Source organism: Euleptes europaea, chromosome 12, assembly GCF_029931775.1.
Source record: "Euleptes europaea isolate rEulEur1 chromosome 12, rEulEur1.hap1, whole genome shotgun sequence".
NCBI classification, from domain to species: domain Eukaryota; kingdom Metazoa; phylum Chordata; class Lepidosauria; order Squamata; family Sphaerodactylidae; genus Euleptes; species Euleptes europaea.
This window is the reverse complement of record NC_079323.1, coordinates 58,602,441-58,724,336: the sequence shown is the minus strand read 5'-3', so window position 1 is coordinate 58,724,336 and position 121,896 is coordinate 58,602,441. Positions and strand designations below refer to the sequence as shown.

At 43.6% G+C, this 121,896-nt stretch overlaps 2 protein-coding genes across 2 annotated transcripts; both read right to left on the bottom strand.

The window, feature by feature from the left end:
• Positions 1–2,610: 2,610 nt before the first annotated feature.
• On the bottom strand, positions 2,611–23,288 carry IL10RB (interleukin 10 receptor subunit beta). Its single transcript, XM_056858214.1, has 8 exons — positions 23,279–23,288; positions 17,903–18,096; positions 13,318–13,463; positions 11,008–11,165; positions 5,648–5,814; positions 4,728–4,878; positions 3,934–4,076; positions 2,611–2,907 (listed from the first exon to the last, which is right to left on the bottom strand). The coding sequence occupies exons 1-8, from the start codon at positions 23,286–23,288 to the stop codon at positions 2,641–2,643; spliced, it is 1,236 nt and encodes a 411-aa protein (XP_056714192.1). The 3' UTR covers positions 2,611–2,640.
• A 12,245-nt stretch (positions 23,289–35,533) lies between these two features.
• Positions 35,534–57,603, bottom strand: IFNAR2 (interferon alpha and beta receptor subunit 2). Its single transcript, XM_056858213.1, has 8 exons — positions 57,564–57,603; positions 50,134–50,175; positions 48,954–49,062; positions 44,757–44,914; positions 43,021–43,163; positions 38,842–39,010; positions 38,522–38,640; positions 35,534–36,207 (listed from the first exon to the last, which is right to left on the bottom strand). Exons 1-8 carry the CDS (start codon positions 57,601–57,603, stop codon positions 35,560–35,562), a joined length of 1,428 nt encoding a protein of 475 aa, XP_056714191.1. The 3' UTR covers positions 35,534–35,559.
• Between the last annotated feature and the right edge of the window lie 64,293 nt (positions 57,604–121,896).

Below are 121,896 nucleotides of genomic sequence, written 5' to 3'. Positions count from 1 at the left end.
AACTCACTCAGCTTCCAAGTTCTGACGAGATGGGGCTAGCCTGGGCCATCCAGGTAATGGATAATATTGCCTAGAATTCCTAATATCTTTCAGATATCCACATCCATTCTCAGAGATTACTAATTATTCTTGCAAATGTAATTAAAAATCTTGCTAGCCAAACCTGGACATAGCTACTTTATATATGAATAGTGACTGTATCACCAATGAAGAAGTTAAAGTTTGTTAGGAGTTATTTTGGTTATGGGTTTTTATCCTAAATGTACAGGTAGACCTCTGTGCAAGTACTGGGTCATTACTGACCCATGGGGTGACATCAAATCACAATGTTTACTAGGCAGACTATGCTTACCGGATGGTTTGCCATTGCCTTCTCCAGCTGGGTACTCATTTTACCAACCTCAGGAGGATGGAAGGCTAACCTTGAGCCAGCAACCTGAAATCGATTTCTGTTGAGATCGAACTCAGGTCTTAAGCAGAGCTTTGACTGCAGTACTGCAGTTTACCAATCTGTGCCATGGGGCTCATGCTTTTACCCTACTGAAAGCTTAAAAAACTAAACAGAATAAAATTAAAAATTATAAAGATCTAGTTACTGAACAGCAAATATATTTAAAAAGAAATTTCCTTGAGCTCATGTGGCAAGTACAAGAAAACAGGATGGACTTCACTTTGTGCCTAATGATGATAGAGTAAAGCACCAGGCAAATTTGACTATGGATGGGTCTTCTTTTAAGCCCAAGTATGCAACAAGGGATGAAAACTATTTCATTTCTCCTGAGGGAGTATATAGATGTTTGAATTACACTGAGAATTCTGGGAAATTTAAAAAAATCAGGTCAGTTTTTTGCAGCAATTCACTTTGTTCTTTTGTTTTCTGTGGTGATAAAATTTCAACAGAAGATATATTATCAGTACAAGACAGGTTTGCATCTCTGTTATGCAACAATCATCATTGCTTGTCTAGAACTATTACGGAACTACTACCAATACTGAGATAATATTATGTTTAGCACTTTGTTCACTCCAAAACATTGAATAAATGCTATTATTAAAGTTGCAATACAGATGCAGCTCGGATACACAGTTAATAGTAACAGGTTCAACGCTTATCCCATCAGAGATAATGACAGAATTCCCAATGATAGAGATGGCACCCCTTTTAACTTTTTTCAGCACAGCTAGTGAACAGTAATAAAATACATCACTCTTGTTAAACTGTTGCACAAACCAGTGGAAAACTGAACTTAACTTTAATGTAAACATTAAAGCAGCTTTACATGAGACTGTTACAGAAATACCCTATTTTTATTTTGCTCTATCACACCACGAACACTGTTTGCAATCCATAGTGTATTCTTGCACCTTGTACATGTGCACCATAGTTTTTCTCAGGGCAGTTGTTCCCTGAAAGTCAAAACCTCCCAATAAAGAGCTTAGCCATTCCCACCCCATGTTTACATTCCAGCAGTCCTCATGCTAAACTATCAATCAATTCTTGATTAGAATTTTTTAAAAACTAAATTAACTCCAGAACAATGAGGGTAGAATCCTGCAAGCACTCAAGATGGGGATTCTGTTGGACTCCCCCAGAATAAATTGTGCTATGGCAGTTATTCCATTAGATAAATGGAGACTGTTTCCAAGTAGTATGAACACAGAAGGTAATCCTGACTAAGTTTTCCTGTAAGCAAAATGGGATTTGGTCATGACTAACGTTTGCCAAACTGTGCAAGCTGGCCCCAATCCATTGGCATGTGCAAACAGCAGTGGGCTATTTCTCAAAAGTACCAGGTTGAAAAGCCCCATACTGAAGCTTTCGCCCCAGGAGCTGTCTGAAAGAGCACCAATGATCTGTTCAGGATTGTAGTAGCAGAAGGCTGAAGCATCTGTCCTTCTTCCCAGCTCTTGAATGGGGCTTTGCTGCACACGTTTGTGTACATGGTTTCTCATACAGATAAGGATGAACTTAACTGTCTTTGCCTTCATGAAGAAATAGCATGTACAGTTCCAGCTGGGTGTGGATGTCAAGGCTGTTGCCCCAATCCAATTTTAATCATGCATTAAAATGGTATTTTCAAAGGAATAGTTGGGCCAGAAAGTGGGTAGAGATGTCCATTCAAATACACATCCTACTAAAAGCAGGGGACTGTAGACACATGCATTTAGACATGCTCACTATTCCTGTTCCAGCGAGCACACACAAGCCTGCTTTTACAGTTGGGTACCTTTAGCTGAATAAGAACAAGTGATCCTGAGAACATTCACTGAAATACATAGGGTGAACTTTAAAACAAATGTGGATCAGAACACTTAAATCCTTTTTAATAGGAAAGATAAAAATGTCATAGTATTATTTTGCCTATGAAAAATTCTAATAAAAATGAATTTGAACTAGAAAGCACAACAGTTCTAAAAAACTCTGAACTTTTCATGTCAATTATGCAAGTGCAATCTGCTTAATAAATATTTTGGCTACATTTTGCTGTAAAATACGTGCTTCATTATTATAAAAATAAACCTTTAAATTGCAGAGTTGCTATATACAATCTTCTAATAAAGCTTCTTAGAGCTGAATACATGTAAATTTTGATAAAACTATGCAAAATTACAATTTTCAGATTGGTAACATGTGAACTATTAACTGAAGCTTTGTAAAATTCCTTCAGAATGCGGTGCATTGCACCATTCAGTATGAACAGTGTGCAGAAGTGGACAGTCTGAAACTTTTTTGGCCTCAGAAATTTCTTTGGAGTTTTGAAGCTGCTGCTTTGCTTTGTTCAGTTCCTCCTCAGATTCATCAGTACCATTTTTTGAGATCTCTGAAACAACAGTTATCTTCTCATAGCAATAATCTTCTCCTTGTGATGCAAGAGACTGTGAACTGTAAAAAGGCTTGCTTAGAAACTGCAAAGAAAAAAGTTTTTACATCACTGACAAATATGCACAATTTCTGTGTCTGTCTACCTCCACATGCCTGTCTAACCTTTTGAGCACCTGTGCTGAGTAGCTTCCAGGGTCACAGGCATATCCTAATCCAAGACCAGAAGAAACACCACTCATGGCGCAGCATTTTGCAAAGCAAATAGCCAAATATTTCTTAACCAGAGGCTGCTATTTTTCTATCACAGAATATGCATGATCACAGAATATGCAACACATTCACCTTTGCAAGCATTATTCTAAAGCATAGGCAAGATCTTTTAATCTTAGAGGTTTAAAAAAAAAATTCTTATGCAGAGCATAAGGATAAGCTGAGAGACACGAGGTGCTTTCGGTCAACCAAAGGTAAATTTTCACTTTTTTTATATGCCATTCTAAATATCCAGGGCAGAGCATAAGACTATAGAACTGACATTCTTTGAAGGCTACAGCTTGGGGTACATAAGCTATCTCAGAGCTCATTCCTGAGCCCTGCAGTGGCCGGGAATGGTGTGGCCACGGCACCGCCGCACCTCCAAGGAGGTTTCACGGCTGCGACAAGATAAAAAAGGGGCATTTTTAAAATAAAAAAGTTAAAAGGGGAGGGGAAGCTCCATAGAGAAAAGCAATGCTGCGCCAGTAAAAACCTGGCGCAGCACCACTGAGGCGTAAGAGGACGTTCCCAGTTTGAAAGGGGTTATGAGGCTGCCTACCAGCAGCACCACCCCTGAAACGTCCTGGGAATGCCTCCCAGGATACTGGCATGAGCACTTGCCCCAGTAGGATGCCAGCAGGAGGCTGAGCCAGCATCCAAGGGCCACACTGCCACGGCAGTCCTGGGAGGCCAGAGCAAGCGGCACTACGCCGGCATCCATGCCAGCTTGCATGGCGCAAGTGGCACAAACACTGGTGTAGTGGGCTGGTCACCTCCTAAGCCCATTCGGCCCTCTGGCTCAGGCATGGGCTGTCAATCTGCCCAAGTATATTTTTGCAAGGTACAAAAGAACAAACCTCTTTGAAATGCTGTGGCAAAGAATATGAAGGATGGAAGATGTATTTGACCTGCTGGTACACACGTAAAAACATCCAGCAGCAGAGAAAAAATCCTATTAACCCTGATAGTAGGCCAACAGTCAGCAGCATTGAACTTATACCTGCAAGAGGAAAAAAAAATGACAAAAATCTGAACTATTCACTACAGAGTATACATATATTTTATGTCAGGAGCATATAATTGTCCAATCTATCACTATATTGTTCTGAATGTTAATTACCTCAGAAGGCACTACATAATAAAACATTACAACTATGATAATATTTCTAACTGATAATATCTGTGCTACCATCAGGAACAAGGAAACCTTTTAATTGCTGTAGGTTTGTGTTATCAGTCATTGCCAGATCTAATGGAAGCTCTCTATTTTATATACATAAAAACAAAGACAAGTCTAATACACAACAATCTATTATAGCACCAAATCAGGGTCTATATAATTTCTTCTTTCGACCTGAACATTGCATAACTGTCTCCAATTTTGGCTCTGTTTCCTAATAACAAAGCCAACCACCAAAGCTTTCGACCAAGGCTGCAATTTCATGATCACTTACTTGGGTGTAACCATTGAACCAAGTACGATTTCTGATTCAACATGCATAACATTGACATGCATATTTATAACTGTTTATAGAAACTTTATTTTTCAAACAACAATACTGCCCTTTTTTCCAAAGAGTAAGAAAAAAACAAGTGTACATAATTACAAGAATTCCCTTCATGAATACACTTTTAATTATTTAAATACTACCATTGTCAGTTGTTGCAACACAGGACATTTTGCTCCACTGTCCTGTTTTATTTGATTCAGGAATTAATGCTCGAACGTGAATGCAATATGTTGTCCAGGGATCCAGGTCTGATAGTTTTTCTGAATCATACTTTATATTCACAACTTTCACCTAGTAGAAAATAATGTGAAGACAGTGAATTGACACAGTCAATTTAACAGTGTAGAATTTAGAATTTAACAGTGCAGTCCTAGCTTTGATTTACACATGCTCAATGAGACAGGATTGCTACTGAGTTGATTTATGCCAGCAGACATATACTAGCTAGAATGATACTCCAGTCCTGTGGATCTACGCAGGTTAAACAATTATATAATATTATGCTGGTGTAACTGTGATGCTTAGTCTTCCTGCAGAGGCTCATGGGTCGTTCTGGACCCCAAAATTCTCTAGATTTGTGCCCCTCATGTGTACTATTGCCTAATAAAGGGCTTGTAGCAACCAGTGATTGGGCTGTGAAAACCTTTATTATCTGTAATGTTAAGTTGTATATTTTCTGTTATAAAACGGGCATACTTATACTGGCTCTTTGTTCATCTCTTGCGCTACATCGTGATATAATTTGGCTCTTTAAATATAAAAGACTGCTGATTGCTGCTCTACATGATACTGACACCATATATCACTCTTGAAACACCCTCAACACAAATCACTACCAGGGACAACCTCTATACAGACAATACAATGGGCTTAATACCAGGCTCAATTATTAGCTGGAAATTTCTGACAAACTAATCTAGGGATTAGCACTGGCAAGAATCAATCCTTAGCCGTTCAAACACAAAACTCAGTAGTTTTTTTTTCTATACTTTTGAATGTATACGGGCACCTCCAAATCCCACACCAGGAAGCCACATTCACAACTGCCGGCAAGCCTTACCTGTTCATCATAGCCTTTCTTCCAGACTAGCATGCTGTAAACCATATTACCGTAAAAGTGCTGTATGGGCCAACTGGTACCACTCTGTTGAAAAAAAGGACCTCTGACTTCTACATACAAAGCCCTAGGTCTTGATTCAACATGTACTTCAGGGGGTCCAATTACTGCTAAAAGAGAGGGAAGAAAGCAAAATGCAACTTGTATTTTTCATGTTGCCTTTGGAGCCCTTTACACATGCAGCACTTTATATTAATCAGGTGATTTTTGAGGGATGAGAAAGGAACTTTGGACATACCATGAAGGTTCCTTCTATTTGAGGTAGAGGAGGACATCCCGATGCAGGGGTATTCCTTCTCCCATAATCCCTGGAGGCAGGATATCAGGCCATTGTTTCAGCCCCTGAGGAGAGGCAGACTCTCCCTTCAGTTCTTTTCCTGCCCAAGTGTCAAGGTGTCCTCCTCTCCTCAAATGGCAAAGCGACACCCCTTTATATACTGAAAATGAATCCCATCGCATATAATTTAGGTGTGAGGAGGGGCAGTCATAACCAGTGGGCAACTGGGGCAGCTGCCCCAGGGCTCCATATTGTGGGGCTCCCAACCACCCACAGCCCTACACCTACAATGCGGAGGGGGGAGAGAGAGAAAGGCTCTAATGACTTCTGCTCATGCCTGCCCCATTCAGGGCTTAGGCAGCCAGCAGTCACTCAGGCCACCGAGGCTCAGGACGGCAGCAGTGGCTCCTGCTTGCACTGAACAGGGTGAGGGGTACCCGTTAATTGGCCTTGGCATGTAGGTTGGGAGTGTGGGTGCAGCTCCTCCTCCTCCTCACTTCCTTGTGTTCCATTGTTTCCTCCCTCCCGTGAGATCGGGAATTTGATGGAATAAAGGCCGCCAAAATACCTGCTGTCCCTCTGGGGGTTTATAAAAGTGCTATCAATGTGTTGAGTCAGCATGTTATAATGTTTTAATAGTATTTCATTGTATTTTAATTGTAGTGGAATGTATATTACTATGTTGTTAGCAGCCCTGAGCCTGGCCCTGCCAGGGGAGGGCGGGATATAAATAAAAGTTATTTTTAGTAGTAGCATGGCAATGATTCTGGGGTACCATCCTGGTCTTTTGCCCAAGGCCCCAGATTCATTAAGTCCACCCTTGGGTGGTAAGACTCTACAATGGGCTGCAATGAATCTGGTTGTTACAAGAGCACAAAAGTCCCAAGAACAAAACAGAAGAGAAAATAAAATCAAATAAAATGTAATAAATTTACCCAGAGTGGTTAAATGAAGACTTTCCTAACTGTTAATGAATTGGCAAGTAGGAGGACGTCTGTTCTGATTGACAAAATTACAGGGTGAAGAGTGATTTGTTACATGAAAATCTAACAAAGAGAAGTACAGGTACTATACACTGGTTTGGCACAACTCAAGTGTAAAACAGTGTGGAAGTCCCAGGTTTGGCTAGGCCATAGTGAGTTAGAAATCTCAAGTCCTTGTTTATTCCTGGGGGTGGTGGTACGGAACTTCTTAGTGAGTGCTAATTCAGCAGTTTCACATTGGAGTTTCCTCCTGATATTCTTTTGTTAGAGTACTAGGACTTTAATATCTGCAATGCAATGTTCTGAAAAACTGAAATACTCCCCCACTGGTTCCTGAAAATTGTGGTGTTTAATGTCAGCAGAAGGGCATTACTCATGCAAGATGATGTAGATCACACTGGAGGAAGAGCAAGTGGATGAGCCCAGGTTGGTTTGGTGATGTGTTATTGGGTCCTGTATCTATTGTCTAAATGTGTGGGGACAAAGTGGGCATTTTGGTTTGTTGCAGGATTATACGCCTGCTTTTGTATCCCTGTTGGGTGGTTCATCACTAAGAAACTGTTATAGGTTAGGAGGACTCCTGTAACCAAGGAACGGCCTTTTACCCAAGGCCTGTGTGAGAGAAGCATTATCATATAGGTGACATCAAATGGTGTTTTGCTGTTATCATTTTTGGGTCTGTCATGAGTCTCACCCGCAGGATTTACAACAGATATTTTTGGAATTACAGTACCCACTGAAAACCTTAAAAAAACTAACTGATAAACCCAGACTGGTATTCAGAAATAGCCGGCTAAAAAAAAGAAAGACCCAGTAACATAAGAAAAAATGATAGAGCATCAAAAAACACATAGCTTCTTTGCATTCCCAAAATTAGATTCTGGGAAAGGAGAGAGCAATGTTCACCAAATTTGCCTCCAAGACCAATATTACACACACGAGAAAGTGCAAACCAAGTAAGATAATTCCATAGAATGGAATGTAGAGCAACCTCAATTTATACATCTGTCCAAACCAAAATCTGAACTAATCATGGTTTGGGCTAAATGTACTGGCAAACCTAAGTTTAGAACTAATAGTCTGCTTTATTTATTTTTTTATCTTCTCAGTCTGATTTTTTTTTTATCTTCTCACTCACCCTGTTTCTATGGTGTAGGGGCCTCTGTTGACAGAGTTAGGGTTAAATTATGAATTGTCAATTTTGGCATAATTCCAAACTGTAGTTAGCTCAAACTGTACTTGGCAAACCATGGTTTCTGATGTTGATTGCCAGCCAGCTACAAACAAATGTGCAGCCATTGTTTAAACTCTCATGAGTGTGGTTGTCTATGTATGAGCCACATCATGAGCAACGGACTCATTTGCTGTTCTTCTGCATCATAAAAGAATGCCTCCATGTTTCTCATTTCTCCACTGCACATTTCTCATAGCTGATCCAAATGATATAGAAATACAGTGTAGCAACTTGAGTAGCTGTTAGGGAGAGTTCTTTTCTTTTTTCTGAGAGTGAGGTGTCACTTTTTACATTCTTCCGTGCGCGTGTGTGTGTGTGTGTGTGTGTGTGTGTGTGTTTAGGTGTGACCTCTGACGCGTCAGTGTGGGGGATGGGCAAGCCTCTGCCCTGGGATGGGTGCTTATCAGGGGTATGCAGAGAGCCTGTTTTTTTTCTACAGAGTGGGGTGGCAGGGTGGGGGGTGTGGGCCCCACTTTCTCTGTACAGGGAGGGGGAGAGGGGCTGAGCGTTTTTTCCCCCAGTCGTTGGGGGGGGGGGTGTAAAGCCCCTCCGAGTGGTGTAAAGCCCCCGACTCAGGGGGGCTCCAAGGGGAAGGGAGGGAAAGGGGGGAGCGGTTCCCAACTCGCCGCTGCCGATCACAGCGCAGCCTACCGGGGGGAGAGAAACCCCTCTTTCCCCGGCCTCCAAGGGGCCAGGGCCACTCACAGCAGGCAGAGGGCGAAGGCGCCGGCCACGCCCTTGCTCACCAGGAAGCTGCTGTCGCGGCCGCCCGGGCCAGCAGCTCCTCGGCTGCCGCCCCACCCAGGCGTCGCCACCGGCCACTCATGCTCGGCCCTGAGGGCTACCCAACCGGCCGCACCGCTACGTCTGCTGTCTCGCCCCCGCCTCCGCTCCACGACAAAGTTGGCTGCGGTGCGGCGGAAACTTGCATTGAGGCTGCGAGGAGGGGCGGAGGAGGGGGCAGACGTGACGGCTCCGCGCGTGCCCACAGAGAGGGCTCGGCGTGCCGCTTATGGCACGCGTGCCATAGGTTCGCCAACACGGTCCTAGGGTTTTCCCCAATACCCCCCTCCCTCCTGCTGGCTCCTCCCACCCCTCTCTCTGACTCTTTTACCGCGGCTGTTTTGAAAAAAAGCAGCAGCTCTGGTCTGCGAAACCAAAAAAGTACCTCTAGAGCACCGCTTTTAAACGTTTGCTACACTTCTCTGCTGTGTGCCTGTAAAAGTTGTATAGACCCTGGCAGAGGAGAGCCTGACGGTAGGAAAAGCCCACGCGGTGTTTTGTGTGTCCTGAACAGATAAGACCTGTCCTTCTCTCCTCTCTAGCCTGGGCAGAGACAAGCAGCTCTTTTTTGGCTGGGGGGAGGTTGGGAGGATTCACAGCCATTCTTTTGCTGGGGAACCGGGGGGCTGTTTTAAAAATCTATCCGGCTTAGTCTGCCTGCCTGCCTGCCTCTCTCTCTCTCGAGACCCCTTTCTCTCTGTCTTGGGGGCTGGGTGAAGGGCTACGCGGCCTATAACCTGCTTATACGACTAAAATGGGTCGGGGGCTTCTCTATGAGTCCCCCTGTTCTACATCCATGCTTGAGGATCTGGCGGAGACTCAGCTGCATATTCTGATGGGGGGAAATATTCTCTCTCTCTCTCTCTCTCTCTTCCCCTGTGCTTGCATGTGGAGCTGGTTGAAAATCTACACGCCGCGGCTTCTCTGTGTATAACGCTAGGAGACAAGCCTGCTGGGAAAAAAACCTGTGCCTTTCAAAATCTTAAGTGGTAGGGGCTTCTCTCCTCTCTCTGGAGAGCCAGGGAGGCTCCTACTGCCTAAAAACACTTATGCATAAGCACCCTCTGTCCTGAAAAGAAAACTCTTAGTCCAAAAAAAACCTATTTGGGAATCTCCTGGCTGGAGGTGGAACGAGCTGGAAAAACCACTCGGAGGGGCTTTACACCCCCCAACGACTGGGGAAAAGAACACTCAGCCCCTCTCCCCCTCCCTGTACAGAGAAAGTGGGGCCCACACACCCCACCCTGCCACCCCACTCTGTAGAAAAAAAACAGGCTCTCTGCATACCCCTGATAAGCACCCATCCCAGGGCAGAGAGGCTTGCCCATCCCCCACACTGACGCGTCACAGGTCACACCTAAACACACACACACACACACACACACGGAAGCATGTAAAAAGTGACACCTCACTCTCTCAGAAAAAAGAAAAGAACTCCCCCTAACAGCTACTAACTTGTTCTATTCATTAAAGCAACGTGGGAGTTAAGCCATCGTGGTGATAAACCATGTGTAGACCAAGCCTAAATCTCACAGATTTCACTGAGATTTAACCTTCAGATATGTGTATTTAGAACTGGATAGGGATATGTGTGCGTGCTGTCAAGTCCCAGCTGATTTATGGAAACCCCATAGGGTTTTCAAGGCAAGAGACGTTCAGAGGTGGTTTGCCATTGCCTGCCTCTGCATGAACTGAGAGTTTTTTGAGAGAACAGTGGCTGGCCCAAGATCACCCAGCAGGCTTCATGTAGAGCAGTGGGGAATCAAACCCAGTTCTGCAGATTAGAGTCAGCTGCTCCTAACTACTAGACCACCCTGGCTCACTACACCGCACTGGATAGGGATGGAAACTATTAAATGTTTAAATGATTAAACAAATAAGATTATTTACAATTTAAATAATGTTCATAGTAAACAGTTGCTTCATTAAACAACATTTTCATCCCTAGAGCGGGAGTGCCCTGCTGTTAAGTTAGACAGGACCAAACCACACTGTGTCTACCAGTGGAATAAAAGAAGAAACTTACTATCTATTGGTGTAAAGGTGATGCTTTTCCAGTTTGACTGTTCCTTCTCAGATTCAGTTCTAACTCTTACAGTATAATTACCAAGTAGAGGTATACTTGACATAGTGCACTCTGTGAAAGCAATTCTTGTGCACAGATTAACGAATTCACCAGAATGTCTGTAAAAGGAATGTTAAAAGAACCAAGGTAAGCAAATCCTTCCAAAGTTAGAAACCCTAAAGCCTTTGCCCCACTCAGTTTTCTAGAACAGTGGGTCTTACATACTTTCTTTGCAGAACATGAGCTCTGCCTATCAATATATCTAATTCTTAACCTTGCCATATCTGAAGATACTTAAATCAGAGATTGTAGCTGTGAACGGACAAGCCAGATCTTTCTACAAACCTGAAAAATACCCCAGATTTGCAGAAAAACATGAAATTAATGCATTGGAGGGGGGGGGGGTTAAAATCCCTCAAAATGATAACAGGAACACCTGTAGCTTTAGGAAACAGATGCCCAGTGGCCGTTGCTAGGCAACCAAAACAGTTTTGCCAGCATTCCAGGGTTGGTTAGGGTCAGCAAAAGGCATGGGAAGGGGACATGGCCCTTTCCAGAGTTGTTTTGGCCTTTGAGGGAAGACTCAGCAACCACTGGGCAACTTGCAGCCACATAATTTCTATGGCTCACCCAGAACTGGCCATTGTGATGAAGTGCTTAGAGTTTCTGACTAGGATCTGGGAGATCCCGCTTGGAATCCCTGCTCTGCCATGGAATCTCACTGGGTGACCATGGGCCAGTCACACACTCTCAGGTTAATCTACCTTATAGGGTTGTTGTGAGGATGATATGGAAAAGAGGAGAATGACATAAGCTGCTTTGGGTCCCCATTGTAAAGAAAAGCAGATATCGATGAATTAAATAAATCATAAATATAGCTGAAGATGGGGGCAGATAAAAGGTAGGTTGCTTGGTGAGTGGGAAGGAAAGGTGAAGGATATGGGGGCTGCAAGGAGGAGGGAAAGAAGAAATAGTGTGGGAAAGGGAATAAGGGGAAAGTGAAGTGCCCCCCGCATCTCCTTGTCAGTTCCCTACTGTACACTTGGGCTTGGCGGCCAGCACCATACAGAGTTTTCCAAGGACAGGCTGCTAGGGTAGGGAAGGAGGGAAATCTAAAGACAGGGGGGCAGATAAAGGTAGATTGGCTGCAGGATGGGGAGGACAAAAGGAAGCAGGAAAGGGGGAGAGTAAATAAGGGCTGTCAGGAAAGGAAAAGAGTGGGAGAGAGAGAAATTAGATGCCCCCGCAAGTCCTTGCGAGTCTCCCACTTGTTGTAATCTATTGACTTTGAAGATTTTATACTCCTAGCCAGTTACCCATCAAACCTTCTGGGCCATTTGTAATGCAAAACACATTATTATTCTAGATCATCATTCCAGTAGAAGGCAGTGAGAACCTGCAACTTCTTTCAGGCAACAGTATCTTATTCTTGTCAGAATAAACATCTCCCTGTTCAACCATTACAAAGATGAGAACTTTCAACAATTCCCAAAGAAAGGAATTTCCAGGGGACCTCAGTGCTTGTAAAAGCCATGGTAAAATAGGCTGCATGGAGAAAAGGGAGTGGAGGATTAGTTACTCCTGCTTCCAACCCAGAGTCATGCTTACCCTCAAGGAGGAAGGTCATCAAGACCACCCTCAGTAAGACATTTGTTCGGGGTTATCATTATTTCACTGCCGCCCAAAAAGATTTGCTTAAAAGTGCACTCTTGAAAGAAGGCAAGGATTTTTTTTTGTTCCCCCTTTTCCTGTACTCTGTGGTGTCCATAAATAGAACATACATCAAAGGCAGTTTTTCTTAAACACACATCATTTGGGTTCTCCACAAAACCAGTTTATATATTTGCTACAATACATAGCAACTTCCGTTTTGTCTTTTACGGCAGTGATGTGGAAAGAGGGGCATGTGTGTGTCAGGAGGGGCACTAATTTATGGCAAACACAAACATTTTCCCTGGATTTTTTTTATCTTAAGCCGGTCTATTTTTTATCTTAAGCTGGTCTATTTGGAAGTCAGTCCCATTTTGTTTCAGTGGGGCTAGTATGCTTAGGATTGCAGCCAATGTCACTGAAACATCATGTGACATTCCCTGTGCATGTGAGTAAACTCAAATATCAGTCTAAATAGTAAAACAACCTATGCAGATTTTCAGTTGTAAAAAACTGACTAGTTCCATAACACGAAAGATTCTTGTTCTGTAAAAGCTAAAACAAGAGGTACAAGCTGTAATTTTTAACCTATCTTCTACGTAAGATTTGTTATATACTTACTTTTGATACTGGACTGTATAAGTCATGTTTGCTTTATGAAATGCAATTGGATCCCACTGGAGAGTGCTGTTAAAAGTAACTGAATGAACTCTTACATTTTGAGGCTCAGGTACAATGCCATGTACTGTAAATACAAACATAATATACTATATAATGTGTAACACTGAAGCTCTTTCACAAATTGGAAAAAAAATACCATTAAATGAATTGCAGTTATTATTTATATTCTCTTGCTGCACTGTGCTCACTAAAACACAGTCTCACTTGTAGCAGTCCATCTTAAGAATCCTGAAATATTGAAAGGAATAAATGCGCAATCAATTCGAGAAAACATTTATAAAATGATGTATAGATGGCATTTAATACCTAAGAAGATTGCAAAGATTTATTATTATTCATTTATATTAATAGAAGATGTTTTATGAAAGTTAAATGAATTTATGATAGTTAAGATCAGACCAATTACGATGGGATGAATACTTTATTAAGAGGCGGAGAGAGGTGATGGGGAAGTCGTAAATTTTCCTTTAATTTGTTTTTTTTTGTTATGAATTCAAGAAACCATAACAACATAGAGTTAGAATTTTGAATTTCATATTGCTTTTATTGTTGTTTACTATCATGGAAAATTTGTATTATAAAAACCAATAAAATTATTATAAAAAAAAAAAAAGAATCCTGAAATATTTATGTCTGGTGGCTGCAACTTAAAAGGATATTGACAAATGTAAGAAGAAGAAGAGTTGGTGTTTATATGCCGACTTTCTCTACCACTTAAGGCAGAATCAAACGAACTTACAATCGCCTCCCCTTCCCCTCCCCACAACAGACACTCTGTGAGGTGGGTGAGGCTGAGAGAGCGTGACTTGCCCAAGGTCACCCAGCTGGCTTCGTGTGGAGGAGTGGAGAAACGAACCCAGTTCACCAGATTAGCCTCCACCGCTCATGTGGAGGAGTGGGAAATCAAACCCAGTTCTCCAGATCAGACTCCACTGCTCCAAACCACCGCTCTTAACCACTACACCAAGAGAAGAACATATACATGTATCAAAGAGGTCTAGAAAGGAAGTCATGCCAAAAAACATAACAAAGAAAATTATCTTACAGAGTATAAGGGGAAGTGAGGGTTAAACAGGACATTTAGTTTTCAAACCTTTAAGAGATATAAAAAACATGATACACCATGAAAACAGTTATTTGAAAACAGAATGAGGACTACCAATACTACTGCTAGGCAGAGGGAGGCTTTTCATGCAGCAGATTTTGGCCATCAAGCAAAAGCAAATTGAAACTTATGTAATTGTCCAACTTTTTGTTTAAATTGTTTAAATGAGAGACAGCATGGCGTAGTGGTTAGAGTATTGGACTAGGAGGTGGGAGACCCAGGTTCAAATCCCTACTCTGCCATAGAATCTTGCTGGGTGACCTTAAGCCAGTCGCATGCAGTTAGCTTAACCCACCTCACAGAGTTGTAGTGAGGAGAAGGATGGGCCTTGGTCTGATCCAGCATGGCTTTTCTTATGTTCTTACTGCCAGTCCTTGACTGTTTTCAAAACTAGGAGATTTACCAGGCAACCCTGAGCAGAGTTACAGCTTTCTAAGACCACTGACTTCTTCTTGGGACTGCACTGACAGTGTTTTTGAAAATGCAAGAATATGACAAAGTAAAGATACATTCTTAAATAATAGCAAGATTTGTGCTTTGATTACTGCTGATTATTTTCATACTTTGAAAACAACCAGTTTTATTTGGTCTTATAAAAAACAACATCAGGGGTGTTGTGAATCATGAGTGAATCATCAAGGCATTTAACCACGTTGCATTTTCATTTTCATTTTCTTTATTTTTTGTTTTCATTTTGTTTTGTATTCTATTTTTTACACATCATAGCTGCTACAAATCAAAATTAGAAAATATGACACCACTTTCACAATGCGCCTGTCTTTCAGATAATTGTTTTCATTTTAGCAACAGGGAAAATATCATATGATAGTTTCACTTTACTTAAGACTTTAGATTAATTTTTGGTTATTTGCAAATAAAAAGTGTGGGTGTTGGAGAGAAAATGCCATAAAATAGTCATCATGAAATAGACATCATGAAAGAACACTCTAAGTAATGAAAATTAACCACTTAGTTATAATGATCTATTGAATAAAAGTGATTGCAGGTATTCTTGAGGACATAATTAGACATTGGCTAATTAAACATAAGGCTGGGAGAGTCAAAAGTATTTGACAGGAATTTTCTCTGTTAGATATCTTTGTGATTATAAAGATGCAGTTTAGAAAGAACCTGACTGCACTAGAATAAGGAAATCAGATTCATAACTTTGACACAGGTTGGCAGTTCATTAGTGTCTCATGATTAGTTAGACCCATAGCAGAAAGGATCTATTTACATAATGTGCTATCTTGGGATAAGCCCTGACCTCACTTCAACATTAGATGTATTTATATATTCAAGGATACGTACATAAATATTACCTTCCTAGATCAGTATTCAGTTGCTCTGATGCCAACAGATGCCCCTGAGAAGCTTGTGAGCAAGATATAATGGAGACAAATGTGGTTCTGGAACTACATTATATCTGGAACTACAGATATAATGCCTCCATTCATGATGTTCCACTTATCTGTTCTATATTATTTTTTAAATTATTTTTAAAAATTATTTTAAAGCTTTTTTTTACTCAGGATTCTACAACTGCCCCCAGCAGTGTCACACACATCTTCTAACATTCCTTGTATTTGTCCCAAATTTTTGTAAAGTATAGCAAAGGATGTCCCACAGAGGAAATCTCATAAGTAATGCTGTGGCCATTTCATTTTCACATTTCCAAACAGAAAGGCAAAAATCTTTCTCTTGCCCACTGGTAGGGCAAGCTCGTTGGTCAAACCAACAGAAGTTGGAAAATGTACTTGCAAACATTAGACCAGGAGTCCCCAATAACCTTTTGGAGCCTGGATGCAGGGTGGTTGGTACAATCTTAAAATGGCTGCTGTAGGAGGCGGATCCAGCCACAAAATGCCAGGAAGCTTGGTTATATATAACCCTTAATAGTACCTCTTCAACATTTAAGGCACAGGTTCTGTTTAACAGGATCCATTTAATCCACACAGCCAATCATTAGTCCTGCTGGGCAAAAGCCCCACCTAGCCCTGCTCATTTTGTAAAGCACTTGGTGGGCACCAGGAAGATGCCCACAAGCACCACCACGTTGGGGAGCCCTGCGTGAGAGAGTTACACAGTGGCCGGTTTTACTTTGGCAGCCCTGGAGTGTCTCCAAAATTATTTTAGTGCTTTAGACTGTTAACTGATGCTGTCGTTGTGATGTGTTGGCTCCTTTTATCTTCGTTAACAACTTCTGTCTTAAGTTTACAGCATGTGCTTTAATTTCCGAGGATGAGCCAAGTTAGTTCCTTGCAGCAATAAACAAACAGGAGTCTTGCAGCACCTTAGAGACTGATAATATTTATCCCAGCATAAGTTGTCACCTAGAGGTTGCTTTTTCAGCTGCTACTCACAATGCCGGTCCACGTAAGTCTATGGTAGAATGCAATTTTGTTAGTCTTTCGGGTGTCACAAAAGTTGCGCTTGCTGTATAGTGCTACAACTCGTAAGGCAAACAGACCTGAGCTGATTATAACCACAATGTTGCAAAAAGGTCTGGCTGCGATTGCATCACCCTATGAGCAAGAGCATTGGCATGCAGGCACCCGCATGAAGGGTCATAAGAGGGCATGAACACGGCAGCTCCATAAAGCCCACTTGGTCACCTCGACCAAGAGCAGCAGGTAGGGAGGTGTGCTCTACATAGGGTTGCCAACCTCCAGGTACTAGCTGGAGATCTGCTATTACAACTGATCTCCAGCCGAGAGAGATCAGTTCCCCTGGAGAAAATAGCAATTGGACTCAATGGCATTGAAGTCCCTCCCTTGCCCAAACCCCGCCCTCCTCGGGCTCCGCCCCCAAAATCTCCAGATATTTCCCAACCTGGAGCTGGCAACCCTACCTCGAATGTCCCAGTGGGCCCCTGAGGACTCCCAGAATTGCAACTGATCTCCGGACGACAGAGACCAGTCCCTAGGGTGGCCAACCTCCAGGTACTGGAGCAGAAATTGCACATGTACTAAAAATTGCACATGCACTACAAAAAATTGCACATGTACTACAAATTGCACATGTACTACAAATTGCACATGTACTAAAAAAGTCAAGCTTAGAAAAATATAGTACCAGGCTCTATGAAATGCACATAAATTTTAGTGAAAATTGAACATAAAATTGTGCATACACATACAATTTAGGTGTATTTCATAGAGCCTGGTACTGTATTTTTCTAAGCTAAACCTCCAGCTGGAGATCGGCTAGCACAACTGACCTCCAGCCGGTAAGAGACCAGTTCCCCAGCTTGGCCAATTGGACCTTCTGGCATGGAAGCCCCTCCCCTAACCCCGCCCTCCTCGGGCTCCGCCCCCCCAACCTCCCGCCGGGGGCGAGGAGGGACCCGGCCACCCCACGTGGGCGTCGGGTCGCCGTGCGCACTTGGCAGCAAGCGCGCCCAGCCCAGCCCCGCCTTACCTGCCCAGGCGAGGCAGCCAAGCAGCCAGCAGCGCCCGGCCATCGCCCGGCCCGGGGAGGGGGAGAGTCGCCCTGGGCCCCTCCGCGGCCGGCCAGCCGGCCAGGCCGCCCCCTCGGCGGCGCGTCCTGCCGCGGCTCCCCCGCGCCTCCCTGCCTGGCTGCGCTCAGCTCGCCGCCGCCGCCGCCGCTTCCTCCTGGGCGCCAGGTGAGAGCGAGCAGGGGCCGCCCCGCGCCGGCCCCACCCCTCCTCGCCCCCGGCGGGAGGGTTTGGGGGGCGGGGTTTGGGGAGGGGCTTCAACGCCCTACACTCCTGTTGCCCAAGCGGCCCTTTCCTCCAGGTGAGCTGGCCTCTTGTCGGCTGGACGTGAGTTGGGCTGGCAGATCTCCGGCTGGTACCTGGAGGTTGAACCAACGACAACAAGCGCTGATGGCACCCAACTTATATAATAATATATAATAATATATTGAATGGGATTGCACTGATATTATTATATAAGTTGGGTGCCATCAGTGCTTGTTGTCGTTGGTTCAACTTCCTACTGAAGCATGAGGTTTTGTTTTGAATTCTAGTACCTGGAGGTTGGCCACCCTAGGGACTGGTCTCTGTCGTCCGGAGATCAGTTGCAATTCTGGGAGTCCTCAGGGGCCCACTGGGACATTCGAGGTAGGGTTGCCAGCTCCAGGTTGGGAAATATCTGGAGATTTTGGGGGCGGAGCCCGAGGAGGGTGGGGTTTGGGGAGGGGAGGGGCTTCAACGCCCTAGATTCCTATTGCCAAAGCGGCCTTTCCTCCAGGTGAACTGGTCTCTTATTGGCCAGAGATCAGTTGTAATAGCAGGAGATCTCCAGCTAGTATCTGGAGCTTGGCAACCCTACCTCCTGTCTTGGTCCCTTTCCATAACAAGTACGATTTCTAAATGTTTCAACACAATAGACTTTGTTCGTAGTAACTGAAGGCTGGGGCCCCTTGGCGGCTTACGTTTAGAGCTGGAGTTTAGTACTCCAGAGAACAAGAGTACTGGCTAAGAAAACCAGAGGGGGAAGAGCAAGTCCCACTGCCCCTGCTGCCCCTATCTCCGGGCGGTGTCCGTATGCCTCCCCAACGCCGCATCAGCCCTGTCCATGCAGCTAGTTCCGGCTCCCCACGCGGTGCCAATGCTGTCTGTGCCTCTGCTAAAGTCTGTTTTCTGGGCTCATCAGAATAAAAAGCCCTCACCTACCCGTTTAACATACGGGAGAGGAAGAATGTCTATTAAGCCTGTACCCAGCCGGCACGTCAGTCAGGAATTTTGTTAGATCAGCCGTGCCCAAGAAGGCTGCTCCGACGCTCCGGTTTTAAAAAGTCAATTCCCAAAAGCCCCAGCAAGAAGAAGCATATTCTTCCACTCAAGGGAAGAAAGAAAGCCTCAGAACTGTAGCTGAAAAATCCCCCACTCTTTCTCCGCCAGCCCAAGAAGCCAGCACCGTGTTTGCATATCAGGAAAGGGGAGGGGGAGGCTGCGGAGAGAGAAAGGGACCCCCCCCCCGCCAAATCTCTCGCCCTCCTGCCTGCAACAGTTTTCACAACATCAAAAGACTCCCGGGGGAGAGGAAAGAGGGGAAGGTGGGACAAGCTGTGCTTTGGTTTTCTTTAAAAGTCACCAACGGCCGGCATGCCCCAGCACTAAGCAGAACAGCCTGGAGGCTGGCAACCATCCATCCCAAAAGCAGTCCCTTCCCCAGCCCCGCAACGAAGGTGTTTGCCCTCATGCTCAAGCATCCCGAAAGCAGCAAAAGAAAGAGCGCCCTGCTTCCCCAAAAGCAGCCTCTGCTCAGAGCTGTGAAGTCAGGAGAACTGCTCTTAAGGAGGAAATGTAGAAGGCTCTTTCTGCCCCGTCACTTAGGCTGCCCACACAGGGCCAGTTTAAGCTCAAAAACAGCCGCCAAAATGCACACTGTAATCAGCCTGTGAGCAACTGTTTCTGGGCATACGCAGTGCATCTGAGAAAGTGAAACGCATGAACTTGAAAATCCCCTGCCCCTGCCTGGGAGTCATTACTCCTCCGGCTCCTACACGTATCGCTGTTGTTCCTGCAGCCTCCACAGCCCTCCCCCCTTCCGAACCTTCGTGTGAAAGCAGGATCCGTCTCACCGATCCAAGCTTTCCACAGACTCTTCCTATAACAGCAGCGCGAGAAGCCACTGTCTGAATGGAAGCCTCGGTATTCCAGAAAGAAAATGGTTTGAGCAGCCCTCTTCCATCTAGAGCACTGGTTCCCAACCAGGGGTCCGTGGACCCCCAGGGGTCCGTGAGAACTAAATTAAGGTCCACGAAACAAAGTTCTAAACCCATAATAAATTAATATTTTCAATTAAAAGCTCTCTATTATAAGAATATATATTTAAAGATTATTCTAAGTTTAATGTTTAACTAACAGTTATGATTAAACTTTATTTTCAAATTCTCAGAATTTTTATTTTGAACCTTGGGGTCCCTGCACCGAACAAAAAAGTCCCAGTGGTCCCTGGTCAAAAAAAGCTTGGGAACCACTGATCTAGAGGGACAAGCCCCAAAACGTACATGCTGGGCAATGGGCAGACCAGACGTTCCCAGATAGGATCCCTGGCAGGAAAGCCAGAAGAAGAAAGGCAGAAGCACCCCTGGGGGGGAGGGGCCCTTCCTGTGGATGCTGACTGCCCCTCAAGCCAGGAGCCAGGGGAGAAAGGAAGAGGCCCAGCGGGGGGGGGGGGGGCATCTGAGAGGGAAGATATAACTGAACTGGTCCCTCTGCTTTAAGACTGAAGCCCCCTAGGAGCCTCTAGTTAGAATAATGGTTGCCACTGGGGCCCAACATCCTGCAATTACCTGCCCGGTAATGTTCCTGAACCCCCCCCCCCCCCAGGAATATTGCATCGGTTGTAGCTGCTCTCCAAGACTCAGGGCCTATACGTCACCAGGGAATTCAATAACATCTGAACTGTTTTTTGCTACATGCCAATCTGCTTGAAATGAGTCCAGAAACCAGGCTTAGCAAACGCCAACAGCAAGCTTCAGAGAGGAGGGGAGAAGGTGACAGAAAGTGTGCCGTATCCAGACCCAGCAAAACCCAGCAACCCGTGGGGGAGAAAAAGCCCTTTTTGAATGGACAGCTGAGTGTTAAGTTTCCTGAAGTGTTCCTGCCCTGATGGATGCTAGAGGAGATTACTGTGGAAAATCACTGAAATGACTGTTGTGTAAAATTCTGCTTCTCTCCCTTGAGGTCTGCAAAATTTTTAACCTACCCACCCTGCTTTTGGGGCCAACGGGAGTCTAATACGCGACTGCTTAAAAGAAATGATGGGCTCTTGTACTGAAATGAAAAATCTGTCAAAAATACTGCTGGAATGGATCCAGACTTTAGTTCCAGCTCTGTCTACATCACATCACTGGCCCTCTTTTGCTCCCTTCCACTGGGGTCTGTCTCTCTTTGAACTGATATATGTCTGGCCACCCCTGTTACCCAGGGCCAAAAGGGGGGGATTTACAGATTTAATCCCTACCGTCAACCAGAAGAAGTCTGAGCCCCCTCCCTTCCAGATTTTACCCCTCCAGGAAGTGCATCCACCTTTGCAATAACCGATCTGTTTTCCCCCTCACCTTTTATCAGCAAAAGTGTTCCTGCAATGCCCCAAGTCCCCCAGTGCCCTGCTGTGTGGCATCCTCCTGATGCAGACTGAGGAAGAAAAACAAAATGAAGGGAGAAAGACTGCCGCAGCTATCCAGAGGTGAGTGACAGGCACTGGAGTGGAAAAAGTGGAGAAAGGAGGCCAGCCAGGAAAACAAGGAACAAGTGGGCTGAAGACATCTTTCCTAGCATCAAAGTCAGTTCTTGAAGGGTCCAGCCAGCATCTAGTTGGTTGTTTCCAGATGCGCAAAGATTGCAGACACTCACACCCCTGCTTGGAAACGGGCTTCCCCATTTTTCACTACAGCCTGCCAGTTTTGGGGGATGGGGTCTGTCGCCATGTGTGCCTTCCTTGCCCCTGGTGTGAACCTAGTTTTCGTGACTTTGATTGGGGGTTTGGGAAAATGAAACCTCTTCTTGTGGACTGTCTGGATGACCTTTGAGTACATGTTATTTTTTGGGTCAGAACTTTGCTTGCAGATTGTTCAGTCTGTGCAGCACCTGGGATGTGCTTGAAAAAGGAGGAAAGCACCCTTTTGAGGTTTGGGAGGCTTGGAAAGGTAATAAGGCTTGGCAAGGACTTTGCAGAAATTGCCACCTCACAAGCAAAGAGAAACATATTTTGGGTTTTGGATCTGTTCTCCTGATGGCCGAAGCAGGCAAAGAAGATTTTTGAGGGTTTGAGGAAGTGGACAATGGTTGCTTATTAGGTTGCGAAATATTAACTCAGTCTGTCAATTGCTCTCTAGAGCATAACAGGGTCACTGTTTCCTGTGTGTCAGAAAACAAGTGAAGGGGGGAGGAAAGTCCTCTATGAAGTCCCTCTATGTCAACAGTTTCTACATGCAAGAAATGAATGAATTGACTTTTGAGTTTTCCAGGTTTTACTTCCAGCCACTCCTGCCTTTTGGACAGAACTCGGTGGCTATAAAAACTTTTGCTATGGACATTGCTTTTCTACGTTTTCAGCTATATTCTACAGACATTAAGTGCACTTTATCTTTCCAGGCCACATGGACTTATAGGCCTCTGGAACTTTGCTTATGCTCTCTATATTTTTTATCTTCCTGATGTCAGATGAAGACTTCTTCAAATGTTTGCCTTATCTTTTGTTCCTGTGGGAGTCATTTGGGGGGTCTCAAGCCCCCTGCCTGAGACCGTGGATTTGTCTCTCCCACCCTGCATTAGCAAAGGGGGGGGGCTTCAATACGTTTCTGTTTGTGTCTCAGACTCATTTTGTTTTACAGCTCTTGTGAAAAGACTCTGGTGATTTTTAGATCTGGTTCTGTGGCAGTCATGCCTATTCTACACTGCCTGAGTTCTCTGGTGTTTTGGTGTTTCTCTTTGTAATGATCTCAACTGTATGACTATTGTGAAAGGTTGTGTATGTTTCCATTCAAAGTTGACAAAGGACTTTTGATTTTTGGGATGCTTTGTTTGAAGAAAGGATAAAGGGATGTTGGTGTTGTTTTATAAAATGTACCAATGTGGGATTGATGTTGCTGCTATGTATCTTGCATTATGCAATGTCTTAGAAGTCTATGTGTTCTTCCATTAATGTATCTTGTTCAAATGTGTTCCTGCTTCTTCCAACTGTCCTTCCTAAGTTGTGTATTTTTCAATAAAGCTGTTTTAGGGACCTCCAGGAATTTCCTGGAATTATTGCCCACAAAAAGGTATTTTATCTGTGGCGCTCCACTGCCTGTGTACATAAGCAGGTGCAGGAATCTCACCTTTAGCCATGAGAATCTGCCCCCGTCCTCTGTCTTTTCTCTGTCTTTCCTCTTGCCTTCAACGGACAGAGTCTGCATAAGCACCCACACACTCTCCTATTCTTTAAGTTGTAATGTTGGCCAGGCCTAGTTGGCTTCTTAATGCTGTTAAATTGTTTGTTGGATCTATTGTAAGGGCCTTTGTATTTCAGAAGACAACAACTGGTTTATTGCTGGATTGTTTGTTGGACTTCAGTAGCAAAAATTGACGTGTCTTGAGATGGGATGTATTTTATTGAGATCAATTGTTAAGAATGTATAAAATGACCTGAATTAATTGTGCCCAGGATGGGAATTAGAAAGTTGGTCAGAATGAGAATTGGGAAGTCGATTGAGTGAGTGGCGAGTGGGTTACTGAGATAAGAGGGTTCTGGAATGTATTTATTGTCATTAAAAGGCATGGCAGACTGCAATGGAAAGTATGATAAAACGAAAAACAGCAAGTGCTCTCATGACTCTGCGTAACCGAAGTGGTTTAAAGGTACAGGAATGATTGACAAGCCCTATGTATGCCTTGTATCATAAGGGGGGAATGAGACAGCAAGGTAGACTTCCCCTGACTATGGAAGATCCACTGATTTAGCAATTTGTAATAATCTCTTTTCCTTTCTGTAAATGTATTAGGACAGCAAGGGAATAGCTTGTTGCTGGGCAGGATATCTCTTGTGTGTCTGTGTGCTAGTAACTGGGGCAAGAGTCACAGAGGGTTACAGTAAACCATAACAAGAACTGGGTGAAACTGTTACTATACTGCCACCTCTATGTCTGTAGTGCTATCAGCTTTACCCTGAATGTTGATGGGTTGTCATATCTTGAATTTGGATAAATATCTCTCCCTCAGTACAATCGGGACTCAGAGATTTCTGCCCATTAGGGCCTCTGAGTCAGCAGCTGCAAATAAACTGTTTTCTTGAAATACCGATTCGGGTCTCTCTCCCCCCCGAACCACAACAGCCCGGATAGACGACTCGGGGAGTGGGATGACAGCCTCTGGGAACAGAACCTGTGCTCTGGGAGTGGAATCACAGGTTGCAGAGTGGAATGCCAGCCCCTGGGAGTAGCAGAAGTGTTCTGGGTATGGAATGTCAGCCCCCAGAGTGGAATGACAGCTCCTGGGAGTAGAGTCAGTGCTCTGCAACTGGAATCACAAACCGTAGAGTGTAATGAAATACTTTACATTTTAATTAATATTTCTGGAAGGTGTGTAGCTAACGCTGAATCAGTTCCACCTCAATGATTATCTTGCCTGTCAGCTCCTTGGTTTCCTTAAAAATTCATGAGGTTGATGTGAGCCAACTCCTCTGTTGCCAAGTATAAATCTTTCCCTTGTCCCCCTTCCAGTTCCAGTGTCTTCTGCTGTCTTCCTGACCTCCACATTCCCATTACGTGTCACACCCTGTCTGAGTTCCTTTCACACTCCTGCCCACTCTGTTGACCACTGACCCAGAGTACCTCCTCCATAGTCTCTCTGAAAAATCCCATCCCATACTCTAGGCCAGGGGTTCCCAACCTTTTTGTGCCTTTGGGCATCTTTGTAATTCTGACTCAGCATGCTTGGGTGCAGACACAAAACGACTGCTGCAGAAGTCGGAGCCAACCAGGAAAGGATGGCCACAGCGTACCTTCAGTCACACAGTGAAGCCATGGAGAGCTTTGTATGTGACAGCCAGTACCTTAAATTGAACCCAGTTACTGATGGACGGCCGTTGGAGTGACTGCAGAATGGGCATAATATGCATGCTCTGACCAGCTCCTAGTAATAATTGAACATTCTGAACCAACTAAAGTTTCTGGATTGAGTTTGAGGGGGGGGGGGGCTATGTAGAGCATATTACAGTAGTCTAGTCTTGATGTTACTGTGGCATGGTCCAGGTGGCCAGATCGTCTGTATCGAGGTAAGGGGCCATCTTCTGGGCTAGGCCGAGTTGAAAGAAGGCGTTTTTTGCAGCTACATTAATTTGTTTCTCTAACCGTAATATTGGATCCTGTATAACCCCAAGGTTCTTAACTGAGTCAGCAAGGGTCAACTGAACCCTTGCCTTCCAAACCTGCGTTTCCAGAGTTTAGTTTCAATTTATCCACTCTTAGCCAGTTAACCACAGCAGCCAGGCAGTGATTTAGGACCTCTACCGCATGACCAGGAGGTTTGGATAAGGATATGTATAGCTATGTATCGTTTTCATGTTGATGACAGCCAACACCAAAACTATGAATGATTTGGCCTAAGGGCTTTACATAGAGATTGAATAGCATAGGATTGCACTCTGTGGAACCCCACATAATAAGTCCCACACTGCTGATAACTGGTCTCCAGTGGCAATTATTTGAGTCTGGTCCCCCTTCTTATTCTTTTTGTTTTTTGGTCCGTGATTTAAACCAGTCCAACCCAGAACCCCTGATGCCTACTTCTGCCTCCAGTAATCAATATTACTTATTACTCCACGCAATTACATCCATTCCTATTTGATTGGCCAATCACCCACACAGATTACCCTGCTCTTTGAGAATCAGCCTGAAGGGTGGCAGAAGATGCTAAAAATTTAGGAATGAAATAAGAGAATTTGTGGTAAGCATGGAACATGTAATAAGTTAAATGTTGGATTGTATACTGCGTGCTACATTGTTCTTGTGTTAGATATTCCTTTTGTTGTATTATTAGACGTTATACATTCTGCATTGAGCAAATCATTGGATGACAAGCTGAAGAAGCATAGCAGTGAAATGCATCCCACGGATCCACCCTGCGTTCTTGTCTGGTCCATTTGCTTTCTGTCTAACTGCCTGGTCTGGTCTTAAGACTATTCTTGGCTAAGACTTCATTCATATTACCCGCTTTGGTGGGGATTGTTTTCATTCATTTGGAACTCTGTAGCCCACTGGGTTTATTTCTAGTGGCATGAATTTAATGCCTCTGAACTATACGTTTACATTTATGCCTCTGTTGGCATGCCTTTAATGCCCATAAATATTATTGTTTTTCCGTTGACAGTTGGCTGTTATGTATTAGTTTTCTTATGTTGTGTCATATGTAAAGTGTATATTACCTTATCTTGAGTATTAAGCTTTGATCTTGAGCCCACGTGCTGTGTATTAGTCCCAGCTACTTCTGCCTCCAAGCACCTCAACAAGATAGCATGGTCCACCAGCAGATAAATCCAGTAGGAGCTACAGGGAGGTCTGGCCTTTGTCTACATTTAGGTAGAGGTTGACAGCTAAAGCCAGGAGGGCCATCTCTGTCCTGTAACCCAGTCTGAAACCAGACTTGAAAAGGCTTTAGAGCAGATGACTTATTCAAGACCTGGAGTCAGTCTGCTACTGCTCTCTCAATCACTTTGCCCAGGAAGGGCAGATTAAAGACTGGACGATAATTGGCTACATCATGATCTGGTAAATAACATCACATCAAGCTTCTTTTAAAGGACATGCTGTGGCAGCCAGGCTGTTGTCAGGGGTTGGTTACAGGAGTTGCATCACCCCTGTGGTGAATAATCTGCACCCATCTGTTTCCAGGCACAATTCCAAGTGCTGATTCTTACCTTTAAGGCCCTAAACAACTTGGGGCCAGGGTACCCGAAGGATTTCCTTTCGTACTGTCCTGCTTGCCAGTTAAGATCGACCTCTCAAGCCCTGTTCTCTGTCCCTGGAGAGGCAGGTGGTGACAAGAGGTAAGGCATTTTCTGTGGTGGCACCTCACCTTTGGAACACCCTCCACTTTGAGGCTCGTCTGGTGCCTAATTTACTGTCTTTTAGATGCCTGGACAATATGTGTATTTTTACCCAGACTTTTAATTAGGGAGGGGTTATCTTTCCAGCTTTCTAAATGGTCCACTTCAAGTTTGAGGACTGTTTTATGGATAGTTCTCTGCTGTTGATGTCTCTGGGCTTGTTTTAATGGCTTGTTGTTTCAGAATTAACTTACTATTTTAATTGTAAGCTGCCTCTAGCAGGACTCTGATGAGGTGGCATAGAAATTCGTTAAAAATAAATAATTAATGTTGCTGCAGGCCTGCTGCAAGTTGTAATGCTATTTTTTCGTAATTAGTAATTTTGGCTGTAATCTTAAAGTCATTCTCCTGAAGGTAAGCTGCTTCTGAGTGAATCTGCTTAGGATTGTTCCCTGAACACCATAGCGATAGCCTGATTGTTGCAGCGGCAACAAACGTTAAGTATGGGATGGGAACATCTTTTATCCATATTTGTGTAACAAAATTAGACAATTATTGTTTAATAGGCTGGAAGTGTTTTATCTGTCCCACAAACCTCAAGTCCACACAAGTAAGGTGAATTTAATTCTTGGTTCTCTGTTTCTTATTTAATACAAAGATGCATAAGCAGCCAGAAAAGAATGAAAGAAGTATTCTTAAGGGGGGTAGATGGGAATAAAATCCTTGTGACTTTAAAAACAATGAAACAGGCATGAAGGAAATTGGTTCTGCTTTTTCTTTACTGTACATTTGCATGTAATACATTCAGGCTGCATCTCATGAGAGGTGGTATGGCAGACAGAGGATACTTTACCATTTTTGAGCAAGAACAAAACAGGAAAAGAAACTGGCTGCCGCACAGCTATAGAAACTCAAACAACTCAAAATTTCCCCTTGCAATATGTGGGGGAAATCTACAAATATAGAGAACCAGTTGCAATTGAATGTAGTGTTTAAGTGAAAAAATTTCTCTCCTGGGAGATCTAAAATTGCCCGTTATCAGACAGTAATAATGTCAGTGCTTTCTAAGTTCTTAAAATTGCACAACGTTTTAGGGAGACAAAAGGTGCCCACTAGTGCATCAAAAGGTGCCATTTATCTGACCTGGCAGAGGTAATCTCAGGCTTGGTGCTAGAGATTTCCAGGCTGACTGTTCTGGGTGATTTTAACAGCCATGTTAACTGCACGTTGTTTAGGCCAACTCAGGATTTTGTAGCCACTCTGGGACTTTGAGATTGTCCAAAGCATAAGAAAGGATATAACTTTCACTTAATTTTTTGCAATGACTCTTTGGGGGAAAGTCTGATTTGGGACTGATTTGGGAGATTCAGCCTGTGCCATGGTATGATCACTGCCTGTTCAAGACATGAGTAAATGTGCCACTGATGCTATACAAGAGTGAAAGGTCAGTTAAAATGCTCTGCCTGTGAAGGTAAATAGTTCCAGTCTAGGGCTGCCAGGTTGCCAGCTATGGTAGGCAACCTCCTGCTCATGGGGTCCATGATCCTGCTGCCACTTGATGGAGCAGCAGGAGCAAATGGGGGGAGGGGATGGTGTCCGGTGAAACTCTAGGAATTTCCCAATTCCAAGAAGAATTGGTTTTTATATGCTGACTTCCTCTACTACTTAAGGAAGAATCAAACCAGCTTACAATCACCTTCTCTTCTCTTCCCCTCCCCACACCAAACACCCTGTGAGGTAGGTGGGGCTGAGACTAGCCCAAGGTCACCCAGATAGCTTCATGTGAAGGAGTGGGGAAACAAATCCAGTTCACCAGATTAACCTCTGCTGCTCATGTGGAGGAGTGGGGAATCGAACCTGGTTCTCCAGATCAGAGACCACTGCTCCAAACCACTGCACTTCACTGTCCCCCCTAGAGCATTGCTGACACCATGATATCACTTCCGGGTCTGAAACCAGAAGCGACATCATGGCATTTGCGTAAATCTGGTTTAGTCTGAAGGAGGTTGAGGGGGGACATGATCGCTCTCTTTAATTATTTGAAGGGCTGTCACTTAGAGGAGGGCAGGGAGCTGTTCCTGTTGGCAGCAGTAGATAGGACTTAATGGGTTTAAATTGCAGGCGGAAAGGTACCGGCTGGATATTAGGAAAACATTTTTTACAGTAAGAGTTATTCGACAGTGGAATCAGCTACCCAGGGAGGTGGTGAGCTTCCCCTTACTGACATTTTTTTAATCAGAGGCTGGACAAACACTTGTCAAGGATGCTCTAGGCTGATCCTGTATTACACATGGGGTTGGACTAGATGGCCTGTATGGCCCCTTCCAGCTCTATGATTGTGTTCTAAGTTTCTTCTTTATCACTGCACCAATGATGGACAGATGCGGGCTGGCAACCCTAACTCAATGGGTTTCCAGATTCCTTTGGCAACTTTAAGATCTCAGTTGATGGCACTGTTGAGGCTGTGGTGGACGCCTGTAATGAAAAGCTCCTGGAAGCTATCAGTGTTGTTGTCGTGTCAACCTTTCCCACCCTTGAAGTGGAATTTGGCACCTTGGCTTACTGTGGCACTGAGAGACTTGAAGAGGGCTGGGTGATGTCTAGACTGATGTAGGCAGACAACTAAAATGGAATCTGATGGAGCTCATTGGAAGAACTATGAAGTGGCAGTAGCGGCCACAAAGAAATCCTGCTTCACTGCTACCATTGCTTCAGCTGGTCCATGCCATGCTCAGGTATATAAAGTCTCTCAGCTAAATACTGAGAGGTAAACAAGTTGATACTAGTTAAAATTAAAACATGCAAAACAGGCCAAAGTAACTTATAGGATTATTTAAAACACCAAGTTGCTCGCAGTTTGTAACAAAAACTTTGTGGGGACATCCACTGAAAATATTTCATTTAGTAGCCTTCTTGTTCATATTTCACTCACAGATGATAAGAGACTACAGCAATGTTTCTCAGCCTTTCATATATTACATCCCACCAATTGCTTTGTCAAAGAAGCTGGGTCCCATCATGATAGAAACAAAAAGCCCACTTTTCCTTAGGACATTTATATGTTTACAAGTATTCTGTTATTATATTTATAATTTATGGTAAGCTTTATGGACATTAAAAAAATTGCAGAAGCACAGTGGGTAATCCCTGGATGGTAGGGTCAGCAGGAAGCTGCACATCAAGGACATTTGAACATAAGAAAGGCCCTACTGGATCAGACCAAAGCCCATCAAGTCCAGCAGTCTGTTCACACAGTGGCCAACCAGGTGCCTCTAGGAAGCCACAAACAAAGACAACTGCAGCAGCACCATCCTGCCCGTGTTCTACCACACCCAAAATAATAGGCATTCTCCTCTGATACTAGAGAGAATCAGATATTCCTCTGATACTAGAGAGAATAGGTATGCAGCATGACCATAGGTGACCATAGTGTTCAGGTAGGTTTGTATGGGAGTAGGCAATCTTTAATTAGGCTTGCCCCGGAAAATATAGGGCTTTAAAGGTGAAACCAACATCTTTAATTGGGCATGGGAATAAATTGGGAAATGGTGCCTTTCCTTGCTGGGAAACTTCCTTAGACCAAGGGTTCCCTGGAAAGTGTCCTGGTAACCAGCTGCCACTGCTCCTGAGAACCTCTAGACTGACCCACTGAGAAGGTAGTCTTCTTGCACAGTACTAGAGCAATAACAAAATAACTTATAACCAAAATGGTAGTAACTGTGCAGTCTAGCACATGGGGAAAAGATCAAGAGAAATATCCCAGAGCAATTGGGGAGGGGCTGTGGCTCAGCGGTAGAGCATCTGCTTGGCATGCAGAAGGCCCCATGTTCAATCCCTGGCATCTCCAGTTAAAGGGACTAGGCTAGTAGGTGATGTGAAAGACCTCTGGAGAGCCGCTGCCGGTCTGAGTGGACAATACTGACTTTAAAAGACCAGGGGTCTGATTCAGTAGAAGGCAGCTTCATATGTTCATGACTAGTATCCATTTTAACGAATAGCCATGAATACCCCTTTCCTCCTTGAATATGTCCACTCCCCTCTTAAAGCCTTCCAAGTTGGCAGCCATCACCACATCCTGGGGCAGGGAGTTCCACAATTTAACTATGCAAATTCAAATTCAAATTCAAAAAACCTTTATTGGCATAACAAATTGTACAAGGTATTCCAGAATTTGGCAAATGATAAAACATCAATATCGCAATCTGTAGCAATAGATATGAATAAAATGAGGTATGCCGGAGTACAGTGGATATAAGGTATATATAGAAAACTAGTTTCTACAAGTAACCGGAATAGCAGCTATTATATTTTTTGTTTGATTTTTATCATTAGAGCTTGCTTCAAAAACATGGCTACTATTTCTGTAGTTTCTGGAACATACCCGTTCAGTAAAAGTCTGATCAGAGAGTGGGGGGGAGAGTTCCTATCCAAAATTGATGGCATTAAAAATTTAGTACGTAGGTCCGCTAGCATTTCACATTCCAATAAAATATGATAAATGGAGTCTATCTGGTTTAAGCACAGCTACAAATTCTCTTTTCCAAAGGGGTACCATTAAATCTCCCGAATAGAACTGCCGATGGAAAGGCGTTTAGTCTAGCTAGCATAAAGGCCCTGCGGAGGGAAGGATCACTTAGAAAGTAGAAGTAATCCTGGAGGAGTCCAAAATTGGCAGAAAGACCCAATTTGGATGAAGAACAAGATAAAGGAGTTGCAGGCAAGATTGTTTGTCTTACATGGTCAAGTAGTCTTTGCTTAATAACTCGGAAGATGGTTTGGCTGTCCAGCATTAATAAGTTGTCTATATCTAATCCCAAGGTTTTCAGTTTGTGTGGGATAAGCGTGAACCACTCTGTATCTGCAGCTTCTTTTAATAAAAAGGGAGTAAGACGATTTTCATTTGGAGAAAAATGAATCTTAATCCAGTATTTAAAAGTTGAGAGCCAAGCTTTGGTCTCTAAAGTCATCATTCCAGTTTCACTAAGGATAGATTGGAATGGGACACAACTAGGAAGTCCTAGTATTTGGCGGAGGAAGGAAGTCTGTACAGCTTCCAAATTTTTATTCAGTGCTTCTATCCAGACAGGTATTCCATACAGTAGTTGCGCCAAAATCTTAACTGTAAAAACATGAATAGCTGCAGGTACATATTGGTTCCCTTTTAAGTAAAAAAATCGTTTAATCTGTGATGCTGAATATTTAGCTAAGTTGATGACATTATTTCTGTGATTTGTCCAAGTTAAATTATAGGTAAAAGTGAGACCCAAATATTTAAAAGTCTTGACCTGCTCTATTGGTACATTGTCGATGGACCATTTTGAAAGATGCCAGCTTTTGGTGAAAACTAGAATTTTGGTTTTGGCATAATTAATTTGCAATTTGTTATGTTTGCAATAATCAGTGAACAGTTGTAGGTGTCTTAATAAGCCGACCCTTGTAAAAGATAAAATAGCGGCGTCATCGGCGTAAAGTAACAGTGGAATTTTCAGGTTTCCAATCTTAGGGGAATGACCATCGAGTTAAAAATCTTTGGAAGATCAGCTAAAAATAGATTAAAAAGATGTGGGGCTAAAACGCAACCTTGTTTCACTCCTTTTGAGGTAGGGATTTTGGGTGTTAAGTGGCCTTCATCTGAGAATTGGACCTGGCAAAAGGTACCTGTGTGGAGTTGTTTAATGAGATATAAAAGGCGGGGGTCTATGTTCAGGGACTCTAATTTGTTCCAGAGAAGGTTCCGATCAATTGAATCAAAAGCTCCTTTTAAATCTATAAAGGCAACATATAACTTTTTTGTGCCCGATTTCATATATTTTTTTGCTAGACAAGATAAAAGAGACAGTGGTCCACTGTGGAGCATCCTTTTATAAATCCAGTTTGTTCAGGGCCAATGATTTTATTATCCTGTGTCCATTTAACTAGTCGTTGTTCTAGATATTTAGCATAGATTTTAGATATAATGTTCGAGAGGCTGATTGGGCGATAATTTTCAGGACAGTCTAATCCTCCTTTTTTATAGATTGGTATTATTATTGCACTTAGCCAATCTTCAGGAATAGAGCCAGAATTGTTGATGGTAGTAAATAGCTTTGCTAGTGGATCTGCCCACCAGTCTGCATTTTTTTTAAAGAGTTCTGGAGGCAGCGCGTCCAAACCTGGAGACTTCCCAGATTTTAATTTCAGAATTATATCTTTTAAGTCCTCTGATCTCACTGGTTCCCATGAAGGGTAAAGAGAGTCAGTAAGGGCAGCTGGGATTATATTGGTTTGTGTAGGGCAATCATTATCCGCATAGATGGAAGCAAAGTAATCCATCCAGGTTTGGGGGGAAATAGTTGACGCTGGTGGGTTTTGATTTTTATTGATGTTACTGGAAAGCATCCTCCAAAATAGTTTGCTGTTATTTGTGGTAAAAGCTAAATATAGTTGGTTCCATTCGTTTTGAAAGAATATCTCTTTCTTTTTCCGAATCAGCTCTCGAAAAGCTTTTTTTTGCATTTGGTATTTGGCATAGTGAACAAGGTCCCCTGACATACAGTAATCATGAAATATGGTCCTCAACTGTATTTTCTTGGTTAAACAATCGGTGTCAAACCAGGAATGTGTTCTAGGTCTTGAACAATTTATGGGTGCAGCTTTAGATTTACATTGGTTAATTATTTCTAAATAAGTTGAAATAGTTTCTTCAGGAGTAATTGCAATCATTATTTTCTCTCTCAGCGCAGTTAGTGTCTCAGAGTATAGTAAGGAAAACTGCTGTCTCATTTGCCATGGACCATGTGATCCGTTTCAGTTTTTCTCCTCCCGATTTGTCGCTTCGTTTATCGTTATAGTTTTTCCCTTGGGTAAGATCGATAAATATTTCTAAGGGAAGATGGTCACTCTCAGTGCGATATGCTAAATTTGCACGTTTCACATTTTTTAATATTTCAAGTGAGCATAGTCCATAATCGATCACACTACAGCCAGTAGGGGAATTTAAAGCCTTCCAAGTTGGCAGCCATCACCACATCCTGGGGCAGGGAGTTCCGCAATTTAACTATGCATTGTGTGAAAAAATACTTCCTTTTATCTGTTTTGCATCTGTCACCCTCCAGCTTCAACAGATGGCCTTGCGTTCTAGTATTATGGGAGAGGGAGAAAACTTCTCCCTGTCCACTCTCTCCAAACCATGCATAATTTTATAGACCTCTTTAAGAGGTCTATATTTGCTGGTGGGCAGAGGGGAAAAGAGATTAACAGAAACACCAACCATCCAAAGATACTACTAGCATGCCAAAAGGTCACAAGTGGATAATCCGTGTCAGGGAAGGTCAACAGGAGACAGCATATAACACTTGCAGGTGGACATGGGAACGGAAGAACAGTGAATTCTTAGTAATTTTTGTGAAAAACCTGCATTCCACCTAGACTACTTCTGCGTATCACCAGTTGAAACCAATATCCTTCACGCCTAGCCTTCCCCTCAAAATTAGCGCACGCCTTTTGTATTAAAGATTATGTGTCACATAAAAGGAGTAAGTAAAGAATGTTATTACTTAGATACCTCTATAGTAACACACATGATCAAAAATTGCAATATACCGGTAGCTAGATGTAATATAGCTAGAGGTAATAAATTTATTGTATTTAAAAATATACAAAATTCTGTATAATTTGATTAAAAAACGAAAATACAGAAGTAATGAAGTAAAAATAACAACTTCACTTTCACTTTGTAAGTACTCAGAAAATCTTCTGGCCAAATGTGGGAGTTTCCTTGAGTTTGTTACTTCTTCCCAAAATACCCTTTTTACATATGTCGAAACTTCACAAATGGAAAGCAAAGACATCAGTAAACCTGAACCGGAAACAAACCTGAAATTAGCTGTTTCGGTAATTTTCAGGCTTTGGGTTTACCAAATGCCAAAACCTGGGGGTCTACCTGAAGCCAAATATGCAATTCCTGAAAAATCCGAATACATATTCGACATTTTTGGGTTTGGCTATTCGCCTTCGCTTAGAGCTCTTCGCTTACAGCTCTGTGCTTTCTCCCCTTTTTCTCTTTTTTTTTGACTGGTTTTGTTAGGTAGGGGTCGTGTAATGAGAGCCAACTTGGTCTGACCAACTTGATCTGACCAACTTTCCAGGTATATCACCCAACATCTGACCAACATCCAACCCCTCAGCCATCTGTCCATCACTGTTCAGTGGGTTAATCTGGATCAAACATACGGTTTTTTAAAAGACGGGGTCACCCAGTCCCGTCTGGAGGGATATACCCTCCAACTACAAAGTTCCAGCTTCGACTGCTGCTATCCCCAGGTTTCTGAAAGAGACTTCTTAGCCACGACGATGAGCACTCTCCTTCAGACAATCCCAGTGGTCGAGACTTTGGCTGGCTCTGATATCACCCCCTCTTGAAAACCTGCTCTGAAACTGAAGGTCACCCTGAGTAGAGGCTTCGTTTCCCTGCACCATGACCATCTCTTGAAATCAGATTTTTGATGACCACAATAAAGGGCTATTCACAGGATGTCTTTAACACCGGAATAAGCTGTCATATAGAGTTAGTAAGTAGTAACTTTTCTGTCCATTAATTCATCTTCTCATGTATTCACCAACCATTTCTGACTCTGATGACTCGCTTTCTTCTGACCCACTACAATTTTGCCATGTAGATGAGAGGTCATGAATACCAGAGCTCTGCATATCCACTATGTTAGCAAAATGTTTTGGTTCAGAGGCATCAGGATCACATGGTTCCATCAAGTCTGATGTGTCTTCTTGAAAGGGGATTAGTGTTGCCAAAGCATCCCACTTTGTATTGGATATTTCTAGCTTCACAGTATTTAAGTTGATATTTAAACAGCCACCACCCTCTGGCTTGGGCATGGAAGTGGAGTTCCTTTTAGAAGGATAAAACATCTGGTCAGCTGCGCTATCTTCTTTCTTTACATCATATTGAGAGTCTTCTGCTTCAGTGTCTAACACTTCAGATATTTGACAGTCACTTGCAGTTGACGAACAGCCTATAGATGCTGTATCTTCGATGTCTGCCTTGGAATGGGATTTTGAAATTGTACCCAAGGGCCTGTGATTAGTATATATGCCATCTTTTTCATTACCACTTTCACCATCATAACTATTTTCCTCAGATGTTTCCCCCCGCTCCTGGATCATCTGAATAGTGTGCACTTCTTCAGGATGAGAGTCAAAGACTGAATAGTTAAAGTTGTGTGTGGCTTCCTGAAAAGAAAAAATTGAAATTTACCAACAGATGCATGGGATAGTTTCAAAATGGTGCTGGAGTGTAATAAAAACAGTGGCACTCAATACATCACCTTTGGCCTGTGTTCAGATGTCACAAATAAGCCTCTCTTCATGATAAGCTAAGGAGCCCCATGGAGCAGAGTGGTACACAGCAGTACTGCAGTCCAAGCTCTGCTCATGACCTGAGTTCAATCCCGACGGAAGTCGGTTTCATGTAGCCGACTCAAGGTTGACTCATCCGAGGTCGGTAAAATGAGAATCCAGTTTGCTGGGGGTAAAGGGAAGATGACTGGGGAAGGCACTGGCAAACCACCCCGTAAACAAAGTCTGCCTAGTAGACATTGGGATGTGACGTCACCCCATGGGTCAGGAATGACCCAGTGCTTGCACAGGGGACCTTTACCTTTAACATGATAAGCTAATGGAGGCTTGTTGTAATCCTTGTGTGCTCCTTCATAAGTACCCCCCTGCTTGTGGAGGCCCTGATTTGGAATACTTGAATTAAACAACAATTTGCCATGATCTCCAAATGGCTCCAGTTTGGCCAGATGCCTGCAACTGGACATCATGACAAACTGGAGTTTGATTCGAGGCTTCTGAAACCAGGAAGCCTTCACTCATAAAAGGAGTGCAGGAACTTGAGTTCATGCCCATCACCAACAAACAGAGTTGTGTTCGTAAATATCTTAATGTAGCCTTAGTTACATTAACCCTATTTTGAAAACCAATTTCATTTGCATATATTTACAATCGAGAAAGCCCAGAGTAATTATAATACTCTCTCGTTTGCTTAACAACAATATATCTATCCCCATCCCCATCTGTGGATACTAGAATCTGGAGATTGGAGCCATGAACAGATAAAGCACATCTTTCTATACACCCAAGAAAAGCCCCAAGTTTGCAGAAAAATCTGAAATCTTTTTAAAAAAAGGGGGGGAACGGGCCTTTCCACGGTGCTTTTGGCCCTAGAGGGAGGCCTCATTGGGACCAAGCCCAACAGCAATCACCAGCCAAATTAATACCATGCTATTTGCATGACTCACACAGGACTGGCTGCTTGCTACTTTTATACAGCAGCCACCCTGTGAAAGTCAGTGTGGTGTAGTAGTTAGAGTTTCTAGGGTTGATATCTGTAACCACATACCAAACGCGTTTCGGCCTATTGGGCCTTCATCAGTGGTTAATTAAAACCCATGTTAAGCCTGCACACATTTACAGAAATAAATAAATACAAATAACTGCTCTACTAGGTTTATACCTGCACACATCGTATATGAGAGACGTACACAATCCAGTATTACAACTAGAACCAATCTGACCAGATGTTTGAGTAATTGGTAATAGATTTTACAATCTATACACATGCCTGGTTTGATTTGAACTGTTTTTAAATGTATGTATTTATTTATTTCTGTAAATGAGTGCAGGCTTAACAGTGAATGACTCAATGAATGAATGAAATACTCAAATTCATTAATACAGAATAAATTGCATCATTTAAAACGGTTCTTGGGGTAACCATTTTATCCCTTCTAGTGAGCCCTTTCTAATGTCTATCACTGCTGGAATATCTAGGTTGGTCATTCCCTATACAATGGCCTTCTACTTGATATTTTGAGGAGTGGATGCTAATACTTCTGGAACCCTGATAATTTCTCCAAGTGGGTGGGACACGCTCCCTGGCTGGCGGCACCCCACGGGGATGGCACTCCGGGCTAGCTGACTGTGCTCCAGCAACAGCAGCGCCCGGGGCCACATCCTGCCTGCCTGTCTGGAGGGACTCGACGGCGGGGGGAAGGGACCGGCCACTCCCACGGAGTTCCTGGCTGGGCTCTCGGCGCGCCTGCAAGCCGGGCTGGGCCCGCTGCCTCCCATGTGCCCCGGGCAAGCAGGAGGAGGAGGATCCCCCGCCTGGCCGGCCAGGCCTCGCCGCCGCCTCGCCAACCCCCACCCCCTTTAGATGGGCCATACAGGGGCCCACCGAGCTGGCAAGTCTCGGCCGCCCCAGCAGCATTAGTCTGCGGGACAGGGGTGCAGCCAGGGGAGGGAGGTTCAGGGCTGGCATGCACTCCTGCCTCCCAGCAAAGCCCGAGAGGAGGCCCTGGCTAGCGGCGGGCCGGGGGACGTTTAAAATTAACTGGTTTGATATTTCAGTGGGTTTCACGGACACAAGGACATGTTTGCTTGTTTCTGTTTCACCACTGCGGAGCTGAACATCACCCTTTTGCATCAACTGAACAATGTACACCTGATGAAAAGTGAACAGAAGTTTTCAAAGTCTACATACCAAAACCTTTGGGCGTTCTTTCGATTTTAAGTTTACAAAGCCTGCCTTGTACAGGAACTGCATAGTCATTCCAAGTGCTAGTGACACAAATATGCCACAGACAACTGGGATAACATAATCTGTAGGTTTAAAAGATAATTGGTTAAACAACGTTGCATTTTGCGTTCTTGCAAAGTATAATATTTCTGGTTTAGAGCAATGAATTCAAAAGAAAGACTTTATATTACTTAAACCTCTCTAAAAAGCTATTTTTAGGATATTCCTCCCCACAGTAAATAATTAACCAACAAATACTTCCATCCCATTTTAACTCAGGGTACCTGATTTATCCTTGGAACTGGTCACAATACATTTCCAGGGAGATGGAATACACATTTTATTTAGAGAAGAGCGCACATCAACAGAAACACAATATTTTGTGTTTTGAAGCAAACCTGGAAAAACAGTGCCAAAACTCTCGCTTTTTGTTGTATTATTGTCTTCAATATCCTGCAAAGGCAAATAGTTTAATTTCAAAATTGCATCAAGTGTACTGGCAAGGGGATATATAGATGTGTAAAATGGTAGAATGCATTGCTATTAAGTAAGAGCAGGAAAGTCCCCAGCTCAGTTTACACCTCAGTCATGAACTCACTACAGGACCTTAGCAAGCTACCTTCTCTAATTAGGGGTCAGTTACACATTGCTGCCCCTGCCCTGTGTATTTTAAACCACAGTTTTTTCTTTTGCAAAAGTAGGCTTTTAGGTAGTTTGATCATGGAGTAGAACTGCATGGCACAAGAGGGGAATGTGAATTTTTTCATTTCCTGTTGTCTCCTCACTGGAAAAAACAACAACACCCCAGTCCTTTTACCCACATTGGGGGACAAGACTTCTACTTGTAAACTTTCACTCATAGAGATAAACAGCAGCTTGGGGTGGTTTTTGGCAGTAAGATAGTAAAGAAATTTTTTTAGTTTCCATCCTTCCCCCTCACCATTCTTGTCTCTGATCTAACAATCCCAGAGCCTGCATTTGCAAAGGTTGTTTAAAAAAGGCAGAGGGGTGAAAACATAATGTCCTAAATTTAGCCTTGAGATTGAGCATTCATAAAAAAAGATTATAAGAGTGGCCAAAATGGATTAGACCAATGGTACATCAAGTCCTGTACCCTGTTTATAAAATAGCAGAGAGATCATGGCTTAGAACACCAGTTTTGCATACAGAAGGACCCAGTCTCAGTGCCTTGCATCTCCAAAGATCTCAGATAGGAAATGTTGACTGTCTACAATCCTGGAGTGCTGCTGCTGGGCACGGTAAACAACACTAGCTAGATGCAGCAGTGGTCTGACTCAGTATAAGGCAGCTTCACAAGTTTATTATCAGTCTCTGCTCATTTGCATGTGCTGCAACAATGGTATGATGGCAATGATATGCTAGTTAGAATCATATTCTGCTAGTTTAAGATAAATCTCATCACGTGCACTTGAGTGGAATTGTGCTGTTATATTAAGCATATATTTCTTGCTCCAGTAGGAGATCTGAAACAAATATGGATGTTCTTTATCAATCTAGATTTCACCTTTCATTAGTGGATGCACATGCTGAGCTGCCCCGTCCATTGCAGAGAATGGGGAGACCTATCCATGCAGAAGCTCTATATGCATACTGGAGAACAAACCAGACCATGGATCAAAAGCTGGTACTATAAATTATAAAATATGCCATAGTTGAAAAGACAACAGAGTTCAGCGATGAAACTAGATACTTTTAATTATAATTAATCAGCCCATTTATTATCTGGGGCTTGCTGGTGGGACTACATCGCTGCTGCTGATGATCTGGGTCTAATTCAAGGGACTGGTGAATACCTTTGAAGCCTTTCATGAGCTGGGGCCCAGATACTTGAAAAACTGCCTCTCCATGCTTCTGTGTGGCAGCTTTATTCTTCAGCAACAATCCAGGCTCAAGCCTTTTCAGTGGTGTACCTCTTGAACAGCCTCTCTGAAGAGGTTAGGTCAGTGATGGCGAACCTTTTAGAGACTGAGTGCCCAAACTGCAACCCCAAACCCTCTTATATATCGCAAAGTGCCAACACGGCAATTTAACCTGAAGAATCCCCCTGAAGGAACCATGCAAAATAACAGTGGCGGGTTAGCTATGCACATGCTAATGGTTATGCAAACAGGAACAAAGGAGCAGGCGAGTGGGAGGGGTGGAATTTCTCCTTTTGCTTCGAGACCGTGAATAGGCAGTTTTAAATTCGCATTTTAAAAAAGAGCTTTTAGTGAACATCAAAACTGACCATGCATAAATGGCCAGGGTATCTGTTGTGGGGAGGGGAAGGTGATTGAAAGCCGGTTTGATTCTTCCTTAAGTGGTAGAGAAAGTCGGCATATAAAAACCAACTCTTCTTCAAAGTGAAACTTGATATTTGTAACTGAACCATCAGGGAAAGAGGTAAATGATTGGGGGAGAGACACCTGGCAACCCTAAGGCAAATATATGAAGCAAAACCTGCTCTATATTCAGAGGGTTCCGTCTGAAAAAAAACTCTGCAGGGGGGCTTATTGTTGAGTTCTGAGGATCTGGATGGGGAAAATGTGCATCTGAATGGCAAATCCAATGCAAAACCTCCCATTCATAAATGGCCAATAACCCCCCATGCAGAGTTTTGAATCAAACATTGCTTTCCCCACCCCCCACCCCCCACCCCGAGCCCCGACCTCCTCCTCGCCGCCCGCCTTGGCGCTGCCGGCCCTCGAGCGCGCATTCAAAACCCGGCCGCGCTGTGAGGGGAGGGGGAGGGTGGCGCTTTACCTCACACACCACCTCTCTTGTGTGTGTGTGTGTGGGGGGAATAAACCAGAAATGGGGCGGTGAGGAGAGGCTTCGTGGTCGACCTTTGGTGGGGGTGGAGCCTCCTCTGCCGGCACGCGGGTAAGTGGCTCGGGACGGGACCGAAAGTCCAGGCGGGCGAGGCAGCGACGGATGGAAGCGGTGGAGAGAGAGCCAGCCCGCTTCCCGAGGGACGGGGCGAGGAACCGGCAAGCCAGCAGCCAGGAAAAGACGGAGCGCAGAGACGCGGCGGCGCGCTGCCGCACCCCAGCTGTAGCCCCGCCGCCCGGTCGCGCCTGCGCCAGTCAGAGGACTTGGCTGGGGGCGTGGGGAGGAGGGCAGGATGTTTCAGCCCTAATAAGGTCTTGGGGGCGGGACTAGAGGGAGGGCTGAAACATCCTGCCCTCCTCCCCACGCCCCCAGCCAAGTCCTCTGACTGGCGCAGGCGCGACCGAGCGGCGGGGCTACAGCTGGGGTGCGGCAGCGCGCCGCCGCGTCTCTGCGCTCCGTCTTTTCCTGGCTGCTGGCTTGCCGGTTCCTCGCCCCGTCCCTCGGGAAGCGGGCTGGCTCTCTCTCCACCGCTTCCATCCGTCGCTGCCTCGCCCGCCTGGACTTTCGGTCCCGTCCCGAGCCACTTACCCGCGTGCCGGCAGAGAGGGCTACGCGTGCCAGGTCGGGCACGCGTGCCATAGGTTCGCCAACACGGGGTTAGGTGGTTCTTACCCTCCTGACTTTTCAGGAAGGTTGCAAAAGAAAGCTCTTTCAGAAAACCTTTGGAGCAGTCCAAGTGTGGGAAGAGGGAGAATATACGCTTGTGGGGAGCACTGGATGTCTTTAGACTGGTTTAGATGTTTTTATAACTGTTGTTTTTAATATTTGTTTTATAAAATTGTTTTACATGACAGAACTGATCTACTTTTGTTTCTATAAAAGTCAGAAATATTTGGCACACGAGAGGCTTTTTAAAGTAAAACTTAAAATGGTTTTATTTGTCTCCTTTGAGGGGAATGTAAAGATCAGGTAAATAAAGCACCATAACATGAATGTGGCTTGCAACAGAAAAACAGGAATGAGGAACTTATGATGATTATATACAAGAGATCTTTTGTAATTCAAGATGTATCTAAGGTGGTTGACCGACAAGTGTTGATACTTTTATTAAGTACTGAGATTGATTTCTCTTGGCAGTCACTGTTTTGTTTCATAAACATAAGCTTCTTCAAACAGTAGTTCTTTAGTTGGAGGAGTTAGGAGCATGTGCAGAATTTCCCAGTTTTCTTCTTTAAACTGGCCTGTGACTACTCTTTTCACTAGAGCTATTTCCCATTAAACAGGGATCACCCTCTCACCACTGCAGCTATTTCCCTTTATAATTGGTTATGGATCCTTATTGGTCCTAAATCAAAGTGTGTTCCTCTTACTCCAGAGGAGAATCTTCTACAGGCAGCTTGCAGCTCACTAGGCTGCCTCCAACTCTGTCTGTTATCATCTCTCCCTCAACTGTCAGTTTTGTAACTGTCATTCTTAGAATTCCATTTGAACTCCTGATCAATCAAGGGGGCCTATAACTGGGACAACTCCTCAGAATGCAGCTGTCCATCACACCAACTTTGGATCCTGTGATGCTCACTAGAAAGGTGGGCATATAAGTATTTTAAATAAATAAATAGTAAACCACTTACCTGCTCTTCAGTATCTGCAGTTTTCAATTTTATTGTATAATCCAATTGTTCATATATATCAAGTAATGAAGAAAGGATTTTCACTGTCACATTAACACAGTTTGAACAAGCAGAAATATTAAACTCAGGGGGTCCTAAGCATGCTGTTTGAGAAATAAAAGAAAGAGGTAATAAATTACATTTGCTACCAGCCACATTTCTAGCTTTGCTCATCATGTATGTCGAAGCAGGTTAAAATATACCTTTTAAAAATCATTGTTGGCTGTGATCCTAAATTGTGATTCTGAAAGTCAGGCCTGAATCTACCAACTAGCCTTGTGTTCTGATGGCCTTCTACTCTCAGGGCCAAAATATGCATTAGATGAGAGATCTGTGATTAGCTCTGTCACTGTTTTATTTAGTACAAGGGGCTACAGCAGGAGTATGTAATTAATCCTTATTCCTCACACTGTTCTCCAACAGAAATTGTCCCCAGGAGTTGCTATAAGTGACAGGAGGTGCCCGTCTTTTTCACTATCTATGTATCTAATCTGAAGTGTGCCCCCTATCTGCAGATACTTAAATCCGCAGATATACACAGACAATGCTCTTTCAAAATGGCGGTTGCCACTGCTGCCAAGAGCTGGGGTCAACCGCCAAGCCAGGTGGCAGCAGACACTGGGAGTGGCTTCTGGGCTGCACCTCTGTGGAAGCCTCGGGCTGCTCCAGGGATAGGTGGACCCGTCTCTCTGCAGCGACCATCCCTGCTGCAGAGAGCTGGGCCCAGCCGGGGTGTGTGTGTTTTCTCCCCATGACGGGGAGATGGGACTCATACCCCCTGTGAGGGGGAGATGTATACCCTCCAAGAGTTTTGTGGGCCCCAATTGACACAGCTAATAGTAGCTCTAGGGAAGGGGGAACAATTTCAATCCAAGAAATGGTACCAAAAGGGGGTGGTTAATCAATTTTGGCCCTGCAGCCTTGAACTAAATCCCGCTCCCCCACCCCATAAAGCCTTTTAAAGAAACCACTGGGAGATCCAATCGTGCATCATCCACATCACACAAAGCTTGGCATTAATATTTTGGTCTTGGCAGCCATTGGCGTAGCCTGTGGGCCAAACTAGATATGAAGCTTGGAGATTTGTGAATGGATCTTAACTGTGCTTTTTAAATGTAATGTTAGATGTGAAGATCAGGGCGATGGTGTTTAACTCTTCCTCCTCATGTGGTTTTATCAGCTGAAACCATTCACTTTCCAATGGCCTGTTGGTATCTGTGAAAAGGACAAAAGATAGAATCCTCTCTTTTCCTCCTCCCTGCACTAGTAGCAATGTAGGATGCATTTTGGTTTATGTATGTGAGGTGCTGGTTAACTCCCTCATTCCCATGCAGCACTCCTGATGTATAAGATGGCCTTGTTCATTCAGAGATCTCTTGAGCATCCTGTTTTGCTTGGCCCTCAGTTCTCTAAAAAAGAAGGTCATGCAGGAGTAGACGCAAAGGCCACAAGCATAGAGAGCTAATCCAAAATGTGCCAGTTCAATTAAAAAATAAAAATAATTGACAATTTGCTGTTCTATAATGATACCCAAATTTCATTTTGTCTAATCACAGGACATTCCTAAAGGTCAGAGAGAAAGTTTTACATCCTGTATGATACATACATTCCTCCAAGCAGCAAGAATGTTTGCAGCAATGTACGTAAAAACAGAACTAGAAAATGCTTCAGAAATAAATACAGAACAATATACTTACTATTTAAGTATGGAGTGAACGTGTAGGCGGAATAATTTGTTGCATATTCTGGGAACGTCTTCACTACTATCACATAGTTCTTTAAAGGATCTGAAAACTCTCTTGTCAGATTACAGAACAAATGTGTAATATTGGAGCACTCCTTGATGTTTTGAAAACTTTAAATGGAAGCAAGACAGAATAAAAATATATTTTTCCAGTAGTATCTAGCAAATAAAAGAACAGCAAGCCCATTGGCAACAAAGCTGGTACCAGCCAAACTGGTATATACTTTATTTTGCCATGAAAAGTCAAAACTTAACAGACTGTCTGCTTCCCAGGCCCACTATTCCTATTGCTTGTTGGAGCCGTGCACTCACTGACTCCTCTGTTGCTGGGTGTTTTTCCCTCTCCTCTCTCTGTCAGAGAGCTGTAAGAAGAGCAATTCCTTTGACCACCAGGCCTGCCAATCCTACCACCAGCATCTGGAAATTCACCAAGCACTGCCCACGTATTTTTAGACTTATACCTGCAGCCTTGATGCCTAAAAACATGCTTTAAAACAGATCCAAATGTTTAAGCAGTAAATACCGTATACTTGACTTTATACTTGCACAGCAAACCTATGAATGCATACATACATAACACAGAGAGACTGGGCCCTGATGCCTAAAACAATGTCAACTGGAAGCTGAAAAGGGAAGACATAATGTTCAGGGTTTAAAGTTATCTCACTTCAAAAAATTTGGGCCATACAGTAATGTGTCATACTAGAAGCAGGGATTTTAACTATCAGCCTCTTTCCTGAGGACTGACTACAATGAAACATTAACAGCTCAGATTCAAGAATCATGCAGACCTAATGTAATATAAAATATAATTAAAAAGTATGAATTGGTTAAACACAGATACGACCTGCCACCAGGGTGGATAAAAATCAACAATAAAAAAAAATCGGATTTTTAAAATTTAAATCGGATTTTTTTCATTTAAATTAAATTTTTAAAAATAAAATGCTTTTGAAGGAAAAATCTACCTAAAGATAGTTAGTTAAAAATATTTTTTTAAAAAGAGATAGTTTTCTATGTAGGATACATTATAGTCCAAAGGCTATTCATCAGGAAATAAGGATTAGTTTTTAAATATGAGGCTGTATATTTACGTAATGTTTAATTTTTTTGGTAAATTTATTCCATTAATCCATTCACAATGTCATGCTCTTCCAGAGGTTTCTGTAAGACTATTTTGGGGCAGTTTTTCTAATGAGAAGTTATTATCACAGATGCTTGTTTTTGCAGTTTTCAAAAGTTTAAATTTATGTCTGCAGAGATAACATGCCTCTTCTTCACAACAAAAATGTTATAAAATAAACAGAGTTGAGGAAAAAACCTTAATCCCATTGTGCCTTTGCAAATCTATATACATAAAATCAACCTCTTACCTCTTAAATGCTTAGTTCCAAGAGGTTCAATGAATAGACTGTTTGCAGTGGAATAGATCTGCACAAGTAGCTAAGTGTGAAGAGGGAAGGGCAAGCAATAAAAATGAAAGTGCAACCTTGTGCGTAGTATACTCCACAAGTCTTGGGATCTTTGTGTAATAATTGGGCAAGTCAGTTGCGTGCCTGTGCAACTCAGACTTGAGGCAAGTGCTCAAGGCATTTCATATCTGACAACCTCTTCCCAACCCCTGTGGGTTCCAACGACTGCACTAACACTTAACTACAGAACAGGCACTTTAATGTAGAAGCAAATCCAAAGGGGTGGTGGTGGAAATAGTAACTGGAATCTGTAAGCCCTTGGCGAGGCCTTGAAGTGCTTGCCAGTCAATGAATAAGAGTTCACTGGTTCCAGGCCCTTCTTCCCAGGGCTCACCTGACACCTTCCAAACAACAAAGTCTCTACCTGGAACTTCAGTCCTGCAGCAGGAATCCCTGAAGTTCTCTGCTTCAGTCACTGCTTCCCCTTTTCCAGCTTTCCACCAGCCTGTTTCTCCTCCTTGGCCTGTTCTTCCTGCCAGCCCGCTCTAGCCTAGGCCCACCCATTGTATCTCTCCTCCTCCCCTCTGGAAAAAGGAAGGCCAGCCTTGAGCCAGGGCTGCTGGGAGATACAGCCCCTCTGAGATTCCATTACATTTGTGTGTATACCCAAATGTATATTGTGTTTATCACAATATTCTCTCCCTGGAGGAGAAAACCTATAATGGCAGCAGACCGTAAAAGCGACCCAGTTTGGGAATATTTTAATGAAGTTCCTCTTCCTTGCAATAATTTCATAATTATCTGTCTATGTATTTCTAATAGTACAACCAAATCAGTAATTTTTGATATAACTGTAAAAACTACTCTGAAAATTTATTTTTCCAAAAATGAAGATTGTACCAGGAAGAATGAGTTTTTCTTTTAAAAAAACGATTTAAATCAAGTCTTACTGACTAGTGATTTAAATTGTGATTTGAATTGTGATTTAAATGAAATCAATTTGAATGAAATCAATTTAAATGAAATCAATTTGATTTAAATTAAATCCACCCTGCCTGCAACCAGATCCATGCAGTGAATTCCCACAGCATACGGATCTAAGACTCATGTTAACATTGTTAGGGAAATGGGTGTGTGAATTATTCTCATATCTGCTCTTTGCCCTAATGATGCCATTAGGTTAGCTTACTGATGGTCAAAAACAAGTCTACCAAAGTCAAATACTTGGGCATCCTCTTTGACCTGGGCTTCTGAATGGATAAACAGGCTTTTGCCAGGAGTGCCTTCTTTCAATTACATCTCACTCATATGTTGGTCCTTTGTTTAGACTCTGCCAACCTATTACCCCATGAGCAGGCTCTCAGATTAGTGTTTAAATACATAGCTGGGATCCCTTCACTGATCTTGATAAAGTATATACCAGTTTGGCTGGTATCCAACTTTGTTGCCAATGTGTGTGCTGTTCTTTTATTTGCTGCTATGCATCCTTTTTATTTTATTTCTTACTTTGGCCTCTACCAAAGTTTGGAATAGTAGATAGGGATCTATTTCTCTAATCTAGGGGCAAAAGGGAAACACCACACAGCAAATCACAGAATTTCAAAGAGGATGTAATGCAATTATCTCATTGCATGGTAAAAGCCAAATCACCCCACCTCCCATTCAAAGTTAACAACAGTGTTAATTAAATTCAGCATTCCACAAACACTAACAGTATAGGTCCCTGAGTTAGGAATGACACATCAACTCATCAATCTCTGATTGTGATATATTCATTTCCTTCACTATGTCTCCCCCCCACAATTCAATACAAACAAATGGTGACCATATAACCTAGCTTGTCATTCCATTTGAACCATAAACTTCTTCAATGAAGTAATTTATATCCCCAATTTTCCCCTCCTTGAGAGATATCTTTCCCACGCATTGGTTATCTTACTGATATACCAATGAGGTTTAAACATTCTGGCTCCAATCCAATCTGCTTTGAGAAGTATCTTGTTTCCCCCTCTATCTTCTCACTCTTGGGGTATAAGGTTAGCCCCAAGGTATGCACCACAGTGGCAACATCTTTTCTGCCCAGTAAGGGTCACAGCTGGCTCACCAGCTGAAGCTGGTGAAAGGCACCGCTGGCTACCACTGACACCTGTTTATCGAACAGGAGGCCCGAGTCCAGAAGAACTCTCAAGCTATGAATCTGCTCCTTTAGGGGGAATGCAGCCTCAGCCAGAACAGGGGATAACCCATTTTCCAGGTCAGATCCCCCCTTCCACCAGTAGCACCTCTGTTTTGTTGGGATTAATTTTCAGCCTGTTAGCCCTCATCCATTCCTATACACATAAGTTTCCCCAGAGGGGCAAACTGTCAATTCCTGGGCCAATTTCAAGTTGAGAAAATGACAGGAGGGAAGAATTAAGCCCCCTCTCTCCACACACCATTTTTCAATCTGGATTGGGACCCTGCACCCCTGGAAATTCAGTTGTAAGCACAGAATTCTCAAGTAAATTCTGATCAATAAAACTGGGGCAGACACATAGGGGATACCAGGCCTTGTAATGTGTGAATTGGTCCTTATTTTATTTGTGTGTTTTCTCTGTTTTCCATATAGCAATTTGTTTCAGGAATTTAAGCAGATATATTGAAACTAATAATTACATAGTATCATATTAAACTTTCACAATAATTTGCAAAATGGGGATTAATATAACAAAAATACAAACCCATTTATACTCATATACATCACACTGTAGTAGGTTGGTGCCTGTGTATTATTTCCAGCCTCCCACGACAAAATGTACTCAAAATTCCGTGGTTTTAGTGTCAGGTTGAGTGGCGATACTGATGTTCCTAATGGGACAAAAATAGCAATCACTAATCTTAGCAAGAATTGGAAAATACAAATTCTACTCATTATGCATGATTGGTATTTGTGCACCCTCGGGTGTCTCCCCCAGCCCTGAGCAAAATATAATGTAGCCATGGCAGTTAAAGTTATACTGCTCTAATTCAGACTGACTGAAGTGGAAGCACAAATATAAACCCTTGACATCTAGATTTTAAAAAATAGAGAGTGCACAGGTCCACGGCATTTTTTCCCTTCCACTGCTCGTGCTCAACTTTCATTTTCAACTGTATTGGCAAGCAAATATAACACTGTTGTTTGTCTTGTTTTTCTTTTCAGGCTTCAGCTGGCTGTTGTCCCTTATATATAGATGTATAATATTGAAGTGCCACCTGTAATTCATAATCCTTTTACAACAAAACATTTTAAAATGTTGAATAACTCTTCAGGAAGGAAGGGATGGTAGTTTACTGAACATGCTGATCTGCCGTGCATATCCAGATTCTGCTGAAAACAGGAAGGATGGGCTTCTTTTGAACTCAAGCTGGGAAAGAAGATAGGCATGCCTGGCCAAAATGCAGTTAATTCGCTTCCACTGTAGGTTTGCCACTAAAATAATGAACATCTGTACATGTCCTTAATTGCCCATCTGAGCAATGGCCCAGTTACTAAGGATTTTCCTTTGCAAACACCATTGAAATGGTATTTACCATTGAATGGGCCTTCCCAGGAGGAATTCTGAAGGATGGAGCCCAGAGAACATTTACATAGGCACACAAAACAGTTCTGTTTCAGAGCACATTTGGAGGAAGGTGGACTACCTCTGCAGGTTATGCTGGGTGTTTTTAAAATCTGTATATTATTTTTATCTGTTAATGGATGTTTAATGTTTTGTGTTTAGCAGCTTCAAACTGCACTGTTGGCCACCCTGTGTCTAAGGATAGAAGGCGGGGTATAAATATTTGAAACAAACAAATAAATAAAATGATTGCAAGAAAATTTATCCCCACAATAATTCTTTCTAAGCAAGATCTCCTAAAGCAGTTACCAGGTATACTTATATATATAATACTTACCAGGTATACTGTACAAAACCGAAGTCATAGTACTGATGTATGCTATAGATGAAAATGAAAATTTATCTTTTAGAATTTAAACAAACAAACAATCCAACGCTTAAGTAGCTGTGTGTATACTATTGATCGGAATATACTTCCAACAGAACCAAAATAGTATAGAGCAGGATCCAGAAATCTGAGCATCATAGCTTTAACCCCAAAGGCAAAAAAAAGTGTTCTAGGCCTCATGTTTGTACAGTAGAGTTCAATAATGGGTATCAGGTGATAAAGGGAACCTCGGACAGATAGAAGCCTCTCATCTTGGGTGTCAGAGTTCTGCATACCCCATTTTTCTTTTGCTTGCCCACTCCAGTGACATATTTTACTAAGCCCTAACAAGTTCTAACCTTAGCTCCTTCTTGGCAATCTCAATTCTTATTAATATTCAGGTTTCTAAATATAGTGCTATCAGAATAGGTTACGTAAAGTAAACATAATGCTTAACTATAATTTATTCTATGAGCACCAGCTTCTTTCAAGCAGAGTTTGGATTTCTTTTGTCCCCATGTTTGCCTGGTTCTGTTCACATAACAGAAAAAATTGCATTAAATGAATCTGTTATTATAAGTGAAATATGGGGAGCTCTGTTCTATCATGTAATTTCTGTTTAAGAAACTGAACTAAAAACATTCCTGAACTAAATTATTATCTTTGTGAATGTGGTTGGAGGTTTCCAGCATCCTGAATCACAGTAGTCTGCACACTATACAATTATTTCAATGAGGAACTGGGCATACTCTAAGTGATAAAATTCTCATAGCTTCTTCTTGGGTCTGCCGTTCCTGCACACTTCTCTCTTTCCTTTGTGCTTCCTCTTTCTAACTAGAAATAGAATAAAGTTCACTCATGCTGAAGCAGTCTAGTGGAAACAAACTATCCTGCAATCACCCACTGCAACTCAGATGCCCTGGCCTCTCCCTCTAGTTATGCTTTAAAAAAGTGCCCATGTCATTTCACTGCAGATTGCATGGACTACAAGTTATACCCAGAAGTGGGTGAGGATGCACACTTGAGTTTTCACCTCGTTGAAAACAGTGCAGTGTGGATCCAGTGCATTCACATCTTATCCTGCTCAGGTCATTTCACTTGCATATTGAGAAGTCTACTATGTTCCAAATTGGGACTAGAGCTACAGGGATGAATATGACAGCTCCCATCAGTCGCCAGACAAGATCTTCCCTGAGGGCTGCTTGGCCTTGCCCATTTTGTTGTTTCTGTTTAGACTTGGAATTATCACTGCTGTTTCAAAAGCCCAAATCTCTGTTGGTGGTCAGCTTTTAAAACAGAGTTACGTTTGAGAAAAGGGATTTTGTCAGAGGGGGCTACAAGGGATGAGACGCTTAATGATTGATCGAAAGCTTGGATACTAAAGGCAATGGGAGTTTTGGTCTGATAGCAAATGAATACAGGTATCACTTCAGTGAAATAGAAATAAATGTGGCATAGTGCACAGAGTGTTATATTAGAAATATGGAAATGTGGAGTTCCCTTCCTTCCGAAGAGCCTTTATGCTCGCCAGTTTAAATGCTGCACCCTCAGCAGTATTAAATGGAAGATATGGAAATCTACCATACTCTGACAGACTTTGCTCATGCAATTCAAAGAAAATGGACACATTATCTCATAAGATGTTGGAATGCCCCCTCTGTAAGCACCACTGAGATAAATGGATCACCCCCATATTGGCGAGAATTCCTGCCCCCATAACAAACGACAAAATAATCCCTTTTTTGCTGATGGACAGAGATCCAAATATAACACTGGCCGTGGCCAAATATCTCTCCATCATATTTTCCTCTAAGAAATAACTGCTCAGGACCTATGGGTCATAGGAGCAAAGAAGGAAAGGAAAGGAAATATGGAGTCATAGAGCTTACTGGGGAATCACGGGATAGTGAGGAAGATTTTGTTTCACAGATTAAAGGAGGGGGCAACCATGTGTGTTGCCCAGAGATCCTTAATGGAAGTGCGGGGTAGAAGGGTAACAAACAAATAGACCTCCGTTTCTTATGATAATGGTTGGGTTGTGTCTCTGCAGGCAGTTAAAACAAAATTTCCTATTTATTATTTGTGAGATGGAATAGACAACATAATATATTAATCTCTAAATACTTAATCTCTAAATACTTCAAAACCATACATCTATACCAACTTCAAAACCATACATCTGTAACAGCAGTATGCCTTCTGAAAGGAAGCACAAAAGATCACACAGTAAACGTCTAGGCTATGCCACATCCTCCTTTTTCATTCTCCTGTTCTTTTCACAACAACAAAAGTTTACCACAGAACTGTGGCAAAGTGCAGCTGCTAAGAAACCTACATGAAAACAGCCGGAAATGAGACTACAGACCTATTCTGATGGCTCCCTCTCCTCCATAGACATGGCATACGCTGGCCAATATCACAAAGCTTTGCTATCGCTGTTGTTCTCTCACTGAAATGAATAGCTGGTACAGGGGTATGCAACCTTCCATAGGATGTAAAAAAATATGTAACAGATATGTCAGTGTGCCAGCAAATAAAACTGGGAGACATGCTTGACCAAGCCAACCCCAGTGGTGCTTTTTAGGGATTCATCTTCAACTTGGCTAGTGGCTGCGATGGTCTGGGAGCAATGAGAGGCATGAATCACGATGCCCATTGCCTTCTCTGATGCTACTGGCCCCAGCAGCACTTCCAGAGTTGCTTGGCCGGAGATCCGGTTCTGGGTGCCAAGCAAAGGCTCCAGTGTGCCATTGTTGGCACGTGCCAGGACTGCCTGTCTCTGAGTTAGTGTGTTAAACAATAGGAGCAGGATTCTGTTCATTGGTAGACAGGCAAAAAGTGTTGTGGCGCATCAGAAATCAAAGCCTGGTGTGCACGAACAGGATAACAAGGAGGGGAAACTGGTAGAATGGACTATATTACTTCTGATAGCAGGAAGAGGATCATATGTTGAAATGCTCCCATATGTTAAAATCTCTCTTTAAACATAAAAGTAGCAAACAAACAGAGGGTGAGTCCTGTCCCCTTGCTCTGTTAGCTTTCTCTCTGCATGGAGTGTTTTATGCAAAGGGACATACAGAGCTGGAATTCACTCCTGTAGTTTGAAGTGGTGAAGTCCTTCATTCTTCTGTTTGTCCAAACCAAGCCTGAGGCTACATCTTAGGGTTGCCAGGTCCCTCTTCACCATTGGTGTTTTTTTGGGGGGGTGGAGCCTGAGCAGAGCAGGGTTTGGGGAGGGGATGGACTTCAATGCCATAGAGTCCAATTGCCAAATCGACCATTTTCTCCAGGTGAACTGATCTCTGTCAGCTGGAGATCAGTTGTAATAGCAGATCTCCAGCTAGTACTTGGATGTTGGCAACCCTACTACATCTGCATGTCCAAATCAGGTCTGTGCATGTGAAGAAATATGTGCAAAGCTGGGGGAACTACTGAAGTTTCAGCTACAGCCACTCAAACAGCTGAAGAAACAAACTACTTTCCTTTTTAATCTGGCTTGTCTGCAGCGCATGCAACTAGTTCTCTCAGTGGCATGCATATAACTGTGCAGTATTGCAACTGGGGCTACAATCCCCAGACACTACACACAGTAAGCGAGCACACAGGACTTCTAAGTAAACACTATATGGTTGGACTATACACAGATTTACTGTGTGATTTACTGTGACTTGCAATGTATTCCTAAGTAGAGTCGCTCCATTCTAAGCCCACTGATTTAAGTGAATGCTGGGCCAAACGACATGATATAATTTCTAACAAGTCAGGCCTGGGTTTCTCAGATCTGACTGGCATTCCCTGCAGTCTCACAGCAGCTGCAGGGAATGGCATTTAAATGTCTGTGGAAGCCCCACTGGCTTGAGACAGTGGTATGGGTGGGAGGAAGGGATCCTGCCTTCTCCCCCATGCTGTTTTCTAGAGTAAAAACGGCCCCAGAGGTCATTATTTCAACGTACAGTATTCCATGAGGCTTTTTGTGTGGCTGTGGGTAAAATGAGTCACCTGGACCCAACACATCAGAAATTGTATCATGTAGTTTTGGCCTTATGGAAGGGTTAACTCCTTAGGATGGCACTGTTGATCTATGGCCCCTTTCAGACTACCCTTCTAAATCAAATGATATCCATTGTTGGCCCGATTCTGAGTACAGGGACATACAGCTCATTTCAATCTGTCTATGAGATGCCTCTAAAGCCATAAAAGAACACACCCCTAAAAAAGGCAGGGGAAAAGCAGTCCTTTCAGAAGGGCTCCAGAAATTTTAAACAGCACACTGGAGCAATTCAAAAGTGCAACGAAGAACTGAAAAGGGGAGAAAGCAGTTTTCATTAAAAAAAAGAAAAAGAAAAAAGACTGAGCCCCAGGATGCCAACAGGACACAAGCAACTTTGTCTGAAATAATAATAATAAAAAAACCATTAGCAGCCAGGAGCCAAAACGTTTATGACTGAAATGACACAAAAAATCCATTTAGCAACTGGCTACTCAAATGGACTATAAGGGCAGTTTCAAAGGGGTCTACTTCATAGCATCAGATTCATCTCACGGAAAAGGCTTTTTTGCCTACTGGAGTTTACATACCACATCAAAAATAAGACACATGAGATATTGTATTTCCTATGAGGAAAAAGACTCACGAATGTTTAAAATTATATTATTAGAATGTATCCTTTTTTCCCTTTGAATCTGCCCTCAGGCATGAAAACCAAATCTCCATATAAACTCAAGACTGACAATCTTATAAACAAAGTAATAAAAAGGAACAGAAAATTTGGCAAACATGTCTGGTTGTAGTATTTGTTCTTTAGCAAGAACAATTAAAGCCAGCTAAAATGCTTAGCAACAAAATAGTGGAGAACCTATTCATTCACTATCTATCACTGAATTTTCATACATTTGGTTAAATCTCCCATTTGGATTGGGGTCATGGCTCTGAGGGAAGGAGTTTAATCCTTCCCTTTTGCAATTTCTGTGACTGAAACTCTTACCTTGGTAGTGAAAAAAGATACGTGGCTATATTGTGCCTGGGTTTTCCCTCCCTCTCTGTGTGTGTAAAGTGCAGTCAAGTCGCAGCTGGCTTATGGCGACCCCTTTTTGGGGTTTTCATGGCAAGAGACTAACAGAGGTGGTTTGCCAGTCCCTTCCTCTGCACAGCAGCCATGGTCTTCCTTGGTGGTCTCCCATCCAAATACTAACCACGGCTAACCCTGCTTAGCTTGAGATCTGACGAGATCAGGCTAGCCTGGGCCATCCAGGTCAGGGCTTTCCCTCCCTCTAGCCGGGCTTAAAGCAACCTCGGCGAACATTTTTATAGGGGTAATGGTGTGAGAAATGGGTTAAACTCTCATGGGGCCCCATAGCTAGTGTTGCCAATAATCTGGAGGAAAAAATGCACTGCCTCTTTAATAGAGGCTCAATGGGCTCTTATTTACCAGGTGATTTCGCTTACCTCCATGCCTTCAAAAGCTTCACTTGCCCATTTCCACACATTAAAGATTCTATTAAAGGGAAATGACATTTTGTTTCCTCCAGGCGGTTGGTAGCCCTACCCATTACTGCCTTTTTTGTTCAGCTCAACTACACTAGGATTACAATCTCAGATTCACAATATTAGGTCCAGTTTGGTTCTCAGTCTCTTCTCAGTTTTTTCTGTCACAAATATTTCATTCCGAAGTCTAAACTATTACCATTTATTACTGTCCTCATGTCACAGTGCATAGTTTAAATGTTCAAACTGGACACAGAAATCAGTGGGCTTAGATAGGAGTGACTTGGCGTAAGATTCCTCCTCTCCTCCATTTTAAGAAAGTCACATCCTTTAACATCCTTTCCTTTACTTCCACTTTTTGTAGTTAACATCCAGCCTCATTAAGAGTTCTTTGGAACTTAGAAACTTGCACTCAATGTTTTGTGATTTTATTTTGGTTGGTCTAAATCAGGGGTGGGGAACGTCAGGCTCGGGGGCTGTTTAAGGCCCGCGAAATCATTTGGTCTGACCCTTCGTGGGTCCTGGCAGATCTCTAGCTCACAAGACTGGTGATCTGCCCCTCCCGCGGACAGGAATAGCCTCTATTCAAGGCAGATGTGAATTTGTTTTGCCGAGAAAAGGAACCTTTCCCCTACCCTTGCAGAAGAGTCATTAGCGATGGAGTTGCTAGGATCGGCCAAGAAACTGTGTTAACCCTTTCCCACCCGGGCCATGGAGAAACGTATTCCCTCTGTACTACAAGAGGGCTGGGGGCAGAAGTGGCGACAATGGGGGCAGGGCCAGAATGCATGTGTGTGTGTGGGGGGGTTTCTTAGCCAGTGTGTCCTCATTTCATCCCTGCAGGTGGAGGTAGCAGGAACCGGCTGTAGAATCCGGCCCCGACCATGTGGAGCAGGAGCAACTCCGGTGTGCAGCTGGACGGCTATGCCCGGCTGGTGCAACAGACCATCCTGTGCCACCAGGTGGGCGAGTGTGCCACCAGTTGGACGCCTGCCTGCTTGCCTGCTTGCCGGGAGGGTCATCTGGGGCAGTTGCCTGCTTGGGGCTTGGTCAGCTATTTTTTAAGTTGATAATTTTGTATGGCCCGCGAATGATGTTATAAATATCCAAATGGCCCTTGGTGTGAAAAAGGTTCCCCACCCCTGGTCTAAATAAAAAGCTTTTAAAGGAAAAATCTACCTAGGATACATTATAGTCCAAAAGTTATTCATCATAAAATAAGGATTCATTTTTAATTATGTAGCATGAGGCTGTACATTCATGCAATGTTTAATTTTTTTGGTAAATGAATTCTATTAATCCATTCACAATGTCATGCTCTTCCAGAGATTTCTGTAACATTATTTTGGGCAACTTTTCTATCTAGAATATATTAGCACAGATGCTTGGTTTTCCAGTTCTCAAAACTGTGAATTTGTGTCTGTAGAAATAATATGCCTCTTCACAGCAAAAATGTTATACAATAAACATACAGAATTGAAAAAAAGACCTTAATCCCATTGTTCCTTTGCAAATCTATGTACACAGTATCAACCCCTTATCTCTTAAGTGCTAAGTTTCAAGAAGTTCAATGAATAGAAGATTGTTTGGAGTGGAACAGATCTGCACAAGGAGCTAAGTGTGAGGAGAGGGGCAAGCACTAAAAATGACAGTGAAACTTTTTGAGCAGAATACCCCACAAGTCTTTATGTGGAAAACCATGATTTAAATCTAATCTTACTGACTAGTGATTTAAATCGATTTAAATGCAATCCACCCTGTACTGCATACACCATTTATATTAATAAAAAAGAAACATTTTTGATGTTTTACCTGTAAGAAAGCCATGCTTTTGTTTAAGCTGAAAATTGGTGTAAAAAGATTTTATGACCACAGAAGTGGAACAAAATATAAAACTTAGTTCTGGATAACTCACCAAATCTATAGAAATTCAATGGTCCCATGAAAAATGCCATCATAATTTAAAAACGCATCATTCTGATGGTCAAGTACCGATAATACTTCTGCATCTGAAACTATGCCAAATGAAATTGGTATTGTTATACAAGATAATGTAACTTCCATAACCTGATCTGAATAACTATCAATATTGCAGTCAAGTAGATCAGTCAACTGTGTGAGAGATGTAGCAACTTTTCTCTTTATAGTGTCAAAAAAATTTCAAAAGTGTGAAATGATAGATGAATAGCCAATAGCTGTTAAATCTAGGGAAAGGAAACAAGCAAAAGGGCATATCAAAATTGTACTTTGTTGAATGTAAAGCAGATTCTCTTTCTAGGGGTCAGGGTGTATTTCATCTTGAAATATCCAATATTGAAATATCCACTAAAATTTGACTAAAATGAAAAGATCCACTTTTTAATCCTGTTCAGATCAAAGTTTTGAAACACTTCACAATATACTTGCACCAGAAATGCAATTAGTCATACACGATGAGCTGCTATTGTCCCAGGGAAAGACACACATTGAATCTATGCACAATATAATGAGACCTGCAGAGTTGGTCGCCCAGCCATTTCATAAACAGAGAGATGGGATGTTTCCACATAGTGATGATTCTCCATGTAGCTTTCTTTGCCATTGCGAGTGCAAAGCCATTCACATTGGCAATGGCACATCTACACGGCAGCTTTCCCAGGACTTTCCTTGCCTCAGCCTCCAGCAGCCACCACTGTCACCCTGTGACAGGAGCTTTTCCCCCCTTTTTTTAAAGAAAAAGCTAATTGACGTGTTGCTATACCACAATACATGAACACATGAAGCTGCTTTCTACTGAGTCAAACCATTGGTCTATCCAGGTCAGTACTGTCTTCTCTGACTGGTGACTTTAGTCTCAGCAAGGAATTCAGGCTACAAATGAAGCAAGGAACTAAATAAATAAGTAAACTCTCCAAGGACTGAGGTAGAGGTCTTTTGCATCACCCACTTCCTGCTTTTAAGTAGATATGCTGGGGATTGAACCTAGGACCTTCTGCATGCAAACCAGATGTTCTACCATTGAGCCAGAACCCTTCCCTATATACCAGTGTACTCAGTTTCAAGGACAGCAAGGTTGCTTCCATACATGCTCTAGTTTGGCATCCAAATTGGACAGTGTTTTTTATTTTAGTATCTTCTAATTCTCCACTTTCTGGGTTTTCCCATATTGTGCCAATCTCTCTCACACCTGATTTGATAGGATCTTTAAAAAGATCACAATCACGTGAGTTTGAATGTTGGGTGCCATTTTCATTGCCTCAGCACCCCTGCAGTCGCCATCCCACCCCCTGCACCACTGGAGAGTTTTTTTGGTTTTTTAAATCAGCAATTGCTAGATCATTAAAGCACAATAACGTTGTAACAATCTATGGCCGGGGTTCACAAATTCCTCTGAATTTCCAGCTTTAACCCTTTTCATTGTACTCTGCAATGAAAAGGACTGGAGACTTGCATTTTAAAACATCAACACCACCACATAGTGAACCAGCAAAATAGTCTGGGGGTGGGGGAGAAACAGAATCCCATGTGGATTCTTCATTAGCAGTGTGAATGCCTCTACATTTGCAATTGCCATGACAGGAAACAGAAATCCTTGGTGTGTGAATGCATGGAAAGAAATATTGATCTGTAGGGTAAATGTCAACAGAAATTGTTCTGTACCAATGTGGCTCCAAATTAAGGAGCTGCTTGCACAGGGTTCTCTATAAGGAAAAGTGTGACATTCATATCAATTAACACAGCCAGCATACCTATAAAACAACAAGAAGTATCCACTGGGACTGAGGGCTTTGTTTCTAACACAAGATGCCAGAACCCAAGTGCCAAGCTGGACCCTCTGATGAAGAAGCCCTCAAATGTGTGGACTGCTTTATTCCTCCCCCACCCCACACTCTGCATACATACACAGGCAACCTTGAAATCCCAGTCTTAAACATAAAGTTAGAAGGGCTGAAGTTCCCCATATTCAATGGGCTCAAGGGCACCTTAATCTGCATAGGATTTAGCCACCTGGTATCATTCAAAAATAGATCAAAACTTGACCTCGGGTTCAAATAAAGACCAGTAATGGCATAATGGATGGGTCAGGCTAGGCTGACCTCATCTGATCTTGGAAGCTGGTCGGCCCTGGTTAGTATTTGGATGGAAGACCACCAAGGAATTCCTGGGTGGTTCTGCTGCAGAAGGCAATCGCAAACCACCTCTGAGTGCCTCTTGCCTTGGGGAGGGGCTGTGGCTGAGTGGTAGAGCCTCTGCTTGGCATGCAGAAGGTCCCTGGTTCAATCCCTGGCATCTCCAGTTAAAGGGACTAGGCAAGTAGGTGATGTGAAAGACCTCTGCCTGAGACCCTGGAGAGCCACTGCCAGTCTGAGGAGACAATACTGACTTTGATGGACCAAAGGTCTGATTCAGTATAAGGAAGCTTCATGTGTTCATGTGTTTAAAACCCTACAGGGCTGCCATAAGCGGGCTGCTAAACGACTGCACTTTATACACAAAATGACACATCTGGCCATTTATGCAGTGTCAATTTTGATGCTCGCTCAAAGCTGTTTTTTAAAATGCAACCTTTAAAATGCTTATTCAAGGTCTGACACAAAAGGAGAAATTCCACCTCCCCCCATCGCATAGCTAACGAGTGGCTGTGAATTTTGCACGCTTCTTTGAGGGGATTCTTCGTGGTGAGGGTGGAGCAAACACAAAAGGTCGTGCTAAAGGGGATCTTAAGAAAAGCAAGCTTCGCAGTCGCTTCCTGAATGATGGTTCAGCGTGCAAAACTCAAAACTAAAAACACACACACACACACAAAAACACAAAAAAACGCGGTACAGTTCAGTCTGGAAGGCGCTGCTAATTATGTGTGTGTGTAAAGTGCCCTCAAGTTGTAGCCAACTTATGGAGACCCGTTTTGGGGGTTTTCATGGCAAGAGACTGACAGAGGGTGTTTGCCAGTGCCTTCCTCTGCACAGCAACCCTGGGCTTCCTTGGTGGTCTCCCATCCAAATACTAACCAGGGCCGACCCTGCTTAGCTTCTGAGGTCTGACGAGATCAGGCTAGCCAGGGCCACCCGGGTCAGGGCATGCGCTGCTAATTGTGTGTGTTAAGTGCCGTCAAGTCGCTTCCGACTCATGGCGACCCTATGAATGAAAGTCCTCCAAAATGTCCTCTCTTTGACAGCCTTGCTCAGATCTTGCAAATTGAAGGCTGTGGCTTCCTTTATTGAGTCAGTCCATCTCTTGTTGGCTCTTCCGCTTTTCCTGCTGCCCTCAACTTTTCCTAGCATGACTGTCTTTTCCAGTGACTCTTGTCGTCTCATGACGTGACCAAAATACAATAGCCTCAGTTTAGTCATTTTAGCTTCTAGAGTCAGTTTAGGCTTGATCTAAAACCCACTGAATGGGTTTTTTGGCAGTCCACGGAATCCGTAACCCTCTCCTCCAACACCACATTTCAAAGGAATCTATTTTCTTCCTATCAGCTTTCTTCACTGTCCAGCTTTCACACCCATACATAGTAATAGGGAATACGATGGCACGAATTAACCTGATCTTGGTGGCCAGTGACACATCCTTACACTTCAGAATCTTTTCTAGCTCCTTCATGGCTGCCCTTCCCAGTCTCCATCGCCTTCCGATGTCTTGGCTGCAGTCTTCCCTTTTGGTTGACGGTGGAGCCAAGGAATAGAAAGTCTCGGACAATTTCAATTTTCTCGTTGTCAACCTTAAAAGTTGTGTAATTCTCCTACGTTGTCATTACTACAGCGCTGCTAATAACCAAGCATCAATTAGACGTGAAGGGCGTGCGAGACGTACCGAGAGGCGGGGCTGGGACACGAACTAGGCCGGCCGGCTCTTCCCTGCTGCCCTGCAAGCTGTAGTAGAAAAGGGCAAGAGTCCAGTAGCACCTTAAAGACGAACAAAAAAATTTCCTGGCAGGGTGTGAGCTTTCGTGAGCCACAGCTCCCTTCTTCAGATACAGCTTAGAATGTGAATCCATCTGTCTTTAAGTAGAGGAGAGTGAATTCAGACAAGCATTAGTATTAGGAAAGGGCAAGAGTCCAGGAGCACCTTGAGGATGAGCAAAAATATTTCCTGGCAGGGTGTGAGCTTTCGTGAGCCACAGCTCCCTTCTTCAGATACAGCTTAGAATGTGAATCCATCTGTCTTTAAGTAGAGGAGAGTGAATTCAGACAAGCATTAGTATTAGGAAAGGGCAAGAGTCCAGGAGCACCTTGAGGATGAGCAAAAATATTTCCTGGCAGGGTGTGAGCTTTCGTGAGCCACAGCTCCCTTCTTCAGATACAGCTTAGAATGTGAATCCATCTGTCTTTAAGTAGAGGAGAGTGAATTCAGACAAGCATTAGTATTAGGAAAGGGCAAGAGTCCAGGAGCACCTTGAGGATGAGCAAAAATATTTCCTGGCAGGGTGTGAGCTTTCGTGAGCCACAGCTCCCTTCTTCAGATGCAGCTTAGAATGTGAATCCATCTGTCTTTAAGTAGAGGAGAGTGAATTCAGACAAGCATTAGTATTAGGAAAGGGCAAGAGTCCAGGAGCACCTTGAGGATGAGCAAAAATATTTCCTGGCAGGGTGTGAGCTTTCGTGAGCCACAGCTCCCTTCTTCAGATACAGCTTAGAATGTGAATCCATCTGTCTTTAAGTAGAGGAGAGTGAATTCAGACAAGCATTAGTATGTAAATGTTAACAGTATGTAAATGTGAATAGCAGGCGTGATGGGATTAGGTGTCATACGCAGAAGAGTCTGTGATGTCCAGGGGAGAGATGGGTGTGGAGAAATCAGCATTGGTCATGAGCCGTGAACGCAAGGTCTTTATTCAGCCCAGGTCAATGCATTGACTTTCGTTTGAATATCAACTGTAATTCAGCAGTTTCTCTTTCCAGTCTCCCTTTGAAACCCTTTTGTAAGAGAACTGCTACTCTTAAATCCGCAATGGAACGCCCTGGAAGGTTGAAATGATCTCCCACTGGTTTTTGAACATTGTGGTTTCTGATGTCAGGCTTAGGTCCATTTAACCTTCGTCTAAGAGACTGACCTGTTTGTCCAAGGCAGACTGTGGAAGGGCATCGCTGGCACGCGACGGCACAAACCACATTAGAAGAGGAGCAGGAGTATGAACCTGGGATAGCACGGCTGACACGGGTGGGTCCAACGTCTGCAGACCGGCCAACACGGCTACCAACTGTCAATTGCCCTGCAAGCTGGAAAAGGTCGCAAAGCGCCCCGGGGAGCCGGGCCATAACGGCCGCGCTTTACGGCAGGCAGGTAGGTGCCCTCAGAACCCCTCCCCCCCCCCACTGAGGTGTCTCGGGCCCGCCGCCCCCAATCTTTGCCCCTTTCGGGGGAAGCGGCGTACCTCGAAGCAGGCGGGTTCCCTCCTTCCCTCCCTCGTAGGCCCGGCCCGGGCCGCCGCCGTGGGTCCCCGGCCCCGCGGCGTCCCTCTTCCAGGCGGGCGAAGCATCGGTAGGCCAGTGGGCTGGGGAAAGCGAAAGCGAAAAGGGACGCGGGGCGGGGGAGGGGGGGAGGCGGATGCGGATGCGGCCTACGCTGTGAGGGAAAGGAGCCCTGGCTGGAAATCCCCCCCAAAAAGAGGAGCCGGTGGTTTGAGCCGCCGGCGGAGCCCCGGCTGGAAATCCCCCCCCCCGAAGGAGGAGCCGGTGGGTTGAGCCGCCGGCGGAGCCCTGGCTGGAAATCCCCCCCCAAAAGAGGAGCTGGTGGATTGAGCCGCCGGCGGAGCCCTGGCTGGAAATCCCCCCCCCCAAAAGAGGAGCTGGTGGATTGAGCCGCCGGCGGAGCCCTGGCTGGAAATCCCCCCCCCCAAAAGAGGAGCTGGTGGATTGAGCCACCGCCTGCAAGGCGGTGGCTCAATCCACCGGCTCCTCTTTTGGGGGGGGGATTTCCAGCCAGGGCTCCGCCGGCTCCTTTTCCTCGCTCGCTGAGCCCAGCCTTTCCCCCCCCAGCTTTTAGCCTCGTTGCACAAGAGGGCCGCTGGGAGACCACCTAGCATTGTTCAGTAGCGAGACGGCAGGGTAGACTTCCCCTGACTATGGAAGATCCACTGATTTAGCAATCTGCAACATTCTCTTTTCCTTTCTGTAAAATGTGTTGAAATGTATCGGGACAGCCAGGGAATCGCTTGTTGCTGGGCAGGATGTCTCTGTGTGTCTGTGTGCTAAGGAATTGGGGCAAGAGTCACGGAGGGTGACAATGAACCATAACAAGGAACTGGGTGAAACTGTTACTATACTGTCGCCTCCATGTCTGGAGTGCTATCAGCTTTATCCTTAATGTTGATGGGTTGTCAAATCTTGAATTTGGATAAATATCCCTTCCTCAGTATGATCGGGGCTCAGAGATTTTTACTTGGTAGAGTGCTCTGGGTAGCAGCTGCTCCGAATAAATAACTGTTTTCTTGCAAACAACGGTCTCGGGTCTCCTTCTCCCCCACGAACCTCTGGTTTACTGCATCAGTAGGGATCTATGGCATAAATGCAGGGCTTTCCAAATTTCATTTTCCTTGCTGGTTTGGGAGAGAATCACATTTTTTTCCAGGAGCAATATATTTTGGGTTAATTGACAGTGAAATGCAGGAAGGCATCTACATCTGTACAATGACTTGAGCACCATCTACGGAGATGTTGGGCCCTGACCCGGGTGACCCAAGCTAGCCTGATCTCGTCAGACCTCAGAAGCTAAGCAGGGTCAGCCCTGGTTAGTATTTGGATGGGAGACCACCAAGGAAGACCATGGTTGCTGTGCAGAGGAAGGCACTGGCAAACCACCTCTGTCAGTCTCTTGCCATGAAAACCAAAAAAAAAAGGGGTCTCCATAAGTTGGCTGTGACTTGACGGCGCTTTACATACACACGTAAGAGGGTCGCGGTGCTTGAGGAGACCGCAGGACGCCTTCCAGCAGTCGCCAGGGGCGAGCTGGGTCTAAAAATATTGGTGCCAGGCCTTTGCTTCGCTTGAAAACTGTCAGGCCTTTGCTACCTTTGGAATTGAAGTTTGGCAATTGCAGGCCAGAGGCTGGCTTCCTGTCAAGGCCAGGTTCTGACTGCTAGTCAAGGTTTTGTTTGCATGCTGCAAATCCTGTGTACTGTTTATCACAGATGTTATGCCTGCGATTCTCTGGGAACCGTTATCTCGTAGTTAGTGCACTGTGGTTTCACTTTGTTTTACTTTCTTGCCTAGAATGCTTTTATACTGTAACCTACCAGCATAGTCCCCATTAGCAACCTCTCCTGCGTGAGAGGCAGTCAACTTCTGTAAATCTGTCTTTTTCCTCCTAATAAATTAGCATTGCTTAGGTTCACCTGCCTGAGCGTGTCTGTTTATGGGACGTTAGAGATTGACGTCTGAGCTGACAATTGGTTGCCAAGAGATTGTGTTATATCAAATGGAAGAGGGCGAGTACCACACAACTTGTATACTGTAAAGTGTGAAGAGAATCAATTTTGACCTCTAGTTTCCACATACAGATTTACACACAACAAACTCCCATTGGTCTTAATAAAATGGACTTGCAAATAAGCCGTTCCAAATGTTTCTGATTCCCACCTAAGACATTGGGGCGGTTCCAGTTATCTTCCAAGTAGCCTCCCTCCAACTTAAGTGTCTCTTCCTCCTAGGCCATTAACTTATGGCCGCTTTGTCCCTCCGTTCTCATGGCCGATATGGTCCCTTCCAACTCTATGATTGGGGAGGTCTACACGCACGGGCTTCGTCCAAGCACGTGTTGACCCCCTTTCGCCACATCCCTAGTTGTTCCCATTCCTCAGTTATCATGGCTTATATGGAAGGCGCGCAACAGAGGAAGGAGTTTGCCTGTGTGGGCTCGAAGCCCGGGTCAAGTCCCCGCAGGGAGACTTCCAGCCTCAACAGCAACAAGGGCGGCTCCTTTCCCCACCGAAGCTACTGCTCGGCCCTGGCAGGGGCAGCAGCATTATCAGCAGCAGGACCTTTCCCTCCCTCCCACACCTCCCACAAGCTGCAGGAAAGGACTAGCTCATCCTCCCTGGCTCATCCTTGGCCAGCTTTTTAAAGGGTGGCCTGGAGGTGGATCAGTCCTGGGCTCTACGAATCCCAACAGCCTGGGGGCTGAGCTTGCAGGAAAGACAAGACCCATTACCAATGACTCCTCCTCCATGGCTTTTGTGCTTTTCCACTGCTCTCCCGCCTGTTTTTCTCAAAGGGTTGTGTGCTTGGTCTATGCAGGCTCTCGCCCATCCCTTCCCCCATGACTGACTGTTCTTGCCTCCCTCGGATGTGGCTGCTGCTGTTGTGGTCTTGGCTTTTTCCTGGGGCTCCTCCATTGCAGAGTGTGAGGTCACTTCCTGTGCCCCTTAGCCAGCCTGCTTTGCTGCTGCTGGCTAGCAGGGCACTTATGGAGGCAGCTAGTGCAGGGGTGGGGCTGGCGGCTCCAAACAAGCAACTTCTACATTAAAATGATAGCATCCAGAACCTATGGAAGGGCATTTCAATCTACCTCAGGACATTCTGCTCCTGACCCAAAAGTAACCATTCTTCAACAAAGGAACGTGAAAGAGAGATGCCAGAGGGCAACTACTGAATTTATCAATAGGCTTAGCTGCATTCATAAGCCATTTTTTAAAAGTGTAAATTGTTTAATACAAGTGGGGATTTAGAATCATACAATCATAGAGTTGGAAGGGACCATATAAGCCATCTAGGTCAATGCAGGATCAGCCTGAAGCATCCCTGACAAGTGATTGTCCAGCCGCTGCTTGAAGACTGCCAGTGAAGAGGAGCTCATCACCTCCCTAGGCAGCCAATTCCACTGCTGAAATACTCTTACTGTTAAAATGTTTTTCTAATATCCAGCTGGTACCTTTCTGTCCATAATTGATACCCATTATTGTGAGTCCTATCCTCTGCTACCAACAGGAACAGGTCCCTGTCCTCCTCTGAGTGACAGCTCTTCAAATACTTGAGAGCAATCATGTCCCCCCTCAACCTCCTCTTCTCCAGACTGAACATTCCCAAGTCCCTCAGCCTTTCCTCCTAGGGCTTGGTCTCCAGGCCCCTGATCATCGTCATCGCTCTCCTCTGCAACCTGCAGGGAGCATCTCCTTTCCCCTGTATCCCCTCTCACACTATTTCCTCTTTCCCTCTCTTGGCAGCCCCCACAACTTCTCCTCTTTCCCTGCTTCCTTCTTTCCTTCCCACCAACCAGCCAACCTACCTGTTATCTCCCCCCGCCATCTTCAACTATATTTATTATTTACTACATTTATACTACTTAGGAAGAAAACAGATTCCTTTGAAATGTGGTGTTGGAGGAGAGTGTTACGGATTCCGTGGACTGCCAAAAAAACAAATCAGTGGGTTATAGATCAAATCAAGCCTGAACTGACCCTAGAAGCTAAAATAACTAAACTGAGGCTATCGTATTTTGGTCACGTCATGAGACGACAAGAGTCACTGGAAAAGACAGTCATGCTAGGAAAAGTTGAGGGCAGCAGGAAAAGAGGAAGAGCCAACAAGAGATGGACTGACTCAATAAAGGAAGCCACAGCCTTCAATTTGCAAGATCTGAGCAAGGCTGTCAAAGATAGAACATTTTGGAGGACTTTCATTCATAGGGTCACCATGAGTCGGAAGCGACTTGACGGCACTTAACACACACACACATTTATACTCCTATCTTTCTCCCCAGTGGGGACCCAAAGCGGCTTACATTTTTCTGTTATTGTGTGGTTTCTTATTATGTGGTTTTAACATACAGAAATGCTTTCATTCATTCAACTAAGCAATCTTCAGAAAACACAGAGTACCAACAGAAATCTAGGAAGATGATGGACCACTGATGCACCATTTGTAATGTTTCTCCCACCTCTACTTTGGGGGATGGCGCCATCTGCTGTACGTCATTGGGCTATCTATCTATCTATCTATCTATCTATCTATCTATCTATCTATCTATCTATCTATCTATCTATCTATCTATCTATCTATCTATCTATCTATCCTGTTGCTTAATAAGGGTGGGCTGATGCAGTGCAACATTTAATCTTCCCTTTTGTGTTTTTTTAATTTTTAAAGCTAAAGGAGCTGCTTCTATCATTTTGGAGGGTGTTAACCTATCATTTAAAAAAAAGATTTCAGATCTTTCTGCAAAACTGGCACATTTTTCAGGTGTAGAAAAATCTGTTTTGTCTGTTCACGGCTCCAGTCTCCACATTTAAGTATCCATAAATTTGGCCATGTTGTAAATCAGATATATAGATACCCCACTTTCCCACTCATTGAGGACAAAAGTAGCTTACAGCATAATCGCCTTCTTATCCATTTTATCCTCATAACAACAATCCTGTGAGATAGGTTACAGCTGAGAGAGAGTGAATGGTAGAAGGTTATCTAAGCTTCCATGGTAGAGTGAGGGTTTGAACCATAATCTCCAAGATCCTGACCCTCTAACCATTACATTGCAACTGGATCTTATGCATCTGCAGTCCCTCATTTCTGTTATTAATTTTAACAGTATGTCTATGTATTCTTAATTGTTCTGACAATAAATTCTTGATAATTAATTTACTGGCTCATTGACTGTCATGTCCACAAGCAGTGGGCCCCTATGCCTGCTTTTTGTTCACACACAGCTGGTTCAAGATATTTTTGCCTTAGGCAAAGTATACCCATTGCCACTTTCTGTGCTGCTACTGGCTGTGGCAACACTGCACGAGTTCAGCTCAGACCAGACATGGCTGATGAAGCAACAAAAACAACCTTTTATAATATTTTTCCATGTGGAGGCAATTTCTGTTAGAGCAACAAAAATGGCCTACCTTTCAAAACTGCCTAATGCAGGATAGCAGTTTTTATTTCACTGACCAGAAAAACCGCTGCTTTTCAGATTTTATCTCAGGAAGGTGTTTTCTGTTAAGCATTGCCTGCCTGTTAACCTCAATACCTATCTGTCACAGGATGTTTTCAGAGCAAATCAGTAACTCCTAGTTGCCTACTGCAAGTTACACAATTGTCATGATATGATAAAAGACTGTGGCCATTTTTGCATGGTCAGTTTTGATGCTCATTCACAGCTTTTTTTAAAAATGCGACTTTAAAAATGCCTACATTCCACATACCCCACTCGCCTGCTCCTTTGTTCCTGTTTGCATAGCCATTAGCATGTGCATAGCTAACCTGCCGCTGTTATTTTGCATGGTTCCTTCAGGGGGATTCTTTGCGGCAAACACCAAAGGTTGCATTAAATGGGCTCTTTAGTAATGCGAAGCAGGTATGCGCCGGCTTTGCAGTCACGTCCAGAATGACGGTTCAGCGTGAAAAATTCAAAAAAATATGCAGGGCAATTCAGTCTGGAACGCGCTGCTAATTACCATGCAAAATGGCCTGTATCTTTTGCTATACTGGCCCTATCTACATGAATATGGACAAGACTGAGGTGCTGTTTGTAAATAGTATGGTTAATCTGGAGATAGCATTCAACCTTTTTCACTCTCCCTTTAGATTAAGATTCATAGATTGGGGATGAGTAGATCTAGTTCTGCTTATGGAGGCCCAACTAGTGTCCGTGGTCTTTTACGTCATTTGCAGCCTCTGGTTCAAAACATGGCAGCCAGGCTAGTAACACAGTTCCACTGAACTGATCGTATTTTAGTGTTGCCGTTCTCCAGGTGGGGCTTGGAGATCTCCCATATTTACAACTGATCTCCAGACTATAAAGATCAGTTCCCCTCGAGAAAATGGCAGCTTCAGGGGGCAGGCTGTATGGTCTACCATAGATTCTAGTTGAAGTCCCTCGCAAACTCTCCCCTCTGTAGGCATCACCCCAAATTGCCTGGAATTTCCCAAGCCAGCACTAGCAACCCTATGTCTCCAATGTTGAAAGAACTTCACTGGTTTCCAGTTTGGTACAATGCAGAGAGCTGATTTTGACATTAAATTTTCTAAATGGCCTGGGATCACTTTCTCTCCTTTGAAGCCTGCCCATTTTCTCAGGACATATCCAATGGCTCTGCTCCAGGTGCATCCATCTTTGGAAGTTAGGTGATTCACTACCTGGCAGGGACAGGGTCTTTTTTGATGTCTCAACCATACTATTGAATGCCTTTCCCAAACTATTTGCCTGGTGCCAAATTTAGTACCTTTTAACTATTAGATTAAAATTGTTGTGTATGGTAAAGCTTTTGCCAGAATTTACTTATGATGGCTTATAGACCCTTACCTGCTTTACAGTGCCATCCTAACAGACTGGGGAAACCCAGGTTCAAATTTTTGCTTGTCATGAAGCTTACTGGTTGATCTTGAGCCAGCCATTCTCTCTACTTTACTGCTTGTTGTCAAGATCGAATGGAGGAAGGAAAAATAACGCATGCTGCTCTGAACTCCTTGGAGGACAGATAGGTGGTAGAAATACACCAAATAAATAAATCTATTTATCGTATGAATTTTTGTACAGTATGTTCTTTCAGTAAATTAGTTTTCACCAATAGCCTTTTCCAAAGTAAATCACAGCACCAAATAAGTGAACCAAATATTAAATGCAAATGTGTTCACCTGAACTTTGACAGCTCTTTTTATTCCCTTCTTCAGGAAACACCATTCTGGGAGGAAATAATTTGGAGCCGAGAACAAGGGAAAAGCTAAGCACTTTCTCCATCTCCACTTTTCTGTTCAAAATCCTGTCTTTCAAAAGCTGGTTATTTCTGGAGGGAGGAAAAAAACATCCTCTTGGGTTCAGTTGCATGGGTTTGTATGTAGTCTATAGCTAGGCCATAAGAATGTTCAGACACTGACCTGTAGGTGATGCTGTTTCTCTAGACAGAAGTTATTGCTGAAGACTAAAAAACCCACAATTTGTATTCATGCTATTAGATGTTCTGTAAAGACCTAAGAAGTTTTAGTTGGCTGGTAAACATCACTGTTTTGCCTGGAATTCCGAGATGTCTTTTTAAGACTCTATCCTTGCATAAATTTAACATTTGTGCAGCAGTTAATTATACATGTAGTTTTATAATGCTGTTAACTTTTTAAAGAACCTTGTAGACCACTTTGGCAGCGCACTCCTGAGGTGGCTGACCGCTGGTGCTAAGGGGAAACTGCACAGGCCAGGGACCAGGCTAGCACCCCTGCAGTGGGACCCCGTGGAATGCACCATGCCAGCATCCCCACCAACTGCACTGCTGTGCCCCAAGACATCACAGGGGTGTGACAGATAGGGGAGAACCAAACAACCACAAGGCAGCAGCCACGGGGACCTGGGCCTGGGGACATGTGAAGAGGGGAGGGGAGGGGCAGGCCCACACACGGCTGGGTCAGGTATGGAGGCCAAACCCTTAGAGGCACAGGCCCTGCCAAACAATGGAGGCAGTGGCACAAAAAGAGGAAGGGCCTCCCACCACCCTGCACACTGGTAGCCAAAGCATACCAGCATGGTATAGTGGTTAAGAGCAGAGGTTTGGAGCGGTGGACTCTAACCTGGAGAACCGGGTTCTTTCCCCACTCCTACGTATGAAGACAGCTGGGTGACCTTGGGCTAGTCACACCTCTCTTACAGCTCTCTCAGCCCTACCTACCTTATAGGGTATCTGTTGTGGGGGGGGGGGGAAGGAAGGTGATTGTAAGCTGGTTTGATTCTTCCTTAAGTGGTAGAGAAAGTCGACATATAAAAACCAACTCTCCTCCTCCTCCTCTATCTCCTCCATGGGCCTGGCCAGCACACACCATCCCAGGGACTTGGGGTCAGCTTCAGGCACCCAGCGATCACTGGAGGGGGGAGATTTCCAGAATTACTAGCATGTTGGTGAGGACGCCCTGGGGGCTGCCCTGAGGACCTCCACTGTGAGTGGAGGGGGAGGGGGGCTGGTAGATGGTGTGCCCTGATCAAGTGGGGGCACATATGTGGTATTTCTACCCAAGGATGGGAACCCCGTCATGGTTCGTTTGCCCATGTTGCTTTTGTTCTTGAAACGTTGGTGTTCATATATTCACAGTCCAGTTGATTGTTTATTCATGTTTGTGTACTGCATAGCCTCGATCAAGGGGAAGGCCCCCTGTCCCCTGGCCTGTCTGACATGGTTGCTGGCCATGTCTGCCTCCTGGACTCAGCGCCCCATGGGAGGGGCATGCAGTTGGGTCACAGGGCTGATGGCTCCAGGGTTGGGTGGAGAGTTACGGTTAGGTTAGGCCTCTGCTGGTCTTGCTGCAGCCATGGACGGTTTTGGAAGCCAGCTGCTCAGCAGCATGTGGACAGATCCTGGATGGGTCCCACCTGAGGAAGAAACATGTCAGCAGAGATGTGCCGACAGGGATGTGTATCCAGCCACTGACACCTGCTCACCCTCATGGTCCTGGGGCCAGCTTCACATCCTGGCTGGGCTGTGATAGGCCATCAGGGACTGGCTAAGTGGACCCCAGACTCTGTTCGTGGGCCTCAGGTGGTACCCCCCCCAGGGGGCTATGATTGGCAGCAGCCCCCCACTGGTCCGGAGCTGTGCGGCTGTCAGCCATAGGACTCTTAGGTTCAGTTAACATTAGGACACAGTCATATCTTGTGTTGCCTTTGCTTTTAACTTCAGTGGCCATCCCCCTTCCTCTGCTTACTACTGTATACTTACCAGCTTTCTAGTCCACATCATGCATCTGACAACATGAAGCTCTAGCCTGCAGAAATGCCTTTCACAATACATTCGTTATCTTAAAGATGCCTTAGGATTCTAAAGTTTTTTTGCTGTCATAGACTCCAGAAGGATGACCCTTCTGGAATTTGTTATTAGGTGACAGCTTTAGGAAGGAAAACAGCAATAGAATTGCTGTATGACAACTGCATTATGCCCAATGTGAGACCATTAGTTTCACATTTTTCTGAGGTGTTTAAACATAGGCACCATAATAAGTGGGGCATGCTTCAGCTGGGATTTCACCGTCTGCAGCTTTCAAATCAGTTATTCCCCTAAGGACTAATCAATATTGTTGGCAATTATTCTTAGTACACAGACCAATGGCTGTTTTTCTCCTCCAAGTTCTTTTTTCTTTTCATTTTAGAAGTGTAGCAGAGGGCTAGTGAATTTTAAAACCACCAACAAATCCCTTATGTACTGCATTAGGGCAAACAAATAACTTGCACTATTTTATGTCAGGTCTTTTTTACCCAGTTCTGAGGAACAGTCCACAAACACTGTCACAACTGATGTTTTTCAATAGGAATAAGGTATGGGAGCATATCTCAAAGGAAACTTCTTTGGACCACAGATGAGAGAATTAAAATTTCTGCACAGATCATCCTCAAACATTGGCCTTGAATATTGTAATGTTTTTACTATTATAGGGTTTCTCTGTGTGTTTCTGTTTCTAAGACTTATCCTCTGGAGAGCTGGGCGATGGGAATTGGGGGGTGGTTCTCACAGCATACAATAGATCAACAAAGTCACGGAGGTTAAAAACAATACTTTTTAGATTTGAAAGTGCAAATCTGTAAGGTTTTGAATTGCAATCATATGTGATTTTCTTATGCAAATAAACTTATTGAATGCATAACTATAAATGCACTAGAAATTCAAGAACAAAACTAGTTTTAAAGAAGGGTGGGTCTGTCAGATATAACATTTTGATGTGAAAATGTTTGACCCAATGGGAAATTTTCAAAAGTTTTAACAAGAATTAATCAAAATATTCAGTGTATTTGTTGAAAGTTTTACAGTTCCAGGTTAGCAGCCCTTAATAAACGTTTCAAAATGCTTGAAAGTAGTTAAACATCCACTGGGAAAAAATCCATGCTGTTAACAGAAAACTAACTGGGTCACCAGCGACCATTTCAAAACATATATAGTTTTAGGGTATTGGTCCCTCTACCCTTACTATCTTTGTGATAGTCATATAGTGCTTCAAAGTTTTGTTTATTTATTTATTAAAACATTATCCCCCACACATTTCAAGCTATAAACAAATCATAGGCTTTACTTTTGTGTAGAATTCCTGTCCCCTTTGTCTATGTAGGTGACAGCTTGTTGCAGCGCTGGCTGAGTCCTTGGGACAACTCACGTTGCCTCGTGCCAAGGTGCTGGATTAGATGGGGTTTTGTCCCCCTGTGATTTTATAGCAATGTGAATGCCTAGCTCAGGAGTAGGAGACAAGTTAGACTTACGTGGATCCACCTTGTGATGCCTCTCCTTTAAAAATGTAAGACTTTTACTATGCTTTTTTCAATTGTTCCTGGATTGATGGAAATTGATTTAATCTGCAATGTTAATAACATTTAATTAAAAAAATAAAAATAAAACATTATCCCCCACCATTCCTCTTGGTTCAAGGCAGCTTACAAGAATAGTTAAAAATAGTTACAAGAATAGTTAAAAATAGTTACAAGAATAGTTAAAAATATTTTCACTTTAAACAAAATATTAAAATAGCAAACCCTGAATCTCTCCACCCTTAAAAGATGCCATTGAACACCCCCCCCCCCAAAAAAAAAGCCCTGGTAAATAGGCAGCACCCCTGAAGATCTCCAAGGACACTCCCCTCTTCAACTCTTCAGAGAGCCCATTCCACAGAGCCATAGCCATGATGGAAAAGGCCTGGGCTCTGGTTGATGCCACAAGGGCCACTCTAAGTGGTAGGATTGCCAACAGATGGCTGCTTAACAAGCATAGTTGGTGCACAGCGCTATATGGAAGGAGATGATCCTTCAGATATGTGGGACCCAGGTCATGAAGGACTTTAAAGGTCATAACCAGCACCTTGAATTGAAGTCAGAAACAGACTGGCAGCCAATGAAGCTATTTAAAAATGTGCAACATATGTTCCCAGTTGCTAGCCCCTGACAATAACTGAGCTGCTGCATTCTGGACCAGTTGTAGTTTCTGGTTTGTCTTCAAAGGCAGCCCTACATAGAGCATGTTGCTGCAACCCAACTGTGAGTTTACAGAAGCATGAATCAGTGTGGCCAGATCAGCTGAGACTAGGTAATGAGAGAATAGATGAATCAGATGCAGCTGATATTTATTTGGTTGTTTATTTTATTTATGTTATTTATAGTCCGCCTTTCTCACTTGGATTTGTCGGATTACACAGAGTGAGTCAATACAATCAACATGATACATTAATGATGCAAATTATATTGTAGGATCCTACTTGCTTTAAATTTTATACAGTGCAACTCTATTACCTTTGTAGAAAAGCCCTCTTGAATAATTCAGTTTTGCACAGTTTGCAGAAGGCCAGGAGAGTAGAGCCTTCCTGTCCTCCTCAGGCAGGGCATTCCATAAGGCACTCATGTCCACCATGCCAACCTGCTTTTCAAAGAGCAAGGAAGGTTCTATGAGTGCCCCAAAACTCTTAAACTGATCTGAAAAAGCTATCACCACTCCATTTAGGACAAGTGGATTCAGTCCCTCTAGAATATAAGCATTTCCCAACCAGGATTACCTCTGGCTTGTCTAGATTCAGATTCAGCTTGTTCTGCCTTAGCCACCTGGCCCCTGTGTCAAAGCACCAGTTCAGAACCAAGATGGATGCATTGGGAGGCTTGGATAATGAAATACAGAGCTCAGTGTCATCTGCATATTGATGACATCCAACCCCCAAACTCCAGGCAAGGTCATTCAGTGGCCCCATATTAAAGAGCATGGTTGGGGCAAGAATCCTGTGTAACAGGAATACAGGTAATCTCTTCCACCCCAAGAAATGGCTACACTATATGTCAGACATTTTCTTATATCATGGGAAATGAAGAATCTATCATAAAGGAGTCCTACCCTATCCCCAAATTTAGGAGAGGTATTTTACTGTTGTTTTGAATGTTGTTGTCAAACTCTTCACATTTGTTTTGCCAACAGGCATCTTGTGGTAATGAGTTCCACAGCCTAATTACATTGCAATGTGATACCATTCTACTGTGGGTATTTTGTCTCATATTTGAGATGGATTGCATAAGCCTCGGGCACTGTTGCTTGTAGTGCATTTACATGCTAGTTGTAAATGGAAATCAATATGCCTTCAGCGCACATCCAATCTGAGCTGTCCAACCACACAGGTGATTTTATACTGTGCATCTCCCACTTCTGTCTATACTACAGGGGAATATGGGATTGATGCAGTTTTCTTGAGAGAGGTTTCCTATCTCCCTGCAGAATGTTACCTTGTGCTATTGCAGAATATTCTTTTTTGTTAGCTTCCTGGATAAGTAATAAGGAAAAAATGGGATTTGCATGTTCCTGAACTTCTTTTTTAAATGCATGGAAAAGTCTGTATTGCCTGTCTAAGAAATACAGATGTAAGATGTCACAGCAATATACATTTTACTACAAAATTACTCAGGAGGAATGTTTCCCTGGTAGGAGTTACAGAAGGACCAGCAGGCAAAAAGTAGACTGTAGAATCCTGCCCCAACCATGCGGAGCAGGAGCAACTCCAGCGTGCGGCTGGATGGCTACGCCCAGCTGGTGCAACAGACCATCCTGTGCCACCAAGTGGGCGAGTGCGCCACCGGTTGGATGCCTGCCTGCTTGCCCATGCACCGGGGGGGGTCATCTGGGGCAGCTGCCTGCTTGGGGCTTGGTTGGCTAATTTTTAAGTTGATAATTTTGTATGGCCCGCAAATTATATAAATATCCAAATGGCCCTTGGCGGGAAAAAGGTTCCCCACCCCTGCTGGAAATCCTAGCTAATATTATAACATTGTCATTTATGCTCAACTTGTAATGTGTGATCACTGCACTTCTACATGTGAAGATAATTTTCACGTATTTCTTTGTTTCTGCAATACAAAACTAAAGGAGAGAAGCCGAAACCATTTCATATCTGAGTCTAAAGGAAATTATAAAAGAAATTGGGTGGCTTTTAAAAACAGTGACCAATGTAACAGAGAAAACAGTAACAACAGGCCAGAATGTATACCATTTATTTAAAAGCTTGGGCTGCCAAAAAGACACCCAATTGGCCAAGTATGTACTAGTTTTAAAACCCCATAATGTGTCATTTCATTGCAAAACTAATTTGTACTTTTGTCAGGAAATTACTGATAACAGAGGCTGTTATGATACTTCAAGCAGTTTGTGCATCTTATATAATAAAGGGACAAGATTATGATAATGATACATGGTTAATTATTGTTAGGCTTCTGCTTTTGATTAATGCTGCTCCAATTAAGAGATGGATGCCTTGCTGCTAAACACCTGGGCAGATTGCCTAATTAGCTGAAAGAAAGGTGTACAGTGATTTCAGGTAATTATTTTAATTTTTAGCAGTTGTTTTGTATCAAACCTGGAAGCGTCTTTGATGCAAGATGTGAGGAGCTGTGAGGAATGCAGCCAGGGCTTGGTACCTGCCAGGTGATGGCAAAAGTAGGCCTTGTTCTCTCTTTTCATTTGTCAGTACCAAATACTGGCCAGGAAAAGATGTATGAGAATAGTTCAGAGAAGGTGGCTAAGAAAACATAATGAAAGAAAGCAAGGATACTTGGGAGGAAAAAAGAACAAATCCTGTGCATATTGACTCAGATGTCCCACTGACTTCAATGAGTCTAATTTCCAACTCATTGTGTATAGGACTGCAACTCATTTTATGGTTTTTGCAATTTGAATATTTATCCAAATAGCAACATTTAATGAATGAGTTGGTGAAGTTATAAGACAAATTAGTTTAGATGTTTTAATAGGATTGCCAGCCTCCAGGTGGTAGCTGATGATCTCCCGCTATTAGAGGGGATCTCCAGGTGACAGAGATCAGTTCTCCTGGAGAAAATGGCCGCTTTGGAAGGTGGACTCTATGGCATCATACCCCATTGAAATCCCTCCCCTCCTTAAACCCTGCCCTCCTCAGGTTCTACCCACAAATTATCCAGGTATTTCTCAACCCGTAGCTGGCTACCTTATGTTTTAATGAGTTAACTCCACTATTTTACATTTATTTCTGTGAAGAAGTCACCAGCACCTGCATTCCATAGTTTCACATTAAAGATATCTTGACCTTTGGCTCCCAGGAGAAAGTGATTTTTAATTTTCTGAGCCAAATTAGATGAGAGGCTGAAAGATCCATGAAAAGATTTCTGGAGTTTTTTAACTGGATGAATAGCAGCTGTGGGACTCCCTGTGTGGATCTGAACTCTGGCACAGAGGAATGGAATAGAGGGTCCTTTATGCATAGGTACTTGGACTCATGTTCGCCCCTGGACTGACTCGGTTTTTCTTTGGAGTTATGCATGAGTTTTCCGACCCTCAGAGATGATCTCGCAGCCAGCCCTCTCAAATCCTGGGTCTTCCCGTTGCCGTTAAATCTCTATTCTTCGATCGCTCCTGAGTTCAGCTCGGTTCAAATTGTCCTCCTCTCCATGCATAAGCCAAAGCATGGGACAGGGGAGCTGGGATGGTTGTGACGTTTTCTCACAGTAAGCATTACAGCCAATTTCAAAGCAGCGTTTTCAAGGGGCAGGGACTCAAATGCTTCCTGTTTTTTTTCTCCCAGCCAGAGTTATTTCTGAGTAATTTGTCACAAAAAGGGGGTTTAAAACAACACTTGGCTTCCCCCCCATTCTGTTCCTTTAAAAGAGTTTTTGTGTGTGTGTGTGAAATATTTTTTAACATGGCACTTGCATTTCCACGGGGAGGAGAAGAAGAAGGGAACTGGACGTTCATCGTCGTGTCTTCAGTGCAGACCCACATGGGATCTGCGCAAGCGCAAAGCCAGCCACGGAGAATTTTTTTCCTAGCTTCTAGAAGCCTCAGCTCTATAAAATATCCCAGGAGGGATGTGACTTTGTCACACACCACCCCACACCTAACTCAATGATAGTAGAGGCCCTGCTGGGCAGATTCCAGACAGGCTCCCATACCTCCCCTCAGGACAGGGAAGGTAGAAAGTTAGATTTGATGGGGAGGAAGATTTACACTGCCACAATACAGTCAGCGAAAATAATAAATTTCCTTGCGGTTATGAGCCGATACCAGTATTTCCTGTTGGACAAGATGTCCCCATACATTGGTCTCTTGGATGACACTACTAAACCCTTAGCTAGGACTATCCAATCCAAAGGGATAGCCATTGGGAGAAGCCTGCTTTGACGCGGAAGCCAAGCGGATTAGCAGTCTTGTCCAGGATACCCATCAGAAAGTCCACGGCCACATAGAAAAAGTGTAGTTTATTTGTACAGTGCAGAAAAATATATACAGATACTCCTTTCACACTCTCCGCTCATAACATCCCGCATAGAACTGCGGTTTCACTTCAATATATACACCTGGTGGTTGCAGCCCCCAATCACAGTAGATATCCAATTATCCTGGCATTGCTACTGCATTGCATCAGCCACCTGGCTATAGCTGGATCAGGCCAGCTTTCTCTAGCTCCCCAGGTACTTTCCAGGCTGATTACATCATCCTTAGATCTCACTGATCTATCCTGCCCCTGTCAAACTAAACTGACAGACTTGTAATCTTGACATGCTCATGGGTTCCAGGCATGTGGCCGACAGCATAAGTAGAGCCATGTCTACCTCAGTAGCGATTAGGAGACACTCCTGGCTTCGTGCCTCAGCGCTTCCTTACGGCACCAAGGTTCGCATTGAAGATCTACACATCCCTCCCTCCTTCCCCGCTGTGGGACATGTCTTTGCTTTAACTTTTTGTCTCCGCAGCGGCAGGTTGGAGAACCGAGGGGATGTCAGGCCTGCTCTCTACTCTTTGCGAGGGCCATCAGGCTGAGGTTGTTTTGCGTCTTGCAGATGCTGTGCTCAAGGTTTTGCCTGGGAACCTAGCCCCGTTGGACTGGAGGGTTGTCATGCCAACTCATGCTATCTAGATATGACCAGTATGACCAGTATTCCTCCTTATATTCTACTGTATGTCCTCACCCCCCCCATTCCTGCCATTCTATACCTGTAAGCTCTGAATGCCTGTATGTTTACCAATAAATCAACTCTCTTTTGGACTACCTGTCTGTGGATGTTGCTGTTGGGACGACTACAGGGACAAATGCTCACATTATGGCAGGAATGGGGGTGGGGGTGAGGACATACAGTAGAATATAAGGAGGAATACTGGTCAGGGTGGGAAATTGCAGCACTGGCTAGGGGGAGGGGCGCTCTTCAGAGCGGAGGCTTCTAGAAGCTGGGAAAAAAATTCTCCGTGGCTGGCTTTGCGCTTGCGCAGATCCCATGTGGGTCTGCACGAAGACACTCAATGAACAACAGTTACAGGTAAGTGAAACACTGTTTTTCCCCTCACAGTAAGAACTATAGCCAATCGCTAAGCAGTGTTTTCAAGGGATGGGCCTCACACTTCTGGACTTGAGCATGATGATTTGTGCTGACGCATAGCTTTTTTATAGAAAAAATGTGGAACGAGCGAGCATTGACCCCCAGGTAAAACTCCCATGCATAAACAACAAGGTTAGATCTTCTCTGATCTCAAATGCCACCCACCTCAGAGTTGCTATTTTGTCAGTTTGGGGAAACATACAATTGTCTGTTCCCTCAATTGCCAAAGTACACAAATTGGGTCTGGGGTGTAATGCCACAGTCAGATGTGAATTATAGGTTCTCCTCAGTTCCCACATGCATGGCTCCAGGTTCAGTTTGGGACTGCAATGCACATGGAGAAAGAGCTTCTGCCTTTCCCTCCTGAACCATTTCCCCAACCTCAAACAGTCCATGTAGGGCTATTTGCCCCACTGGAGAAACCCCATCTGGATGTTGCAAATTACAGTGGTGGGACCCCCAGATCCAACCTGGGTATTCTATAACATGTATCTATATTCAAAATTAGGTCAATTTTAAAAATAGATAAATGCGTATCCATGCGACCATTCAAATTAAATTGCTGATTGGTTGGGATTGTCATTTGAATGGAAAAGGCTGTTTCCTGCTTGGCAATTATGTTGTAAATATAAAAACAGCTGCTTCATATCTGATGTTTCCTATCAGAAATGAACTCATTTTAGGAAAGTGTGTATGCTGTCATGCATGAAGTGCAGCAGTGTGTTAGAACTTATTTTGCCATGAGTACATAGATTGACTGGCAGCTGCACACACATTAGAGAAATACTAGAAGCAAGTATTTTCTCTTATGAAAACATTTCATAGGGCACTGACGCAAGAAATGCTTAAACAATTTGTAGACTTTTTCTGCATGTTCTCCATGCTGTCACTGTACTATGTATTATGCATGGATGCACTTAGAAACACCCCATTTTTAATTCAAAAGAGACCAGGAGAAGAATCCATGTGCCATATAACTTGCCACAGAAAACATGCTTGGTAGCAAATACATACATTAAAGATTTTATCTATTCATAGGAACAGGCAAACTGCATTGACCATGATAAAATAATATGCATAGGGTTAAAAATGGTTTTGTACCTCATCCATCTTTTGAATTGCAATTTCTGCATTAAGAACATAAATTCATTCTTCACCTCTTAGCACTAATGAAAATAACCTAACAAGAAAAGGAGCTCCTAAATATTACTTCCTTGCTTCAGGGTTGGAGTAAGAAGCTGCCTTGTAAAGATATCAGAACTGAAGATTCACTCAGAAGGTAACTGTGCTGGTCTGCAGTACAATAGCAGCAGAACAGCTAGATTCGACTCCGGTAGCACCTTAGAGACCAACAAGATTTTTGGACACATGGTACAGTCCCAGCATGGCTGTATCTACATACATATGTGGAATTGCTTAAGAACATAAGAAACGCCCTGCTGGATCAGACCCAGGCCCATCAAGTCCAGCAGTCTGCTCACACAGAGGCCAACCAGGTGCCTCTAGGAAGCCCACAAACAAGACAACTGCAGCATAACAGGCAGCATTGTCCTGCCTGTGTTCCACTGCACCTAAGATAATGGGCCTTGTCAGAATGCTCCCCATGTCACAGTCTCTATATGTTTGGAAAGCTAACAAATTAAGGAGAAGCCTTTGAATTCACACGGAACAGTTGTAACATTTTGCCTCTTTAAAAAGAGCAACAGTGCTGTGCATTCCTATGCACAAGAGAAGGAGCCCTGAACTGGGAGTTGAAAAATTCAGAAGGTAAACTCTCAGTTTCCTCTTGACGGTAAGCCCCTCTAATTATCAGTTACATAATTACCAGTAATATCACAAGCATTGTTCAGTAGGGATCTATGGCATAAATGCAGGGCTTTCCAAATTTCATCTTCCTTGCTGGTTTGGGAAAGAATCAAATTTTTCCAGGTGCAATATATTTTGGGTTAATTAACAGTGAAATGCAGGAAGGTATCTGCATCTGTACAAGACTTGAGCACCATCTGCATAGATGTTGGCCCCTAACCTGGATGGCCCAGGCTAGCCTGATCTCGTCAGAGCTCAGAATCTAAGCAGGGCCAGCCATGGTTAGTATTTGGATGGGAGACCACCAAGGAAGTCAAGGGTTGCTGTGCAGAGGAAGGCACTGGCAAACCACCTCTGTTAGTCTCTTGCTATGAAAACCCCAAAAGGGGTTGCCATAAGTCGGCTGCGACTTGACGGCGCTTCACACACACACACACGCATACATAGATGTTGTTTGATGAACTTGAATAACTGGGAGATACCTAAATTATTATTGTGTGACTTGCAAGACATAGTTATGCAACACCGTCATGCAAGAGAAATCAGACCTCACCTCAATATATCTTCAGTCCTTTTCTGATGTTACAGTTGTGTGAACTGGGAACCTATGCTCAGTGTGTAATGGGAGTGCATGCTATTTGTATTTATTTACGTCATTTATTCCTTTCTCCCCACTGAGGACCCAAAGCGGCTTACATTGTTCTCATCGTCTCCATTTTATCCTCACAACAAGTTGGGTAGGTTGAGAGTATGTTGCTGTCCCAAGGTCACCCAGCAAGCTTCCATGGGGATTCAGGCCTGGGACTTTCAGATCGTAGTGCACACTATCCACACTACCTGTGATCCTTCTGACACGTGTGGTCACTATGTTGTATGAACAAGGCCAACACATGCATTTACCAGTTCTGGTATGCACAGATTGACTATGACATTTTTCAGGGCTCACATGCATCCATACTGAGGCTGTACGTACATGGTAAATGCATTCATTGCTCCTGTTCATACAACATGACAACAGCATATATCAGGAGGATTGCAGGTAGTGTGCACTACCGTTACGTGTAGTTTGCAGGCTTCCGTATGCACAATTGTAATATCAGAAACAGGCTTATAGGTTTGGAACACACTGACCTGGAGCCTGTCTTGCTCTTCCTTTCTGGATTGTCCCTTTCACCTTTATTCAACATACGGGTTGCTTCCTGTATTATCAGTGAAAATGCAGGTTTAGATGTAATCACCCATCAAGTGGAAGGCAATTTGTTATCTGGTTATACCATGAATTGAAGTGTCTTATCTATAGTGCTAACAGAGCGACAGTCAGGGCTGAAGCTGTTGCCCAGATAATGCCATCAGTGCCTTGTGCAGACACAATGCTAACTAGTTGCAGAGTAACAGACGTATTCCTATCCAGCCCACAACAGACACCTACTCAGGCAATACATCTCTTGTCTTTAAACAGGCTGCAGAACTAACTGGCAATTTTCCAACCTTGGAATTATTGTTTGGGGAACAAAAGATGCAAGTGTTTCTTAACTCTGAAAAGAAACAGCAAACAAGTATCCTGTTGTTTCTTTTGGAAGGATGGTGTAACAGAAGCAGATGTATATCAGATCTCTGCTTGACTGATGGCATATACACTGGCGGGAACTATTGGTGCACGTGGGCCTTAACCAAGACAACCCTTAGTTGTTATCTTTCTTTATATAATCCATGGAGCTATTTGGAGCTATGTGTTACAGCACACAGAGAACCATAGGGGAGTACTATACAATTAGCTGCAGATTTGCATACAAGTCAGGATTTATTACAGAGCATGCTTTTTTTTTTGAGTAATTGAAATTACAAAGTGTTGACATCGGGTTTACATTGGGTCAATATAGGATATTTAACAAAAAGCAGCTGAGATAGCTGTGGGAACAAATTTTCCTAACTGATCCACCAATCTAATTATGAAAGGTAAAGTTAGTAATTGCTTCAAAGATTTTTAGGAGCCTCTATCAAAGGCAGTATAGATAGAATCACGACACATTATCATATTAATATTGTGGCTGGAATGGAATGTCATGAGTGATACTGCATGTGAAATCAGAAATTATAATGTTTGAACAAACAACTATTTTACAATGACTAGACTCCTATCAGAGTGAGGAATGAATGAGCAGATGATATATTAACATTCTTTCCTTGTGTGTAGTTCAGATAAACCAAACAGAAGAAATGCCAACTACTGCACAGGTAGCCCACCGGTTGTGCTTTGCTTGCTCCTTGTGGCAATTTTTTTTTTTTTAACAAAGTTCTTCAGGGCTGCATTGATGAAAGTTGCCTTTTAGGCTTTAAAAAAAAAAACTTGCAGGAAACTGACCCACAGAGCTATTGTGATTGATCCAAAAGAATGGTGTGATACATGGGTGCCTGATCAATTTAAGCTGTCTCCACAGAGGATGGCTTGCTGTGACAAGTTTGCCATGTCCATTGCAGACAAAATCACATGAAAACGATAAAAGTAGTGCCTGTACCTTTAAGCAATGGATTTCCTCAGTGGCTGTTGCTAGGCAACCACAGCATTCCAGTCTCCGATTTTTGTGAGTAAAGGCATGGGAGTAGGGGGAAGGGCCCTTTCCAGGTCTATTTTGGCTTTGAGGGAGGACTCACTGGGTCCAGGCCTGGCTAGAGTTGCCAACTCCAGTTTGGGAAATTCCTGGAGATTTTGTGAAGCCTGAGGAGGGCAGGGTTTGAGGAGGAAGAGGTCTCAGCTGGGTATAATGCCATACAGTCCACCCTACAAAGCAGCCATTTCCCTCAGGGGGCAGAGCTCTGTTGTCTGCAGTTCAGTTGTAATTCTGGGGGATCTCCAGGTCCCACCTGGAGGTTGGCAACCCTAGGCCTGCCAGCAACCTCTGGGTGACTTGATACTAGGGTTGCCAACCTCCAGGTACTAGCTGGAGATCTCCTGCTATTACAACTGATCTCCAGCCGATAGAGAGCAGTTCACCTGGAGAAAATGGCTGCTTTGGCAATTGGACTGTATGGCATTGAAGTCACTCCCCTCCCCAAACCCTGCCCTCCTTAGACTCCACTCCAAAAACCTCCCGCTGGTGGTGAAGAGGGACCTGGCAACCCGACTTGATATTACCTGACTTGCATGACTCAACTAGGCCTGGCTGCTTGGTTCTGTTCAAGTCTTTTTATTGATGTGCTCCAATAAAATTATTTGTATATATGTGTATGTGTATATGCAAGTATTACAAAGTCTTAAAATTCAGTAACAATGTATACAGTAAAGTAAGCAAGTTCTACATACTATTCAGTTTTAAAATCCAATACTTAAAATATAACAGTCTGATTTAGTTTAAAGTATCTAATTCACAATATTGTCGAAGGCTTTCACGGTCAGAGTTCATTGGTTCTTGTAGGTTATCCGGGCTGTGTAACCGTGGTCTTGGTATTTTCTTTCCTGACGTTTCGCCAGCAGCTGTGGCAGGCATCTTCAGAGGAGTAACACTGAAGGACAGTGTCTCTCAGTGTCAAGTGTGTAGGAAGAGTAATATATAGTCAGAAGGGGGTTGGGTTTGAGCTGAATCATTGTCCTGCAAAAAGTATCAATGCTAAGCATTGTCCTGTAAGTATCAAGATAATGTGCTAATGAGGGTGTGGTATGTTAATATGGAACCATTGTATCCTGAAGTGATCTGTTAATGTGTGAAATCCAAAGCTAATCTGCATGGCTATTGTGGACTGTAGTGTTTGTTAGTATGGAGGTTTTCAGGACAGGAAGCCATGCAGATTAGCTTAGGATTTCACACATTAACAGATCACTTCAGGATACAATGGTTCCATATTAACATACCACACACTCATTAGCACATTATCTTGATACTTACAGGACAATGATTAGCACATTACCTTTGATACTTTTTGCAAAACAATGATTCAGCTCAAACCCAACCCCTTTCTGACTATATATTATTTCTGACTATATATTACTCTTCCTACACACTTGACACTGAGAGACACTGTCCTTCAGTGTTACTCCTCTGAAGATGCCTGCCACAGCTGCTGGCGAAATGCCAGGAAAGAAAATACCAAGACCACGGTTACACAGCCCGGATAACCTACAAGAACCAATATCTAATTCATATTCTAGAATAACATATAAGTAAATTCATACATACCAAGACCATCTTCTAAGACCCTCAGTCCAAAGACTTAGAAAGGTCTGAAGTTCTAGCCCTTTCTCTGCCCATATTTATACTGTTTCATGCTATATTTTCACTGTTAAAAGTCACCGTATTCCAACTTAGCTGGGTTTCCATGGCTAGACTTATACCATATAAGGACTTCCTCTCTATATTCCAGCCGGCCTCCATATAAGGATTTCCTCCTCGTATTCCGACAGGCTACCATATAAGGATTTCCTCCTTGTATTCCGACAGGTTACTATATAAGGGTTTTCTTCCTCCAGCTGGCCATTTGCCTATTTCTTAAACAGTCACTTTTTAGCTTTAATATACCTCCACGACACCCAACATTATCAGCATCCTCATCTCTCATCCTCATCTCTCAAAGAGTACGATCAAAATGAATCTATTCTGTAGTAATTCTTTCATATTTAAACTTTAAAACACAATATTACCTTTATACAATACTATTTTATAACAGTCAGTGTTCGTGGCAGACTGAATTTCACAAGCTTAGTTGGATTCCAGAAATTCAGTTAGATTCCAAAAGCTTATCTTACAAACATTAGGGGTTTTTAAAACTGTAGAGGAGTTTTCTAAAAGTGGCTCTTACTGGACAATTCTACCAACTATTTTGTCAGATTGCACAGAGAAGTCATTGAAATTCATAAACATCAGCACAACTTTAACAGAAAAGAAGAGAGTTTAAGAATGAATAAGGCTTGGCTTCCTGTCCTGAAAACCTCCAGACTAACAAAGACTACAGTCAACAATAGCCATGCAGATTAGCCTTGGATTCCACACATTAACAGATCACTTCAGGATACAATGGTTCCACATTAACATACCACACCCTCATTAGCACATTATCTTGATTCTTACAGGACAATGATTTGCACACTACCTTTAATACTTTGCAGGACAATGACTCAGCTCAAACCCAGCTCAAAGAAGAACACAGTTACACAGCCCGGATAACCTACAGATAACCTACAAGAACTAATACAACAGTTTATATGCTCTAATATGTCAAAACCTGTAACATAGCAATTGGAGCTTCAGAGCAGGGACTGTGAAACCCAGGTTTGAATCCCCATTTTACTGTGGAAGCTCACTGATTGATTTTCAACCAGTCACATACTTTCAACCTAACCTTCCTCATATGGCTGTTGTGCAGATAAAAAGGAGCAGAGGAGACTAATGTAAGCTGCTTTTACTGTGGAGAAAGACTGTAGTTTGCCAAGGTAGAGTCTGCAGGCAGGGAGGAGACTGAAAATTTAAGACAGAGGGACAGATAAAAGTAGGCTGGCTGTTGGGTGGGAAGGAGATAGGGCTGCCAATTCCAGATTGGGAAATTCCTGAAGATTTAAAAGGTAGAGCCTGGAGAGGGTGGGGTTTGAGGGGGGTTGGGACCACAAAAGGGTATAATGCAATAGACTCCACCTTCCAAAGCAGCCATTTCCTCCAGGAGATCTAGGAGGGTAACCAACCTCCAGGTGGGGGCTGGAGATCACCCAGAATTACAACTGCTCTCCAGATGACAGAGATCAGTTCCCTGGGAGAAAATAACTGCCTTGGAGGGTGAAGTCTATGGCATTATACCTCACTGAGGTTGCTTTCTTCCCCAAACCTTGCCCTCTTAAAGGTCCACTTCCAAATCTCCAGGAATTGTCTAACCTGGAGCTGGCAACCTTAAGGGGGAACTGATCTCTGTAGCTGGGACAACCATCGTGATTCCAGAAGCTCTCCAGGCCTCATCGGAGGTTGGCAATCCTAGAAGGAGAGAAGGAAACAGGAAAAGGGGAGAGGCTATGGGGCAGTGATGGCGAACCTTTTACAGACCGAATGCCCAAACTGCAACCCAAACCCCACTTATTTATTGCAAAGTGCCAACACTTTGTGCAGGGAAGGGGGCGGGAGTTTTGAACCGCTCCTCGCGGCAGCACAGCGCGGTTCAAAGCCCCAGCCGCCCAGCTGGGCAGCAGGGAGTGCAGGGAAGGGGGTGGGAGCTTTGAACCGCTCGGCGCAGCAGCACTGCGTGGTTCAAAGCCCCTGCCGCCCAGGTGGGTGGCGGGGAATGCAGGGAAGGGGGCGGGAGCCGTGCATGCCGGCAGAGAGGGCTACGCGTGCCGGTGTCGGCACACGTGCTATAGGTTCGCCAACACGGCTATGGGGGCTTTCAGGAAAGGGAAAGATGAAATAGTGTGTGTGGGGGGGGGGAATGAGATGCCTCAGGGAAGTCTTTGCATGTTCCCTCTTGTCAGATCTTAATACTGATTCCCCAACCAGCCACTATCTGTTTCCCACCCTACGTTTGTGTGAAAGGTAGTTGAGTGACTAGTCTTTTTATAGTTGTAATTACTGCTGGATAATATCAGCTTTCAGGATGCTTGCCATGTCAGGTTTTCATCCCAGCATTTGGGTTTGTTCAACTATCACCATGGGAAACTGCACCCTATTGATCCTGCTAGATCATTCTGCTGCCTTTGATATTGTTGTGTATGAGTAGGGTTGCCAGGTCCCCCTTTGCCTCTGGCAGGAGGTTTAGTGGGTGGGGGATTTGCAAGCGTGCAGTGTGTCCGTGCAATAATGTCCCTTCCAGGGTAAACCTGGATTGATGGGGACACTCTAGCACATCCCTTGATATGGATGATCTGGCCACCTGGATCCATGCCACAGTAACATCAAGACTAGAATACTGTAAGGTACACTATTAGGGTTGCCAACCTACAGGTGGGGCCTGGAGATCTCCTGCTATTACAACAATAGAGATCAGATCCCCTGGAGAAAATGGCTGCTCAGGAGGGCAGACTCTATGGCATTGTACCCTGATGAGATCCCCCCTCCCCAAACCCCAACCTACCCATGCCCCCCCCCCAAATCTCCAGGTTTTTCCTAGCCCAGAGCTGGCATCCCTACACTCTACATAGGTCTCCCTTCAAAGTCAATCCAGAGACTCCAGTTGGTTCAGAATGCCGCAGCTCAGTTATTACTAGGAGCTAGTCAGAGCATGCATATTGCACCCATTCTGCAAATGGGCAAAATCAACAATTGCCTGAACACGTGCTTTCTCCATTGCTTTTGCCTGAGGAGGTCAGGAAAGCTGCCACTCTCCTGGTTTGCTACAGCCTATGCACTATACAAAATGATTTCCAAACTTACTTTGATAAATGATTAGGGATTGTGGTCTGTACTGCTGTGTATAGCTTACTGTAAGTAGGATTCTATTATGTATTTTTTGCACTGCTTAATGTGTCATGTTAATACTTGTGGTATACTTCAGTTCTTTCTGTTTGGTTTGAGACTTCTACAGTCTTAATGTATTGTTTATTGAATGTCCCATTTTGTTGATTGTACTGTCTCACTATGTGTAATCCGCCTTGAGTCCTTGTGAGAAAGGTGGACTATAAATAGCATTAAAATAAATAAATAATCCACACTCTACATTCTCCCAAAGGTTAAGTTGGACATACCTAGTCATGTGCACAAGCTACTCAAGCAGGAGAATTCAATTGGTGATAGTGGGCAGAAATCTTCTCTGGCCTGTTTTGGCTTTCTCCTTTGTAGCACTGATGTCACAATATCGCTGATGCTTTTTGTCCTCTTTCTTCACCTCTTTAATGCTTCTTCCTCAGCTTCCAAAATGTGGTTGTGTCCAATTCTTGCTCAGTATCAGATGTTTCCTGCTGACATCTTTGTTTCCCTTTGCCAAGTTCCTCTCTTCTGTTCCAGGGTCGGCAGCGCAGAGTTGACTATAGCCCTGGATGGTGGAGGAGTCCACGGCACACTATCAAAACCTCTGAAAAGTTTTCTTTTATTTATTTATTTTATTTCTATTGAAAAGTGCTGAGGATATGGGGAGCAATGGTGACCATAATCATAAGAACATAAGAGAACATAAGAAAAGCCATGCTAGATTAGACCAAGGCCCATCAAATCCAGCAGTCTATCCACACAATGGTCAACCAGGTGCTTCTAGGAAGCCCACAAACAAGACGACTGAAGCATCATCATAGTGGTGTCTGAGGCTGCCTTCATGGTTCAAAGGTCTGCCCCAGAAAGAAACAGTGCTGTCTTTTGTAACTGGAGGAAGGGTGAGCATCTGCCTATCCCAGCTCTAATGCATATGTGGCAAACATGATGCTGTGTAAAATACAAATTGGCCCTTAGGTTTTCAGTCTTGGGCTGCTTTTGGATCTGTCACTGCAAACAGAAATGCAGTGTACAGAGGTGCTGAGAGCACTTTTACTAGCTCTATGTGCTCAGAGCTGGTTTGGAAATAGTGATAGTCACTTATGTCTTTGTGATCTCATGAACATATTATAATAATGTGCTCCAATCTGAAAATTGCATTGAGTGCTACAGTGGCTCATTTTGTGACTTCCTCCTCCTCCTCCTTTTCCTTCCACTTAGTTTACTTGTTTTAGCCAGTGATTAGGCTGGTGAAGACTGCATGGTCCTCACCTTTGCCAGATGACCTTTCTATCCTCTTCTAGCTCTATGCTCTATGATAAGTATGTGCCTGCAAGAGTTTGCAGTAGAGCTAAGATCCCAAGAACTGCTAATCCGCTGGTATCACATTAACCATCAATGAACACAGGCATTTTTACTTCCTTAACTATCAGCTGTAACAATTCTTCTTGCATGCTCTCATTATCATACATGAGGAATTAATATTCAGATATGTTCAAAGACAACTTTGTGTCCAAATCCCGTAAGCAATCTTAGGATCTGTGGCACTCTGAAAGCGAGCCTGTATATAATGAATACATTATTGACTCTTAGTAAACAGGTCATTTAAAAGACTTTACAAAGAGTCTTGCGGCTGAAGAATTAACTGGTTAGATCAAATCAATAAGTAAAATTCACCTCTGGAGCAACATGTGCTACTCCTTGGTCCTCACTGCTCCCTTGAGATTTTCTGGTGGCAGATTTACATGCTACAATGACAGCAGAAACCAGAACTGCAGAGTTTTCTCTCTATACCAAAAGGAGCAACAACCCTGGTTAGGCCCAAGCTCTCCATAGCTCCCTGGCCCCCTGCCTTCCAAACCTTGCCTTCTTTCTCCCCTGCCCATTCCCTCATGCCTCCTCCTCCTTCCCTCAGATTCTTGCTTTGTATGTGTTTATGTGGCTTAAGGGTCACCCAGTGACCTTTATGACCAAGTAGGAATTTATACCCAAGTCTCCAAGTTCATAGGTTTCTGCATGTTTTAGATCATTTTTCTTAATGAATGCAGAAAAAAGTTTTAAAAGACTGCAGAATTGTTTTTAGAAAATCCCGAAGATGTTTCCATCAGCTTGATTTCTGTTTATTAATTTTCACTGTATTTGAGGAAGCCGGTAGGTATAAGAAGCATATGAATATTATTGCTGAGACAACAAGAGGCATCTGGAAATAAAATGTCTTTGATAAGAGGTGACTAGTATGGACATCTGTGTTGTACAGTTTGCCACATGGCATGGTACTCTAAAAAGAAAAGAATGCGTGGGCCTAAGACTGAAGAGGAAATTATTAACTGGTGAAATGAAAAGGACTGTCAAATGCATTTTAAAGGACAAGGACCTCTCTTTGATCAGTTTCTGACTCTATCTTGGCTTATAGGTAGGTGAGGAAGTAGATGCCGCATACACTGTGGGTGACCTGTTTTGAATAGGCAGAGAGGGGGTGTTTGCTGATAGCATTTGAAGTTGGTGGGTGGGGTTTGCTTTGCAGTACAGCACATCATTCACCTCCTATTCTGAGGGGGAATGCCCACAGTCTGTCTATTGTAAAACAATCTCTTTTGCTGAGAAAACTCTTCAGTCAGCAGTCTAAAACGAACTAAAAGCAGTGGGGATCATGAAATAAATGATATGTCTGAATTGTCTGCTGTTTCCTGTTGCTGCACTGAATCAAGGGATCCTCTAGGCTGAACATTAGACTGTTAAGGCTCTACTAATTTCCAGTGAGCTGATGGGATATGCAATGAAGCACTCTTGGAATAGGTGTAGGCAAGGTCCCTGGACTCATCTCAGTGGGGAGCCTTTCTGAAGGCCCCTGAGGTAGTGTGGGTGCCCTCTGTGCGTCACCTTCCTGGCCGGCCAATCATATGTTGACTTCCCTGGCTGGCAATCAGATGTTGGGCTGGCTTGGCCTGGCGGGGGGTGGGATGCTGGCTGGCAGACTTGGAGTCTTCCCTCTGGTCTTCCTGGCTGGGATAAAAGAGGGCCCTGCCATGCCACTGGCGGCAGTCTCTGGGTATCTCTTGTACCCACTGTCCTTCGTCATCCTTACTGGACTAGGCCTCCTGACTCCCTGATTATACAGCTGGGTGAGAATGACCTTGACAACCCACAGCAGATTGGATCTGGCAGGGGCTGACTTGCAGCTCTTGGCAGCCTATTTCCCTAACATGCAGCTCTTCTGGTCTAACCTGTTGGAGAGGCATTTGTGGCATGGTGCCCAGATAAAGTAGACGTGGCCAGAAGGAAGCTCACTGACTCGGTGGGCAGTGCCATGGAGGTGTTGTGAGGTCACTCGATCCAGCACCCAGGCACCTCATTCAGGCTCCAGGCACTTTCCGCCAGATGGCATCCATCTCTCAGAATGGGGGCAGGACTTCTGGCTACACAGGATTTGGCTGCAGCTGTAGGAGCTTTTGAGGGAGCCACGCGGGCTCCCTGCCAACCTCTTTTAGTGGTATCAGCATTGGGCCAGGGGAAACATGGCCTGTGTTTCCATTTGGGGATTCCCCAGTTTGGGGCTGTCAGGGTACCCTCACTGAAGTGGCAGGAAAAACACGCAATGGCTTGCATCCATGTGGAATCCCACATCCTGCCATCTCACAATATCCCCGCGGGCTGGGGATGTGGTGTGTCCATTGGCTGCCTGGCAGATCATCTGATGCCTGGATCCTCTGCCGTATGCTGTGCCAAGGCTCTGACAGCTGTAGTCAGTAAAGCTGCAGCTATGTCAACTCTGCTGTCTGTCTGCCTTGCCCTTTCTCTCCCCCTTGGAGCTGGGTCTGCAATCTGTGCATCGCAGCTAGCTCTGAATAATACAAGATGCCTCAATTTCCACCAGCATGCTTCAGTGTGGCCAGATATTCTGGAATGAAGTGTGTGTGTGTGTGTAAAGTGCCATCAAGTCACAGCCAATTTATGGCGACCTGGTATTGTTTTCAAGGCAAGAGACTAACAGAGGTGGTTTGCCAGTGCCTTCCTCTGCACAGCAACCCTGGTATTCCTTGGTGGTCTCCCATCCAATTACTAACTGGGGCTGACCCTGCTTAGCATCTGAAATCTGACGAGGCTAACTGGGATGAAGTAGGGAGCCAATATAGGTGGAGATATTTCCCAGTTAAAGTATGCTATGGAACAGTGATATTTGGAATAAGGGACAGTTCCTTTAAAAATTGGGACATCTGGCAACCAGTCAGTTCATCAGTCAAAAAACTGGTGACAGTTAAACTTTTATCAAGGGCCAACAATAAAGCCAAAGTATTTAGCCAAGCTGTGATGGTGTTAGCTATTTCCACAAAACCAATTTTCTTAAAAAGATATATTAAGGAAAGCTTTATGTTTCCTATCAAAGTAGGGCAGATAATTTTGAAGGCTGCAAGGCTATTTAACTCATCCACTTTTCTTTATTTGATTATACAAAATTAAGCATAAGTCATGTATTGACAAAAGGCAACAATCCTCCAGGAAGTTCAACCAACATGCACCCCACTGGAAACAAATTCATTTGACAATTGCTTAGAATCATAGAGTTGGAAGGGACCACCAGGGTCATCTAGTCCAACCCCCTACACAATGCAGGAAATTAACAACTACCTCCCCCCACATCCCCAGTGACCCCAACCCTCCCCCCGCCATGCAGGATCACACAATCAAAGCTCTCCTGACAGATGGCCATCTAGCCTCTGCTTAAAGACCTCCAAAGATGGGGACTCCACCACCCTCCGAGGCAGCACATTCCACCGTCGAACAGCCCTCACCGTCAGAAAGTTATTCCTAATGTTTAGGTGGAATCGCTTTTCTGTTAGTTTAAATCTATTACTCCGTGTCCTAGTCTCTGGAGCTTGGACAGGACATCTTCTTGGTGGATTGTGTCTGAAGTCTTTTTTTGAAAAGAGACCATACATGGGTTGCTTTGCTGACTTTCAAGTGCTTGAAGAAAGATTATAAGCATTCCATTTATTCAGCAGAATTGTGATCTGATGTCATTGGCTGCTGTTGTATTACAAAGAACTGCTTTAACAAAACAGTACTTAGAGGAGATTTTCAGAAACTTGCTTCAGAAAACTCTCTTTTGGTTACGGTGACGTGCTTTACTTCAGGTAGCAAACACAGTAACACCAGCACAGTATCGTAAAAGGTAACTAACTGATTTTGTACAAAATTAAGTTGTAACATCCAAATGTTACCTATCTTCTACAGTCTCCATCAAGTAGTATTTCTTCGCTGGGTTGTTGGAATGCAGGTGACCTGCTTGGAAGAGGCTGTCAAGTTTAAGGCACAACTTCATTTTTATTGCACTGTATCATAGCAATATAAGCAGCATTTTCTTTAGGGAGACATATGAAGAGTAGTGATGGAATATTAGGTTATTGCTTTCTGTAGTCCAGCCAGAAGGCAGCAATGAGTCTAGCATAAACAGAAGCAGCTGGTCGCACAGCATGGAGTGGCGGGACCACGAAACATGGCAGATGCAGCTTCAGCTGTTAATGGGTACAGAGCACCAGTGTCCAAGGCCGGGTCATATGAAGGGCCCATTTTAACGGTGACAGGACACTGTCAAACTGACATTCTTGCTGCTTTAAAAAAAGTAAATCTGTCATATCTTTGTAACAGCAAACCCCTAGCCTCAAGTTCTCAGGACAAGGGACAAAAAGAACACTTTTTTTCATTTCAAATTTACGTTTTACTTTTAGAAGAGAAATACTTATGTATCTTCAATTCAACAAAATCTACCCCCCCTCCCCCATTTACAGCAGAATGCTATATATAACAAATCCTATGCTAAGGGTTAGTCTGTAGTACTGATCCATTGAAATAAATGGAGCATAAATGTTAAAGGAGCACATTTAAGCGTAATATTCTTTTCACATTCAAAGACTGATACTTCACACAAAGTGGCAGTTTTGAATTGTGGTAGTATACTATTTGCCATAGAATGATTGCCTCTGAAAAAAATCCAGTTTTCAGAAATGATTAGTAGAAGTGCTGTTAAACGGAAACCCCTTGAACACAAGCGTGTCCATCTTGTTGTTTACCGTCTGTTAATCAAGAGAGAAGTATCTGTTTTGCTGGTTATCCATCAGAGAGCTTTATAAACATACACAAACATATAAAAAGACATTGTTACCAAACTTTGTGATTCAGTTTCTCTTCGTCTAGAGCTCAAATTTGGCATGCTGCTATGAAATTTTTAAATAATATATTTTAAATGAAAAAGATAGTATTAAATGAGTGGGTTAACTTACAGCTTTTGCATTCCAAATGTGAATTAATGTCTTGAGCATATATAGGACATACACTATTGTGCAACACCATGAGTTCCCTAAAGTGTCATTATAAAGGCTTCTAACAATGAAATCTTAGGGTTTTTTCCCCTTTGGTATGGTAATTTTTAAGCAGTCAAACATACAAATGCATACAAGGAAAATAAAGAGTAAAGAGATCAAGGAAAATTATTGCACTGAGAAAACAATAGCTCTGTAACTTAAGTGACATTTTCTAAAGATCTTTTTCATTCAAGAGGCTGTGGTCCTGTTTGCTAAGGGATCAGTTCAAGGCATTTGTGGACCATTATATACTGAAACCTATGCCAGCATTGCTTCTTGGCTGGTGTAGGTGACTATAGAAACGGATTTAAAAATCTGGTTTGGCATCAGGTCAACAGAAACAAAAAATAATGTACTCTAGATAGCAACCTGAGCCGGTCTACTCAGAAGTAAGTCCCATTTGTGGCTTATTATCAGGAAAACATCCTTAGAATTGCAACCTTAGTCATTGTAAAAGACAAAGATCTGTAGTTACTTTTAAATGCATTTTATTTATTTATTTACCAAAATTGTATGCTCCTTTTCCAGAACCAGTTTGAGGCAACTCACAAGACAAAAATAAAACCATACCAACTAGCCAATAAAACAATAAAAAGTCAAGCTTGAAATGTTCAGTCAGTAAATGTTGCCTGTATCAGGGATGACCAATTTCTATATTTTCAGGAACAACAGTACTCTCAAGACACTCACTAGTCCTGGTGCCAGAGCAATCCAGCTCCCTCATGGACTTAGAAGAAGCAGCTGGTTTTTATATGCCTACTTTCTCTACCTTTTAAGGAGAATCAAACTGGCTTACAATCTCCTTCCTTTCCTCTCCCCACAATAGACACCTTGTGAGGTAGGTGGGGCTGAGAGTTCTGAGAGACCGGTGACTAGCCCATGGTCACCCAGCTGGCTTCATGCGTAGGAGTGGGGAAACCAACCTGGTTCACCAGATTAGAGTCCACCGCTCTTAACCACTACACCATGACGGCTCTCATTATAATAATAGGTCAGGCTCTAGAGTGGACATTCCAATAACATCCTTACAGGTATGTCCTCAGATGGTATGGGTCCATTCAGACCCATTCACAAACACACAAATGAGCCTTGGAAGTCTCTGGGCTCATATGCTCCCTTCTCCCTTTGTACCACTGCTGGGAAATTGAAGGTTTCCTGATTCAAGACAAACTATAGTTTGTTGTGATGTCTTAATCATGGCTAACAGCCAACTGGTTTGTTTTCTTGTCCGCAAACCAACATTCCAAACCATTGTTTAATTCTGGTTTATAGGCAAGAGAACAAACTATATTTTGTTGTTTGCTGCATCTCATATGTCACTACAAACTGTGGCTTGCCCAGAAACAGATTTCTCAACCATGCTCAAGGAAAGGAGGTAAAAAGAGAGAACATGAGCCCAAAGACCTCCAAGGACTATCTGAATTCAGCCACAGAGTCCTTATGTAAAATGCTGAAAAATTCATGTGGTTCTTGAATTATATCTGTAAGAAGAACATTGGCTGTGAAATATATATCAGTCGCTTCTTTTTCTTGCAAATTAAAAGGTCACCAGTATATTTTATCACATCTTGATTAAGATGTAGTTAGGCCAGGTTCCTTTATTATAAGATATATTGTATCCTATAAACCATGGATTTGTATTATATAAATAAATCTGACTTTAGATATCTGAAAATAATGTTTGGGAGATTTCAAATATTGGTGGTGGAAATCGCTGTCAAGTCACAGCTGACTTATAGCATCCTGGTAGGGTTTTCAAGGCAAGAGAAGTTCAGAGGTGATTGCCTGTCTCTGTGTGGGCTGAGAGAGTTCTGAGAGAACTGTCCCAGCAGGCTTCATGTGGAGGAGTGGGGAATTAAATTTGGTTCTCCAGATTAGAGTCCGCTGCTCTTAACCACTATACCACGCTGGCTCTCTTCAAATACTAGAATGGAAGAATTAAAGAATTAATCATTAAATTGGCAAAATGCCACATGGATCTAGCAGCTCGATGCCCTAACTGAAAGACTGTGTAGCTTCTTTAATTTCCCATGAGATTGTATTATGAGATGGCATCATGCATGTGCATGTTATACCAGGCCCAGAGAAATGCTTGGGCCCTGGCTTCCACAAGAGAACATCCCCATAAATTATTCCTTGGGCAACTGGTAGGTTACCTGTAGACCACATCTGTTTTAAGTTGGCTCACTCATGTATGCCCTACTTCAATTACGAAAAGAGACTTTTAGGCCTAGGTAAACTCTTCATGCCTGACGTCAGGACGGAAGGGAAACTGACATAAATACACAGGTTGCCCTCTCTGCAGATATAGCATAGGTGCAAATGCTGTCCTGAAATTATTGGTCCCCATCATAGAATGCTGTTTACTTAGCAGTTTGCATGCAAGATGGAAGTTGTACCTGAAGAACCTATGTTGTCCTTCTTTTCTCCATATAGTATTTTTCCTAGTGCCACCACTCAACTAGGGTTACCAGCATAGAGTTGCTGGGTGGCACTCCCCAGGAGCTTTGGGAGGCAGGTCACACAATGTTGCATGCTACTGCAATTTCACTTCTGGTCATGGGACCAAGCAGCAGTGGGCAGCAGAGAAGGGGGTTGGGTAGTCTCCTGCTGTAATGGGAGACCTGTCCCCCATACTGGACACTGGTAAAAAAAATATCCTAAAGATTTCAGGTTTTTACATTTGATCGATAAGGAAAAAAATGTTCCGCTTCAAAATATGCTTATATAAATTTAGGAAATCTATTTAGGAAATGTCCACACAGAAAGATTCTGGACTGTGTCTTGACTATACCAGTGTAAAATGAACAAATGCTGTGCTATGAAGGATAGAGATGGCGCCTTCAAATGCAAGAAGAAGCAAAAAATTAGAACATTTCCGCAAATGTCTGCAGGAGATGAGGTAATCTAAAGGGAGGTGGGCCCTTGGGAGTAGCAGAGAAAATGAACTAGAAAGGTAGGAGTGATCTTCAGGGACCAGAAGGATTTCAGTTTCAGCGAATAACCTATTAAGGAAATAAGAACATATTCCTTTGAGTCCTGCAATGAGGGTCAATTGGACAGAAGAGGCTTAAGGAAAAAAGGGGCACAGCTCTGGGAAAAGTTTTGAGTAGGTGTTGTTTGGAACACAGAATTGATTGATGCTTATTGGTACAATGGCAGTGTCCTTTAGAAAGGCTCTACAGGTAATGGTGGACAACAGACATAGATGTAGGAATGTATTTCAAGATGCAAGAAATTAAAATGTGTTTCTTCTTCCCAGAGTAGCTCATTCTCGTTAATACTACTTTTTTTAAAAAAAGTTTTCCTTAGCATTTTGGCTTTTTCTCATCATACGTTTCGTAAAGATCTACCCTAAAATGTGTCTGGATAGTTCTGGCAAATTTGGGAGCGGAGAGATGAAGAGCAATAATGGAGACAAACAGGATCATCGTTCACTGAAACAGAGAAAGTAACACCATACTTTTATTAGGACCATTGCGCAATCACAACTCAGTGAGCTGGATTAAGTGTTTCACAGAACTCTTCCTCAGGCTTGGCTTATCAAAAGAAGACAAGAAAGGAGGGCGGAGAAGGAAACAGATGTTGCTGCAAGAGGGAATGCAAACAAGAAGATGATTTAGGAAGCTCTTTGAAAACTGATTAGGTTACACCTCAAGTTGTACCAAACAGTACCAAGCAAAGATGCCGTGGTAATACTGGGGCAAAATATTATTAGCTACAAAGCAACGAAAGATGCTTTGTTTCTCTGAACTCTGCCTGTACTTTTTCTGAGAGGTTAAATGTAAGGGTAAATGCCAGGCATGGTTTGAATGGTGTTGAAAAACACACACACTCTCATTGGTTTTAGGGTTAATGATATAGATGTCCAAGACTTGTTCAACTGTTTGTGTGTCTCCTTGCCAGCACTGAATTTTCTCTATAAATCATTTCTAGCTATGAACTTTGCCAGCGATGAGGCTCTCGGAGCTGTTGAACCGTAGACTAATGAGGCATACGACTTCATTTATGTTAAAACAATTGTAGCGAGTTCCCCCGTTTGCATCAGTTTTGTCAGTGAGGGAACAGGGGCACTGCGATATCCATTTATTCAGAGCCTTGGCAGGCCTCGATAGCAGTAGACTTGTATATTAACATCTGACATGGTACTAAACATCGAGGCTCCAGTGCCTGATGTTAGCACAGGGTGCCTTTCCTCTCAAAACATCTGGTCCCTTGACAAATTGTTACAGTTACCGTTCCTCACCGCACCGTTACTCCCTAGAAGATTGCACAGCCCTACGGCGCACGTCCTGCTAGGGATCTGTTCTCAAGTTGTTGCCATGAGCCGGCCGTATGATGGCAATTAGAGGCCGTTAGTGTGCAGATGAGGCTTGCGAGTGGCAGGTGGTAAGAATGGGACTCAATTAACTAACATGCACAAAATCCCTTACTAATGAGGCTAGGCCAGCCCAGATGAGCGAGGAAGCATGCGTCAGTGACAGCAACAGAAGATTTGAAACTGGGAGAGAGAGAAACTGGTCAACAGGTATTAGCAATACTGTGAAAAAATAAACCCTGTCCCTTGGCAGTTAGGAAGGATGAGAGATTTAAAAGGCATGCACTGACAGCCAGTCCAAAGGGGTCTTGAGTTAAACAAAGGGAGTGTGTCTCCCTTTCCTTTTCGGGTGCACTGTTAGACTGCCTGGCCTGAAGGTTTCACATGATTCCAAGGAGAGAAATGTTTTCCTACCAATAAAATATTCACATTTGAATGCTCGTGAAAAGCCTGCCTCTGATTTGCTGTCTTGAAAAAGGATGCCTGTAGTCCATGCCGCATCTGAGTAAGCAACTGCAAGTTGCTCTAAAACACTGGCCCTGATCCAGTGCTAAACTAAGTTCAATTGAACCCATTGCAGCTACTTGCTCCATTGATTTCAATGGAGCTTAAGAGTGAACAACCTCCAGGAACATCTTTGAAATGGAAGTGATAACATTTTCCTTCCTTGAAGTAGGTACACCTGCCAGTAAGGGAACATCATGCCTTCATTGACCAGTCTGAGATACTGACCAGTTGAACCTTACATGGGCAACTGAGAGATGGAAACAAAAACTAAACTGCACATCAAGCATGTCTTTTAGATAGATTCCGTAAACTAATAAAGGTATAATGAGGAAAACAAGAACAAAAACATTCCCTCTGTTGTCCAGAGGGACCACCGTGTCAGTGGGCTTAAGTGTGCTTACCTCTTGGTTGGATTGTGGCCAAAACGCTTTGCTGTGTCTGGGTATTATGAAGCTCTTTGGTGTTATATTACACCCCCAATCTACCAGATGTCAATATTGAGAAATAATGAGTTAAATTAAGAATAAAACATCCCGCAATCTATAATTCAATGTAATTCATGTTAGATTAGACAGGTAAAGATTTTTTTTCTTGCTGTCCATGCATATTGATGTAATAATTTTAAATAATATTTTTAAATTACAACATCTTAAAGAGATTATTTAATTACATGGGCACAAAATTTACAAATTGTCTCTTATTTCCATTTTGTTAGTCTTGTTTTCTCTTACTTTATAGGTAGTTTTAATTAGAGTGAAATTACACTTTACAAGGAAATGATGGTGGGGTGGGCAGGAGGGTGGCTTAATCCCTCTCCTGCTACTGATTTACCTCTGCTAGTGCCCCCCCCATATTTGAAATCCCCCCCGCCAGGTTTTGAAACCAAAAGTAAGCCTGATTAGTTGGGTGGGTGCGGGTTGCAAGGGAGAATCAATGAAATCAGCAGCCGCAGGCTGGATTAAGCAATTCTCTCACTTGCCAGTCTCCCCTCCCCAATTTATATTTTCTCAGCAAGCATATGTGGGGGGGCATGTTTACTGAAACACCATGCAGTTATCCCATTAGGCTGAGACTGTACTGAAGAAATTTTTTTTTTGGTGGTTAAATAAATATTGTACGACTGACAGACTGGAAATAAATAATACATTTGCAAATTATGTTTTGGGGGTGTTGACTGGGGGAACGAAATCAACATCTCAGAGCTGAAATGTTAGGAGGAGAATGTACATCAGAGATTAATGCCATTCTGTAACAAGTATTGTGCTCGCCGTTAAAGTGTCTCCGGCTAGTCCTGCGTGCCACCAAGCCCCCGGAATACTGCGTGCATAAAACACAGATTTCCCTTTTGAATCTTCTCTTTTGTTACCAGCCCTAAGCTCCCAAGATGGGTGGGCCACAAATTTAAATAAATACGACAGTGATTCCATGGAGTATCTAGTGAGGCAATGGAGATGTCAGTCTTTATGTGGCTAAATTTAAATTTTGGCAAATGAGTGTCAGTTCTCTCTCTAGAAACTGTATAGCATTAGAAAGTGCTGCTCAAAGACTCCCCACCCCCCGCTTTGCAGATGGCTTTCTTCTGCTCTAAACTGGATGTGACGACTCTCATGAATAAAGAGTATAGGTGTCTTCTATATTTCAGGATCTCTGTAGCCATAATAAAATGTCCAGGCATCAGCATTTTGACTTCAGCCACAGGCAAATGTAGAACAGAAATTACTTTTAGATTTAATGGTTACAGTGCCAGCATAACAGCCCTATGGTATGAATGTTTATTTGGAAAGAGGTCCTATAGGATTCCTTTTATATGTACATTCCATGAAGCTCAATAGGATTTACCTCCAAGCATGAGCACATAGCATTGAGGGAGGGGCATGGCTCTGTTGGTGGCCGTGTGCTTTGCTTGCAGAAGGTCCCAGGTTCATTTCCTGGCATCTTTAGCTACAAAGATCTGAGGTGGCACTCGTAGAGTTGGGAAATTCCTGGCAATTTGGGGGTGCAGCCTGGAGAGGGTGGTGTTTGGGGAGGGAAGGGATAACGTATAATGTACAATGCCATACAGCCCACCCTCCAAAGCAGTCACATTTTCCAAGGGAACTGCTCTGTGGTCTGGAGATCAGTTGTGAATCTGGGAGATCACCAGGCTCCATCAGGAGGTTGGCAAACCTAAGCTGCAAGTGAGTGGAACCAGTCAGCAGAGGCAATACAATAAGATGGCTACACCAGTGGGATTAGCAGTGTTACTGAGGCACCTCTGCCCACATGAGTTCAAGTCTGCATCCTCAACCCTTATTCCATTCATGCTGCTGTCAGGGGCCTTATCTATAGCACTAAGATTTATTGTTAACTATTTTACTACTAGCCCCTACTGTTGTGGGGTTCAATTTGGTAATCCTGGAAATGAAGTCTGGCTCATGCTAAAAATTCTTCATTAACCCCGTGGTTCCTGGAGAAAAAGAAATGATAGTAAAACCAGTTTAACAGGGCCATCCTAAGCAGAGTTACAACATACTAAGACTGAAATTGACTTAGACAAATGTTATTCTGTTTCGGATTGCACTGTAAATCTATAATCTGAATACATTTTTGAGGGTCTTATGGGTGTGAAAGTTGGACATTGAAGAAAGCTGACTGGAAAAAAGTAGATTCCTTTGAAATGTGGTGTGGGAGGTGAGTTTTACAGATACCGTGGACCACCAAAAAGACAAATAAATGGGTTTTAGATCAAATCAAGCCTGAATTTTCCCTGGAAGCTAAAATGACTAAACAGGCCATCATATTTTGGTCACATTATGAGAAGACTAGAATCACTGAAAAAGACAAGAATGCTAGGAAAAGTTGAAGGCAGCAGGAAAAGAGGAAAACCCAGCATGAGATGGATTGACTCTATAAAGGAAGCCACGGCCCTCAGTTTGCAAGACCCGAGCAAGTCTGTTAACAATAGGATGTTTTGGAGGATATTGATTCATAGAGTCACCATGAGTCAGAAGCAACTTGACTGTACTTAACACACACACACGTGCACACACACAGACACAAAGTGATCAGTCTTCTGGAAAACCGGGTACTTAATTTTTTCCTTTGTCCATCTCATTTTTATGTATATATTTCAAATAGATATTGTGTTTTAAAAATCTTTGGAATCATGCTGTAGAGCACACAAGCTGATGTTCACCTTCCTTTCCCCTATTAACTCACCATAGTCCCAAACACTAGACTGGTATATTCCTAGATGTATACACAATCCCTAGCTGCAAGTTATTTTTAAATGTGGCTGCTTTTGTAAAACGGCTCCAGAAGAAAGAAGAAGTTGTGCGCAGTATGAGATGGATTTTATAACTTTTCCTATAGTGATACTATGACTGCCAGAAGCCACACCATCTATAACAGAATTATGTGAAAACGCTCTTTAACAGTTCTCCTAGATTTTCATAGGTGCATCCTACAGCACTGTGACAACCAGTAAAAATCCAATTTGTCTGTCACAATAGCTGAAGAGGAAAAGACTAACAGGGCAATCCTAAGTAAAGTTATACCATTCTAAGGTCATTGACTTCATTGGCCTTAGAAGGGTACAAGTGAAGAACTACAATATTTGTGGGGGGTAATCCCTCCCCCCATCATCACCGCTGTTGGGCCAGCATGGCTTCCAGCCACCAGCAGCAGAGGATATCAGCTGGGCCTAGTGGTAGAGCGCTCATATCCTCTGTTGCTGGTAGAGTTGCCAACCTCCAGGTAGTAGCTGAAGATCTCCTGCTATTACAACTAATCTCCAGCCGATAGAGATCAGTTCACCTGGAGAAAATGGCAGCTTTGCCAATTGGACTCTATGACATTGAAGTCCCCCCCTCCCCAAACCCCGCCCTCTTCAGGGTCCACCCCAAAAATCTCCCGCCGGTGACGAAGAGGGACCTGGCAACCCTAGTTGCTGGACCTGCTGCAGCTTCCCCCACCCCCAGTGCAGGCATCCCCCCCATGCTGGCTCCCTCATTGCTAGCTCTGGGACAACGATGACTGCCGCACCTCCCCACCTGACTCCCTGGTTGCTACCTCAGTGGGGAGCGCAGTAAGGACTCCAGCACTCCCTGACCAATTCCTTGGTTGGGGGTTCAGGAGGTGAGTGGCATGGGCTTGCTGGCTTAGTGGGGGGGATGAGGACTCCCTAACCCCCCTGTCTGACTCCACTGCTGGCTCAGTGGCTTCCAGTGAGGGCTTCCCACCGAGCATCCCCCCACGTTCCTGATGCAGGCATGGCTCCCGGCCTCCTCCTGCCGCTACCTGAATTTAACCCCCCCAGTGTACTTTTTTAAAAAAGAAAAGATTTTTCTGCAAGCCTGGGGCAGGGGGGGATCCCTCAAGTTTGCAGGAAAATCTGTTCCGTGTCAGTGTGGCTCCAATCCACAAATTCAGATATCCTCAGGTGGGAACCACACTTTGCTATTAGATATATAGATTACTCCGTTTAAGACTGTGCTGCCAAATCTATAAGAGTACCCATTAGGTGCAGATAATTGTACATTTTCAAAACTGAAAATGTTCCCAGTACCCTCAATAATAAAATTGAGGGCAATCATGTTTGCTGCCTGTGACTGAGTTGTCAAATTAGCTACCTTTTGTCTGAAACTGTGTGGAGGTATTGTATTTAATTGCTATGATCATGCTCAGGTTTGACAGATGCAGTACCTTGTTCAGAATGACAGCGAACAAACAAAAAAAGTCAAACATGTTTTCTACAACAGAGAGTGTTAAGTTGTTACCTTTCAGCATCCTGGCTAATTAGATGAGATGAGTTGAAGTTAATTTGGTGGAAAACATTTCTCGACTTAATGACATTTATGGGTAATTAGGCATGTTGTAAGAAAGGAATACACATTTACATTTCAGCTTATTTCCAGCGCTTAATAAGAACCCACCTCTTTCTCCACTGGAGGTTTCGTATTCTCTAAGGAATAGCTTCAACACAGACAGCACAGGTCTTCTTGTTAGTCTGGAAACCAACGATTGTTTGCATGAAACAAGCAACCACACAGTAATGAGACACAGACACTTAAAATTAGACACAATAGAAAAAAAACCCAGCCTCTTCACTGTTGCCCTGGCAAAGGCTTCGTGAAATTCCAGGGTAATACAAAAGTGAATTTTCACTTCTTCAATCACATGTTTTTGGAGATTTAGTCTTCAGTGGTTCAGAAATCAGTGGTTCAGAAATTGTCTTCTATTCTCATGTAATTTCTCCTGCATCATTTTTTTAAGAGAAAAGAAAAAAAAATCTAAATATTATAAAATAAATATTATAACAATTTTTCGGAGCCTTACATTGCTCTTGGCCGCTGCCATTCTGTATCAGAGCGGAGAGGAATATAGTGTGGTTTGCTTTGTTTATGAGAGAGCGGGAGCTTTTTGCTTGGGTCTGAGTTTTTTTTTAATTCCTTTTTCCTTTCAGGGTCATTATGAGCACGATTCTGAAGGGGGCCCCTGGATTGGCATAGGCGCCAGCATGACCCGGTGTTGATGTAAGTGCCCGTTTATCCTGGGATAAGGGGCACTGACGCTGGCACAGGGGCATTCACGCTAGCACCGGTAAGCCACGCAGCTGGGCTCCGCTGCCGGCACAGCCACTCCAAGAGTGAAATCCTGGAAGAGGGAGCCTGTGCCACCATGTAAGGGGAGGACGTTCCAGGGGGCGGAGCTGCCTTTAGGCAGCATCCTAACCTCTTTCACCCCGGGAACACCCACTCGAGTTGCAGAGTTGCTACATCACCTTGCTGTTTTGTATGGGGGCATTCCCCCCATTTTATATTTTAAATTGTTTTATTTTCTCCATGGCGGCCGGGAAACCTCTGTGGAGGCCCCCCTCCCAGCCACCGCACATCCACCCCCCTTCAGGAGTGGGTTGCCCATATATATATGTTGCTGTGATTAATTGTAACACACACAGAGTGCACAAACAAACAATTGCCTGTCTGTGTGTCACTCATTGGTGCGCACATACTTAAAGTGATTTGTACTGAGTTCTCATAGGTAACATATGAAATCTCCTTCTACTGAGTTAGTCTGTCAAAGTCAATAGCATCTTCTCTGACTGGAAGCATCTCTCCAGGGACTCTCATATCAGTACCTTGATTCTTTTAACTGGAGATGCTGGTAATTGAACCTGAGACCTTCTGTATGCAAAGCAGATGCTCTACCACTGAGCCACAATTCCTCTTCTGGGGTTGCTTTACTGTGCTTATTGCACAAACAAAAATTTCAATTGCCTGCACAACGAAAAGCTTTTATCTTATAGGGAAGGGGGACAGTTCAAACTAGGAAGAAATCAAACAACTTGTACCCTGAAATTAAAGTCAGTGGAAAAATAAAATTAAATTAAAAGTGTGTGTGTGTGTGTGTGTGTGTGTGTGTGTGTGTGTGTGTGTGTATATATATATATATATATATATATATATATATATATATATATATATATATATATATATATATAATATAATTATGAAAGCACACATGTAGCAACAATAATAAACAAAATAAAGAAAATGAATAAGACATTTTCAAATGAAAATGACCCTGAAACAAAAATGAAAAGCAACAACTGCCACCATCTCTATCAAATGCTTCGTACTGAGTACCACAGAAGTTGTGCAGATAATTTGATCTGAGTGGATTACAAATATTATTAGAATAAAAATGAGGAAAAAAACCCCAATTCCAAGGCCAGGCTTCACTGGTGCCAATTGCTGCCTGCCTTGTCTGCCCTAGAGGGTTTGCCCTGGCACAGCTGTCCTGGATGCTGGCCACAGATGGCTGAATTCCGGCCAAAGACGCAGCGTAAACAAGGCCTGAGATCACTGGGCTGGGATTTGCCTCTGCCAGCGAGCACGGGCGCTTGAAGTGCCATCAGTCATCTTTGGCATGTTGCATGGCATGTTCCAATCTGAATTTTTCTGGGGCAAGGAAAGCGTTGAGAGGGGCGGCGGGTGTCTAGTTTTCTCACTGAAAACATACAAGGGTTTAAAGTTGTTGTGTGATAGGTATTTTTTTTTCCAGACTCCAGACTCACTAGCCAAGGCTGAAACATTTTCGCTATGAACAAAACATGATAAATAATTGTCTTGGAAATGTGAGGTAATCTGCTGTCTAGCTGCCTGTTCACTGTTGGTAGTTTGAATGCAGTAAAACAGAGAAAGTGATCTGGTGTACAAACAAGTGGACACATATTCTTGGTGACTATAAGCCCCATTGAAAACAGCGAGGCTGCGCCTGCTAAATAGCAGATAATTTGCAGACACAGCACTGCCGTTCCCGCCACAGGTGTAAAGGGCGTAACCGGGATAGGGAGCTGCCTACACGGAGGCTCCTCCCCCCGGCCCACCCCCCGGAACGCCCCCCCTGCACTGGCGTGGTGCTGGCGCAGCCTCTCCATGGCGCCGGCAGCATAGAGAGGCCGTGCCAGTGGAGGGGAGAGGTGCGGTCCCGTGGGGCTTGGCCACCGGCGGGACTGGCCTCACCGCCAGCATCAGTGCGTGTAAACACACACTTACACTTACACACACGCTGGCGGCGAGGTCACGCCGCCTCCTGAAGACTTTCAGCCAATTGTTTCAGGAATGGGCTGTTAGGCTGCTAAAGTCCTGAAAATATCAAGACTTCTACAAATAATGTTCATTGTTAGGGTTGCCAACTGCCAGGTAGTAGCAGGAGATCTCCTGCTAATTCAACTGATCTCCAGCCGATAGAGATCAGATCACCTGGAGAAAAATGGCCGCTTTGGCAATTGGACTCTATGGCACTGAAGTCCCTCCCCTCCCCAAACCCATTCCCTTCACCTAGGGTTGCCAACCTCCAGGTACTAGCTGGAGATCTCCTGCTATTACAACTGATCTCCAGGCAATAGAGATCAGATCACCTGGAGAAAAATGGCTGCTTTGGCAATTGAACTCTATGGCATTGAAGTCCCTCCCCTCTCCAAACCCTGCCCTCTTCAGGCTCCGCCCCCAAAATCTCCTGCCGGTTGCAAAGAGGGACCTGGCAACCCTATTCATTGTAGAGCACATAGTTAGGCACATTGAAACCTGTTGATTGTAATGGGAGAAGGCTGCCCCATTCTGCATGGAATTGTGATTGATATCCATCTAAATTGTGTTTGAAAGCCAACATGGTATAGTGGTTACGAGCGGTGGACTCTAATCTGGAGAACCAGGTTTGATTCCCCACTCTTCCACATGAGTGGTGGACTCTGCATTTAGAGGGGCAATCAAGAAATATCTAGTGTTGGATTCAACCCGCTGTTTATAAATAAACAAGCCCTCATTAATATGGTCCTAAATATCAGTCTTAACAGATCATTATTTTGAACAGTAGAAGAAGAAGAGTTGGTTTTTATACGCTGCTTTTCTCTACTTCAAGGAGTCTCAAAGTGAATTACAATCGCCTTCCCTTCCTCTCTCCACAACAGGCACCTTGTGAGGTAGGTGAGGCTGAGAGAGTTCTGAAAGAACTGTGACTAGCTCAATGTCACCCAGCTGGCTTCATGTGGAAGAGTGGGGAATCAAACCTGGTTCTCCAGATTAGAGTCCAGATTAGATCCCAACATTATGTCCGATGCCATTTCAGGGATCCTCTGAAACCCAGGGCCGAATGTTCAGGAGAGCAGTACTAGGGAAGTTCCATTCTGTGCTCACAATACATGGTCAGTGTATTTGAGGCATTTGACAAAGTCAACTATAGTCTGTGAAAGTTCATGCTTTTAAAAAATGAAGTAAATTAGGCCTGGTCCAAACATGCATCAGAATGAATCATAGAATCATAGAGCTGGAAGGGACCACCAGGGTCATCTAATCCAACCCCCTGCACAATGCAGGAAATTCACAACTACCTCTCCCCCACACCCCCAGTGATCCCTACTCCATACCCAGAAGATGGCCAAGATGCCCTCCCTCTCATCTGCTTAAGGTCATAGAATCAGCATTGCTTTAAAAAATTGTTTTTAATTATTTTTATTACAAGGTACAGAAAAATGGGGAAAAGGGGAAAGGTAATCGGGCTACATTCATTTTCATTTCCATTTCACCGGCGTACGGGCCCAATTCTCCAGCCTGTCAAGATCATCCTGTATCCTGGCTCTGTCTTCTACCGTATTTGCTACCCTTCCCCGGTTGGACCGCAGTGAGAGACTGCTGGTGGAATGGACTATGCCACTCTGAACTGCAGGTGTGTGTGTATGGCATTGAAGTCCCTCCCTTCCCCAAACCCCTCCCACCTCATGCTTTGCCCCCAAAATTTCCCACCAGTGGCGAAGAGGGACCTGGCAACCCTACCTTCACCCAATGCAGTACAGCTGTATTGGAGTATAGAAGGTTAAATTGAAGAAACTTTCAAATGGACCAATTTATCAGTGACTGCAGCATAAGAAAAAGTGGCTGTTGGCAAAAAGTCAGGCATACCGGCCTCATTGCTAATCTGTTCAGTAAATTATACCAGCAATACTGTTAAATCTTCTTTTATCCTAGCTTTTGGGGATTTCAAAAGGCTTGGCCAAATCACTTTATTACCTAAGACAGAAAAGAAAAAGTGTACTGAATTTCTGCTGAGTCATGAAACTCCTTGGGTAGCTTTGGCCATCGCTATATCTCTGCTTACCTACCTTGAGGTGTGGTTGCAAGGTTAAAATGGGATACCCTGTGTAGCCACAAGAACAAACCCTCTAAGTTCCTTGGAGGAAGGAAATGTGCGTGTTTATGGGTGTGTGTATAGTTCTGGTGTTGCTGTTGTTGAATCGATCACTCCTACTTTTTCTGGGCCCTCATAATTCTTACTAGAACGGTATATTTATAACCACAATGATTATATATTGCTGTTTCTTTTCCTTCTGAAGTAAACATACTTAGTAATCAAAGCCCGGAACATTCACTGCTTGGAGAAGGAAGAGCACAAAATGATATCAATTGTGCATGTAGGTTCTGGATCCTTCAATTCAATGATGGACAATTTGTTACAGAATCAAATATTCTAAAAAGCTGTTGTAAAGAAAGTCAGATTGATCAAACCTACCCACGTTCAAGGGTGCTGCATTATATCTTAATCTATTACAGAAATATACCTGATTTTTTTTTTATCTCAGGAAAAAAACAACCTTGATGTGCTGCTGTAAAGTTGGGAGGCATATCTGGACCTTGCTTGTGTACCAGTCTGAATTAGTGACTGGTTTGGATTTGGCACACTGGCAATGAAAAAGTTAAAACAGATAAGGTTATTCATGAATTCTTCCTTTTAAAAAGTGTCCTATTAAAATGCAGATGTAGCTCACCATTTGCAAAGCACATGGTTATTTCAGATTTTGCAAGGGAATCCTTTCAGTGTTTGTATCTTTTGGCTGGAAAGTCCAGCTGCCTCTTGTAGGATTGCACATATCTCTTTAGATGTCAACAATCATTGAAAAGTGTCAGAAAGCGGGAAATGAAACATAATTATTCAAACTGGAGCTAGCTACTTTGAAAATGAATAGGATCTGTCAGATAGACCTTTGAAAGCAGTAGCTAGCTGCTTGGTATTGGGCATATTAAATGGATATATCGAAAGACTAGTCATGTTTTTTGATTTTGATAAACAGCTTGTGCTGGATATTTGAGGGACAAAGCACAGAATGCTGTACAATATCTAGAGGTAGATATATGAGCATACAAAGTCACTGATTTAATGAAAATGCTAGTATTGTTCTGCATGAAGATGTTTTGTGCTTTGCCTTTAATAACATAGAGTATTGCAGATACAGAGTGGAACAGCAGCAAATTTTGCTTCTAATGAAACATCTCACTGTAACCTAAACTCAATTTCCCCATCAATTTCCCAAGTTTCTCTTTATGCAACTTAAAACTTGCTTAGATTTTTCCTATTTCTTTTAGATTATGCAACATGATTATGCTGTGGGGGTGTGGTGAAAAAGCAGAGTGTGACATTTTCCAATCATTTAACTGGATTACACTTTCTGCAAACTTTCTCTGCAATTTTGTTTCAACTAAATGTGAGTTGTCCAGCCCTGGGATTTTTATATTGGACATTCATCCCATCCCATCCCATCACATGGCCTCTTCACGGCATTTTTGAATGGTTCTTTGTGGCCTATTTTTGATCTCACTGCAGTTAGAAACATTGTGACATTGGAAATGTTAGCAGGAAGAAAACTTGAGTTATCAGATTTCTCTAGAACACACTGTAAAATGTAACATTTTCCATGTTAGACGGAGGAGCTATACTTGATCAGGCCTAGCTATTGGATGTCACTGGACTGAGTCTGCCTCTACTATGCATAGGGTTGTCAACCTCCAGGTACTAGCTAGAGATCGCCTGCTATTACAGCTGATCTCCAGCTGATAGGAATCAGTTCACCTGGAGAAAATGGCCGCTTTGGCTATTGGACTCTATGGCATTGAAGTCCCTCCCCTCCCCAAACCCTGCCCTCTGCAGGCTTCACCCCAAAAACCTCCCACTGGTGGTGAAGAGGGACCTGACAACTCTAACTATGCAGCTATAGAGAATATGAGGAACATAAGAATAATCTATGTTCTGTATCAGACCGAAGGCCACTTTAGTCCAACAAAGGCAATAAAACATGACCCTGGAAGCACACAAGCAGAGTATGAATGAAATAGCACCCACTGTTGCCCCTGCATCTGATAGCTGGAGACATACCACCACTGAATATGGAGGTTGAAATGGATAACAACCCTGACCTGAATTGCCCAGGATAGCCCAGTCTTGTCAGATCTCAGCAGCTAAGCAGGGTCAGCCCTGGTTAGTATTTGAATGGGAGACCACCAAGGAATACCAAGGTCATTACATGGAGGCAGGCAATGGCAAAGCACCTCTGAATGTCTCTTGCCTTGGAAACCCTACAGGGTTGAGGGAGAAAAAATGTTGGATGAATTATCTCAGTCTGAGGATTTTTCATCAACACTGCAGAAATACAAAAGATAACCTTTAGCAGACCACAACCATACATACATGTTATTTAACCAAAAGTCCAGTTAATTTCCTCATTATGTCCTTGAGGTGTCAAAGTTCCCACTGGAAAAATCTAGAAGGTTTCTCTCTTTCACAGGTATTTGAATAGTTGAAGGGAAGGCATCTGTAATTTTTCTGTGACCCAGAAGCACACGTCCTCATTAGCATGATTGAAGGTCACAAACTGCTGAAGGAGGGAAGTTGAAAGTTTCCTGGTTCTAATACAGCTTCTGTGCTCATAGATACGGGTCTTGACAGGTATCGAAGAGCAGCCTACATATATAAGTTTACAAGGGCACATATATAATACCTTTGGAATTGCAATTTACAAAAGAATTGATGGGAAAAGTTCTGTCCTTGGATGTGTTATAAAAAGGTTGTGTTTTTACAGAGAGCAGGGCCCGCACTGGAAATTCCCTTTAGGAATATCTACCCCATCAAGGAGGAGGTCATCAATTTTTATGTGAATTGTAATTGTAGAAAATCTATCTTGTCCGTTCATGGCTCCTGTCTTTGGATTTAAGTACCCACAGATGGGGCCAGGTTGAGAATTAGATATATTGATAATGATACTGTGCTGAAGTTGCTTGCTTAAACTTTTCAGTAAGGAGAAACAAGTAGCATTTCAATGATTAATTTTTTGTTTTTGAAGTTGGGCAAGATCAGGGGTGTCAAACTCAATTGTTATGAGGGCCGGATATGACATAAATGTCACTTGGTCGGGCCGGGCCATGTCTCGCCAGCCCAGATAGAGAGTGGTGGTGGTGGTGGCTGCCTTGGCTGGTTCCCCGGCCAGATAAGAGCTCTCAAGGGGCCTGATCTGGCCCCCGGGCCTTATGTTTGACATCCATGGGCTTGATCCTTTTTAAAAGATAGCTGGGGAAAATGGAATTAATAATGGGTAAAGTTATGAAAGGAGGAAAAAAAACCTTGACACCGAGGAGCTATGTAAAAGTTGGTTGTTGCATATTCCCTGTGACCAGGTAACAAGAGCTAAATCCATACAGGCAGAAGTGAAAAGCGAAGAAAATGAACACATGTTATTGTAGAGAAACAAAAACCTATTCCTCTTCTTCATGTTTGGTAAGTATGCCTTGTGCGGTTAGTTTTTATTGTCCAAATTTATGCATATCAACTCATGTGTATATTATATTATATTATATTTTAATATTTCTATATTTTCCATCATTTGATTCTGAATTTTGTTTTTTTAAAATAACTTGTAAGGTTTATTTTATTTTAAAAAATCTACTTCGTTTCAGTAGCATCATCTAATCAAGAAGTGCCTGCACTGAGTTCTTTAGCATACTGAAGACCTCCCCCACCCCTGAGATCTTATGCAATCCTTTTCAATCCTATTTGCACAGCATAAGCGATTAAAAAAAAAAACCGTATTAAAAAAACAGGATTAAAATTCTGGGCCCCATAACAAATTCAGAATTTATTTGTACTGTGGGGTAGGGGGGGCTCATGCCTATTGCACATGTTGAACTCTCCCATACTCATTAAAGCAGTAATGTGCTGTATGTGGGGCTACCCTTGAATACCACCCATATGCTTACATTGATGCAGTGCATTGCCTTTTATCTGGGGTTGGGCAACGATCCCAGATAAATCTGTTCTGTGCCAGTTATACTGGTTCCCAAACTGTTTCCAAGCTCAGTTCCAAGAGCTGGATTTTTTAACCTTTAAAGCCCTTTCTGATTTGGTAACCAATGCCAGAACCACTCTCTCTTACACTATCCGTGCAGTCCAAAGCAGTTATCCTTTTAAGCTGATTTATTTCAATGGATTTAGAAGGGTATAATGCTACTTAACATTGCTTTATAAATGTGTCCACACTCCAGGACCACGATGCTGTCATTTCAAGAGGCTCAAACTCAAACTGACAGGCCTACAGCTGCTTTGATGATGGCCCCTGGGGAACTCCAACCAGTGATTCCTGGTGGTTCTTGAACTTTTGTAAAGATTGTAAAATCTTCCTGTAAATAGGATTCTGGGGGGCCTAACACACTCAGTATATACTACGTTTTAAAAAAGTGTTATCCAGGTTAGATCGCACCTGAGACCTCCCATTTCTGCTTGGAAATGCTTTGGAAGCGCCAGACATCTGTTTTTTCCTCAAAACGCCTATACTACGATGTATTTCGTTATGTCGTTTCAAAACCGGCAATCCAAGGGGTGCATTCAGTTACATACGCTATTCAGTTCTCCTCCCCTCTTTTTGCAACACCCAATGAAAAGCTTTTCTCTTCCCCTCCCACTTTCCCCCTTCCCTCCCATTTGCATCCACCAATCATTATTGTTACTTAACCCCCCCATAAGTGCTTGTGGTCTTACAACGGAACATGGGAACGTTGGAACATTAGATCAACCATTTTTATTTGTGCAGGGTCGCAATCAAACATTTCCCTCATATGGAATGTCCTTGAAGTGGATTTTGTAAACGGTTCGTGCGCTTGAGGGGGAAGGAATGCAGAGGAGGATGAGGGCTGGAAAAGTAGCGAAATTGCTGCGAGCGGCAGATAGGGGAGGGGGAAGCAGCAGGAGGAGGAAGGGAGAGAGACTGAGGGATAGAGAGAGCTCACACACACACACACACACACACACACAAGTCAGGGCTCTCCTGCCGGCACAAAGTTTCTCCCCGCCTGTTCCTCTCTTTCTCCCGCTGCCGGGGTTGAGCGTGCCTCCCTGCTCTCAATTTTTTTTTTAATGTGCTCGTCCCAACGAAAAAATGCAAGATAGTTGGACCAATGCCCGAAAAGACAGCAGCTCTGTGATTAGCACTGTGCAAGGAATGGCTCTTTTTGGTTTTTTTTTTTTTGGGGGGGGAATGCCTGCATAGGTTGTGATTAGGGTTTTCCTGCCATGCAAATGAGGCAATTCTTAATGGCGTACAGCGCTCCTTCAATCAATGATATTGCGCATGCGTGGAAAAAAAAGGGGGAGGGGAGGCGGGGAAGCATCAGCGACGTAGACATGACTCAGTGCTCCCCCACGCTCCTCCTCTCAACTTTTCGGACTATTACTTTGGAGGTGTGATATGACGATATGACGATAAACCGTCTTGGGAGCAGTCTTAACAGGCACAGTGCGATCAGAAATGAAGAATACGCATCCAAAATACACACACCAAGCACGATGATAATATGCTGTAAATTGTTGGTGTGTTAGGCCCCTGGCTTTTCATTAGCTTCACCTCAGCTGTTCAGCTTTTAGATTATGAGATTGTTATATTATTGGTAGCCATTTTGAGAGCAGGGAAAAGTAGTATAGAAGAGAAGTTAAATAAAATTGCATGCACTGTATTATGCAGTTGCTTCTAGAGGTTTCCCTTAGCACATAAGGTTGCTAATGCCATACCCTAAGAGGGATTTTAAGAGTTGTTTAGTGGGGCATATGGCATCCGGTCCTGATGTTGTTCAGAATGTGCAATAATAAGAAAAGCCACAGCTGGGGAGTTATGTCTTTTGTGCATCTTGTACAGATTCTGGAGACTTCTCAGAGTTGGGAGGTCATTTCAACCCTGTCCTTGGGCTTCAAAATAGATGCTGAGTTTGAATATGGGTAAAACAAATGAAGTTCCAGAAATAAACTTCAAGCCTCATCCTTCCCTAACATTGCAATCAATCAATTATATATGGAGTGCTGGAGCAAAGTTGTGTTGAACATTGAGCATGTGAAAAAAAGGGGGGGACCTTGCCAGTAGAAGAGGAGGTGGGGAGCCCAAGTAGCTCCTCTGCTGCTTGTCCCCCATGTTCCCCCCAGGGCAACGGCTGAGATGAGCCTGGAGATGGAGCTCATTGGACGGGCACTTGGCCCCTCTGGGAGGATGAGGCATATGAGAAAGGATAGAGCAGCTGCAATGGTGAGGAAGTATCTTTCAGAGCCCTACAAGTTGCAGTCCCAGAGTCTGCTGAACTACAGGACTATGAAGGAGTCGGTTTGGCTGGACCTCTCTCTAGTGGCCCAGAAGCTCCTCTCTTGCCCTCCGTTGAACATCCAGTGAGTGCATTTTTTCACATCTGGGCGACACCCTCAGCCCACATCACTCACACATGGCACCCTGGCATGCAGAGCAGTTGGTCTTCCTCAAGGTCAACTTGCCTCTGTTCAACTTTCCAGTTCTGGACTTTGAGGGTGACTGAGGTGAGCACATACTTGTGCCTGCATCCCCTCAGGGTCTGTCTTGGCAAGTTGGGGTGAAACGCTCTTCCCAGAATAAAAAAGTCAAAATTAGAAAGAAGTGGCCGGTCAGATTTCCAATCTGATTGGTGGTCCCCTCGCCAACCTCTAATGCCACCCTGAACCCACCGGCATGCACACCGAGGCCTCCATTGACACTTCATGGCTGTGTGGCACAGGGGAATGTTGAACGTGGTTCATGGCTCGCTCAGCCCCTTGGATATGCAACCCACACCAAATTTCCATGCTAAGATTAATGCAGCTGCACCAAAACTGTTCTTCATCTCTTCAGAGATGAAAAGGACACAGTAGGATAGGGGTCATCATTTTAAACTTTACACAGCCACAACAATAACGAAGCTATTCAAGTCTTTCCCCCCCCCCCCAACTTTCTTCTTTGCAGGTGTGGGAGGTGGGAAGAGGAGAGCCAGGGACGGTGAAAGGCAGCCACAGCATCACAGTATCCACCTCATGGGCTGTGATGATGTGCGAGATTGCAGAGAGATGAGGATCTGGGTGCCTAAAGAACCCCCTCCCTCTGGGGCCTTCCTTCTAAGGGAAAAGTGTGGGTATGTATCTTTGTTGCGGGCCTGGTTGTTGTTGGATTTTGCCCTGTGCATTGGATTGGCTTGGCACTACATTTGGGCTGGCAGCAATGTCCCCAGACCTCCAGCTACCTGGCATCGTGTGGCTGGACATGGTATTTGTTGGGCATGTACCACCAGAGCTTGCCTGAGTGCTGGTGTTTGGCCCCCATCCTGAGCATAGTGTAGGATTGTGGTAGCCCCCATTCTCCATAGGAAAATATTGTGAACTCTGCAATGTTTTCCTATGGGGAATGGGGGTGACTTCTTTGGGGGGGTCATAAAATTGGTTCCCCTGGCCCAATCTTCACCAAACCTCGGGGTTTGTGCAAGGAGAGTCCCTGAAGCTACCCTGAAAATTTGGGAACTCTACCTCCAAAAATGCATGCATGGGAGCTTTAAGAAAATCTCATAGACCATAATGGACCCAATTTTTTTTTTTTTTTGTAAACCCGCACATAAAGACGAATACCCATTTACTGGTATGGGTAGCTTATTTTGGGTTTACCAAAAAAAATTGGACCCAATAAACCCAAACCCAAAATTTACCAAATTTGGAGTTTTTTGCACAACCCTATGACAAACTGACTATTCTACACTGACCTCAGAAGAAAGGGAAAAGACTTGGGAAAGGCCATGGAGTGGTGCCATGGATTAAATAATATAGTAACACAATCTATTAACCTCTGTTAATACATTATCAACTCAGGTTTTAAACTAATAAGGTTCTTCATTGTAATTCGTAGAAATAATTATTTGCACAATGTTTAACTTTTTAGAATAGGCATATTCCACTAGTTAAAACTACTGGACTGAAAGCCATTTCTAATAATTCCAGATGCGCAGCCACGTTGGTCTGTAGCAGCAAAATAAAATAGAAGACTGAGAACAGATTTCCTTAGAGTAACTTTGTTAGTCTTTAATATGCCCCTGGATTCCTGTTTTATTTTCCATTTCTAATAAACTTTCAGCAAACCTGCAACATTTAGTATCATGAAAGAGATGATAGTTTAGTTCGAATGGTAAACACAAGTAGTATTCCCACCAGTCAGCACTCCATTGGTGGCACAGTCTTCATTAAAAGGATCAGTCTTTAATTAGATTTGTAATTCCTTTTAACTAATTTTTTCTTAAAAGGGTTCCATAAAACAAGCATTGTATCTGCAAAGATAAATTGACCTTATTTAGAGAGTGACATTTATTTCACTGAGATAGGCCTTTCTTTGGGGTTTCTCCCCCCTTCCCCTCCCTCATGAAACAGCCATTCAGGTAGAGGAACATTGTGTGTGACTTCTTAAGCTAAGAAACTATTTGTAAGGCTGTGGCAGGCTTTGGCCATCCCAGTTGGCAATGAGGAGAAAGGGCTGCTTGTTTCTGGGATAGCAAGAAAAAAGGCTGGTGCAGGTGGTAAACCATCAGTAAAACACTTTTGGAAGAAAAGCTTGCAGGTGCTGCTTCTGCCAATGGATGTGTACTTCCTGGACCCAGCACAAGCTAAAGACGACTGCCAATGCACAACAGAACTGCACTGTTGCCTTAAGAGTGAATGAAAAAAGATGTTTCAATGCTGTCGACGGATCTAGATGATTTGCCACAGAGGACAATAAGCCTCCTATAAAATTCAATTTAAATAGTCCTATCTCACTTGTGCCCTTGGTGACCAGATTCAATTGTGCTGGTGTCTCCTATGCAGTATGATATCATAGCTTCAGAGGAAGCCTTTCTTTGGAGGTCACATTAGTTTGTCCTGTGGATGCAATCATTTTTGTGTCACAGACAATGTTTTACTGTGAAGATATGGGCCAGATGGCTCAGTCGCTTGCAGTCCAGAGCAAAACAGTCTCATCATTGTTTGGGAATAAACAGAACTGATTGTCTCTTGCTCATGAAACTCTAGTGCCCACCACTGTTTAAACATGAACTATTAAATGTTCATGTCGTTGTAAGACTGTGCAAAACAAACCAGGGAAGAGCCGTGGGCTTTGAAAATATGTAATATTTTTATTTATAAATATGGTGTACAATCATGTCTAGTCATCTTACTCTGGTTAAAATCCAATAAGCTACTTTTATGACATCTTCATCAGCAGCAGTATGATTGCTGCAGTACGGTAATTGCCCATGTGCAATTGAGAATTTGTGAAGATTTTCTCTCTAACCAATGTGTGTTCCCAGGTCTGAAGGCAACTATTCTGTACTGGTATAGGCACTGTTCTGGTGTAGGTACATGGGAAAGTGATCTTTGTCTCCTGATCTCTTGAAGTTCCCAGCTTCCAGATATCCATCACCAGGCTCAAAGCAGAGGTTTGCACTCTGCCATCTTTGTTCAGCTACGGTTTTCATCAGAGCTGGCCTCCCAACCACCCCCTTCTTTTTTATACAGATCATGAATATCCAGGGCCCCCCGACTGGTTTTCCAGGTTCATCGTGCTGTTTTCTTTTCTTTTGTACTATTGTGAGTTTCAGCATAGGTGTTCTATTTGGTTTTCCAGGTGTGCAATGGCCCTATGCCTAATGTTATGTGCCAGTGTTTTAGTTACAAATTGATTCGTTTAAATTGTTTTAAACAGTTATACATTTATAAATTATGTGTATTGTGGTTTTATGTGATGCTGTTAGCTGTCCTGAGCCCGGCCTTTGGCTGGGGATTAAGGGTGGGACACAAACTAGGGCTGTTGAATTAAAAAAAATTCGGTATAGTTCGGATTCGGCTGAATTTGGCCTGTTTAGATTCAGGATATGCCGAAGTCCGAACTCCCCTGCTTCGGGTCCATGCAATTCGGCAGGAATTCAAAGTTCGGGGAAAAAATTCGGCTGAATAAAAACACATCCGTGCCTTTCCACGGCTCTGGGGGGCATTTTTGGGGGTAAAGGTTCCAAACTTTCAGAGGAGCTTCAAAGAACGCTTCTTGAAAGACCCCCCAAGTTTTGTAAAGATTGGGTCGGGGGGGCTGAGATATGGGCCCCAAAAGGGGTCCCCCCACCCTTAATGTGTATCTCCGAGCAGAGCTTGCCGCCCACGCACAAAGCTCCCAGCCCCGACAAACAGCTGAGAGCAAGGGCGGGGCAGGTGTGAAAAAATTTGCAAAGCAATACAACTGCAAAGCAACACAAGCACACAATGCAACACCTTTGCAACAGTGCAAAGCAACACCTGACACCTGGGAGTTTGCAAACCATGGAAAGGGACAGAGGCAGCTAGCTATGCATAATGAGCAGGAAGGGGTGGAATTTCTCCTTTTGCATTGGACTTGGGACCAGGCAGATGCATTCTTTAAGTCACCATTTGAAAACCAGTTTTGAGCAAGCATCAAAATAACCTAACTGATCTTATGAATGAGGGAAAACCTGAAGACACAAAACTGAAGCCCCCCCTCAAACCAGGGAGAGAGAGACTGGAGGGGGAACACACACCCCAGGCAGAACCGGCAAAAGCCCCCTTTGGCTCCCCCCCACCCAAAGAAACTGCTCCCTCCCCCCACACACACAGACTCTGCTTCCCCCCCCACACACACAGAAAGGAAAAATTATAGATTAAAGCCCCCAAAGGGGTCTTACTGTGGCTGTCTTCTGTTCCATCAGGAGGGGCTGGGAGGCTGGGTAATCCAATATGATTCCATTTGTATCCAATATGAGATCCATATGTATGCATCTCTCGAGGGTGATCCATTCATCCCAATAGGGAAAAGGGGAAAGCCCATATCTTGGGGGCCCCTGACCCAATGTTTACAAAACTTGGGTGGTCTCTTAAGAAGCCTTGTCTGAAGCTCCGCTGAAAGTTTGGGGTCGGCACACCCAAAAATGCGCTCCCTGCAGCCACGGAAAGAGAAAAGGGGGGAGCCGATATTTCTGCCCCCACTGAACCCATCTTTACAAAATTTGGGTGGTCTCTTAAGAAGGATTGTCTGAAGCTATGCTGAAAGTTTGGGGGCTGCACCCACCAAAAAGCACCCCCTGCAGCCACGGAAATGGAAAAGGGGGGAGAGGAAAAAGGGGTGGAGCCCATATCTCGGGGGGCTCTGACCCAATGTTTACAAAACTTGGGGGGTCTCTTAAGAAGGCCCATCTGAAGCTCCGTTGAAAGTTTGGGGTCTGTACCACCAAAAATGCGCCCCCTGCAGCCATGGAAAGAAAAAAGGGGGAGCCCATATCTCGGGACCCCCTCACCCAATGTTTACAAAACTTGGGTGGTCTCTTAAGAAGGCTTGTCTGAATCTCCGCTGAAAGTTTGGGGTCTGTACCCTCACAAATGCACCCCTGCAGCCACGGAAAGGAGTGAATGTGCACAAGCACCACCCCCCTCACAGGAGGATTTCCCTCTCTCTCTCTCCCCGGCCGGGCCGCACATCAGCTGATTCCTCCAGTATTCAATCCTGACTGATTGGCCAGAAGGAGACCCAGCTTGGCCATCGATTGGCCAGGGGAGGAGAATGCTGCCTACTGACGGTTGTGCTGCTTACTGATGCCCCGAATTTGCCGGATTTATTCGTGAACTCCCGAACTCGCTGAATTCGGCTCCCCGGTTGCCCACCAGTTTTGAGTTCAGTTCGTCCCGAACTAAAAACTGCCGAATCAAGGGAAATTCGGCTGATTTTCAGTTTGGGCCGAACCGAATCAACAGCCCTAACAAACAGACAAACAAACAAACAAACAAATACAGATCATCATGTTACATGGTCTGGGAGCATATTAAGCAGCTTTCTTGAATGTGTGTGTGTGTGTGTGTGTGTGTGTGAGAGAGAGAGAGTTTGTGTCATACCCATGAAGTTCTTAAAAACTTAGACTGCAGAACTCTCATTAGAAAAGATGGTCTAGACACAGTCCAGAAAGCTGATGTCACAGTGATAATTTTGAACAAAACAATGAATAATTTAATTTATAGCCTACATTTCAG

Excerpts from the sequence above, each read along its gene's own strand:
- IL10RB (XM_056858214.1), bottom strand. Across the intron at positions 11,166-13,317 it reads TATACAGTCCAGTATCAAAA|ACATTCTGGTGAATTCGTTA; the intron begins GTAAGTATATAA and ends TTCCTTTTACAG. Across the intron at positions 2,908-3,933 it reads TGCCACAGCATTTCAAAGAG|TTTCTAAGCAAGCCTTTTTA; the intron begins GTTTGTTCTTTT and ends TTTTCTTTGCAG.
- IFNAR2 (XM_056858213.1), bottom strand. The coding sequence starts at position 57,603 with ATGGCATTTTTCATGGGACCATTGAATTTCTATAGATTTG. Across the intron at positions 39,011-43,020 it reads CTGCAGATACTGAAGAGCAG|GATATTGAAGACAATAATAC; the intron begins GTAAGTGGTTTA and ends TTGCCTTTGCAG. Across the intron at positions 36,208-38,521 it reads AAGAACGCCCAAAGGTTTTG|GAAGCCACACACAACTTTAA; the intron begins GTATGTAGACTT and ends TTTTCTTTTCAG.